General features: G+C 40.3%; 1 protein-coding gene across 1 annotated transcript; it reads left to right on the top strand.

The window, feature by feature from the left end:
* Positions 1-66,947: 66,947 nt before the first annotated feature.
* Positions 66,948-111,633, top strand: PLPPR5 (phospholipid phosphatase related 5). Its single transcript, XM_072867064.1, has 6 exons — positions 66,948-67,249; positions 89,056-89,188; positions 91,492-91,742; positions 100,774-100,950; positions 102,661-102,780; positions 111,526-111,633. Exons 1-6 carry the CDS (start codon positions 67,019-67,021, stop codon positions 111,556-111,558), a joined length of 945 nt encoding a protein of 314 aa, XP_072723165.1. The 5' UTR covers positions 66,948-67,018; the 3' UTR covers positions 111,559-111,633.
* The last annotated feature ends 3,582 nt before the right edge of the window (positions 111,634-115,215 follow it).

The raw sequence follows: 115,215 nt of genomic DNA, 5'->3' as shown, positions 1-115,215 counted from the left end.
TGCAGCAGCAGCTGCAGTTGCAGTTACCGTTGCCTAGACACCTAAGAAAACCTGCTTTCTCCTGGTCGCCACACAATTTCCCTGCACAAGGGCCATTTCTGGGACTGTGTGTATAGATCAGGGTTAACTCTTTCATGTTATATAGATGGATTTTTTGGTTTTGTTTTGCCCACTGAGCATGGAATAGATGATGTGAACTCACCATATTAAAAGTGTAATCCTCTTCTGGAGAAAGAGTGGCATATGGGAACTGGGCTCTGCTGTGTGGAACTGACATGATTTTTGTTCTGCTTTGCTTGCCATATCAGAATTCAGAAATGCAGCAGTGTGTGCGTATATATACATTCTTCTTTTTTTCCCTCAGTCCCTCAGGAAAATGTCTGGTTGGGGGAATTTGCTGTGTGTATTGAATTCACATGTTATTCTGTAGTTAAATCTGCCCTGAGCAAGTGAGGGGACATTGCTCGTTTTACAGTCATCCATTTAAAAGACTGTTGTGGTCACAAGACAGATAAATTTTTACAAATATTTCATGAACAGGCTTTCTAATCTTCGGTGCAACTACTTTGATATAGTCTATTACTTGGAGAAAAGAAAATGATGGCTCCCAGGACAAAGTCCATGTCAGATAACAAGGCAATGTCTTTTCTAGCATCCCAACAAGGTACCCTACATGTAAACCTGGTAAATGTGATGAAAGAGAAAAATGATAGGATATAGCAAAATTGGGTAGCTGAATGATATCATGGGCATCACCTTAATTATTAACATTTGCATTAGCTTTTCACAGGTGCAAGATTATTTTTTCCTTGCTTTTTAATGTTAGGGCAAAATTTGCCTCTTTGACCCATCTGTAGCTCCCATGTGAGCAGCACATAGCACTCTTGGATAGATGGCATGTGACAGCACTGGGAGATTCATAGTGGAACAAGTTCAAAACATACAAAAGAGATCCACAGTGCAGATGGGAGAGTTAAATTCTGCATTGAAGTTGTAATTGCATCAAGCAATTGTTTCTGCAATATACCTAGTAATCTCCTGTTGCTGCAAAGCTCTGTCTTCTAATGTCTTTTCTTTGGCTACTAGATATAGGTCATAGCTTTAAAGTAGCAGACGACTCTGAATGATTCCTGGCTTTCCTGCTGCCTTTTACACTGCAGTGTTTGGTCTAGAAAATAAATTTTGTATGTTTTGCATGAGTCATGATAGGATCACTCTTCTGAATCTGTGATGAACACATCTACATAGTATTTTGCAAACATACGTGCCTGTGCTTTCTGGCCTTAGGCAAGTTTTGGGTTGCAAGCCATGTGGCTGCGGAAGCGTAATGCTGGACTGTGGTTTGTATGAACTGCTTCCCCTTAAGTCAGATTTAGCACCGGGCTGAGTGCTTATGTGGCTTTTAGTGAAGCTGCCTTGTGGCTGGCTGATGTGGAATATGGGAAAAGGAGTTTATGTTTGTTATGTATTATGCTCAATATGCTTTTATTTTGATGCTGATAATGGCGTATTCTTGGTTACCTGCATGCATCTGGATTTAAGATCTTAGTTACAGGCATAAAGGCATGAAAACATCAGAATCTGAAAATCCCAGACTGTTTCTGGGATATCAATGGCTCTTTAAAGCAACTTTGTGTAGGTATCAATAAGGCACAAATCTGAATTTTTATGCGGTGACCTGTCAGAGATTTTGCTTGAATCTGGGCAAGTTCTTATCACCAGCTAATTAAACATCAGCCATTTGGTGCATGAGCTGAGGCAGAGGTCAAGTGAGAAACTGCAATCATGCAATTAACTGTAGTATCCATTTGTCTAAATGGAAATGCAGAAGTCCCAGCAGGAATCCTGTTTGCCCTGCAGTCTGTATGAAATACCATGTCAGAAAAGGGCTGATATACATGTCTGACATTTTGAGGAGTACTGCTACAATAGCCTGTTGATGTTAACCCAGCCCTTTCTAACCACTACACATATTTGCATCTGAACTTAGTTTTGCCATTTCCAAGACTCTGATGTCATGTTTTGCCGACTTAAATAACCTCCTTCTCAAAATTTTTTTCTTAAAGTAATATGCATAAACACAATATTATTCAATACATTTTAATGAAAAATGCATGCTTCAAATTCTGTGAACAAGACAAACTGCGTGCATGTCTTTGAGAAGGAAATTTAGCAAGTGGATGGTAAAAACACAAGATGGTGACTTATTCATAGGAGGTGGCAGGGAAAATGTCTAAAATACTAAAATATGTATTTTTCAGAGCATTCTTAGATGTTCCAAGTTCACAAGAAACAACAAGCTTTTATTTTTGCAATATTGAAGTCTAGCGTTAACTTTCCTACGAGAACATCAGTTATTCAGTTATTTTGGAAGTCTATAATCATAGTGCTGTTGGTTGTCAAGGGTACAAATTAGGTGGGCTCAGGACTGAAGAAAACTCCTGTCCCCCACCATTAAACAGTCATTTTCACTGTTAGCTATTAAAACCGAGGCATAAGAACCTACCCTATGTGTATGTATGCACATAAATATGTTTTTATATACTTATGAGGTCTTAAGGCTTAGATGCAATGTGGCAATTGAATGAAATCAAATGTCAGCTAAAAATGACTGCAGTTCCACAATAGCACTCAACGTATATCAGCATTAAATATTTATACTGTATAGAACCAGAGAACTCTATCACTGAACTAATAGAAAAGGAAAAACCATGAAATGCATATTTTACTATTTGTATAACATTTTCCTTGAAAAAATTCTACATCATCAAGCAGCAGAAAAACCCATTATCAATAAATGTTATGCAGAAATAGCACAGCACAAGAATCAGTCTATCATCTTATTAGACTAAAAGTGAAAAAACTGATCTGTGAATAAGTTGAGTAGAAATAGCTTGATTGTAAAAACTAGTTGAATATTCACAGAGAGAACGTTCTTTATAAAATTAACACTTGGGCAAAAATATAAGAGGCTATAAAATAATTTTGTATCTTGGTTCTGTAACGTGAGACTGAAGAGCTGTCAGGTGGCTTTCAGCGCCTTTGTGATCATGCTTAGAAAGCTGTTAAAATCAACCATTGCTAAATTAAATGTGGAAAAGTTTGTTAACAGTGGGAATGTAGATGCAACAGTCAACAGGTGTTCACCATAGAAAGGGAACAGTAACTGAGTAATTATTCCTTGATATAGATAAAGATATAACTGTACATCTTGCATTATCATTAGTGAAAATAACCGAGGATTTAGCCCTTGATGTTAAAAAATTATGTCTAGCAATAGTGCCTGCATAGCAGAGGTATGCCAAATAGGCATGCTTCTTGGACATACCCTGATGCTCTGGATAGTTTTTAGCACAGAACATAAAATGACAGTGGCAGAAATGGATATTTAGCCCTCCGAATAGTTAAAGTTATAGTGCTCAATCTTCTTCCAATGACATGAGAAGTTGCAAATTGCAGTCCTTCTCTTGTCATGTGATGGAATCTACTGTACATATATTTCACCGTCTGTCTGCACACGTTCAGTAGCTGCAGTGCTTCCCAGGAGCGTGGATTTACCACACACACGGAGATCAGTAGTACTGCCCATGCACAGTACGTGTAGTCTTATGGACCATAGTTGTGCACACAGTAAATTGGATTCACTCCAGTTTCTATACATTCCCAATGAATAAAGGCCTATGCAGCCAGTTAAGTATTGTCTTTATTCTATACCAAATAATTTGTTTCTATGTGACAAGTTCGTTGTTTGTGGAAAGGTCCTGCACTTGGGCCACAGCAACCCCATGCAACGCTACAGGCTTGGGGAAGAGTGGCTGGAAAGCTGCCCGGCAGAGAAGGACCTGGGGGTGTTGGTTGACAGCTGCCTGAATATGAGCCAGCAGTGTGCCCAGGTGGCCAAGAAAGCCAATGGCATCCTGGCTTGTCTCAAAAATAGCGTGGCCAGCAGGACGAGGGAAGTGATCGTGCCCCTGTACTCAGCACTGGTGAGGCCGCACCTCAAATACTGTGTTCAGTTTTGGGCCCCTCACTACAAGAGAGACATTGAGGTGCTGGAGCATGTCCAGAGAAGGGCAACGAAGCTGGTGAAGGGTCTGGAGCACAAGTCTGATGAGGAGCGGCTGAGGGAACTGGGGTTGTTTAGCCTGGAGAAAAGGAGGCTGAGGGGAGACCTTATTGCTCTCTACAACTACCTGAAAGGAGGTTGTAGTGAGGTGGGGGTCGGTCTCTTCTCCCAGGTAACAAGCGATAGGACAAGAGGAAATGGCCTCAAGTTGCGCCAGGGGAGGTTTAGACTGGATATTAGGAAATTTTACTTCACTGAAAGGATTATCAAGCATTGGAACAGGCTGCCCAGCGAAGTGGTTGAGTCGCCATCCCTGGAGGTATATAAAAGACGTTTGGATGAGGTGCTTAGAGACATGGTGTAGTGGTGGTCTTGGTAGTGTTAGGTTTACGGTTGGACTCGATGATCTTAAAGGTCTTTTCCAACCTATACAATTCTGTGATTCTGTGATTCTGTGAAACTTCTGGACTTCTGTCTGACAGAAGTATAATGCTGAAGTTCAGAGTGCAAATCCTGAACAGAGGTGTTACACCCATGCACTTCTTGTTCCAAACACTGTAAGCCCGTATTTTCTGCCACTTCGATTTTTCTAATACAGCTGCTCCTGCCTCTGAAACTGAAAGGAATATGTTTTTCAAGATGTAGTTATGATTGCCTGTATTATCATTGATTGCTGATATTTTGGTTTCTGAAATAATTGAACTTTTTTCTCCTTTTATCTATTATTCAAATTATCTGTTATTCTATTATTTCAAATATTTTAGGAAAAAGCAACAAATGAGGCCTTACATAAAAAGGGAGCTGCATATAGTTAGCAAAATATCACTGGGCAGTTAGGAATGAGTTTCCGTTAGTGTTCAAATAAAAAGTTAGTACTTTGCTTACATAGAGGACACAAAGTGGAGTGGTTGATAGGCATTCAAAATTATGCAAATTCAAATGCAACAGTTCTGAACCAGTTCTTCTCAACAACATCTGTGTGACATTGTTGTAGTCAAACAGGTTCTAGAGGAAGTAATTTGGCTCCATGAGTTTGGCTTTGGGATTTCCTTAAAGTAAGTCAAAATGTCCTTTTGTTGATCTGAACATTCCCAGGGTGGACAGGCCAATACCAAGCTTTGCTTTCTATTCCTATGTATAAATTTGCCCTTGTAGAATTATGCTTCTGCAGAGAAGCACATGAGCTCATAACACACATAGTTTGTTTATTACCTAAAATGTGGCTTCAGTGGAAATACTGTATAGTTTACAATAATACAAGGTTGAAATTCTCTGCAAGATAGTGATTACTTTCAGCCTACTGAAGTCAACTGGAAGTGAAAGACTTCAGTGACAAGTACACTGGGCTTGCTTTCGATCTGGGTAAGCAGAGAACTCTGGTATTTCATGTTCAATATTGGGGTTATTATGATTATTCATCTAAAATACTGATTTAGCTTATCACAGTAAATGAGCACCTCATAATTTAAGATATTTATCCTTAAGGTATCCCTATTTTGTAACTGAGGAAATGAAATATGAAAAACTAAGACCTTAACAAGACCTTAGCTTTGCTAGAAGAGCTCTTTGATTAGACATACCTGGCATAGTTAGGCTAGTAAAAGCTCAATATGGATTCAGTGATATTGACAGAAAAATCCTCTTTATGGCTTTTCACTTGGAGAATAGGAATATGTTATCCTAGTTATGAGACTTACTTTGTTGCAGTATAAAAGACAACTATCTTTAAGGCTCCTGAAGTAAAATAGTCACACTTTCTTCAACATAGTTATACAATCAAATTTTGTAAGCTGTGCCATGGCAATTTGCCTGAAGGGAAGCTGAGAGCTGAACTAGTATCTTCTGAGTCTTGCCAGTGCCTTAAACCAAGCTTCCATTTCTTCCTGTGCCAAAAACTAAGGGCAAAGAATAATAAAACACAGACCGAATGAATTAGTTTAATAACTGAAGGAAAATTATCATAAGTAATGGTGACAGTGATAATGAGAAGATATCCATCATGTAAGGGGGCGATTTGTCTTGGTGCAATTCTTTGTTTCCCCTGACTGGAATATCTTAAACACATTCAAGCCATTATGACTTTTCACTGAGTTTTAAGGATTGTAACTTGCAGAAAAAATGGAGATGCTTGTTTGTAACTTGAGTGATGTGGGCCATATTCTGCTTACAGGCATGCCTGTACAATATGTGCTTGAGAGTTAAATTGGGTGGCATTTTCTAGGACTGTAGTCATTCAAGAACTTGGTGTTTTTTTTTTTTTAAAAAGTCAATTACTGATAATTAATTCCTTTAAGTAAATGGACTGGTTTAATAAATAGATATTTCTACACATGCTTGGGAGCATATGCATATTAGGATACATAGTTTCCAAGTTGTCAACTCTGCATCTAAATTCAGTCTGTCTTCTGGTACATACCTACAAAAATCTGCAGATTTTTCAGATAGCATTTGGGAGTAGGCAGTTATTGCTGATGGTCCCAGATTCACTCCCGAGATAACTGTCCTGCAACAGCTTGTTATGTTTACAGAATGTGTGGAAAATATAAAATGATTTTGCAATAGGGCAAGCAGAAGTGGAGGCTGTGTATCTGCTTGAGCTGCATGCAGCTCACTGCATAGTGTGGCAGTAAGTTCTTGTTCTGTGTAGGTCCTCCAGTGAACACCAATGGTAGGATAAAAAGAAATGCAGAAGAGCAGGGAATTAGACATATCTGATGACTTAATGAATGCTTTTAGCTTCATGTTCGTCCGTTTAGCACCTGGCTTTCCCTGGGTGGTTGTTCCTGAATTGGAGACAGTCTAGAAAGAAAATGGCTACATATAAAATCTGGGGAAATTACGGCTCAAAGTGTTACCTAAGATAAACTGAAGTAGCTCAAGTGTACCTTAACTTTGTTGCCCGCAACAACGCCCTGTGGAAGCATTCAGGAATGCCAAATACTTGAAGTGCTCTAGTAACCCTAGCTTCTGCAGGCCTCTGCCTTGTGGACTGGCAGGTGGAGAGTTCTCCTGCTGGCCTTGTGTCTCTGTAGTGTGTCTGTCGGTCTACTGACATGTCTCCAGAGAGAGATCTAGAGATCTGACATCTTTATAGCTTCTGTATAATCAGAGAACTGTAAGAAAGCCCCAAATGAGGGACAAAGGCTTTGCTCATTTAGTGTGAGAGGAGTTAGTCTTTATCTTTGATTTGGTAGATTTATATACTGAATATAACACCGGCATTGATTACATGATTTACAACATCATTTCATGGAGTTGTAAACTTCGCCTAAGTGGAAGGGTTGAGGACAGATTCTGTTGATGTTATGATCTATTCTTTCTGGAATGACAATAAACAATTTAATTTGTATGGAAAGCCAATACTATATAATTGCAGACATAGTTACAGATACATAGTGCTAGAAGATTTGCTATATTATATATTTGCATGAAAAAAAACCACAGGCCAAAGTCATCGCCTTTCACATCCCATATTTGCGCTGTAAGAGAATAAAACTTGCCCAACATATAATTAAATGCATTATAAGGCATCTACTGGCTCGCTTGCCTCCTTGTAGTGTGGCACATGCATAGTTTTAAATAAGTATGTGCAAGTATGTAATAAAAACCCACATTCATTTGTTTATTGTTTGTGCAGCTCAAATGCTGCACGTTGGCTTCTGCCTGTAGCCTGACTAGATACATGGATTTGCTTGCAGGATTTTTATTTTGTTTAAGTGAAACAAGGATCTCTGAGTACAAAGATGAGAACGGGATTCCTACTCTGAACTTAGAAATCTAGATAGTTTTTTCCAGGCAAACTCAAGTCTCTCAATGGTTCTAAATAATTCATCTTCAATAACTTCAATCATTCTGTAAAAAAATCTATTCGTGCTTTAATAATTCAGTAACATAAACTGTGATGTTTTCCACATTTTTCCAAGATCCCAATCTGTGTGTATTATAGCCCTTTTAATTAACATTTTATGCATAAATTCTTCAATGACTTAGTCATTCAGATTGGATTGAAATTTATTCCTTGTTTGTTTGGTAGCTGAAGTTTAGCAGCTTAGATATTCTAATGCCCCAGCAACTTTGAATAAATCAACTTGTCCAAGTTCTCTGTGGTCTAATGATTACAGAAAAGCTTAATGCTAAATTAAATCACATTGACTTACTGGTTCTTCACCTGGTAGAATAGCTCAAAATGTCTCTACAACCTCAAAATCTCAGAAAAAAATCTTTTGTGACTTGGACATATGAAGGTGGCTCAGCAGAGGCTCTCTAGTCACCCTTGATATAATTGTATCCAAAAGGGAACAGACAAGAAAGCAGGAAGCCTTAATTCTATTCCTACCAAACTCTGTAGCTAGAATGGAAATTAAATTGAATGTAGATCTACACAATCAAGTGACAAACAAGAGCAGTGTCTACATCCAGGAATGTTCTGCAATGTGTCACTAAAACCAACCAGATGGAAAGTGCTGAAAATCCTTCAGGTACCTGAAGGAAACAGATGTGTAACAGAGATGTTGCTTTTCTGAATGCTTTCAGTTACAAAAATCTTGTCCTGCAGTATTTTCTAAAAGAGAATCAATTCCTCCAAGTAAATGATGTCCCCTTAAAACCCTAAGAATTCTTTATTGTCAGGAAATTCATCCATTACTTCATTTCTTCTCAGTAGTGGGAGTAAAATAGAGGCAACTTCTTTGATGAATTTGAATGAATGCATGCCTCATCTACCCTGACAGGCCTGCTGAAGGCTTCATCCTGCACCATGTGAGCTTGTCCCTTCTACCTGAACTCTCACTCTGTTTAGTAGGGCTTGAATGCAATAAGCAATTTTGGAACTTGGACTTGATGTCACTTGATATAAAGAGTTTTTATCATAGAGAAGTCCAGGATGCACCCGTTTCAGCATATGTGTGGCATTAGCAGTGTAAGGAGGACAGATACTTAGGAAAGATCATCTGAATTGATTTGAGAAGGGAGATGCTGTGTAGCCCAGCAAAATTCAGCTGCTATTCCCAGGGAGTTCCAGCCTGAGGAGAAGCTTTATGAATTAAGTGATGGGATCTACAAAAGGGGAGAAGCTCTTTTTGAACAATATAGAAGAAAATAAGAAAATGGTGTCCATGGACAGACAGACCTTTTGACTGGATAAGTCAGCTGTCAGTTAACTGTGGAGCAAGGAGCTGTGCATTGCCTGAGGCAACAGATCATTGTAGGTTAAGGGAGCTCTTAGTGATTTGCTTTGGTAAAAACTGTTATTGAGCTAAAAAAGTTATTTCATCCAAACACTTGTAAATCCATGAAAAGAAAGGCATTCCTTCTTTTAAATATTACTTTTAAAAGCCCACAGCATTTTTCATACTGGGATCTCAAATTAATGTGCAGCTTAATTAGATACCAGAAACTGTTTAAAATCTCTTTTCCCACTGTGGACAAATGGATGTCACCCTGCCCAATTTTCAGCAGTACCTCTGAATTGCACTGAAACAGAATTATTTATATCTTTAATCTAACTCAAATTAAAAAGCAAACTGTTGGATTTTGAAAGAAGCAAAAGCCTTACAAATATTTTCTTAATTCCAAATTAATCCAAATATACAATAGCGTCGTTTTCTTCATCTTTCCCAAGAGTCCATTTGTGTTGATTGAGGGATTTATTTGTTTGGGATTTAAAAGGCTTTGATAACAGAACAGCAATATAAGCACTTATTTGGTAGAATGTAATTTTCATGTGTTTTTCATTACTATTATTTGCCTTCCTGCCCTGGCAGAATGCTTTCTGGATACAAATTCTAATGATAAATAGGGAACTGTGACCAATGACAAATTACATGTCTAAAGAGAGGGAAAATATATGAAGGAGGTAATATTTTTGTTACTGCTTAATATTTAATTTTACTGTTCTTTGAATGGGGTCATCTATCTCTCTAATAGCAATAATTTATTTCTACTATTTTTTCTGCATCTAATACACCACTTTGGTAACAGAAAAGTTTACCATTTTGATGTAAAATTCTACACTTAATTGATAATAATTAAATAAGAGTGTTGGAATGTTTCCTTTCATTCACATTGGAATTAAATTCAGATAGTCTGACCTGCTGTTAGCAGATCCTAATGGTTATGAATTTCACTATAGTAGAAGTAGGGCAAGTAATCAGCAAAACTTTCTTATTTACGTGCATGCCACTTGATGGAGATGAACCATATCACCATCTTGGATACCAGATGGAAATTGTTTATGACTCTTAGATATGATCAGCTAGCTTATTTATGGTGCAAAAGCAGAATTAAAAGCAATGACTGCATCTATCATTTTAATTAAATAGGTTAAAATGCTACATTTTTAATCACTGTGATGTTAAGATTATGACCACTGTTAAGAGGATAGAAAGTATTAACACCTTCCCAGGAGTTAAAGTGTAACCATTAATCTGTTAATGGATTGGTGGCTGAACCAGTGAATATTGATTTGTCTTGGGATATAGATGTAAGGTTTGGAGATTTGAGGGAGGATGTGATGCTCTGGAAGCAGGTATCACTGCCCATAATACGGGCTACACATTTCTGTATGTTCTTGCTACACATTTTTGTATGTTCTCTGTTTATTTTATGCTCTCCAGATGCTTGTGCGTCTCTTGTTCATGTCTCTTCCATATCATTTCCCCATTTTCCTTGCCATTTCACCATCCCATTTCTATCACTCCATTTTCTACATACCTTTTCTTTCTTTTCTTCTATCTTCATGTCTTGCTCACTCCCTCCTACATAGTTTCTTGCTTTTCTTGCCTCCTCCCCAATCCTCCCTTCCTTATCCTTTTCTCTCATCCAGCTCTTTCAGTCTTCCATTTTAAGCTTCTCACCCCCTTTTGCTTACCTTTGCCATGTCTATTTCCAAACTCCCTGCTCCTTTCTCCACAGTGCTCCACTTCTTTGCTTTTCCCTGTCATGCTGTCTCCTAGGTATTGCCAGCCAACCAGCCTTGCTTAGGGCAATAGTAATTGAGACAGTAAGGAGAAACCAGGTGCAGACTAAGCCCTGAAGTGAAGAGCAATACGACACCCTTCTCTTTACTTGTGTCTGTGCCCAGTGCTTACCATACCCCTCTAAATATTACAAGGTCATCGCTGCCAGTGTGACACCGTCCCATTTTTGCAGGCAGAAGTGACGCCGAGGTGCTGTCCCAGGTATGGCTGGCGGTCCCGTCGGTCCCATCCCGTCCCATCCCGTCCTGTCCCGTCCTGTCCCGTCCTGTCCTGTCCTTCTATCTCTTTCCCCTTCAGTATTTTAGCACTGAGCTTTTCAGGAAGGTGGCTGCAGACATAGCCAGGAAGCCGGTCTTTCCCTCATCCTCGTAACTCCACTCCAGTCTGTGGGGAGGTATCTGTTGGCTAATAGAATCCAGGATAGCAATCTCAAGGAGCTGGAGGCAGTAGGATGTTGCAGTGCAGGCAGCTCAGACACCACTTTAGCTGAAGAAGATAAGGAACACAGTGGAAAGCAGTATCTCTTGTTGCAGTTTGGCAGAAAGAACGTGCTGTTTCTACACGGAGATGGAATTACAGACAGATCACCAGTGTCCTGCTTCCTGAATCACTTGCCTAGCTAGAGTTCTCAGATATGCAGACATGTTGAGTTTTTTCTATATCCAATTCATCCCATCCAATTTGATTGTTTTCAAATATTTGGGAAAAGGCACTTAAAATGTGCTTCTGTGCATTGCTGTCAATATTATGAGCTGACACCTAAGGACACTTTTCCAGTCTGTTGACCTACCCTTTCATTTAGAATATATGTAATAGATATCTGGTGTATCAAAGATGTGGTGAGAGACATTGAGAGGTACAAAGGATCAACCTTTACCTCTCCTTGCTCCAAACAATACTTTGTTTTCATGGGCATTCTCAACTAATTAATAATATTTCTTGCCTAGAATATTTTCATCACCTGGTTTAGGAAGTAACATCTCTAGGGAGAGGATTAGAGAAAGTTTGTCTATTTTTTAGTTTGCATAATTTGTACATCTGAGAATTCTTTGTGTGTAGTTAATTTGTTTCTCCAGTGATTCAGTTTTCCCACTTGTTTATGTGACTCTTTCCAAGAGTGATTGAAGAGGGACTATTCCTGAAACACAGAAAAATGGGATTATAAAATCACCCTCCAAAAAGCAGGAGGGTGGCATTGGCACAGTGCATAAAACTTTTATTGTTTCTTTCATTAACTTTGTTCCACGGGTTTTTTTGATCTCTCATAAACTCTCTATGCTGAAGTTTATGCTTTTGTAAAATGGGAACAATGTCCTTTTCAGTTTCAGGAGATGATATGAGGGTTATGCAAACCATAATTAAATTCAGCACTGTGATATCTTTAGAATAAAGTCTCTTGTTGTTACTGTAACTCTAATCTTTAAAGATACTCAGTTGGGTACAATTTCTAACGTGATGGGAGTTAGAATCTTTCAGGAACTTCTAAAGATGTTGGAACCTAGAATGAATACTTATGATCTTTGCCTCTCTATACATGTTGATTACAGACTAAGTCCTCTTCCCAGAGGAGCTATGGGGATCCTCTACTGTGCCTAGAATTTTTAGAATCAGGTGTGATAACAAGAGGTTTACCCCCTACTCCACCTAACCTCTTCCAATCGTGCTGTCACAAAATAGCAATACAGCAGTTGCTAGCTACTTCTGTGTCTTCAGAAGAATATCCATATAATACATAAAGTTCCTCTAGGAGACAGTGAACCTGAGTTTGTGCCTTCAAATGGGTATTTTCCATGGCTAGTATCTTTTTTAATGCAATGACACATTTTTAATGACACAAACGGATGACTTTCCATGTAGAAATTTCACAGAAAGCAAGAAACATGGGTTATGATTAGTACTGTTCTATGACTTATATGTCACAGGTTTTCCTTTTAAATATAACACATAAGATTATTATATAAATATAATAATTTATCATCCTTTACTATACTTGAATTCTTAAGTACTTTTTTCCTCAATCTTTTCTGGGTCTCCAAGGAGTGTCTAAAAATGTAAAATGGGAAAGAAAAGAAATGAGGGTTGGCAAAGCATTGCTGAGATTTTTTTCAAATGCAGTAGCTATTTTTCCAATTTGTTCCCATTATGGAAATGTGGCGAAACAGTAGTGTTAGCAGCGTAATGATCAAATGTCATGGAAATCAGTTCTGAGTAAGATCAGGTTTTGTATTTTGGAAAACTGTATTGAATGTGGGAGAAATGGAAGCTGATTCTTATGCAGTTTTGTCTCAAAAATTATAATCAGTTGTGATTTATAAAAAGTATGTCTAAAAACATACCTCTGGCATGTGCAGGAGGGCAAAAAAGAAGCACATGTATTTGAAGAGAAGTTTGCCAGATTACTTTATTCCTCTGTGGGTTTTTACTTCAGGAGTTGTGTGGACTCTAGGGATAGGAGGGAGGAGAATCCCCACATGGCTCTGTAGATGCAAGTTGCATAGATTTTCAGGTCACCCCTGCTACCGCAAGATCTACAGTGAATAGGTTACTTCATAAAAAAAGGAAAACAGAGAGCATTTTTCTGAGTTATTTGCTGCTAGTTAATCTACCCCTAGAAAGATTTGCAATAAGATACAAAGCAGAGAGGTGCAGATTATACCTGATATAATATGGCATGCATTAATTTTGTGTTAAATGCAAAAATTAAAAGGAAGTATTCATAGCTGTTCCTCACCCCTGCCCTCTCCCACCTCCTTCAAATAACCTACTCAACCTCCTGGGATGGAAATGCTACTGTAAGTGCCACTTTTATCTGGAATGGATTTTACAGTAATCAGCATAGCAGGACAATATCATTCCCTTCAATAGTTTCCCTGTAAAAACTGTTGAAAACCAGCCACAATCATTTGTCCTCACTTCCAGCCTTGAGTGCTTAACCTTGGATGGAAGAATCATGCTGAGTCCTTTCCTCCAATGAATCCTCACCTGCAATTAAAATGCTGCAGATTGTATTAGTTGCTCACTTATACCTGGTAACATCAATGCCTTCAAATTACATTGAGCTGACCCCTGCGCTGTGTTGTTTGCCTTCTGCTGTTTTGTGAGAGAGTTATTGATGAGAGTTAGGCCCAAGCAGCTTGCTCTGTACAAGTGCCCGGCAGGGTTGTCGTGGTTTAACCCCAGCTGGCAACTAAGCCCCACACAGCCGTTTGCTCACTCTCCCCTGAGGGAATGGGGGAGAGAATCAGAAGAGGAAAAGTCAGAAAACTTGTGGGTTGAGATAAAGACAGTTTAATAGGTAAAGCAAAAGCTGTGCATGCAAGCAAAGCAAAGCAAGGAATTCATTCAACTGCTTCCCATGGGCAGGCAGGTGTTCAGCCATCTCCAGGAAAGCAGGGCTCCATCACATGTAATGGTTACTTGGGAAGACAAATGCCATCACTCTGAATGTCCCCCCCTTCCTTCTTCTTCCCCAGCTTTATATACTAGGCATGACGTCACATGGTATGGAATAGCCCTTTGGTCAGTTTGGATCAGCTGTCCTGGCTGTGTCCCCTCCCAGCTTCTCCTGCACCTGGCAGAGCAGGGGAAGCTGAAAAGTCCTTGACTAGTGCAGCAACTAAAACATCTCTGTATTATCAACGCTGTTCTCAGCACAAATCCAAAACATAGCATACCAGCCACCGCAAAGAAAATTAACTCTATTGCAGCTGAAACCAGGACAAGGGTGTATGTGGAAACGCTGATTACTGCTCAGCTGTGCCCTCTGCTGCGTCTGGCTTGTCTTGGCTCACGGCTGGCCCTGCTTAGCTGGATTACAACTTCCATGGCTAAATGGCACCAGGAAGGCAAAAATGAAGCTTATGTACCTGTGTGTTCTGGCCTTGCTCCTTCAACCAGTTGCATTAAGTTGTCTTTATTGAGTTGGCAGAGGTTTCACTGAGATGCCTGAGAGAAACCTTCACATCTTCAGTCAATGACCCTGCCCCCAGAATTTTCAGGTGATTATGCAATATTTAGGGCCTGGGGACACTAATGGTATTTAGCAAAACAGCCACAATCCTGTTGAAAATGTGTTGCTTAGTAAATGATCATTCTGATCAAAAACAAACAAAAAAAAAGGGTATTTAGCTCCTTCATGTTTTCTTAGGAGTTAAAAAGAAGTAACGGAAACAGTTTTGTGACTATTGTCAACAGAAGTTACCCAATATTTCAACAGAGGTGATCCACCATGTAAAAACTGACTATTTTAACATAATCACTTTTCAGATTAGTATTGCACTTAAGAGGGAAAAATCTAGGCCCAATTGAAGTTAATGACTTCAGTCAAACTGTAATTTAAAGTATTTCATGAGGACCTGCACTCCTTTGTCTCTCAAAGGAAACAGCTTACTGAAATGAATCTATGTTCCTTTTTTTTAAGCTGAAAAAAGGATACAAGGGAGGAAAAAAGTTAAATCGTACATCCATAAAGCCCACATTTATTTGTTATACATACAGGGCAGATTTGTCTAGAGTTGCCTGAGATTTTTTAAGATAACTTTTAAACGTTCTTCCTGAAATGTTGATTGTTGTGGTTTAGCCTCAGTCGGCAATTAAGTACCACACAGCTGCTCGCTCCCCCTCCTCCTGCCCACCCGGTGGGATGGGGGAGAGAATTGGAAGAGCAAAAGTAAGAAAACTTGTGGGTTGAGATAAGAACAGTTTAATAATTGAAACAAACAAACAAACAAAAATAATAAATTGTAACAAGAAGGAAAACAACAAGGGAATGAGAGAGGAACAAAAACCCAGGGGAAAAAAAAAACAGTGACACAACCGCTCACCACCCGCCGACCGACGCCCAGCCAGTCCCTGAGCAGCGATCACAGCCCCCCGGCCAACTCCCCCCCAGTTTATATACTGAGCATGACATCATATGGTATGGAATAGCCCTTTGGCCAGTTTGGATCAACTATCCTGGCTGTGCCCCCTCCAGCTTCTTGCGCACCTGGCAGAGCATGGGAAGCTGAAAAGTCCTGGACCAGTGTAAACACCACTTAGCAACAGCCAAAACATCAGTGTGTTATCACTATTATTCTCATACTAAAATCCAAAACACAGCACTATACCAGCTACTAGGAAGAAAATTAACTCTATCCCAGCCGAAACCAGGACAGTAGCCACCCCTTATTCTATACCGTCTACATCATGCCCAGGTTCTACCCTTTCTAATACATTCAATTAATCACCACCACTTTTCCTGTCTTTTGAGATATATATACACACAGATATCATTCCCTTGGTCTACGGTCCATCCCTCTAAAATGTCCATTGAGTTCATTTAGGCCATGACTTTGGGCTCCATCTGTCATAACAGTCTTTCAGGGCAGGAGAGATGGTGTGCGGTGTTGGATTGTTGCGTGCTGAAGTCAGTTCTGGTTCCATCACTGCTGCACTTTGCTTGGTTTCATCAAAGCTCATTTTTCATTAATCTGGGTGATTCTTACTGAAATACCATTGATATGGTGTATAGTAACCATAAAAGTGATGACATAGAGTATTACATAGCAATTAACATCATACCTTTTAGTTCATTGGCCATTCTCACCCAAAATCAAATCCCCTTGAGGTACACAACGGACTTTCCCATCCTTTTGCATTACCCACCAAGTTCTCCCAGGTCCTTGAGCAAAAGCAATCCCACGAATGGGCTTGCCTTTGCCCGAGGCAGGAGTAACCCACACTGTATTCCCCAGCACGTTTTTTATGTGCACTACAGGGACTTTATCGCCCTCTACAGTGCGTAAAAGTTTTGATTGGGCAGGGCCAGCCCAACTGGCAGATTCCCTAGTGTTGACTAACCAGGTGGCCTTTGCTAAATGTGTATCCCAATGTTTGAATATCCCACCACCCATTGCTCTCCGTGTAGTCTTTAACAGTCCATTGTATCATTCAATTTTCCCAGAGGCTGGTGCATGACAGGGAATGTGATATACCCACTCAATGCCGTGCTCTTTGGCCCAGGTGTCTATGAGATTGTTTCGAAAATGAGTCCCGTTGTCTGACTCAGTTCTTTCTGGGGTGCCATGTTGCCATAAGACTTGCTTTTCAAGGCCCAGGATAGTGTTCTGGGCAGTGGCATGGGATACAGGATATGTTTCCAGCCATCCGGTGGTTGCTTCCACCATTGTAAGCACCTAGCGCTTGCCTTGGCGGGTTTGTGGGAGTGTGATATAATCGATCTGCCAGGCCTCCCCATATTTATATTTCAGCCATCACCCTCCATACCACAGAGGCTTTAACCACTTGGCTTGTTTAATTGCAGCGCACGTTTCACATCTGTGGATAACCTGTGCAATAGTGTCCATGGTCAAGTTCACCCCTCAGTCACGAGCCCATCTATATGTAACATCTCCTCCTTGATGGCCTGAGGTGTCATGGGCCCGCCAAGCTATGAATAATTCACCCTTATGTTGCCAGTCCAGATCCACCTGAGCCACTTCAATCTTAGCAGCCTGATCTACCTGTTGGTTGTTTTGATGTTCCTCAGTGGCCCGGCTCTTGGGTACACGAGCATCTACGTGACATACTTGTACAACCAGGTTCTTTACCCGGGGAAGCAATGTTCTGCCACAATGTGGCACCCCCGATGGGTTTGCCTCTGCGCTGCCAATTGTTCTGCTTCCATTGCCGTAACCACCCCCACAGGGCATTTGCCACCATCCATTAATCAGTATAGAGATAGAGCACTGGCCGCTTTTCTCATTCAGCAATGTCTAAAGCGAACTGGATGGCCTTTACTTCTGCAAATTGGCTCGATTCACCATCCCCCTCAGCAGTTTCTACGACTTGTTGTATAGGACTCCATACAGCAGCTTTCCATCTCCGATGCTTTCCTATAATATGACAGGACCCATCATTGAACAGGGCATATTGCTTCTCATTTTCTGGTAGTTTATTGCACAGTGGGGCCTCCTCAGCACGCATCACCTCCTCCTCTGGTGATATTCTGAAGTCTTTGCCTTCTGGCCAGTCCATAATTACTTCCAAGATTCCTGGGCGATTGGGGTTTCCTATCTGAGCCCGTTGTATGATCAGTGCAACCCACTTACTCCACGTAGCATCAGTTGCATGCTGTGTAGAGGGGACCCTCCCTTTGAACATCCGGCTCAGCACCAGCAGCCGGGGTGCCAGGAGGAGCTGTGCTTCAGTCCCAACCACTTCCGAAGCAGCTCGAACCCCTTCATATGCTGCCAATATCTCTTTTTCAGTTGGAGTACAGCAGGCCTCGGATCCTCTGTATCCCCAACTCCAAAACCCTAAGGATCGACCTCGAGTCTCCCCTGGTGCTTTCTGCCAGAGGCTCCAGGTAGGGCCATTCTCCCTGGCTACGGTGTAGAGCACATTTTTTACATCTGGCCCTACCCGGACTGGCCCAAGGGCTACTGCATGAACTATCTCCCGTTTAATTTGTTCAAAGGCTTGTCATTGCTCAGGGCCCCATTTGAAATTGTTCTTCTTCCGGGTCACTTGATAGAGAGGGCTTACGATCAGACTGTAATTTGGAATATGCATTCTCCAAAAACCCACAACGCCTAAGAAAGCTTGTGTTTCCTTTTTGCTAGTTGGTGGAGACATGGCTGTTATTTTGTTGATCACACTTATTGGGATCTGATTACATCCATCTTGCCATTTTATTCCTAAAAACTGGATCTCCTGTGCAGGTCCCTTGACCTGACTTTGTTTTATGGCAAAACTGGCTTTCAGGAAGATTCGGACTATTTTCTTCCCTTTCTCAAAAACTTCTTCTGCTGTATTGCCCCACACGATAATGTCATCAATGTATTGCAGATGTTCTGGAGCTTCACCCTGTTCCAGTGCCACCTGGATCAGTCCATGGCAAATGGTAGGGCTGTGTTTCCACTCCTGGGGCAATCGATTCCAAGTGTACTGAATGCCCCTCCAAGTGAAAGCAAACTGTGGCCTGCACTCTGCTGCCAAAGGGATTGAGAAAAATGCATTAGCAATATCAGTTGTAGCATACCACTTGGCTGCTTTTGACTCCAGTTCGTATTGAAGTTCCAGCATGTCCGGCACGGCAGCACTCAGCAGCGGCGTGACTTCATTCAGGCCACGATAGTCTACTGTCAGTCTCCACTCTCCCTTAGACTTTTGCACTGGCCATATAGGACTGTTAAAGGTGAGCGAGTCTTGCTGATCACTCCTTGGCTCTCCAGTCGACGAATCAGTTTATGGATGGAATCAGGGAGTCTCGGTTGGTACGATATTGCCTCTGGTGCACCGTTGTGGTAGCAATTGTCACCTGTTGTTCTTCAACCCTCAGCAACCCCACAACAGAAGGGTCCTCTGAGAGACCAGGCAGGGTGGACAGCTGTTTAATTTCCTCCGTCTCCAAGGCAGCTATACCAAAAGCCCGCTGGTAGCCTTTTGGGTCCTTGAAATACCCTCTCCTGAGGTAGTCTATGCCAAGGATGCACGGAGCCTCTGGGCCAGTCACAATGGGGTGCTTTTGCCACTCATTCCCAGTTAGGCTCACTTCAGCCTCCAATACAGTTAGTGGTTGGGATCCCCCTATCAATCCAGAAATACAGATGGATTCTTCCCCTATATAGCTTGATGGCATTAGGGTACATTGTGCACCGGTGTCTACTAGAGCCTTATACTCCTGTGGGTCTGATGTGCCAGGCCATCGAATCCACACAGTCCAGTAAACCCAGTTGTCCCTTTCTTCCACCTGGCTGGAGGCAGGGCCCCCCTAGTCCTGGTCATAATATTCATTACTCATTTCTTGTATATATGAGTCAGGAGCTCCTTCATTAAAATCAGCAGTAAGATCAGCCCTTTTACTCTGTCTGGGGAACTGTCCACTGGAAACCGCAGCAGGAATTTTCCTGGAAGAATCCCCTTTTGTGATTGTTTTTCCTTGCAACTCACGTACCCACACCTCTAGGGTCGAGGTAGGTTTTCCATCCCACTTCCTCATGTCCTCTCCGTGGTCATGCAGGTAAAACCACGGGGTGTCCCACTGTGTGCACACTCTATATGCTCTCTCTTGAGCAGAGGAATGCTGACTCCTAATAGCTGAGATCCTGGTCTGTACAGGTGGGGAGTAGGCCCTATCCTCCTTGAGTTGCTGGACCTCCTGGGACAGTTTCTCCACAGCCGAGACAAGGGAGGAAGAGATACTTTCTTTGTATTCCCAGAGCCGGCTAGCCGCTTCATCCACTGTCGGACCCTCTCCATCTTTCCAGATCAGTATCGCCAGTGAGTTGGCACAAGATGATGGTGCGTTCCGTACCAACTTCCGCCACATGGGTCGTGTGCACTGGACCTCATCTGGATCTTTGGGTAACCACTTGTCGTCCAGGTCACCATAAATCACCTCCAGCATGGCTAATTCCCTCAGGTACTGGATACCTTTCTCCATGGTGGTCCATTTCCAGGGGCGACATATAACATCTTCCTTGAAGGGATATCTTTCCTTCATAGCTGACAGGAGTCTCCTCCAGAGGCAGAGGGCTGGTGCCCCTTTTCCAATCTCTTTGTCAATGCCCCCTTCCCTAGAAAGGGAACCCAGCTGTTTGGCTTCCTTACCCTCTAATTCCAGGCTACTGGCCCCGCTATCCCAGCATCAGAGCAGCCAGGAGACAATGTGCTCGCCTGGACGACGGCTGAAATCTTTGCACATATCTCGCAGCTCACTCAAGGATAGGGATCGGGTAGTTTCCGTCTCATCCACAACTTCTTCCTCTTCCTCTCCTTGTGATGGCCCTGCTCTTTCATCTTCCCTTTCTAAACAAGCTGGCCTTCGCTTCTAGGATTTCTTCTTGTGTATAGGGGTGACTGATACTGACATGGGTTGGTTGCCTGGTTGAAACGCATTGTCTGTTGCACGGGGTCCGGAGTGACCGCAGTGCCTGTCACAGCGGGGGCTGGAGCAGCTGCAGTGCCTGTCACAGAGGGGTCCGGAGTAGCCGCAGTGCTTGTCACAGCGGCGGCTGGAGCAGCCGCAGTGCCTGTTGCAGGGGAGGCCGGAGCAGCCATGGTGCCTGTCACCAGGCTTTTGTCACCAGACCCTTGAGGGTTCTGAATAGTGTTGAACAGGGCTCAGCACGTTGCAGTGATTTGTGTCTCCTTAGAATTGTCAGGGTGACAGCATACTTCTTCCAAATATTCTACTAATTTTTCAGGATTCTGCACTTGTTCAGGGGTGAAGTTCAAAAACACTGGAGGTGCCCACCGTCATAGGCATTTGCCCATGCTATCCCACACAATCCCTGCCACTCATAACTATCCAGCCTTGGGGCAGATCTCTGGATGATATTCTTAAATTGTGTACTAATCTTGGACAAAATCAAAACAATATTCCCAAGCAATACCAATAGATGTATCTTAACTACCCAAGGATGTTCAAGATACTGAAAAGTTATTGTAACGAAGGAGGAAACATTGTAGAAGAAAGTAGTGAAGGTGCCATTCTGCATATCCTCCATAAAAAACCTCTCAGAGGAAGAGGTATAGTTGCTAATTGTCTCCATAAGGTGGTACCCGACATACAGTAACGGTTTCAGTACAGCACTTAGATACCAAAATAAACCCAAGGTCACTGTTTTAATAACAAATCTCACAGGCAAAACATCACCAATTGAAGCAGAGCACAGCAAACTGCAAAAACCAACACCGACCTTTAACATGTACAGCAAAAAAATGAGCATGGTGCAGATCAGGTAAACCAATATCGAGAACAGATGAATCAATATTGTGGCCCACAACTACTGACAGATCTAAATTCCTTAATACACTCTGGTTAATCTGTTCTTATCTCAAACTATTTGAGCCCCACACTGGGCGCCAAAAAGGACTGTTGTGGTTTAGCCTCCGTCGGCAATTAAGTACCACACAGCCACTTGCTCCCCCTCCCCCTCCCCAGTGGGATGGGGGAGAGAATTGGAAGAGCAAAAGTAAGAAAACTTGTGGGTTGAGATAGGAACAGTTTAATCATTGAAACAAATAATAATAATAATAATTTGTAATGAGAAGGAAAACAACAAGGGAACGAGAGAGGAACAAAAACCCAGGGGAAAAAAAAAACAGTGACACAACCGCTCACCACCCGCCGACCGACGCCCAGCCAGTCCCTGAGCAGCGATCACAGCCCCCTGGCCAACTCCCCCCAGTTTATATACTGAGCATGACGTCATATGGTATGGAATAGCCCTTTGGCCAGTTTGGATCGACTGTCCTGGCTGTGCCTCCTCCCAGCTTCTTGCGCACCTGGCAGAGCATGGGAAGCTGAAAAGTCCTGGACCAGTGTAAACACCACTTAGCAACAGCCAAAACATCAGTGTGTTATCACTATTATTCTCATACTAAAATCCAAAACACAGCACTATACCAGCTACTAGGAAGAAAATTAACTCTACCCCAGCCGAAACCAGGACATGATTCATCTTTCAAAGCATCAAACTTTGTTCTAATAATATTGATATTTCCTGCCCTGCTGATACGGCTTACATCATTTCAGTACCATATAATGTCGGATCATTACTATAAAACATATCTTTGTGAGCAGAAAGAGAAAGAAAAACTCAAGAGCGGCATAGCCAGGAGAAAATGATTCTGTCTCTCTGCACAGATGAAGGGAAATGTCATCATAGATCAGACCTTATGCACTACACATGCATAATATATGTATTTTTTCCTTCCATTTTCTCTCAGTCAGGTCTGATTATGAGGAGAAACTAAAAAAATAATGGACAACTGGAAATTGCTAGAATATGTTGTTATAGAATGCTTTGAATATTATTAAATGAACTAGTTATGCCATCAGGGGGAGAACAGCTGCATTCTGAACCAGGAAATAGCCTGATTCTGCCTTCATTTTTATTTTAAGCCAGTGAAACTAGCATATGACTGAAGTCAATGGATCTAATGAATCTTTCAAAATATCTTCCTGGTAGGAACTACTCAGAACATAACCACCTTGTGTGCAAAAAACATTAGAACCAAATATTGCTTCCCAGTGTGTCAGAGTAGCTCCTTTCATTTTCAGTAGGATTTGGGAACATAGTTAGTGCTTTGTTTTTATGTTTCTCCAAACTACATATTACAGAAAGAAAAGGTTATCAATTCAGCAAATTTGCGGAGCTCCACTGAGTGAAGGAGCTGACTTAGTAGAGTTATAATACAGAAAGTCCATTTGGAACACTTTGCAGGAACAAAATATGCATTCCCCTACAGTGTGTATTTTAGACATCTATTTACTGTATATTTTAGGTCAAGTCATCTCATATGAATTTTAAAATTTGAGGTAGTCCAAGGGCCCTGTAAGGCCATATTTCTCTGAATGTCCTGTGTGCTTGCCCCAAACTTGAGATCTGGGCAAAGTGGGGCAGTCAGTCTGAAGATGCAGCACCAAAGGGAATATGTACTTTGAAATATATATAGTTGCCTTCACCTTCCGCTGTCAGGGTTTTCCTCCTACTACTTGGAAAGCCAAGGCTATCTATGCACCTATAATGCAAAGATCATTGTAGGTGTCAGGGATATGTGCTGTGGTGAAAATATATGAGGCGGCATGGAGAATAACTGCATTTTATCATTCATATGAAGTCTATTAATGCTGGAAAGAAAAATTGTCATTATGGAGTGTTCTATAGTCAGTTGATTACTTTTTTATGCTATCAGCCCCAGCAGTGCAGTGATCTGTGTTTAATGAAAATAGCTGCATAAGGAAAGAAGGACTCATGGTAAAGCTGCATTAAATGTCTTTCACAGAAGAGGGGTAATTTTGCTACCTCCCCAGTGAGCTGGGTAGTGTATAAGCTGCATTGTTCTTGGATGTCTCATGGGGACTCTGATCCGTCTGTTCTATCATTCTTTATATGACAATGCTCTCCCTTAGTGCTGTGTTCTTCCATGTCACATGGAGGCCACAGACACCTTGGGCCACAGATCTGGGCACAGATTAATTCTGCCGAAGTTTAGGCACTCAGTCCCCAGGTTTTCCCTATAGTCAATGGAGAGAGTGAGTGTGTTTTGTGAGAGAGAGGCATCTTAGGAGGACTGGATATACTCCCTGAGGTTCTGCTGGCTTTTGGTGTAGTTGGAAGCTCCTGGCTGAGGTACTTCAATGAAATAACTAAATTTGGACAAATTCAGGCCCTGGTATGTATTTTATCCCCCAGGATATGCCAGGGAAAATCCATCTCTTAGAGTGTCAGGATTAATTTGAAAAGAATACATCTTACATATATAGCATTAAACTAAGACCCACTGTGATTTGCAATCGTTAGAGTGTATCTTCGATTAATGTCATGCCAAATTATGTTTGTGGTGGAAACACACATATATGAAATTTCATAGGAAATATGAAATCACAACCTCATATTTCACAGAGTGGAGTCCTCCTTGTTACAGCAGCTCGTGTTTGTACAAGGGTCTATCTGCACTCCAATGGCAAAAGCACACCAGGCAGGACTGATTTCATGGCTCAGCTGGTAGTCTTCGCTCCACCATGGTAACTGGTAAATTCAGCTCAATGCAGAGACATTCTTCCTTTCTCCAAAATGGAGAATTTTGTTCCCTGTAGACTTCACTGGGATAAAAGACATGATAAACCTGTAGGGGTTAAGCTTCCCGTCCTTTCTTGGTAAGAGCTAGTTATTTTAACTGCACGCTAACCTTAAACTCCCAGGTACTAAGTCCTGCATTCTATGATGCAAGGTTTCAGTGCAGAGCTACATTTGCTCTGAAATATCTAATAAACTGTTACATTTCTTTCTCAGTAATAGGATAATGGACTCCTTGAAAATGACTAACTTGATCCTGATAGTTTTCTATTATTTAAGAAGGAGAAGAAAAATTTTACTCTCATTATCACAGAAACAGAGCAAACCAAAGAGGAAAATCTGCATGATATGGCACTATGTGTTTTTAGCACCTCTTGTCCTTAGCTCTGAAATGAACTCTAAAATGCACATTTTCTATTTCAAATTGCTGGTGATGTAATTAAAATAGATATTTTTACTGAGATTACATACTCTTTCTTTTTACAGTGCTAAGGTACTTTAGCATATGACATTCTTAAGTCCTGAATGTACTACCTTGTAAAAAGCTGTTATGACTATATTCACTCAAAATCTCATTTTTGCATGCATAACTCACTATATATCCTTTTCAAGGCCTACTCCAGATCTTCCTTTTTTCTTAATAAAAACCAGTCAGAGAAGGATAGGGACACACATTTTAAGAATGGTATGTTTCAAATCTTCCTGTTTTAATTTAAATAGATTTCTTGAAATAAATGCAACTTTCAGGCAAAAGAGTGAGGAATCCCTGTTTATACTAGGTTAGAAATACGCAAGACTCGCAGCATTCCCTTAACTTCACTTGCACCCCAATGCTGCATTTTCCCCTTTCTGGATTTTCTTCTTTCTGATCTTTCAAATTCAGCAGGGAAATAAATATACAATTGTCTTCTACCTGTAGTCCAAAAGAAAAAGGATGATAACAATACCAGGCATTGCATGGATACGTACATGGATGGCTGTCATGAGAAAGCCTGCTATTTCTGGCCTGTTCTGAATTGCAGTTTGCCTGCAGTTACGGTTGTGAGAACAGGCCATCTTCTGTTGACATGTTTGTGCTTTACAGCACAGGCAGTACAGTGGTCTGTCATATTACATGGGGTATTAGGGCAATTCTCTTTCCCTTTGAATGTTTTTACCTAGTGAACAAATGAATTTGCCACATGTGTCACTGAACATCATGAGGAATAAAATCTCAGTATTTTGGACAACATCTCTACCAGAGAAACCCTTCATCTCCAGGGTACTAGTCATAAATTGAGAGTTTCTGAGTGTGATTTCAGCCTTGCTAGAATTTCTGTTGAGGGAGGGAGGGTTGTTTTTTACAATAAATACTGAAGAACAAAAATCTCATTGATAATATAAGATATCCCATATGCAAAATTCTCTAAATTTGGATAAAGCTGAAAACATTTATTTGTCGAGTAGACAATCTTGTAGAGAAATGGCATAAAGATCTTACAGAATTGAAAAGCAAAAATCACGTGAAATTTATAGGAATATCATTGCTGTCCTATAGTAAATACTACAAAACAGTACAAAACATGTTCGCATACGTTAAATTCAATGAGATTTTCATCATGGGGGATCAACATATCATCGGAATCCTTGGGGTCTTCTTTAGGGCTATGGCTACAGACAGCTTTCAGTTCAGAGAGTGTCTGATGTCTGCATCTGTAAGTGCTGTAACTCAGTTGTGCATACTGGATGTGAAGGTCGCCCACATACGTGTATACTGCGCTGGGTAGCTGTAGGCCCCTTCTTTCAACTAAGTACGCCCCTTTGTAACTTTGCCCAGTTTCATGTGTATCAGTCCATATGCATACTTGTGCACTCACAATTAGTCTGCTTGTCGGATAAACCAGTGAATAAAAATATTCACACTATAAAAATATAGCGTATGGGGGGAAGGGAAGGACAGGATGTACAATTGTACATTTGTTCTCTATTTTACAATTGTCCGCTACTGCACAATTAAGGACCACAAAAATAATCAATGGATGTACCACTAACTGAGTAAATATACAGTGTTGAGCACAAAGCAGCCTTGCTCTTTTTTTTTGAACATCTAACTATGACTGTAATAAAAGAGAAGTAATAATTGTTTGTATGACTCTCTAGACAACATATATTGCAAAGCACTATATAAAGGGTGGGGTAAGGACTCTGAATATTCTTGTGAAGAGGGTTTAATTTAGAATAAGACCTGATCTACTTGCAGTGGCACACTTCAGGAGCAACTGTACTGCAGTGAAGGGAGTAATCCCAGCACGCACTCAAAATCAGGCCAGTCAGATTGCTTCTGTATTTCATGTTAGGCTCAATTAAATAGCTGTTTCAAATGTTTGCACTTTGTGGTGGTATTATTGGCACCTGGAAAGGTAGTACTGCTCTTCTGTACTAAGGCTCAGTTTTGTCTGGTTTTGACTCCTTCAATGTTTTTTCTATAGCCTAGAGAGCACTCAGCAAAGGAGAAGATGGGAGCAGAGACTGACATCCAGGCATGTTTTTTAAGAACATCTTTAACGAGAGAGAGAACAAGTATTTTACTCTGTTCACTCGAGCAGAACAAGTTACGGTATGTCACTAATACAGAGTGCATGGGCACACGAACCCAGGCATGCCTCCTGCTCTGCTGTCAGCTTTTTGCTGTGTGGTGGATGTTGCACAGAAACTAAAAGGACATGAGCCATTTTATTTCAGTCCCTGCAGCTCCTCAGTGCAGGAACATCAGAGATTTTTTTCTGCTAGGAATAACGATGATCTCCAGACAATGGTATGACCAGAAAACATGAAGCCTGTTTCTTCTCCTTTCAAGTCAACAGGTATCTTAACCCTAATTTCAAGACAGAGGTTTATATTTCCTGTGATTGGACAAACTGGGCCATTTCCCTCTTGCGTGTGGGCTGCCTGCAGCAGCGCTGGGCACGGGCAGCAGCGAGCAGCTGCCTGTGTGCAGGGCTGGAGCCCTCTGCCGAGCGCTGAGCTCTTGCAAACGTAACGGAGACACCGGTCTCCTCTCTGTTTATCGGCGCATTTTTTGTCATTTCAGGCTCTGCTCCTTTTCTCTTGATTTCTTTTCACGTTGCAAGAATGGGTCATTAGTATTTTTACCCAGCTTCTCATCGGCTGGTCCGTGGGATCCCTGGGCAGGGCGAGCGCGCAGGAGGCAGAGCCCGCGGGGCCCGGCCCGGGCCCGCAGTTTGGGCAGGGCCGTGCGGGTGAGGAAAGGGGCCCCGGCAGCGCAGCCGCAACGCGCGGTGGGCCCAGGCTGGGGCTGCGGGGGACGGGTGTGGGCGGTGGCGGCAGCGGCCGGGCACAGCAGAGTGGCAGCAAGGGCCACGTCCACTTCTAGCCCTGGTGTCCGAACAGCCGAACAGGAATTCTGTTATAGGAGATAGAAATATGTTGTCTTCTGAGCGTAATTGATCTGTAAAAATCAATCAGCAGTGATTTGCATTGCTTCTTCCTTAGCTACAAGGGACTGTCAGTCATGTGTGCATAATCCTGTTCCAGCTGGCACCGGCAATCCCTGTTGGGATTTTCCACTGCCTCGACACAGCGCATTTTGAAATTCAGAAGTGAGTATGCATCAAACTTGCTCAGCCAAAAAAACCCCCAAACATTTGGGCTTTTTTTTCTTTTTTTTTCCATGAGTCCATGTAATCTAGAAGCAGCCACATGCTATTAGAGCTGTTCATTTTTTATCCTGTTATTTCTCTTCCTCCTCGCAGCAGCTGTGCGCAGGCGGCCGCCGTGAGCCGCCGTTCTGCGGGCTCGGAGCGTCCCTGCAGGCAAGCGCCTGCTGCCAGCCGCCCCGGCGCGCCCCAGCCCAGCGCTGAGCGCTGCCCTGGCGCTCCCCTTAATTGCCTTTCAGAAATAGCTTTGGCACTATATTTTTCTTCAACAGCAGCATTTAATTTCAATAAAAGCATGTAAGGTGGTTTGTTTACGTAGATACCTAACGCATATGGAAACTTCCTAAAAACTTGTAACTTTGCACCTGATTCTATTAATGTTGCTTTAACAGGCATAAGGAGTAACTAACGTTGCTAAGAAGGACAGTAATACTTTTTAATATTTTTAATTACCTAAAATTATCCGTCCTCTGGTAGAAATGAACCAAAGAGATTGAAATATGCAGTGAAATGCTCCTTAATGCATTGGGGAATTGAATATCTTATAAGAACTCACATAGATGAAATGCTGATTAGCATTTAGGAAGACTAATTATAGTTAAAGACTGCTCTACTGAGCGCAGGCTGATATGCAACCTTGCTGTGCCTTCAGAAATCTTTAGAGTGTAGGACATGAAACAGACTTTACCTTTTTTGAAATCTGGTACATGTGTATTTGTATAGCTTACAAAATGCTTTTTGTATGCAATGAGTGATGGATTGGTATGTAAATAAGGAGACAAAACATCACACAGCTGTAGCAAAACTGGATACAACTTCCCTGGAAAAATGGAATCTGATTTCTAGGGGCATTTATCTAACAGGATGAATCTGTGCAAAGCTTGCAGGATGTAAACCATAATGGTTTTGCTGATGTCAAGGGCTTAATGAGTGGGGAATAAAGTGTACTGGAAGGCAATATATGGGATTTAAAAATAAAATATTCTATATTTGCACATTTTTTCCAATAGGTTTTTCTTCTAATATACAATTCCAAACTCACAAATGATTTGTGGATGTTGACAGAAGATATTTTCTGCAGTAGAGCTGTTCAATTCAATTTAAGAGGGATATGATGCTTTTCCATATTGAACTTTACATACATTTGCTGGGGCATGCTTTGCATGCACTGCTGCACCAAGAATGTTTAAGCTTTGGGGCATAAAATGATCAGCTACTCAGAATGGGAAGAAGTTCATACTTCTGTCAAACAGTGCATTAATGCAGTTTAATGTTTTCTGGAGCAGTAGTGGTTGTTCAGAAAAGATATAAAGCTAGATGGATCTTCAATCTTTTCCTGTATAGTGCTTCTAACGTTCCCAAATTGCTACGGACAGCTAAAATAGAAAGAAATGTTGCAAATGTTGGTCCACACAAAACTTGCTTCCTTTACACAAAATGTTCCACAGAAGGCAGTTGGCTAAATCTCCAAAGTAATAGGATTTGGTGCAGAACATTATTTTTTATAAAAATGGAAAATAATAAATAAGTGTTCAGTAATATTTATCAGAAAAAATGATAAAGCATATTTCATTCTCCAGCCACCAAAAATACCCTTGCTCAAAAACTTTTCTCTGAAAATAGAAAAGAAACAGCTATTCCATTAAATGCACCAGTGACCCGTGCATTTCTGCTGAGGTCCCTGATTTGTATTGCTATAGCACTAGACAGCTATAATGCCCTTCTACCTAATGTAGTCCCTCCACTCCAAGTTAGACACCCAGGATGGGACCTAATAAGATAGTATAAAGAGGAAGAACTTAAACTGGTTACTGAAATATTTTTTTCTAACTGAAATAATGGTCAATAAAGTGACCAAAAATAGCCCGAAAGGGCATATTCCTTCTGGTCAGGATAGAGAACAATTATTTTCATAGAAATAATGAGGTGTACATCCAACACCAGATGTACCATTACCATAGTCCTAGAGTGAACAGAATCTAACACTTCCCAGATTATGACAGCAGGTAAGGTGAGGATTTTATTTGTGGCTTGGATGAATGTTAAAACAACTACTTTCCTAATATTTATTATTAAAATTCTCATTAGAAGCCACACTAAGACGTCTTAGAAGGAGTGACTTCCACTAAATAGATGATCATGTCACTTAAATTTTTCTCTAAACTGCATACACATACAGTACCATTCCTGTCACACAAAATGCCTATCTGCCCACTATTTACCCATCTTCCTACCCCACTCAAACATGCTATACTGATTTTGTACCAGATTCATCCACCATAATCATGCTTGGGATGTTCTTCCTATAGGGTGGGGCCAAACTAGGAAAAGACATGCAGCTTGGTTTGAGATAGGTCTCTGAGCAGCCTGTTAGCTGTGGCACAATATCACAATGATGGCTGTACTCTTGATGGAAAATTAGCATGTGGCCTTTGGCCTATGTGATGGAAGAACATAGCAGTTTGTATGCCCACAGCTGAGACCTCTGAGAAACAGAGGTACCTTTGTCACCGTCTAAGTACAGAAGGAAACAAAAGGTACCTGGGAACATTAAGAGATGCAGATATAGATAACAGTAAGGGACGGAAGTACAAAAGACACAAGTACTAGCTTCTTTTTCAAATTTACAGTTATGTAGCTATAGCAAAAAGATCTTGCGATTTTGTGTGAAGTCTTTCTTGAGCCGCATCCCTTATCCTTAGTTTTCTGGGAAAAGATTGTCAATAATGAAAATGAGGGGTGCTAAGTATGTGCAAAATACAGGTACATGGGGTGCTAAAACAAGTGTCGTTCCTTGCAGTAATGCCTACTTGAAAAGTGTGGCCATAAGATTTTACAGAATTTGTTTTCAACTCTCTCCTGCCTAGTCCCTCCCCCAAGATATTTCTACAATACCATGGTATAACATGTTGGGAAGGAAACAACCTTGACAATGCATTTTATTTTCTAGTAGTGACAATGTAATCTTTTTTCCTAGTAGAGATATTTCTTAATATGTGTCATTGGTGGTGTTTTTTTCTGTCTGTGCTTGTACACCATTTGGAAAAATCAAGCACAAATGGGTCTTCTTATAGGAATTACAACCTTCAGCTTCCTACTAGCTACTACTTACCTACACTGAGGTTTCTTTGGTGTACATTAGAAACACTTAGAAAAACTTATTATTCTTGGAAATCATCAAGTACATATTTATGTACCTTTGGATAATTTGAAGAAAGTAATTATACAAAGAAAAATTGGGAGACATCTTAGTAGAGCTTGACTGGTGGGGAGGTAGTGGCGTGATGAGTGACCAGCCAGTGTAAGGTCACCCAGAGACATGCTCAACCTGGTGGACGAGTGGTGTCAGCAGTACTTATTCCTGCATAAATAGATTTTCATTTCCTTTCCTGTGTCTTTTTTAGTCCTATGAGTTGTTCAAAATGAGATGTTAAGTGACCGTGGACCTCCCAGCACTTCAAACAGGTACACCAGAAAATTTTTGCGGAGTATGCAGCAGGTAGGAATTGGCATAATGGACTACGGTTTGTCATGGTGGTACTTATACATGTTCATATAGGTGCTTCTGAATTAATGAATTTTAAAAAAAGTGCTCCTGACATTGAGTGCTGTAATCAAGCAGACCAGCTTTCTGTCTAGCCTACCAGTCATATTGTCCAGTAAGAATGAGACACAGGCAAATTTTCAGTACAAAGGAGGCTAAAAGTGCTCATAAATTCATATCACACTTGGAAGTGAAGGCAGGCTTTGTCCCAGGGTTCTGCAGGCAAAGAGTAATGGCTTAATCGATTCTGTTACATCCTCCTCTCCACTTTACTTTACAGTTTTTCTTAAACTTATACCTACACTGTTCATAAGAATTCATCTCAGATTTACTGGATTTTAAAGATCCACTTGTGTATTAATTTTTATGCGCTATCCATTTATCTGGCGATTCTGTAGTGTTGATATTTTAAACCTGACATCATTTACAGGGTAGATGTCTGTTGATTTTTAAATTATATGAAAGAAAATGTAATGATTTTGTGTTACACTTTTTGGAATGCTTTGTAAATGCATTCAAAGAGAGACAGTAGCATGACTTACATTGTTTCAAATCTCAAAAATATCCCAGGCAAATTAATATGGCTTTTACCTGCATAGTTCTCAGCTGTTCTCTTTTGTCTCCTATATTGCCATCATCACCAGAGAGTCTGAAGGCCTCTCAGGAGATTAGTGGGCCATATAATTATTTTTTTCAGCACTCATGACATCAGTTCATTCTACCTCATTCTTTCCTTCAGGTGCGAATTGTATAAGACAGGTGTTATACAAGGGAAGCAGAGAGCCTACACATGCTCATGCTGCCCTAGATTTATCCTGGACCTGGCAGTCCTCCTGCTGAACTTGGGGCAGGAGATAGTGAGGCTGAGCATTCCTGTGGTAGTTCTTTCATACCCTTCAACTTGAGTGGAGAGGAGTTCTAGTTCCTTCAGTGAAAATCTGTAGATGGTAGAAAAGTATATTGTGTCAATGTCTTTATCCCCAGACTTACAGCAGACTTTCACAATTTTGACCAATGTGTTTAACAGTTTGAGGATGAAAGCTGAGACCCAGAACATGACTCAGTGCTTTTGGGGAGATAGCAGGAAACTTTGAAGCTTTGCAGTGGAGAAGAGCAGAAGAGTCTGATGTACTTGCTTTAGTCCATGTTGACAACACTAAGTTAGAGCTCTGTAAAGACAGAGCTTCATTGCATAAAAGTCATACGTAGAAGTCTAAGAGGATGAGAATGTCTACCATCTGTGAATTGACAGAAGCAGATATACAGGTAGAGCAAGAAAGTCTTGCAAGAGTCAATTCTTCCTTCCATTTTCTTGCAAACACACTTTAAAATTCACTATGTATATAAATAACAAGCAGGTGTTCAGGACACCTTAAGCTAGCACTTCACTGACTAGTAAGTCTGGATGACACCAGTATTAACAGCTTCAAAGGCCATTTTTTAAAAGGTATAACTTATATCTCAAGAAATTGTATCACCAAGTGTTTGAAGTTATGCACAAAAGTATACAAAGTGATATCCCCAAAGAAAAGGCACAAACCTGTTCAGAAAATAGCAGGATGTTGAGATCTGTTTTTCTGCACATTAAGGCCAAAAGTCCAATTCATTTCAACAGAAAAAGGAAGGATCATTAGTCTTTTCTTTCTCTTTTATTTTTTTTTCTTTTGAGCTTGGAAAGAACTGGGAATAGCAAAAATAAATCCTTATCAAGAACCATTAAGTTCTCTTCCAGAATCTTTCAAATATCACAATTCAAGTTATCCTTCAAATGTCAGTGTCAGATTTCAATGTCAGGTAGTCACCGCCTCTTCTATTATTACTACTGCTGCCTACCTTGAAAAAAGTCTATTCACAATACATTCTTTTTAAAGATATGCAGCAAGATGTTAATCTGTCTTTCCATATATCTCTTGTACTGTTTTTATTGCAATAGCATCTGGGACTCAGGAACAGACACTATATTAATGTTAGTTAAAAGAAAAACCTAGAAAAAATTTGTGACTGTCTGAGACAGCGGGATGCATTTCCACCCTTTTTCACTATGTGGTGTTTACCATTTATGCATTTCTTTCCGGGAAGTTAGCCAGAAGCCTAGTAGAAATATAAATCATAGCTGTAGCTAAACTGAAGATGGATCATGGCTATATCCATAGTTAAAAACTTTTTAAAAGGTCAGTTTTCAATACAGTGTGTGCTAATTATGAACTGTGTGCCTAATTGCACAGAAGTCATTTTAGGTTGCATCCCTCTTTGCCCACACAGTTGTTCTTCCAGATTATGCTAAAGCTTTCAGTGGTTCACTCAAACGAATATAGGTCATTGCACATTTTCAAGTACTGCCATTGTCCCAGTAGTCTTTGTTAGCTAACCTAAATACTTTAAAAAATATTTCAGCTAAATATTTTTCCTTGTAAGCGTGGACAGTATGATAATCTGAGCCTACACCTTTGTTTTTCCCTTATTCATTGTTACTGATTTTAAATTACAAGCCGCTTACAGCAGTGACTATCTTTCCCTATCTGCCTGGACAGCAGCTAATACATTTGGAGTATTATTGAAACTTTAATGAATATTACTAATTATGCAACTTCTTTACAGACTTCAACAGAGCCACATGGCACTGCAACATTCATTATCACAAAGAAACTCACATAGTACATAAGACATTTGCAAGATGCTTTCCAACAGGTTGCAACCAGTTGAAACGTTTGACCTAAATGCTTGGAAGTCTGTTGACTGTGAGGGAAAAACACACAGTTCTTCAAAAAGAAGAAGAGAGGTGTTTTAATAACATTAAGATGTTCTAGTAGCAATGCTTTAACTTTCTTTTGATCTGTCTTAGATTATTTGACAGTAGTCGTAGGCAAAAGAACCTATTTTTGATTGCAAGAGAGACTTACTCTTCATATGTACAGTATAAGCTTCCTGTAGGCAAAGATTGTTTCATGTGGTAAATTGTACAGCAATTAAAAATATGCAGCAATCTTCTTATAAACAAAAAGTAACACACTGTTGCTGAAATAAAATGTTAATTTATAATTGTTAGAAAGAGGCTTTTCTCAGTGTGTCGTTTCTGGAAAAAGAAAGACATCCAGTCTAAATAGTAGGTTAGCATTACTTTTTTCCAGAGCACATGAACTTTATTTTTCAATCGCTTTTATGAATTATGCATATATTCTAGAACGTCCCTTTAGACTGCACTGTCACTTCATGCAGTAAAGTCCTGGAGGTAGCCATGCATGAGACTGTAACTTCGAGACAGCTTTCCAACTCTCAAGTCTTCTCTTCTTTTTTCTAAGAGTGTGGAGTTCAAGGTTTTTTTACCAGTATCAAATTAAGCTGTCTGGCTCTTTGTCTGCAAAAGGGTTATGGAATGAAAGCTCATTGATCACTGTGTCCCTATCCATGCTCCATAGGGTAAAGAAATCAGGCAATCAGTAACAGGGATGTAAATGTTCTTATTCCCTCTTGTTCCATTACAAAGGCATGTTTCAATCTCAAACTCAAAGCACAGGCACGCTGAGTTAGAACAGAGGGCCATCTAGCCTGTCTCCTGTTTCTGACTGTGACCATTAAAGGGTACTTAAGGAAAAAGTAGAAGAAGTAGAGAGTATGTCTTAATGATCCTTCCCCTGAAAAGACATCCTGAATTTAGTGGTTTATAATCTCAAAGTTCATCTGGATCATCAAGTTTAAAAACTGATCATGTCCTCAGTGAATGCATCTAAACTCTTTTGGGAGCACTTTCACAGCTTTAGCTTCCACAAGAATATAAAAATTCCAAAAACCTTTCTGAAACAATACATTTCTTTTCTTAGTGATTCATTTCTTAACACTGTAATAGCAAGATAAAGAAAGGCCAGACTGTCCTTCTCAAGCTGAGAGCTGCACTAGAGCTAAGCTTTCATTGAAGAGCAGGTAACCCTGTGTTTTCTGGTAAGTGCCTTGAGGTAAGAACAGTTACATGGACATTTTCTGCAACTGATCTCACAACAAAGATCCAACCAGGCAGTTGTGGTGTTCACACACTTTTGACACTACTCAGTAGGACTGCTTCTACACAGTGACTTTGACCCACCTAGATTCTGTTTCATCCACAGTAGCCCTTCTTATTTCTTTATAGTCTGTCACATCTTCACTGTGAAATGACATCTCACTATATTTAGGTTTATATCCCTTTGCTGGCCAGCAAGTTCTTCTTGATGCTGGTATCCTCATCACAACTGCTATGTCAACATGCTTTCCCTCTAGAGGTTCTTTTCCTTTGTGCACATACATTTCAGATGTTGCTTACTGTCTTTTTTTTTTATTAACTACTTTTTTTTAAAGCCAGATTTCTGCAGCTATGTCACTGACTCACCTGTTTTCTTTAATATTACCTTTTGTTTCTCCTTACTGTCCCTTTCTTAAAAGGTTCTCCCTTCAGAAAAAAGTCCTCTATTGAGCAGCCAAGCAACCTAAAACCTTCCAAGATTAATCATTGAGTCATCTCTCAGTTTATTTAATCTTGTATTTCATAGATGTTCCTTCTCTTGGGGCTGGAAGAATTTCGTTAAAGACCAGATAAGGCAGACGTTCCCAGATGGCAGCTCTTTGATCCTGTTCTTGATGGAATTTTGCAGTGACATTTTTCAGCATGAAGTAGGATTAGTGGATTCTTCTGTTTTCCCCCATGATGACTTTTTGTAGTTCAGAACAACGTGTATTCTTGCTCCTGCCACACCTTATATCTTTCTTTCCTCCAGGTCAGCTCTGATGACTTGCTCATTGACTCTTTAATGAAAATCCCCAATCATCCACACATATCTGGTTTTCACCCTCATCTGTTATTTCTTTATCCATTATTTTTGTCCTTTTCTGATCTCTGTCATGATCTTTTGTATAATGCAATCCATTGCCCTCCTGATCCAGTCCCTGCGTATTTTCATTGCCCCTTCCTCTCTTCTTATGGAGCTATCTGCTCTTCTTTCCCCCTTGGTGTGTCTGCCAGTTGCTTCTCTTTATTTCTCCACCTTGATCTTTCAGTCATCTGTCTTTTCCCTTACCTTGTCTTCATGGCATGAATGGCTACTTTTGTTTTCTGGGTCTCTGTGTTTCAGATCCTCATTTTCTTCAGGGATCTACAATTCTTGAATCTTCCATGCTGTCTTTTCTTTTCTCCTCTGTCATGTCCTTAAATCCCCTTTAAAAACTTGATTCTATGTACCCATGGCAACAGTCCCTTCAGTTTCTGTGACCAAAGCAAGCACTGAATTAATTCTGCAGTGCTTTTCTTGTTTACCGTATCACATACAAATGGGAAAGCTAAATTTTCTTATCTGATGACTCATAACTCTCCACTAGAGCTGATGTTTGAGCCTTTTTTCTTAGAGCTGAGTGAACAACTCCTAAGGAACAACTCATTTAGTGAAAGTAACCCTTTTTTCTTTTTTTTCCAGTTATCATGAAACAGAATCTGTTGGATTTTTACAAAGAGTAAATATTGAATGGTTGGTTAGGATCTGCTGAGCGTTGCAATATTCTTCCCAAAACCTTTAGAGAAGAAAGCCAGCAATGGGCACACATATCTAGGATAGTGAGGAGGAAACAGGATAAACCAACTTTGTTAGCAGCCATCTGTTACTCCCACAGATACTGCCGCCTTGTGCATGAGTGATTAAAAACATGTGAAACAATGCAGTAGGTTCAGTCTGAGGGGATGGCTTTGCAAACCCTTGGCAAACGCTACAAGGAAGCTGCAAGCACCCCTCAGTCAATAAGAACAGCTACTGCTAAGCTCATCACAACATACGATTGAACGCTACATAGATTCAGGGCGCCAATTAGCATGTTAGGGAAACTACACAGGTGTTACATATGTAACATGCACGTTATCAACTACAAAATTAGGAGTGAAATGCAGAAGTGGCTATGATACACAGAAGGATGCTTAATACTTAAGCAGGGATGTAGGTGTATACAGGGTTGATTGATCTTGTGAGATAAGGTGCTGGTGTGGTTTCTTATGTCAGTAATACTAGAAAGAAGCTGCTTATCTGATTATACAGATTGTGGAGAGGACTAGTTCTTTTAGCAGAAGACTCTCCTACAAATAAGATGCATCTTGACCATCTGTTGCCAGATGGAACTGTTCTACTTCTGAATCACTGGCTGCAATAACATATTTAGAAAATGAATCTTTCATGGATAGATCCACAGCACAAACTGTTTGTGATGAACCTCACATACACATGCTGAGGTTATATTTTCTGTTTACTTAGCCTTAAGTTATAGTATGGCTACATACTCCTGTGAACATGTTGTTATTTAGTAGATAGCAAATCCTGCAGTTCGCACCCACCCTCTGCGAGGTATCCCAGTTGCCTGAATAAGAAGTACATAATTTATCACTAAAAAATGCAAACACAACATAGAGGTCCTATTTCACTTCTATTTTGAAATCTATAAATTTATTTGAGGAGTCTGTATGATTCAGCGTATGTACTTCGGTGGCCAGTGCAGGCAGTGTTTTGGTATTCAGGCAGGCCCAGAACACAGCCAGTCAACTCATACACCTTCACTTACAGGTCTGTACTTAAATTTTCCCTGTGGAAAAAAATCACAGTTTTCCTTTCTTTTTTTTCTTTAAGATATTTGCTGTGATATTTTTAGTGAACAGAGATAAGAAGAATAAAAAAAATTATACATAAGGTAACTGGGAACTTTAAAATTATGCAGTAAAATTTTAAGTCATTGCTGTTTTAATGAAGTATAAAGATTATTATCATGCTTAAGTTCTTTGAAGTTTAATTGTGGCTTTTTACACGTCATTATGCACGAATTAGGTCTTACGCAGAAGCTGAGAACTGTCAGTGAATTTTATCTCAGCAGAAATAATGTCAGGTTTTAGTCTTACATGAGATGAAATGAACTGAGTTTATTTGGCCAGAAGGAAATAGAACAAATAAGTGGAATCTGAAGAAATAGCATATAGAGTTTTATACATGCCAGCCTCCATCAAATTTATCTAAATGAGAAATAATTGATAAACAGATTGTTGCAGTGTCATAGAGACTCTCACACTGGTGACATGGTGCACCTCTCTGATTTTGAAAAAGAAGAACCATACCCGCTCCCATCTGTAGTTGCATCACATCTTTTTGACAATACAGCATTTGCTTAGATAGTCACATGAGGAAAGTACTTAATGTATTTTAAGATACAGTTTAAAGGAAAGCAGCAGCTAAAGGCTGGGAAGAAAACCATTACATTGTGTTCAGCCCAGCTTCCCAAAAATCACCATCAGGAATTCTGCACATCAGCAGTTCAAGACAACTTGAGATGCAGCTATTATTAAATACAAATTAGTTTTGATATAGATGTGACTGTAGTGACTTCTGCTTCTTCTTTGTATATACTTCTGGTGAACATTAGAACAGCTGATTTTTTTCTGACAAAAAATATTTAGATATAGCAAATTTCACAGGCTGGCGCGTGAACTAACTTTTAATTAATACAGGGTGGAATTGATCCTTGTAACAGAAACAATAATGCGTGATATTTACATCTACTCAAAACTAATCAGCATAACTCAAAATTTGGACATTTGGCAATAATCAGAATTTAAAAATCAGGAAAGAAATGTCAATACTGAATAAATTTGAGGAAATCACAATATGACCTCACTTACTCTGTTATTATTTTGTTGTAATAATACCGTTAATGAGGCACACAGAAAGTACATTAATCAGCTGGATAAGTCTTATCAGCAGCTGTTTCACATCTGATTCCAGATGAGGCTACATGACTGTCATGGTTTAACCCCAGCCGGCGACTAAGCCCCACGCAGCCGCTTGCTCGCTCCCCCCACCCAGTGGGGTGGGGGAGAGAATCAGAAGAGTAAAAGTGAGAAAACTCGTGGGTTGAGATAAAGACAGTTTAATAGGTAAAGCAAAAGGCGCGCACACAAGCAAAGCAAAACAAGGAATTCATTCACTGCTTCCCATGGGCAGGCAGGTGTTCAGCCATCTCCAGGAAAGCAGGGCTCCATCATGCGTAACAGTTACTTGGGAACACAAACGCCATCACTCTGGACGTCCCCCACTTCCTTCTTCTTGCCCCAGCTTTCTATGCTGAGCATGACGTCCTATGGCATGGAATAGCCCTGTGGTCAGCTGGGGTCAGCTGTCCCGGCTGTGTCCCCTCCCAGCTTCTTGTGCCCCCCCAGCCTCCTCGCTGGTGGGGTGGGGTGAGAAGCAGAAAAGGCCTTGACTCTGTGTAAGCACTGCTCAGCAGTAACTAAAACATCCCTGTTTTCGTTTCATCAACACTGTTTTTCAACACTGTTGAAACACATCTTTTTCATCAACACTGTTTTCAGCACAAATCCAAAACATAGCCCCATACTAGGTATGATGAAGAAAATTAACTCTCTCCCAGCCAAAACCAGCACAATGATGGATAGGTCAATGTCCATCACTTACGGTAGGCTGACTCCACATCCATTGTTGGTAGTGACCTTGACTGATGAGTCCCAGAGTTGAAACAAGCAATGCACAATGTCCCTGCAGATCCTATATGACAAACTGGAAAGTGAATAGAGAAAGTGTTGCTGGCCATAAAGTACTTCAGGGACTTCAAATACTCAACTGAGCATTGAGTGAGGCAATGAACTGTGGGACAAAAGATGCTTATCATATGTAGGTACAATCAGGTACACATCAAGCAAGCTTGACTCACCCACCACCTCCACGGCACTACCAGCCGAGACTGTGAGGGACTCTCGGCAGCAGTAATTCTAGTGTCATCAGTGTGCAACTAAAATAAAAGTTTAAATTCACATAATTATGTTTTATTTGTGAATTATTTGTTCAGAACTTTTAGGACTTAACTTGGTTGCATGGGGTTTAAAACAGACATAATACTGCTACTCCATTGCATGGCCTGTGTCATTCATACCTCACTGGCCATTCGTAATACACAGAGAGCTGCAGCTGATTTTGCCTTGCCTGGTAAATCCATTCCTGACTGCAGAGCAAGCTGCAGACTAAGACTAGCTGTTTAAAACATTCCACATATTTGAATATTTTGATTCTAAAACAGAGAGAAAAATAAAGCCGATAAGCTGTTCCAAGATCTATATAGGGAATTATTCCAGACAGTGACACTGTACTAACTATTTTAGTGAGCATCTCTGCAGAGATTCCCACAATCAGCTGCCTGGCTGCGGGAAGGTATCTTTGTACATACCTTCTGAGTGGCAAGGGCTTCCTGTTACTATGGTAGAGGGTTGTTGTCACATCCATGTTGGATGGGATTTCATGTCAGCACCAGGATTTTGCTTCTTCACTCCAGTGGGGTCTTTTTTTAAGTACAAAGCTATAGGATTAAGATTTGCCTTGATTTCACAAATGAAGTAATTTTATGAAATTCTTTCATTGGTTAATCCCATATTAATTTGCTTGCTTGCAAAACAAGTGCATTCTTCCCTCATCTTCTTAACATAAAAGTGACCTTGTTATTTCTGATAATGCAGCTTGTTGGGCAAAACTTAATCCTGTCACTACAAACATAATCCAGTGAATCCTCTGCTTGCTGATAACACTTTTTACTATTTGAACTCCTGGGGGAGCTTTTGATTTGGTGTTTGACAGGCTTCCAGGTCCTCCTAATGTTACTCTTCGGATCGTGAGTAATCTAAGAAAAAGAGAGCTATAGTTTCTCTGGTTCCTAGCTTTCATCTTTCATGGTAATAAGATTGTCTTTCAATACATTTCAACTGTTTTACAGTTTTTTAAAAACTCATTTTATTTAATTTCGAGACAGGAGAGCACAATTTACCTCTCAATATCATCACAAATGTACACCATCAGAAGGCCAGCAAAGAATGAAGAAACAAGAGACATTTGTGCAATGTATGTGGAAATCACCACGGAAAATATTGTGTTGGTATATGTTGCACTGCCACCAATCTGCTGATAACATTCTCCTCCACATTTCATTTACCTTGACCTAGATGTTGCTGTCCATTGGCAATTACTGATGGCCCAGCAGATGCTACAGGGACCTTGTTGGCTATGGATTAATACACTTGTGAGGTGGAAGGTTATTTGGAAGAAGTGGCAAAGCGATAGCTGCCCTGGGCTTCAGGGGCAAAGAGCATCTGAGTTCATTACTAAGGTTCACCAGTTAGTGGCACTCATGAATTTTCAGGTAGAAAAAGCAGCCAAGAGTGCCTTTTGCTGCTCTCATCAGGGTGATTTGCAATTGTTCTTCTCTCATGTGTCTCTCAGCTGATGGCAACGTATTTCTTGCACAGTTTAGATTTCACTGGCTTCACACTTTGCTTTTGAATATACATGGAAATGTTGACTTTGATCTGTATGATCTGTGTCTAAGTTATCTTAAATAGTAATTTCTCTCCCAGCATCCTTACCATCAGTATGACCTGTGTTACTTCTGTTCCTTTTTCCCCGTTATGTATGTAAGAGATACGTTCTCTCTCCTATTGGGGAGAATTGTCTCTTGTATATTTATTTTCTTACTCTGGCAGATCTGGAGCCTGAGAGGATCATCAGTCCTATTTTGTCATTTTACAGTATTTTTATAGGAGAAAAGCAATTTGGAAAAATGTCACGTATTTGGATGAGAACAAACTCCCTATCATTTTACATGAAAAAAGGTATGGACACTAGTGTACAAAATTATCCATTTTATCACTCCTATCTGAAGATGAGTTCTTTGATATTCTGTAGTTTGATTTGATATTCAGGTTACATTAGATACCAGGCTCATGTCTATTCTGTCAGTTATTCAAAGAGCTCATTTGCTGTTCATATAGAGTTAGCTTCCCATTGCTTTGTCTGTCCTCTCTCCTCACACCCCAAGATCAACACTAATATCAGCATCAGGGAAAAGAGACTTTTAATTACTGCAGCACCAAAGCTTAAAAGGTAAGAGAAATCCTCTTGGAGGAAGAGGAAGAATAGTGTGAAAATGTGGAAAACCTAATGAACTGTGTTCTTCTAAAGATTGTTCTGAATATACATTTCAGTATTTCCACCATGAATATGGTCAGGTTATTACAGTATTTTTCTCTGATGATTTTTCTCAGCCTTAGAGAAGCTAAAAAATCAGCTAAAGCTGATTTTTGTCAGCTTTAGATCATGTAAGAATTCTTTCTGATATAAGAACAGAGACTTCATTATCTGTGAAAGCCTGAGTAGAGTTTGAAAAAGCAGCTGTCTCTGTGCGTATGTGTGGAACAGAGAGGTAGCTGGAACATAGGTAAAAATAAAAAGGGAAATCTTCAATAACAGTATTTTCCATGAGTAGAGCATCAACTACTGTAAAAATTAACTTTAAAAAGTGTTTTTTTCACCCCAATGAAATTCAGCAGTAACAAGAGCTATGAAATTTAAGTTGTAAGTATGAAACTCCTCAAGTTTGCACTGTAACTATAATTCTTGTGTAGCTGGATATCAGGGCTGTGCCTCTGTGCTCATCAGGGCAAGTCTGCTGGGTGGTGCAGGAACTCTCAGTCTGGCCAACTGCCGAGACAAAATAGTGGACAATTTGAAACAATGGGCTAACTTGAGACAAAGTGGTTGACTGAATTCTTAGCCACCTTCACAGCTAAGTGTTTGACTAATTGGTACAGGAACTATCTAGGTAGGAATTTTGGACTGTCCTGAAGGCTTCCCCAGGCAGCTCCTGCCATGCCCAGACCAATTTGTGTGTTTCAATGTGTTGATTATCAACCTGGGTGGAGAATCTGGACCTTCCAGGGACAGCCCAGCTGGTTCATCTTGGAAAATTGACCAAGCCATATATAAATATCCTTTAGCCCACAAACTCTAAGCTCTCGTGCTTTACATTCGTGGAGCACATTCTCCCTCCTTATGAATAGATACTGATGATAAATAGATAGATACAAATTATACAAATGATAGACATAAACGTCAGTATCTCAGAGGAAAGTAGCTTCATTGTTTTTCTTTCTCTTTTTCTTCATTAAAATGTCATCATCTTCTCCATTCTCCATTAATTCTATGAAGACTATGTAGATTTGGCACATAAAAATGGTTTCCTATCATGAAGATTTGTTTTATTCATAGCACAGTGACCTTATTTTCCATTTTTCTTGACAAATTCAACATTCCCAGACACATTCTCTGTTTACCTTCTGGCAAGCCACTACATTTTTACCACACTGGGGAGTATAAGTGCTACAGATAGTTCTAGTGAGCTTTATTTGCATTTTAGTAGATTTTTTTTTTAGTTCAGAGCATATCTTTACATCTCCTGAATTATTGATAAGTACTTTTTCCTTGGTGTAGGTGAACTTCACCCATAAATGGAAAGAGACAAATGAAATAGAATATGCCATTTGTATTTCTAGCTGAATCCTAAGTTACAGGGAAAACTGTGATGGAACAGCTATCTTGTAATGATACAGTAATGTCTTAGATCTGCTTGGCACTTGTATAACAAGCTATGGAAGATGGGCAGCACCAGGCTCTCAAATTGCCTTCACACTGGCTTTCACCAAAAAAGGGACATGCCAGAAGACAGTCATACAAATGGCAACTGTGCATAATACAAGTAGTAAAATAGTGAGATTAGGGGACACCCTTTCAAAACTAAGGATGCCTGAGTTCATTTTGTGGCTCTGGCAGAAATGTGGTATTAAGTAAATAACTTGAAGTCATATTCAAGCTGTGAGCCCAAGTACTTCCTCTTCTGTTTCTGAGTAATGTTGGAAGTGCTTAAACTCTAGGCATCATACCTTTGTACATTAAAACTTGTTTAGAGTTTCCCAGAGCTCGTTGCTGATGTCACATGCAAAGAGGAGATCTCCCTGTGAACCTGAAGTACCTAAGCCAGTAGGCATGCCTAGAAATCACCTGTAGAATTGATTTCCAGGCAAATGCAGGGCAGTGACTGTTTTTTGTAAAAACATTCTGCTGTTTTGGCCATAGTCTTGCTGCCAAACTCCTACCCCCTTTACACAGTAGCTAAAAGTTAAAAAAAACCCACCCTAGAAACATGAATGCAATTCTCTCATGTTGAGGAGACATGCTGAGGCTTCTTATAAATTGAATGGATTTTGATCCAAATGGGATCAGAAACATTGAGAGCATGTTTGCGACAGCTGTGTAAATTGAGGATGTTCAGCCTACAGCTGCCAAGTGTGACATTCACCTGTGGCTCATAACCAGCCCTCATTCAGAGCTGCAGGGGGGTACCGCCGCTCGGTCAAACGCTGCTGTCCAGAGCTCCTCCTGGAGGTGTGCACTTGCAATCTTTCTTCCAAAAACACGAGAGCACAGATGTGAACACGACTCCCTAGTCTAGCAGTGAGGCAGATTGGTGATGGCATGCAGCAGGGGTAGGCTTGTCTGGAGAGTGATCCTGTAGGCTGCTGTTAGGCATACCCCCAGAACAGCAGCTGGAGGGAGGCAGGCTGCCTAGTGCATACACTGGGGTGCTGCCAGAGAAACTGTTTCATAGGCTGCCTAGTAACTAGTTACATAAAAAGACTTCGTATTATTAAAACAGAACTAGTTCTTTACCAAGAGCTATTTATAGGGATGCTCGTAGCATTTCAGCCATGCCCTCACAGATGGCTTCTTGATGCCTCATTCAGGCTCACTCATCTTCCTCCAAACTCATAGCAGCAACCTCTCGAAAGGCAATTTCACATATGGGATGTGTTTATCCTGTGTAAAGGGTGTTCCAGGCTCCAACCAGTGTCCGTCTCAATGTTATGGAAAAGGAAATTCTGGGACACACCTCAGGCTCTACAGTTCAGCCCCATTTTGGTGCACTGAGAGCTTTAGGCATTGGTAGACACCCATCTGCAGTACTTATGCAACATTAACAAGAACACATCTCTCCTTTGATGCTATGCTGCAGAAGACGAATCTTAGGCCCCTTTTGTTCTTGAGGTAACAGCTGAAGAGCGGCCGTGTATTGGTCCTTAATGCTCAGAGCTTGTTCTCTTTTCTTCAGTGTACTGTTAGCACTCAATAAATAATAAATAACTGCTATGTTGGTGTCTCTTTAATGAGCTGAGCCTATAGTCCCAATGTGCAGTAGCTGTGCATGCACATCTCCATATGCAATATTAATGGTTATATTATGTAACCGTACAACGGAGTGTCAAGGAGTCTCTGGGACTCTTGCCTGAGTGAGGATTAGAATGGAATAGGAACAGCAGAGATTGGCCCTGGATCCATACAAGTAAATTGATCAACAGCAGAGCCACCATTTTCTGTTTGCTTGATAAATAAGTTCAGCCTTTAACAATCTCTGAGAGATTTCAAGAACATATGCCATACTGCTTGCTTATGAAGCATTTTCTTGTTCATTGCTTTGGATAAACACAAGCTGAATGCAGATAACCACTGCTGTGTTTGATAGTGCCAAAGACTGGGCTAAAAATGCCTGGAGTGACAGGGTCCCAGCTGAAAAGCTCACAGCTCCCCGAGACCCCAGCTGGTGCATGCACAAGTCTCACTGAACAGAGCAACAGCTCTGTTCCCACCTTTCTACTGACTGACTCAGGAGGGGAGGCAGGGACAGTGTCAGACTCCCTCAGCCACCTTCACGAGGGGAGGAGAGCATCAAAGATGCCCTGTGCATTGCTGGGAGCCAGGCTGCACACGCACAGAGCAGAGTTTGTTTTTCCGATATTGCCTGGAAGCATCTGCTTTCTCTTCTCTTTAGTGTGCTGCCTCCTGGACTGTTCAGCCCCAAGCCCTGTATGAAATATGCACGTGCACAGGAGGGAGAAAGAGAAGAGTCAGCTGCAGCTTACTAAAGCGTCAGAGGAAGAAAGGGAATCAAAGATGGATTTGGGAGGCTATGGAAGAGAGAGGAGATGCAAGATGTTGGAAGATGTGCTACATGGGAGAAGCCGAATGAGGAAAAGGGAGTATGTGAACAGGATCAAGAGAACTGGAGGGAGAACACAGGGAGACCAGAAGGAGAGAACATAAAAAAGGAGTGAATGGTGAGACAGAAAGGAAGAACAGTAAGGGGCACAGCTGAGAAAAACAGAAGAGGGCTAAAGAACTATTTCAGTATCTTTTAGGAAGAGCCTAGAGAGAAGCTTTTAAAACTAGAGGTTTAAAAAGTAAATAATCAAAGCAATAGTGTTTGGTTGGTGTTTTTTTTTTTTTAAGGAAGAAGAGAGCAATCTAGAGGGGCTGCCCAGCATTTAGGAGTTTTCTAATTCTTGAAGATACTAACTCCTCGAGATATTAGTCAATTTACTATTCCAGTCATGGGCCGATTCCTAGGATCATTACATCCACAGTGCATTGTTTTCTGCTCTTCTTTTCCTATGGCAGAGATTAGTAGTGCAGGTTTTTCTTCCAGGAGAGTATTGCTTTTTTGGCTTGTTTTATTTTTAATAACAGATCTCAATTTTCTTGCAGGGGACTTGGAAAGTTTTTGTAGCTGTGGTGTTGAGAATAAATATTCTGTGGATCCTTCAGAACCAGAAACCTACTATACTGTGATTGCAAGACACGACTTCACAGCTTGGTAGTTCCTTCTAGACCTGTGTTCCCATGCTTCTGTAGAAGCCTGGTAGATTAAAATGTTAGTTTTGAAAACTTTTAAGACTTCAACTAATGCCCCTTCAGCAAAGCCCTCTAGTGTAAACCTTAAGAACATGCTTAAGTTTCTTTGAAGTCAATAGAATTAGAAAAGCTCTGCTGAAAAGAGATAAAGGATTTGTTTTGTTGAAGTATGCAGGGATACAATTAAAACCATTTTAAGTACAAATCTTTGTATAGATACTGTTATTTGGAACAAAAATGGCTGGAATCAATTTAAGAAAATAGTAAAATCCAAATTATCTTGAAGCTCTTTCATACTGGAATAAAGGAGCGCACATAAACAGTTCTCTTCCCTGTTGTAATTCTCACCATTCCTTTTTTTGGTATAAATCTGTGTTTTAAGCAGGCCTTTTATAGTTTGCTGTGGGCACATTATTCTAAACAATGCTAGCTTCTTACAGATGGACACAATATACCTTGTTTCCTTTGCAGGTGAACATGATTTCAAACAGCAGGCGTCAGTCTCAGAGAAGCTACATGACATTGCCATGCTTCATATTAGTTGAGGTAAGAAAATACTGTAGATACATTGCTAAGTTCTTGGGTGTATTTTTTAAGAAAATGTTCTCAGCAGCAACAGATTTATATTTTACCAACTTATTTATGTTTATCTCAACAGGGACTGCTATCTGCCAGTTGGCAATCACTTATGGCAGCTGTGAATAAAATTTCTGTCCCCATACTGTATTTTTTTTCCCCAGTTCTTTCATGAGAGGGAATGAAGGGGGATCCCTATGCCTGCAATTTCATTTTAAGTGGATGTGATGTTCTGAAGTGCTAGAATCTGGGAGAGTGAAGTACCTCTGAGCTGGACCCATATAGATATTGGTGGTTAAATCATTATAATAATGCTTCATCAGTCTAGAATTGTTTTCATTCATCAACCTTAAACCTCCTTACATTTCAGAGTAAATATCATTATTTTAATTTTAAAGATAGGGAGAAGTGGATCAGAAAGTTACTTCAGTTGTTCAAGGTCATTCAGTCTGTCAGGAACAGGAGAAATTTTGGAATAATGCGTATCGAGTAACTTAAGCATCATCTAAACGAGTTTGCGTTTCTTTTGCTTTTATTTTTGAGACTATTCTTACTGAGGCACTATAAACAATTCCTTTTCTTTACTCTGATGCTTATAGATCATGCTCATAGCAGAACTGACCCCAGTTATGACTGTCCTGCAGCGGAGCTGGAGCTGCAGCACGGCATAGATCTGTTTGTCTCTATTTGATCCAACTTTAAGGTGGCTTGCTTCAGCCCCAGCATGAACTCAGCAGAACTTGCCACCTGCAGGGATTTTGGAGTGCCTGGCTGCTGTGGCTATATCCCCACTGTCCACCTAATTATGTCAAAGCTAGCTTAGCCAGGGTTAGATCCAGAGAGGTATGGCTAAGGATGCTGCACAGCCTTGTGTGTGTGGCCAGGGGCACACTCGTTGCACTCGAGTGTGTGAGGCTGGCAGGCAGAGCCCCTGGGTCCCTGCAGTAAACCTTGTGCTAGCATTGAGGTGTAAGTGCACTACACTGCAGTCACACAAGGCCTGTGGTGTGGAAATGTCCCATTTCTGGCTAGAGACAAGCTCACTTCCAGAGAATGGACCAAACTATATTGTAAAAAAAATATTATTATATAACAACATATATCTTGTGGAACCCAATAAAATATTGGTGTGAAGGAGAATGTAACTTCTTAGAGGGCAGGTTTTACACTGGTAACTCAGTTTAGAGTAGTTGTGCCCATTTATATCAGCAGAGGGTTTTTCCCCATTTCTCTTAAGGCACTTGTAATCCAAAACATTTGGATCACATATAAAATTCAGGCACCATTTTGCTTATCTTTTAATGCATGCTAATTATAATGAAAAATCCTGATGGTTCTTCAGGGTTGCCAGCTGATTTGGTATGAGGGAGCCTGAGGGAGACGATTAAGCTACATTTTGAGCACAATCTCTCCTGACTTACTTGTGCACACTGGTATCATTGGATTCTGTGGACTGCAGATCAGAGTAGAACATATTCAGATAAACATTGCTTAGGCTGAGGGAGAGTTGGGGATTTGCATTCAGTTTTCTGCTCAACCACAGACTTTGTGTGCCAAATTGAACATGCCGCTTGGGCCTCACTGCAGAGGCAATTGGGCATTGTTATGCCTGGATTTTAGGCAATCTGTTTGGTAGCAGTTGTTCCAGGGCTTTCAATGGTGCTTAATATTGGACTTCAGAAGTAAAAGTTGAGCAGCATTAAGATTCCCCTGTGGATCTAGTTCCTAGACGCTCTGTGTTTTGGTACCCATCTCCTTACCTCACACTGGGAAACCAGTGCTTTGGTTGCTGTAGGATGCTTAGATCCTTCTGTGATACATTTAGAGACATCTGATAAATGGAGAGTGGGGGATGCTGTAAATTGAGGGAGGATATAGCAACATGCCAGGGAAAAGTTTTTTATGGTGTAAACATTATGACTTAATTGACCTTTCCTGAAGAAATTTTCATCCTCCATGGAGTCTTTCTTCTTTGCCTTTTAAATTACAGTTGTTTTTTAATCAGCACATTTTCGAAGTTGCTTCCATGTGGATAGAAAATTGCTTCATTGTCTGGCATTATTTCTGTCACATCATTTCAGCTAGTTTTGTAACTTGGCAATTTATGTTCACTGTTTTCAAGTAATGTTTGTGATCCACTGTGACACAAATCACTGCAGATCCACTGGCTTTTCTTGCTTGTGCTATGTCTCACTGAGACAGCATCAAGATGCATGACTGCTGTATCATCAAATCTAATACCATTAGGGGATCCAAAACTCTGATGATGTCATGATACTATTATATAAGTTTATGTCGTGGAAGTCATTAGGGAGATGGTACAGAGCAGCTAGAGCTGTAGATGGGGATCAGGAGACATGATTTCTATTCCTGAATTTTGGGGGGAATTGCTTAGCCTATTCAACTTCTGGGTCGTTGTTTGTAAAATCTGAATAATAATTCTACACCCACATTTGATAAGATACACAGATAGAAGACAACAGACATGTTGTAGCAGTACTGTATTCTATAATCACTTGTTATTCTCATTGTTCTCCAGGATCAAAAGGTGATCTAAATGTTGTAACAGCTGTAATTCTTTTTTTAAAGCACCTGGATAAGAGAAGTATGCAATATTTGAGCACCTGGGTTTAAGTATTTGGGTAGTGAAAAGGTCTGTAAGCATTCTCAGCCTTCCTTTAAAAGCCTCATTTTATGTTCCTCACTTCTCTAGCAGAAGAATTAGTCCACTCACATACATAAAAGACATGATAAGGCAACAATTGTGCTTACACGTAAGCTGCAGCTGGAGAGCAAAAGGAGGTATCAGGTAAGGGTTCAAGTATCTGCAGCATACAGCCACAAAACCAAGTCCTCTATACTGATAAGAGGGAATAGAAGCCATGAGGTGCCAGTGGCAGTAGTGGTGACTGTCATTTGGTGGTGATTGCCTGTAGAGACCTGATGTGTCTGCAAAGTTTATAGGACTGGGCTATCTGTCAGAGAAACTGTTTATTTGCAGAGGCACAGTAGTAACTAAGTGGCTGCGTGTGGCTTTGCCAGCCTGTATTTCAAGAGTTTATTTTGCATAGGACAGAAAAAATCCGCTTTCCTGGAAATCTGTCAGCCTTCATTGACTTGAATATTAGAGCATTTGAGCAGACATAAATGGGGTCCAGGGTATGACACAGGACTGTACGCAAGTCCTAGCTTGCTTCTCGGAGAAGTGTGTCTGAGATGCTGTCGCTCTCCATGCCACTGACGGCCCGGCAGCATTCTCCTGAGCTCTACAGCAGCCAGGAAGCGGGGGCTTAGCCCCCAGCCAGGGCTCGGCCCGGCACTCCTGGCTGGGAGGTAAGCAGGGGCAGCACAGCTAAAGCTGTATGAAGGTCAGGAAGTACCTTAGCCCTGGAAGAAGGCGTGAGGGTGCTTGTTCGAAGTGACAGCAGGGAATAGTGACATATGTGTTAGGTTCTATTTCACTCTCTTCAGAAAAATAGGACTTTTTCATGAGTAGCCTGCAGGTTAGGAGCAAAAGGAAAGGTGGAGATCAGAGTGATTTACATTAAGGGAATGCAAAGAGTAGTGTCTCTCTTGCAATAAGGCACAAAAAGATTTTCTCTACTTCTTAGAGCTTGCTCCCAAGCATAGGCTCAACTCTGCTAAGCAATGATGTTACATCAGGAGATAATTTATTTGGTAGATCTTGTTTCTGTGCTCTTGGCCTTTCTAGCAATATTTAGTGGAATTTTTTTCCTAACTTATTTCTAACCTTGGGAGAGAAATTATCTAAACAGATAAGATGTACAGAAACTTTCAGGGGTAAGAAAACCAGGGTCTCAGTAGACTTCATTCTTCTGGTGATACTAAGCTCTATACCTTTCAAAATGTCAGCTTTTCTCTACAGAACAGTCTTGTAAGCTACTCCTGTCAACCTTTCCGAAAACCTCTGTCTTCTTCAATTCACAAATGATAGAAAAGATGCACCTGGGTATTCTGTCAGCTGTTCCAGATACTTTCATTAGTCTAATTCAAAGAGATGAACCTGTTTTTATCTGTTGATCCTAGTGGATGGAACTAGGAGTTTTTATTTGACTACCCAAGCTGGAGGAAAAAATGTAAATTCTATAAGACTTTGAAAGCTCAAAAACTGAATCTGCATGGCAGAGCTTGAGTTATGCAAACATCTCTTATATGCTATTGCTGTGAAGAGCTTCTGCTGGTTCAAGGCATCATTTATGCAGTCTCTTTTATACTTGGTTTTCTGTATCAGATATTGAATTCTTATAGTATGTTGCTGTACTTGTTTGTTTACTGTTTTCCTGCTAGTACCTTTTCCATTAAAGAAGTTAACGTAAGCATCAGATTTTGAGATTAATCTCCTCAAAGCCACGCAGTGTCAGAAGTTAGTTCCTCCAGCAGTACCAACTCATGCAGCTATTATGACAGACCATAAATTTGGATTCCAAAGGACAATTATTGTCCAAGAGTATTGTTCAGTTTTCCCTTGACCTAAGTTTTCCCTACCTTGTCTGTTCTTACGCAAAATCTCATTTATTTCTGCTTTCTCTGAGATGTTTCAACCCATTTGTTGTTTAGTGAAGTATCTTTTTCTAACATGTATGCTGAAACAGCTGTCCAGGTAACAGCTGTGAGGTAACCTTAGCTATCTCTCTTTAATGGAGATACTTTAGACATGGCAGTTAGCTGTCAAAAATGCCTGCTGGACTCAGTCTTAACTACCCTAAATCTAACTGTACTAATCTTGTAACTATTTAGTATCACCAGGTGCAAACTTTTGCTAATCTTGCACACTTTTGCAATTTTAGGCTTAGGCATTCTCCTACTAAAAGCATTAAGTGGTGCTATTTAAACAATCTATTGTATCTGTTTTTTCCAGTTTTCTTTTTTTCCACTTGTGCATATAAATATACTCACTGGAATCTCTAGAGAAGGTATAATTCTTTCACCTGGTATTAACTTTTAGAAATTACTAAACTTACCTTTTTTGAATGCAGGAATTAGAATCTTACTAACTCTGGCTGTGGGCAGATTCTTTAATATAGGTACCTGTGAGAATATTAACTTCTATGTACTTCAGATACTTCAGAGCTACATTCATCAACTACCTATCTAAATTTTGTGAAAAATTTACTTTAATGTGCAAGGGACTTCTGACTTCTTAGCATAGAGCTCTGAACTGTGCTTAACTGCACTGATAGGCTTTGTCCTTTTTTAGCTTTTGTTGGGAATATGTTTTGTAGCAATACAGCAATGGCTTTTTCTCATGCTTCTCGAGAGATCCTGGGTGACATTTATCTCTGCCTTGGTTATGCACTCTGCAAAGCTCTTTATGCAGTTTATTCTCCATTGAATTGTGAGCTTTCTCATAGCTGAGAATCAAGATGACTCAGACAATTTACGGCTGATTCAACAGTAGGAGGTCAATCTTAGTTTTTCCTTTACCGTTTGGGTTCTAAGGATTTGTTTTCTGCCTAAGAAGGACATTATTTATAATCTCTCTCTTGTGTAATTTTCTCAGACTACCATTTTCTTCTTTCCAGTATCTAAGTAGCTTGTCAACAGTCTTAAAAACTGGCCAGTAAGGCATTTAGCATAGGATGCAGAAACTAGTTGCACGTGAATGACTGAACTGTAGTTGTATGAATTTGTAGTGATACTGGAAAGCCAACAAGGAAATAAGTAAAAAGCATTTCACATAGCCCATCAAAATAGCCAGCCTTCAAAATCTCAACTTATCAAACAATCTTTATTTTGATTTATAACTCTCAATATATATTTTTTCTTTAAATCTAGAATTTTTTTTTTTTTTCAATGGACCTTAAAGATATTGCACTGAAGTGAAACACTAGATATGTATACTGGAGTCTGCTCTTAGATGAATAGAGTTAGAGTGTGGTTTCTGCTTCTACCAAGTATATTTGTTGGTGTTCATTTGTTTGTTTATTTATTCCCATTTCAAGACTTGTAATCCCCTTTAGGTATGGAGTAAGATGCCTGATAACTTTTTTCTTCAGTGTGAAATGAAACAGCACATGAACATGGAAGTGCCATATTAAAATGTCATGCAGATTTGTTTCTAATAGTACTGTTATGCATTGTTGATCTCTTCTCCATGATTTAGCTCTTAAGGCTCTGCATAGCTACTGGAATGCAAAATGTAGGCCCTGAAAGGAATTACAGAAAGTATAAAGGTTATGATAGCAGTTCTACCATAATAATAACAACAAACCTAACAATAATTTAAAAATATATTCAGCTGGTTTTTTAATTGTGTTGTAAGAAAATGAAAACTGTTTTAAAGCAATGCAGTGCTTTAAATACCATAGATCAATGCAAAAAAACCAGGACAGGATCAAATACACACAGCCTTTGTTGGTGGAATTGAAGTTATACAGAGATTTCATAGGGGAAGAATAAAATAAATAAATAAATTGTAGCTGAAAACCCTACTCCATGACTTTCCGTGACTTTGGCTGTCCTTGGCTTGCTGCTTGGTGGAAAGCTGTTCCTTCAATTACAAGTAGCCCTTTGACTTATTTTGACTTAGGGAAAATATACTTTTGACTGTCCTGCATATTTCTTGGAGCGTCTGAATTGGGGAAGATCATTGCTTTTTTCTAATCTTGCATCCCATTAACTGCTCCTGGCTCATGACTTCAGAAACCAATACAATCCTAACAGGTGGCACAAAGAAGTTGCTTTAGGGGAATACATGAGCTTTGAAGTAGGAAGTGAACTGCTTAGGCAATCTTTGTCATTACATTTGTCCAGGATGTTATAGAGATCATCTTACAGAGCAATTGTCGTGACTGACTGTCCTCTAACCCCATTCCAAAAAGAGAAAAAATAATTATTGGTCCTTTTGGTCCAAAGTCTTGCTGAATTTGACATATCAATCATTTGACAAAGAGCATGGAGGGAAATACATCTCTAGAAACTGCGTGTGAATCTCCCGTTCCAATAGATTTTTCCTCTTCCTTTGTGAAAGTAGAAAAGTTTACCTGCTCAGAATCTGAGCCTTGTGAATGTTATTGCCATATCTTGATTAGCCTACATTTACTGCACTGTTCATTTAAATAGCTTTTGGATAGAAATTGCCTTACATGAAAGTAATTCTTTCACAGTTCTTTTCAGTTGCTAATTTGTGTAACTCATTTTAGTAACGCTTTACAATGAAAAATATATGTGCCACAATACATATCTGTTCCGTCATTGCTAGACAGGAATCGTCCACTGTTAGAAACAGTCCCTGGGGGGGGTCTGACTATCTGTGTAGTATTTTACTTTCAAGAACAGCAACACATTTTATTTGACAATGCCCTGAAAAATTAAACTTCCAACCATATCTAACAGGATGATAAACATACAGAGAAGACTATTTCAACACTAATCATTCACTGAGAGCAATGCAACTGAGAGAGAAAGAACTGACGCTGATGAAAAGCACTAATTGTGCTAATGAAACTTTTTAATGTCTTCTACTGACAAGGCAAGCATTGGAAAGCTGCTGCTTCTTTGAAACGGATAAAGCATAGTAATTCAATAAATGTTCTTTATTTGTCATGTAATCTTCCCAAGCAATTTCTCAGCTTAGCTCTCATAAACCAGTAACCCCCTAGTAAGCAATTTCACTGTAGCAGATAATTGTTTAAGGACTTGCATAATAGAGAACCGGATGCAAGTAAACGCCCTGCTTGTAGGGGTTGTGTCAGTCACCCCAGGCAATGCAGAAATGAGTCACCTCCCCTTCTTTGTCCATCTTCACCTGCTGGTGCTGAACGCGGTTGTAGTAGCCAATAACATGAAGCAGGGACTGTTTCTCCTGCTTTTCGTAATGCCTCTTTTACTTCCAAGAAATAGATCAAAGCACAAGAAGTCAGGAAGAGAAGATGCCAAGGGCAGCAGGATCCAAGGGAGCTATAATCTGAGGGAAACTAATCCATGAATGATTTTTTTCTGGAATTGTCTTGAAGTCTGAAGAGGTTTCCAGGATTTTTGCTCTTCTCTCTGATGCAGTGACTTTTCCAGCCATGACCATGAGAAGTGCAGGGAGAAAAAAATTCCTGGCATCCAGTGAATGCGTTGTGGTTTACCTCTCCTGCTGGCTATCCTAGAAAAAGGGAGGGCATCATGCGTTCTATACCTATTGGATATGAACAAGCAGTTGAACTTTCCTTTCTCTGTGGGATATTTTTAGTATGCTTAGGGATATTTTTAGACAGTGGAAGTCTTTTCTAAGAACTTGTATAGCATAACTATCCAAAATGGTTTATAAGCTTTATTACTCTGTATTTCCTTAAAACACCCACACTGGTGATATTTTTCTTGAAAACTGAAATGAAAAGATTATGTAGAAGTATCTATTCATTACATAAAACTAGTAAGATACTGCTGCTGGTGCAGGATTCAATTGCTGTGTATCAACACCAATGAAAATTTCTCCTTCCAAGATATTTTTCTGTCTTTGGGGAAGATTATAAGACAAAAGCTGCTCTGCATCTCCATTTTCATTACCCTTGTTTCTGGAGTTGCTAGTTGCAACAGTATTTTAAGACAGTTGAGATATTAAGTAGAGAGTGCATGATTAAAACCTGTGTGGATGATACAGATTTTTTAGAGTCATACATAATACACCATACATGGTTTTCCTAAGCTTATTGTTGACTTTGGCTGTGTAACTAATGCAAAGGTCAGCTGGGACAAATCTGATATTGTTCCCATTTCTGTGGGATGATTTTCTTTTTTTTTTTTTTTTTGCTAACTGAAATTTTATATGTTCCTAATGGAATGAAACACTGGACATTAGGATACCTAATAAGCTAAATAATTTGCTTAAATCCAATTTGGATACTGTCCTAGTTACTGTAGAAGCAGTATTCAGCATGCTGGATATTGGCATTGCTCTATGAAGAAAAGGTTAATGCCATAAAAATTATGTGTCCTAAGATGGTTGTATCTTTTTAGCAACTGCCCACTCCATTTCCCAAAGGTTAATTTTTGTGCCAGCTTAGTAAGAATCTGATTCTGCAGCCCTTATGTTCTGTACTCAGATCTCCTACTGATTTTAATTTATCTAAATTAACAGAATTCTTATGGGGGGGTGAAAGACCAAACACTAATACCATTTTAATGTCTCTCTGTTTCTGAGGTAGTTGTACTTCATATTTCCAGCTTTACCACACAGCAGTCAGTTCAAAGTAAATGAGCCCTGTATGCTTCTAAGAATGATAGTTTCTGGCAATGTGAAGAGTGTAGAAACTGCATGATGCTTTAAGGCCATAAGAGTAAAGTCACTAGGCGGTCATAAGAGAAAAGAGATACTGATCTTAGTTCTGGCAGATGTCAATTAACTCTCTCCTGAAATGAATCCTGAAGATACTTTATATTCCTTGATTCTGTCCCAGTGATACGGCCTTCTTACCCCTCTACCACCTGCCAGGCCTATGAAGAGCCAGGCTGCCTATGCATAATCAAGTTCTCTCCATGTTGTCCTGCTGTCACGCCAGCGTGCTAGCTGCCTGTGTGAGCTGTTGAGCTGCTACCTTTTAATCCTTTTGCTCTGGCAGGAGCCTACAGAATCCCCCACTTACTGCATTTTCCCACAAGAAACCTGTAATTTCAACTTCTGATGTTCTTGCCAACTTTGTAAAGGTACCCTTGCACAAATCTCTCTCTCCCCACTTTTCCTTCTTTAATCATTTTTTCCCACATGGTCACTTGCCGCTTCGTTCTTTTAGTACAGTCAGTTGTCTGGAGTAAATCTGGCTAGCTGGATGAATAAGGCATCGAATGAGTAAGGATTTCCAAAAGCAGTGATCAAAGTAAAGAGTTGTGTATTAACCAAACGAGCATATATTTTGTTACATAATAATTTGACAGTGTCCCCTATTAGATCAGTGATATTCATATTCTAATCTAATAAATTTCTTACCCTTTAGCCTAATAATTTGTTAAACACAGAATATTTTTAAATGAGAAGCAATCTCAAGTAAGTTAATTCAGCAAAGAGCTTGAAAGCTTTGGTTATTAATAATTCATGGTACCAACGATAGCAAGTTACCACAAAGGATCTTCAAAAGCTGGTTTATTTATTATTTTGTTATTACTCTGGCTCTTTACCTTTCCAGCTGCTCCTTGCAGTTCAGGATTCACTTCTCAAAGCAGCAAAGGCTGTTGCTATGTCTCTCAGAAGTGACTTTTCAACTGTTTAAGTTATTTCCTTCCTTGCTGCCTTCCTGAGTCTCCTGCTAATGCTTGACAGTATACTTTTTGCCTGGAGGGTAATTATGATGAGAAATGATGACCAAGTCAAAGGGGTAGCCTCTCAGATTATTTTTTTAAGGACCAATCCTGTAACAGGTTTTATGTAGCACCTTATCGGAGCATATACATATGTCTATGTGTAGGACTGTCCCTTTAGAAAGGGAAAAATTAAGAGATATCTTTGTTGCTATCAGTGTAGGTAAGCAGATGGACAGTTTCACTTTGTACCAATTCCCCAATTTAGAGGAAATATTTTATTTTTAGATAGCAATTACAATAATCAAGTGAATTACAATAATTGCAGTGAATCATGATTAGAATGGATTGTAATCATTAAGACTAAAGACTGCAAATCTATGGGTCAGAGTAAATCAGAAGCAGTTCATGGAATCAGAGAAAAATTTAGGTTTGAGGGGACTCCTGGCGGTCCTGTAATCCACCCATGTATTCAGAGGGCTGACTTCAATTTTAGGTCAGGTTCCTCAGAGCCTTGTCAGTGAAGTTTTGAATATCTCCAAGAATGGAGATACCTTGATAGGAGGAAAGTATCTGAATAGTGATGAATGGAAATGGATGCTTCCTGCAACGACTGTTTTGTAGGAATCCAGTCATTTGGAGAAATACACTTACTAACTTCAGTGTGAGCGGGCCTAATGCCTTGAACAAAGGTGGTCTTTTTAGTCCTGCTCTGGGCTTAGCCTTGTAGCCAGAAGGGGTAGTGTAGACGTGGTGTTCTGCAGGAGATGGGGGCTTCTCAAAGGGCAGACGCGTCTGTCCTGCCGCGGGCATGAAAAACGTGGCTTTGTGAAACAAACCAGCGTAGGAAATTCCTGTGAGGTGTGTCCTCACTGGCCTGGTGATGGTGTCATTCACAGCAGTATCAAGGGCTGTACAAATGCTTTGTGTCTTTGTAGCTGACTACTTTTTGTCACTAGACTTTACGTTTTCCTCTTTCTTGAGTCTTCTGCCTTCGCTGCATGCTCATGAAGAAGCTACAAAAGAAAGGGCATTTTTCAGAGAAAGGATGTGTGTGAAAACATGAACGTAACATGAATGTCTTGGTGTTGAATGGAAATGCTTGATACCCGTGTTTCTTGTAGCTCTGTGGATCGTGAATGCTGAGGGCTACGCCAGGGTACAGAAGAGCTGGGTTCTGGGTGATAAGTATTATGAACTGGACTTGAAATATTTTTAATATTTAAAATTTCCAAAGTAATCTAAGAAAATAATCAGCTCTATTTCTAGCTTTCTTGAACAATTACCTGGTAGCAATGAATAGTGTCTGTAATTCTGTTCGGTAAATTCTGTGGACTTTTTTTTTTTCCTTTTTCTCCATTGAACCACTGGCTCAAGGTATCCTGAACTTGCTCTTTCTAGCTTTTCATCTTAATTTTATGAAGTAATGGATAATATCCAACTTGGGAATGGGATTTCAGGTGTAATGCTAATGAGAAGTGTCTGGTATAATTTGTAAGAACATAAGTAGTTCCACCACACAACTGTGTGTGAGCTTATCCAGCAGAAACTGTTACAGAGGATGTACTGGACTCCTGCCGGGATGAGCTGCATACATTAAACAATAACCAGAGCTGGAAGAATGCAGCGATTATGGCACATAATTTATGATATTAGCCTATTTGTCTTTCCCTTTTGAGAGAAAGTTAGTAAGTGGGTTAATTCAATCTTTGTACAGACGTGTGCTTGAAAGTATCTTTGGAGTCTTGTATACCTTGCCTGTTTATGATACAATTGCTAAGGGCCAAGCTTGGTGATGGAAAGAGATAACTCTGCAAGTTTTACTATGCAGCTGCCCCTGACCTGAGGAATCCTCAGTCTTGGAAGGAAGGCCCCACAATTCCATGCAGAGTCCCATGCCAAAGTGACAGTCTAATTTCTTTTACACACTTTTGGATGGTTTTACCTTTCCCTTCCTCAGTATCCCAGAGTATTTTATTCCCCAGTCATGGAAAAAGCAAAAGATAATGATGGAAAGTGTGCAGAGCTAAAAATTAGTCACACTTCAGTTTCAGTGTGGAATTTAAAAAAGAGAAGGTGGATTCATCCAGGTAGAGACCAGGCAATAAAACATCAACCCTGCAGGCAGACAGGGCATGATTTTTCACACAAGTTGTCCTGCAAATGAACAAGGTCTCCTTCAGTTAAAACAGAAGTTTATCTCCATCTCTCTGATAACTTCAGCTGTTGCTCACACATCTTCGAGCAATGTGTTTACAGTATGTGTAAAAGCACTGGGGAGTGCTAGAGTCCAGTTCCTATAGGCGGCTAAGCTGTGGGTGAGAGCATAAGTAACCACAGAAAGGTGGCTGATGGGCTGGCCATTTTCTTCCTTCATACTTCTGTGTTTTCAGGTTGATGAAAGCTTTATACTGACAACGTAGAATCTTGAGAAGTGGGCAAACATTTACTTTAAGCGCATCCCCTTAATGGCTGTACAGAATGTTTAGCCGATAAATTGTATTAATTAGTCTCGCTATTTATAATTTAAAAGGCACAAAAGAGAAGGCAAATTACAACACTGCAAACTGCCATATTCAAATGAGTGAAATTAATTTAGTAATATGTAAAGGGAGCTTTAGGATTGGTCTGTAAAACCTTCAGGCATTGTACAAATGTCTGAACTAATTTTGGATTATGTACAAAATTGGCTGTACAGATACATACTGCACACTGCATACGTACTGCACGGGGCAGGTCTGGGTGATTTTTTTTTTCCCCCCTTGACTGCTGCACCATGAATAGGCTAGTGCTCTGCTTATGTCAGCTGCTGCTCAGTAACCTGCTGCATCAGTCTTCCAAGGTATTGCTGATTACCTTGGAAAGGGGTTTTTTTCATCAAAAGAAATGATAAGAATGATGATATTCCAGATGAATGAGATGGGGAAGTTTATTCCAAAATCCTGAGGTTACTCATATGATTTTTGTCAAACCAATTATGCCACGTTTACAAGTCAGTCTGTATAACATTGCAGTTACCGAAAATGTGTCTACCCATGAAGATAACTTCATAGCTGTGGTAATAATTTTCTAAGTGGTAGGCTTTTTCCTAAGTTTATCTTAGGTAAGATTAATTAATCATTATTTGAGCTTTCAAATATCAGTGTTTCATTTCATTTCACATTGACAAAACTGTGTTCTGTATTTTTTTATTTTGACAGTATAGTGGTAGATATGCTCAAACAGGCTTTAGTTCTCAAGATGTACAGGTCTTAGGTACATGGTGTCCCTCTGGCATCCCAAATTTCTGTTCCAACCTATGAAGAACTTGCATGCAATAATACTTCTTAATTTGAAGACAGGAAGCAGTTTTAAGAAGATTAATTATCTTATTGATGTAAACACTGACTAGGCAACTACTGTGCTGTGACTGCTACTCGTTGTATCAAACTCAATAATTTCATTGTTGCCTTGTCCTCCTCCTCATTTGTTTCATCTCCATCTGCTCACTTTTTCATATACTTGCACTGCATTGTATGAGGTGCCCAAGCTTACTGGGGCAAAATGTTGCCTTCTATGGAAATGGGGTCTAGCTCTACATAATAAGGCAATACAAATGCAGTATTAATGCTTATGCTGCTACTAATTTGACTTTTTTCTCCCTGTGTGACTCTTGAAAAGTATAATTCCTATTTTGGAGCTAGTTTAGCTATGTCCAAGTGAAAGTTAAGAGTAAAATTGATCACATCTCACTAGAGCCCTTTAAAAGAAGGGTGCTAGTCTAAGCTAGTCATCAAAGCTTGTTTCATTATTGTTGCAAGTGGTATAATCAGAAGCTGGTATTTCTTAGGATGGAATGAATGACATTTTCAGAGGATGATTCATCCTGCCCTAATGTAGCAGAGCTTAGTCACCTACTGGAGTTGTCTCTCTCTGTGAACTACATACTAAGACCATATGAAAAGCTTAGATTTGGTGCCTAACTTGTTTGACTCATACTGCAAGTGTTCTGGGCAAGCCCCCATTTCTGATTCTGTGCTGTGCTCAAACTGCTAGAAAATTATTTTTCTCTTACATTATGATGGTCCTACAAGCATAAATTTTAGCAGTAAATGCCCCAGGCTTTAGGATTTAAAGCACTGCATTATCATTAAACAATTTAATTAAACAATTAAAATGTCCTTTTAGTTATCTTTTAACAATATCTGTTATTAAAGACAGAGGAAGAGACCATTATATATTGGCAGCGTAAAGCTTGCATCAAATAACTAAGTATTATGCAATGTCTTCTAAAGTTTGTATGCAAGTAAATCTCTCTCCTGCTCTTTGCAGGGGGCTTTTCCTAATTTTCTTCCTGGATAAAGCCAGGCGGTCTCTAAAGATTTTAGTTCATTCTGTCTTTTCCCTGCTGCTGTGCCATCAACACAGATGCAATGTTCCCTTCAGAAAGGGCTGGTTTAGGATAGTAGTGTGGAGATGGAACAGGGAAACAGCCATGGGGTTGCCAGCTGCTGTCACTCTGATAAAGCATGAAAGAGGTGAACAGAAAGGTGAAAACAGTGGGATGGTTTGATATAAATTCTTATTTTTCTTCCCATTGAGAAGGCTTTGTTGGGTTGGCTTTGTTTCTTTACTGCCTTTTGCCATAGCAATGTTTTATAACTAGAAAATGCTATAAAAAGTGGTGACGTAAGCACATGAAAGGTTAGTGAATTTGGTTTGGAATTGGAAATATCTCCCTGTAATGAAGGTCATCATTTCAAAGTATCGCAAAATAGTGCAGCTAAGGTTTCTCTTTGTCTGCCTTGCTCTACATTGTGTCTCTTGAGCTGGTATTTCACTTAAAATTAGGGAGCAAATGAAAAGAACAAGATAAATCTATGAGGACTATCAGGGGAACTCCTGCTCTGAGATCAGTGGCACTATTCCCAAGAAAGTTAGTTTCAAGAACAGTCTGCCTGTCATCTGAGTTTCAACTGACAATTTTACCAATAGCCTTCTGAAACAAAAATTGTTGGTTCTGGGCTTTTCTCTGCCATTCTGCTGTCATTGCATATCACAGATATAAATCAGCAGGGAATACTGTGGTTGCAGAATATATTTAGCTGGCTGCATTAGTCACTGGGGATTGTGTTCTTGTGCTTCTATTTGTTTGATTTAATACGTTTGCATATTCAACTGTGCAGACAATAAACACCATGTTCATTACAATAAAAAGTATAGCTCTGGTTTTACTTGATCAGCTAACTGCATATTCATGAAGACGAGCCACTGGAGTGCAGGCCAAGCTTATAAAGTATGTCTGCAACAATGGGAATTTGTTTATGAGTATTAAAATAAAGCAATATTTGGTATTATTGTCTTTTTGCTTTTGTAATTTTCTAAGCATCTTGCGGAGCTTGGACCTGTCTTACCTACGCATTCCTAAGCGTTTCTACCCTTCATTATTCTACCAAATAGTAGTCTACATAGTGCAACAGTCAACTTCTATGAGGAGAACAGTAGCAAGCATCAAGTGCATGTATGTTTTTCAGCTGGTGCAAGTCAGACAGAAGATAATCCAGATTTTAACTTAACTTTATCAGCTGCAAGAAACCAAGCCTTTCAGACTTGTTCTAAGGAAAAAAGATTCTTCAAAATGGGAGAAGAGGAAGGGGCTGAGAAAGGATGACAGTGCCAGAGCAGGCCTTACCTGTATAAAAATAAATACACAGTTCATCATTATTTTCAGAAACAGTCATAAGCTGACAGAGCTTTCAAAGAAGAAAAATCATTGACATTTTTATATACCTGCTGCTTTAAAGTTTTGGGGCATCTGGTCATCTACTCTGTAGTTGAGCCCCTTGCTATTCAATAAGGTGATCTGACTACTTTTCTCACCTAATGATCTTTACTCTAAAAACTGGAGGTTGGAGAAAGTGGGTAATTAATTCCCTTAATTCCTCAGCGAAGCATCAAGTTGACAATCAATCAATTTGCCTGTGTAGTACCATTTTTTTAAAATGAAAAACAGAGCCTGACATTTTCATGTTTTAGTTTTTTTCATCAGTGACCTGAGTTGACTCAGATCACTCTGAGCTAACTCTGTGTTGACTACCAATGAAGCGGACTTTAAAACTCCTCTTTAAATACAAAACCTGTTTTCTCTGGTTTGTAACTCTATTAAATGCCCAGTCCACCTGTAGTTTTTGAAGCATGGGCACTAGATTGAGCCAAATAATACAAGTGAATATTGTATCTAATAGATTTATTCTGGCCTGTTGCACACCATGTTTTTAAACGATTGGAAGCTACATATTAGAGCCTAAATAGTGTCTTTGTTGTAGAGTAAGAGAAAAGCATAAAGACAAACTCTCTTCATTGTAATGACCCTTAATAATTCCTTTAATAGTCTTATGCTTCATTTAATGGCAGCCAATATATACTTGCTAGCATTTGTGGATCAGCAGAAAAGACTGAGCACTCAGGATACAGATGTATTCCTGTACCACCAGAAATGTTATTAATTTTGCTTAGCCTTAACGAGAGAAGACCAAGGCCATTTCTTACTATTGTTTACATCTACCTCATGGTGGGGTGTAGAGAAGGGAGAGACAGATTCTTCTCGCCAGGTCCCCAGTGACAGGAGGAGAGGCAGCAGGCCCAGGATGGAACGCAGAAAATTCTAGCTTAATATAAGGAAAAAATGTTTTATGTGTCAGTGGTTGGACACTGGCACAGGTTGTCTCGAGTGGTTGTGGAATCTCCATCCTTCGAGACAGACAATTGACTAGACTGAGCAACCTGATCTAATGGCACCTGTGTTGAGCAGGTGGTTGGCCTATGTGACCTATGGAGATTCTTTCCAAAACCTATGATCCAAAATCCTTCAGACATTTTGACAGTAGCTTCAAAAAAGTTTTGTAAAAACAGAACTTTTTTTTCCTCTAACTCCTATATGCAATAACTCCATTGGTAATCTATAAATAGAAGTTGGCTCATAATAGCAAAATGCAGGAGTATTTTATTAGCTGGTTACTGGAAAAAGGTTGATTTCCCCCAATGCCAATTTTTTAAAGAAATACGCCACCAGTGTTTCTCTGGGGCATCCACTCAAATAGAGCCGACGAGCTGAGTCTAGTGCTCATTGCACTCCTGCTATTGACTTTGGTCTTTGGATCTATCCTAACAAAGCGGGTATTTGTATGCAATCTCCGGGATGAAACTGAGATTTTTATGTGCATGGTAATGGATATTGGACTGTGCTAAAGACATGGGGAAAATAAACTCTGTGCTAGGCAGAATTCACCACAAGATGTCTCATGTCTCACTACATATTTTTCACAAAGGTAGGGAGCTATCCAGCTAAGTCTGGTGAGTGCAATGCGAATGACATGATTTAGATTCTTCTGGGGAGTATGTTAAGAACACATGAAGATAGACTGGATGAGGAATCCAGGCATGAAGAGTGTGTTCTTCAAGGGCTGATTAAAAATAAACACACGGAGACTAACATCACTGAATACGAACAAAATTCTCCAGAAAGGGGAGGAAAACGAACAGTTAAAGCCAAAGTACACCACTAGAGGAATGATCACACATTACAAAACAGGGTGATCAAATTTCATTTGTTATTTCTAACAGCCTTTACGAAGTAAGCCAAGGAGAATCTTTAAGGCTAAGACATCCCTTTAAAAACTGTTTCCCAGGCATATACGATTTTTTTTGGGGGGGAGTACCTTTAAGTAACTTTTTATCTTTTTATCTGTTGGCTTCCAGATATCTTTTTATCTGTTGGCTTCTGTTGGCTTTTATCTGTTGGCTTTATCTGGGAATCCAGACGAGGGCCCGCACACACGTGAATCTGTACCAGCACTGGGTTGTTTATTCTTAAGTGTACGTGTATGTGCTATATATGTATTTTTAAGTGGAACTCTTTCGTGTTCATATATGTATGATTTCTCCCAGCACTGGAGCAGACTTTTCTCTTCCTTGGGCGAGGATAGTTTCGTGTCCAGCTACCCATTTTCTTTATAGCCGTTAAACGAAAACTTGAAGCGTTAATTGCTTTGATAGCTATCCGTACGCATAAGAGTGCGTGTTTCCATTTTGGGGCCTTTACCACCCCGGCAAACAGCGGCGATCGGCTTGCCTGCCCGGGCACGTCCGGCCTGCGGTTGCTGGCGGGGTCGGGGCCGCCGCGGGGCCGCGCAGTGCCGAGCGCCCGGCGCGTCGCGGCGGCTCCGTGCGGGGACGGGGCGGGGCGGGGCGGGGCGGGGCGGCGGGCAGCTGCGGGAGCTGCCCTGCGTGCGCACGCCCGTCACACAGGTGTGCGTGTCGGCGCGGAGAGCGGGACCCGCGGCACCCCCCGCCCCGCAGGAGGCGGGGGGAAGGCGGGGAGGGTTCACTTACTAGTCACGGCCGCGGGGCCGTGCCGTGGGAGCCGTCCCGGGGCCGGGGAACTGTCAGAGTGGCCTTCGCCGCCGGTGCGGAGCCTCCCCCCGCCGCCCCCTCCCTCCTCCCCGCCCGGGCCGGGGTCCGGCGCGGCTGCTGCTCCCCGGGCGGGCGGGGCGGGGCGGGGCCAAGCCGCCCCCTCTCGCCGCCGCGCTCCGCCCGCCCGCCCGCTGCACGAGCCGGCGCCCGCGCTGGAGCCGGTGCCGGAGCGGCGGGCCGGGCCCCCGCCTGCCCAGCCCAGCCCAGCCCTGCCCTGCCCTGCCCTGCCCGCCCTCCCCGCCCCGCGGGCCTGACCGCGCTGCTGGCCGCCGCCGAGCCGCCTCCGCCCGCGGTGGATGCCGCCGGGGAGCGGGCGGAGCGCGCCGCCGGGGAGGGGGGCTGCCGCGGCCGCCGGAGCCCACGTACATGCGAGTGCCCTCTCCGCTCACCAGCATGCTTTACTTCCAGATGGTGATCATGGCAGGGACCGTGATGCTGGCTTATTATTTCGAGTACACGGACACCTTCACGGTCAACGTGCAAGGCTTCTTCTGCTACGAGGGCGCGTACCGAAAGCCCTACCCAGGCCCGGAGGACCGCAGCGCCGTGCCGCCGGTGCTCCTCTACTCGCTGACCGCAGGCGTGCCCGTGCTGGTGGTAAGCAGGGGCCGCCGCGCCCCCACTCTGCCAACTTGTTGGGCTGGACCGGGCCGGGCCGCGCCTCGCCGCGGGCCCCGGCCGGAGCGGCGCTGCCGGCGGGGTGGCTCTGGGGTGGGCCCGGCGGGCGGGGACCCCCCGCGTTCCCGGCGCTGCGGGGCTGCAGCCCGGCCCCGCGGGCCTGGGCGGGCAGCGCTGCCGGGCTCGGCCCCGGCCCCGGCCCCTGCCCCTGCCCCAGCCGCTGCCCACCCCGCGCCTCTGAAGTTTATTTTTAGCAGCGGTTTATGTAACTGCCGGTGCCTGTATTGCCAGCCCCGTTCGACTCCTTTCGGTAAAATCATCTTGTATTTTTCAAAAGGTGTGTCGCTCGCAGGTAGATGGGCTACCTGAGGGAAACCCGCTTGTTAGCAGCCAGTTACTAATAATTTCACTCAGTACTAATTAGAAAACCCCTCTGTCAGTTCATTTTTCTGAAAGTAAACTGGTACGTGCGAGGAACAGGGAGCAGTTCTGCTTGGTTTAGTTGTCTCCGTATGTCACAGTTCCTGATGTGCGTGCAGACTAAACCTCTGTGTCTCTAATTGCATATGATCTTCTGTCAGTCAGGTTTCAATAGGTGTATCTAAAATGAGATTTATTTCATTGATTTTCTTTGGGCTTTTTGGAAGACAGCTAAGAGGGAAAAGCAGTGACATATCTTCCCTTCAAGTTGTTGAATGTACTATTTGTGTTGCCGGTTGACAAGGGCATTAGCATCATTTAATAATCCCTGACCATGCTGTGGAGCAAAGGCTGAGAGGGAACGAGACGGGAGTATGTGACCATTGGGGACGGATTATACATAGATTTACCAGGGTGCATGCACAGTTACACATACAGAAACTCCTTGTAAACAGTTTATTTTAATCAGCTGTAAGCATTAGAATAAAGAAAAATTACAATAAGGAGAGGCATCTCAAGATAGTAATTATTAGTTTCACAGATTAATTCCTCTTCAGGAAAATATAAAAAATATGAGAAGAGAAAGCTTCATCAAGGTGATACTATGGTAATCCCAGACACAATTCCTTTCTGCATTGTAGCACCATGAGGTCTCAGATGGTATCCAACATAAAACCTCATGGTCAGGCTCAGCCTTAGTATTTGAGACTCAGTTCTTTTTTTGTAGGGATTGAACTACATCATTTAGCAAAACATGTCATGTAGCCTTTGGGTTTCATTTCCCTTTTTGTTTTAACATCAATTAGTTGACCATTTTATTTACCTGTTTGTTTGTTTGCTCTTTTGAACCCTCAAATGCCATTGAGATTTTAAAGAGTTTTTTTTTGTTGGTGATGTTTTTCTGTTGTTTGCATGTGATGTTTGTTTTGCTTTTAATTCTATTTCTTTTGTTTGGCTCAGGAAGTTATAAAGATTATGTTAGATATTCATTATGAGCATCTCTTTTTCCTAATATGTGTCAGCAAAATGGATTGGTAGTTTCCATTCAGTTCCTGGGTGCTAGATGATTACGTCAGAGAAATCACCATGACATTTTGGGTTGGCAGTCTTGTAATTAGCCTTGCTAAAAAGCTAATAATAGAATTTAATGATATTTAACTGTGCCTCATCTCCCAGTCACCAGTCTCTCAGGCAAATGACATGCAATGGGAGGTCAGGGAATGAAAAACAACATTGCAGGTGCCTGTGTTGCACTTTTTTTTTTTTTTTTAAATTTTATTTTATTAAATGGAGAATTCAGCCCCTGGGAATGTTGTGACTTCAACAGCATTAAGTCTAATCATTAACATTATTACATAAAGGCAAAATTTTTCAGGCTTCAGACAGAATTGTGTTCTCATTCTTCCTGGGCGATCCTCTGGACTTAGCAAGAGCTATCCCATGTAAACACTCAGTTGTGAGGGATATGGACATTGCCTTTGCTTGTTCTTTTCATTGAAAGAGGTGGTGAAGGTAGTATTTCTTCACCAAAGCAGCTCGTATGCTTTTAGCAGTAGTTGAACTTCCTTCCCAAGATTTCAGAGATGAATTAGATTCTCTTCTGTTTCACTTCTTTCTCGTCTATGACAGTTTGAACATAGATGTTCTGTGTAATTTTTGCTTTTTCTATAAATGAAATATAAAAATGAATCATGTAACAAAGCCATATTTCTGCCTGTAAAGATACAAATGTAGACAAGTGAAGGAAATGGATTTCTATGAATGAAACTGTACTTTTTTTTCAAAATCACTATGTCATAGAGTATAGTTTATTAAATACTGTGATCTGTGAGAGTTTAAAAAAAAATCCTCTTTTTTTTTTCTTTGTTAGTTTGTGTGGAGTTAATGCTGTTTCTGGTGTTTTGAGATAGAGCAACAAAGAGTCTTTACCTTGGTGTTCAGGGTAACTGGGTTTTTTTGAGGGATGGGGCTTGTTGAATTGGAGCCATAGAGTGCTTCAAGGTAACCCACGTTCTCTTAATGTGACTCAATCAATGGCTCCGTTGCATTGAGTTTTAATGAAGTTGCTCTAAAATCAGAGAATAAATGAGTTTTTCCAGTGACTTTCCTCTTCCCACATGCCTGCTATTAAAAACCTGAAAAAGTAAAGTGCCATCAGTAAAGGATCTGTCTTGATGAGTATCTCATCAGCAATGGGTCTCTTCCTGCTGTGAGGCTGTCACATGGCTGCTCATCCAAAACTCCTATGCCAGATCAGAGCTGCAGTAGCAGGCCTGAGTGTCAAGCCATGCGGCAGAGCTGCGTGTCTGGTCACAGGGCAGCAACATGCATGTGCTGAGATGTAAATAATGAGCTGGGTCATTTGACAGGGATGTACCTGTGAGCACTATGTTAATCCTGACAACTTTCAGGTTAGTCTTTAAATTGCTACTTCCTGCTAATAGATTCCTAGTGCAGCATTGCTGCCAGGCGTCCATTCCTGAGTCCATCTGCTTCCCCATCCCGTCTGCCCCTATGCCATCCCAGGACAGATGCTGCTGGCCATCAGGTCACAGGTCCTCAGGAGTCTGATCTGGGAAATGGAGTCCCAGGGCAGAAGCAGAGACTGCTTGCTCTACCGTAATGCTTGACTTGCAGGTGCTCTGGTACGGGAACGGGATACTGTGACTGAAGGAAGGGGATTTTGTACTCTGCACTTGGGACTTACTGGGTTTGTATATCTACAGTCTTTTGTCAAGTATTTACATTAACCAAGTATTTGGTCAGCCCTGAAGTGGTCAGGCAGTTGGACTAGATGATTGTTGTAGGTCCCTTCCAACTGAACTATTCTATTCTACAATATCTCCTAGGTCATGTAGGAGCTAGTAAGAAGTCAAATTGTTGTGCTGTTCACTTCAACAGTAATCAATTTATTGTCCGCTAATAGACATATATGCTTGAAGTCCCTGCAACTTCATTGTTGCCCAGAGAAGTTGTGGATGCCCCCTCCCTGGAAGTGTTCAAGGCCAGGTTGGATGGGACTTTGACCAACCTGGTCTAGTGGAAAGTGTCCCTGACCATGGCAGGGGGGTTGAACTAGATGATCTTTAAGGTCCCTTCCAACCCAAACCATTCTGTGATTCATAGGTCTAACAGCAATTGTAGGAAACCTGTAGAGGAATCCAGTTCTGTAGGCAGCCGTTCTGTAGGATGAGAAGAACTTCCTTTCCCTTTTTCCAGTTGGTTTCCCAGCTTTTATGCAGGTTCCATGAAATGAAGCAGGATACATTACAACATTGGTTTTCTGTCTTCTGTGGATTATCTCTAAAGGGTGTATGCACCATTCCTTATCTGTTAAATCTGTAGTTTATGAGTTCTTCCCCTGGAGAATTTTGAGGGCCCAAATGTTTGGGTTTGTTTGTTTTGTTTTTTAAAGAAAGGCTGAAAACAACTGCAGCTTAACATATAACAAAATGTATGGTCCATTCCAATGTTAGACTATTACTTGTGGAAGGTCTCTGAAGTCATACCTTTAGGCACAGGTAAAGTAATGCCTTGAGTGAGTAGATGTGTTTGCATAAGGAGCATTAGGCAGACTAACAGTAAAATGTTCTACAAAATGTAGATGAGGTTGAAATTGCAATCAGAAGAATGTAAAAGCCCTAAGTATGAGATCCTGTGATGGAAGAATGAGACTCCTGCAGAGGTAGTGCCCCTGTGGGCTCCCTTCCTCCCATTTGTCTGTGTGACTTAGGGTTGAAAGAGTACTGCTGGCTCTGCGCTCCCATCCTTTTACTGTCTGTAGCGCTAATATCCAGAAATCTCTGGTATGCTGAGGAATTCTCAATACACTCTTTCTTTTTTTTTTTTCTTTAAGTCAAATGTGAAGGTGACAAGAAATACGCTCTTGATTTGAGTCTATTCAAATCTGTAATAAGCATAAAAGTGCTAGTTGAGAGCTCAGTGCTATTTAAGCCATTTCCTAAAGTGCCAGTTCTTGCTCAGTGGGCTGGATGCTTTTTTAGACTTGTTATGACAGATGTAGCTTGGGAAATATACGTCAGTCTAATCCTTTAGCTTCCAGTAGAAATGATCTGTAGAACTGTGAGGCTAGTTTCTCATGTTTTCAGAATCTGTAGAGTGATCAGTTCTGCATTATTTCTTTCTGGTAGATCTTAATGATTTTAACCTCTCTAAAATACTATTAACTGCGTTCAGGGATTCTTTTAATGAGTCCACACACTAATATGGATTACTTAAAATAACAAAACTGTTTAAGCAGTAATTGGTGTAAAACTCAATGTATTGGACCTAAGATGTACGCTGACTGTTGTATAAAAGCCAGGAGGAGGTAATGACACACTTTCATTAAGATGTGTAAACAGTTTTATTATGCAAATGTTGTTTGTTTTTATTTCCAAGTAACAAGCGGATGATTACAGTACTTATTCATAAAACATACACTGTTCTATTTGCCTAGATGAATTCCTAGCATATTCATATTTTCTGGGTAAACCAATTAAAGACTAATTTGTTTTAGGATAATCCTCTTAATATCATCATTGAAAAAATATCTGCAATTCAGACATGAAGTATTGTTTTGGTTTTTTTGGTTTTTTTTTTTTTTTTAGTAGATGGGATAAATCTTTAAATTGGCACATCCCAAACAGGGAATGGATGTAAAAAATCAGGCATTCTACCTTCAGCTTAGCTTGAGTCAGTAACTTTCTCCTTTCTGATCTCTTGAGGAAGGAATTTTGAAACCTGGCAAAAAAGACTGGAAAGTGAGAGATGCAAATCACTGTTCATGTATTGCATTTACTGTATTCTGATGCCTTAAGAAAACCCAAGATCATTCTGTGAATAATGAGAAAGAGAAGCTACCTTTCGAAGGATCAGCACAGGTGTCATAAGTCTCTCTTCTTCACTGTCTCTGCTGATCTCTTAATAGTTCCATGTCTGAGCAGCTCAAGAGTAGTTGAAGGATATGCAGACACCTGAAGGAGCTGCACCGCTTGTTTCCAGCACGTAGGAGCACGCCCAGTCCCATCAGCTAGGTCTATCTCACTCTTCCTTTCTGAACCTGCTAGTCCCCGTTTTCCTTCTGGCACCTATGGTTACATGTGCTGTGGCATCAGGGACTGATCGGATTTTATCAAGCTGAGTTTTCAAAATGCTCTTGTCAGAGTAGCTTTTAGTTAACCTGTAGTTCACTGAAACTATTCTACTCCAATATAACTTAGTGCTGTGCATGAAAAAGAGTCCGGGATTGTGATCAATTTCTGGGACATCAAAATATTCTGTTATCTGTTTGTTATAACTTAAGGAAAAGCACAATTTAGAATTAAAGTTCTGAAAAAGAAATATTTCTGGAAATGCCCTCTGTGAATTTGCTGTGCCAGGAATCTGTAAATTTACCTCATACCTGAGAACTCTAGATGCTTTTCATTCCTGACCTTAGTCAGAAAAAGCACTACCTTCACAAATGTTTCTTCCATCTATTTTAGGCTGATTATTTTTCTACTTCATGGCTGGTACCGAGTCACTTCAGCTTCTATGGAGACTTTGATACTATTGGAAAAAACTAAAGCACAGGGGCAGAATTGAACAGACTTTTCTCCTGCTCTGCTACTCGAAGTCGAAGTGGCCTCTATGCATCCTGAAGGAGACTAAGCTGTTTTGTCACTTCTGCCAGAAAGAAATCAAGGAAACTTGATAAATAATGCAAGGATGCACAGTTGCCAGCAGCTCTGTGTTACAGGGCAAAAAATTCTAAGAGTATGTAGTGAGGTATTCAAGCGTTCATTTTATGTACATCTTCTAGAGCAAGTTAGAGGAATCACCCAGCAAAGTGTTCAGTCTGTCCTGGTGCTCTTTTTTGGGAGCAATAAGCTTTTTTGCTAGGTAGCTGCAATATTTGAACATCTCCCATTGCTGTTTTTGAAATGACAATGGTAATGCAACAGAAGATTAGCATTGTACATCCAGACTCATATGAATTGGGTAGACTAAACTTAGCCTCTGAAATCAAATGGAAATGGTTTTGCTTGTATGAGAAACTCTCTTTAGCTTCTTGATATATGACTATTTCAATAATCCTGGAATATCTTTGATTAGCTAAAGCTTATTCATGTGTCCTTTTCTTGTTGGCCCATTTGACAGCTGTTAAGACTTTACATGAAGAATGAATTGCCAGAATACTTTGTGTACTCTGTGATCATGTTGTTCTTGAAGGGCTCATTTGGTGTCTCTCTTCATAGTTCTGTTTCAACCTGTGTGCACGGCTGCAACTTCTTTTCCTTGATACTTTTCCTCTTCCATTCTCACTTTTTTTTTTGGGGGGGGGGGGGGGGAGACATGTAAAACTTGATGCTTTTTTTTAAATGTGTAAATGCTGGGGACTTCAGAAAGCCACCTTTTTGGAATGGGGGAATGCCAGCAGGAGATGTTAAAGCTAAGGGACAATTTATGTCATGCTCTTACTTTGTGAAGGGATAATTGCATTGCAACTTTACTTAAGAATAAAAAATAAATCACGCTGTTAAGGTCTGCAGTAACTTTGTATACCAGATGTCAGTATTGGCCTGTTGGGACACATAGCAAGACAAATACATGGTTTGATAGTCTGATGCTGTTTTTATCCGAGCATAAAACCACTAGTCCAACAGAGCTGTAACCAGGAGAAACAATAAAAGATTCAGAACTGTTGTGGGTTTTCTTGGGAATTCTTCTTTATCTGTCTGTCTTCCTCTTGTGCTGTGTTGGCTTACATGAACTGTGCCTGCAGAAGTTATGTTTGTACTTCCAGGTGAATGTATAATTTCTGCTGTGCTTGCTATGCATGTTATTTGCAAACACTAACAATATTGAGGCCATATGCTTCATCCCTCGATGTGCTCTCTGGAAGTAAAGTGGCAAGCAGATGTGAACAAGGCGGATGGGGTTCTGTTTGCAACAGCTGAATGCCTGCTTGTCCTATAAACGATGCACTTATGTTTAAGTGAGAACTTGTTAATCCGACTAATCCTGCACGATTAGGGATTTGTATGCATTGTTTGTAATCTAAAATAGTAGGCTTGAAGTAATCATCAGTTTCTCAACCAAACAATTCTTGCTCATTGTACGTAATGCAGGATTGAGGAGATGGGTGTCCATATGATACATCATAAATGACAGCCAAAGTAAATCATAAGTAGCTTTAGCTGTGTTTTTCAGCCTTAAAAGCAATGTGATGTTTAAAAAGCTTTACAGTGCTCTTGCAGCATCTCTGATACATTGAAGTGAGTGATGGCCCAGCTTTCATCATAAATGGTTCTTATTTAGTTGAGGTGTGGTATCTCATAGATTGCAAATAAAAAGCCTAGCTGAGGTGGATATACCACATCTCCAGCACTCAGAAAACATGTACATGTGACATGCTGTTTTAATGAGGAATATCCATTGTCAACATGCTAGTCCTTAATATTCACGCATAGTACAGTGAACACGGTATTGGAGAGGGACTAGGAAAGCAAAAGTTATAGCACTTGCTATCTCTGATCAGCAACCTGGCTTTGCTAAAATCACTTCTATTCACCTGCAGGTGGGAATATATTTATTTTCAATGTAAAGCATGAAGAAATCTGGAGTAGAAAAATTAAAAACAAAATCTTTATATGGTAATCTACTATTAATCTAACCCATTGTTCAGTACTGCTTCAAAATTGACTCTCAATCCTGGATGGTATTTCCTGGGGTGCGAGGCACCATAAAAAAATAAAAAAACCCCCTCTGGTTATGCTGGGTGAAAACTCAGTAGGCTGTGGATTCCACCTCTGCTTACCATTGTGGACAACATACACTGTCACCTGTAATTTTGCATGTATTGTATAAATGTATCATAATTATCTGTTGTATAATTATTATACATTATATATTTATATGAAAATTTCATGGAATCATAGAATGGTTTGGTCTGGAAGGGACCCTGAAGATCATGTAGTTCCAGCCCCCCTGCCACGGGCAGGGACACCTTCCACTAGACCAGGTTGCTGAAAGCCCCATCCAGCCTGGCCTTGAACACTTCCAGGGATGGGGCATCCAGAACTTCTCTGGGCAACCTGTTCATAGTGAAGAATTTCTTCCTTACACCCTCATAGTGAAGAATTTCTTCCTTACATCTAATGTAAATCTACCCTCTTTCAGTTTAAAGCCATTACCCCTTGCCCTATCACTACATGCCCTTGTAAAAAGTCCCTCTCCAGCTTTCTTGTAGGCCCCCTTCAAGTACTGGAAGGCTGCTATGTTTCATTAACCTTATATACTTATTAAAGTACAACCAATTATAAATGTAATATAGCTATGTTTTAAGGGCTTTCTTTACAAATAGCATTTTTCCTTCTCTGCAGATATTACTTCTTGCTTCTCACCCATGTAGGGTTAAGGAGTATGTATGAAGGCATTAATTCCTAAACTCAAGTTTTTTGTTTTCTAAATAATAATTAAAAAAAAGCTATCAAGAACAGAAGTCAGCCCAACAGTATCCTGCTGTTCTGATTCTTTTCTTCTTTCTCTAAATAACATTTTGAAACACCCATTGTTTTAGGCTGGTAGGTTTCATGCTGTCTCTAAAAGGGATCTGAGTCATACTTTTTTTTTTTTTTTGGTCATTCAAACTCTGAATAATATTATGAGGACTTTCTTCGGTCAATTTTTAGTTTGCCTATTTATAAATCAAGTATTGCATATTAGAATCAGTAAGTGGAACTCAGCTTCCCCGTATAGTTATTTTGGGTAGTAATAGGGATTTCTGTGACCTGTCCATAGCAATTTAGGGCTCAGACATGACTGAATTAATTCTGCTTAAAGATTTGTTAATCACAGGTCAGCTGAGCTTGTGCAACTTGCAGCCTGTGGGGAGCATGAGGTGAAGTATTTGAGCTTGACCTGCTTTAATTAAGAGTTAGGCCCATACATGTTACCTTTTTGGATCTGACAGAGTGGGTGCACAGACTGCCCATAACATAGCTCTGCTGACAAGTGGGGAGCTCACATGGTCACACTGCTCCTGGCTGATGTCTGAAGTCTGACCTCCCTGTTTGCAGAAGTGCATGGCTCTGTGCACAAGTTCATCTCTATGCAGAGCAACGTGTGGACATGCCCAAGGTTCAGCGCATACTTAATAGTAGTTTGATCATACTTACACAGATTGAGCTTGGTGTCTAGAGCCTCTCCACTGCTCAGTTTCTGCCTCTCCTGTTCCTGTGGGGTGCATCCTTGGACCTGTTGGGGTGTATCTGGGCTCTGCTGTGAGGCCAGGCTTGAGGCTGCTGCCATCATGCATTCAAAGCGTACAGACATGAGTCTGAGTGTCCGAGAGGCCCGAGGGAGGAATGAGGAGCTTGTGCTGCATTGTACCGTAGGCCATAAGCACGCTCATGTGAATGGTGATGAGGACGGTCCGGCTGTTATGATGGTCCTCTTTGCCCTCTTTGCCAAGTGCTCACGCTTGACTGAAGTCAGTGCTTCAGTCAGTCACGGGGACTCTTTCCAGAGCGTTTAGCAAAGGCAGATGAGATTTGTACGCAGACTGACCCTGGGGTATATAAGTAGTCTGCGGACATCTGCAGCTGGCAGAATGAATGTACGGGGCTGGGTTGTGAGCTCTATCAGGCTTTGCCTTGATGAATGGATCTGGCCACTCAAGCAGGAGGTACATTTAGCCTTTACTGCCTAGCTGTCAAGTGGTAATTGTGAACCTAGGCTTCTCTGTAAACCACTAGGAGATTTGTGCGTGAAAAGAATGATACAAGAGCTAGGTATGTATTAATTGTTAATTCATTATCTTGGTATTGGTGGGGTTTAATCACATGCTTCAGTGCTACTTGAAACAGCAAGGCTTTCCTGAGATGGAATAGTGTATGTGAATGAGTGTGGTGCTGATAGAATCTTTTTATGGCACCACATTCATTTTAAGAGTCAGTATCACAGTTTTACTCAGTATTTCTTTTGTGTATGAACTGATTGTGATTGTTGTGTGATTAGAAATAGAAGGAAATCATAAAGCAGAGACTATTTCTGTAAAAAACTCAATATATTTACATATGTGAGTGTGTATGCACAACGCGCTGCCAGAAAGTAGTCATGTTTACATGGTTGATTTGTATCCATAGTTTAGTTCACATGTGTTTTTAACCTTGAATGCCAATGGCAAAAAAGTAATGCCTGAAAGACTTAGCTCACCGCACCAGAATAGCTAAAAAGGTTATCATATCACTGCATGTGTGAAAGCACCTTTCAACACAGCATACTTTGAACTCTTTCTAGTAACAGCTCTAGTAATAACTCTAGTAATACTCTTTCTAGTAATAACTTAAGTTGCTCAAATGAGAAATTGCATCCAACACTGATTAAAAACACAATATATGTTCATACATTTACATAACAATTATGTATTTTATCTAATACCCCTTTATCGTCTTCACAGAGAAGACCAAATGCCAGCTCTTACAAAGTCTGCCTTGAAGACAGCCAATGTCAAAGCTTCACAAGATCTAAAATTTTTAGACTCATTCATCCTTAAAACACTCCTCTCACCACTTGAGCTTTTTTGAAGATATTTGATAAAGCCAGCAACATGTTTACTATTATTTTACAGTTTTATGCAAAGGAGGTGATCCTTGTTAAGGTAAACCATTATGCCCTATTTTATGAGTGGCAGCAGATACAGTCACATATTGAAGAAGAGGAGCTGGGCTTACTTTGGCCTATAGACTTCGCAATTAGTTTTCAGAATACCATTACATTCCTAAAAGAGCTGTTTTTATACTCTGCTGTCTTCACAGCAAAGTATACAATCTCCCCTCTGTCTTGTAGGCATTTCCTGTACTGGGAGTTTTCTGCTGAAATTTCCCACTCTTGCTGCTCCTGTTTCAGCTCATTGGCTGCTGTGCTAATGAGGGCACTTGGGACTTCCTCTTAATTCAAGCACTGCATTGTGTAAACTCCTAAACAGGGTCAGACAACATAGTGTTGCCAGCTGCACATCTGCAGCCATCTGGATTTGTGGCAGGAGCAGTAAAATAGGCATTGTGTAGCAGAGTTGAAGGAGTGACAAGAGTGGTACAAATCGTATTTGCAGAAAACCATAAAGTAAATGCCCCATATTTGATCTACAGAATCAGATCAATCAGATCAGAATCAACAAATACAGAATCATTATTGAAACGGTCTTTCTACATGTGTAGGTATCAAATAAAGACAAATGGGATATGCTACTGCTATGCAATGTTCTGTGAAAAAGCTGGCTGGCTAATTCACTACCATTGCATTGTTAAGAGAAGAGGTAAGTAATTATTACAACTACTGATGCTCATAAACAGTTCTCTGCTCCCACTTCTATGCCTTCATTAAGATTCTGTTTCTAATAAACATCACTTCAGTATATTAATTTATTATAATAACATTCTGAAGGAGAAGTAATTGCACACTGTGAAATTAGAGCTTTCAAGTCTGAGGAAAGAGCTGCAGGTGAAGGGTCACACATTGTTTTGTATCTGGCCTTACTAGTTGTTTGGAGTGTGTCTGGAAGAGGGACTTCTGATCTCTTTTTCTTTCTGATCCTTTCTCACTGACCAGCATCTCTAGTGACCATTCCAGGAATAACATCATGGGTCTGCCTGAAGTCAGTGAAGCTTCAGAAGTTAACTTTGGTAGAGCCACGGTTTCATTCCCTTTGACTGTATCACTGAAGTGTCAATACAAGTTGCAGTCTCTACTTTTCTTTGAAAGATTTTAGTGGGTCATTTGTTTCCTGGCTTTCACAGGCACCAGGAATGTGGATTAATACTGTCAGGGTTTGTTACTCAGTAGTTTTACTGCTGGTTTTATGCTGAATGTTCGCACAAGGTCAATGTACACATATTACGCACAAGTAACACCGATGTGTGACAGCTCAGAATAAAGTCATAGTTCTAGATCAGATGCTTCCCATGCAATGGCTTTTGAAGTGTTTTTAACTCATTTTTAATGACACCTGGATCCTTTGCAGTAATGCTCACAGTGTGAAGACTATAAAGTATTATGTAAGAAGAATGACTTTAAGGTAATATGCTTAGGAGTGGGCATTACAGTTTTGGACTTCTCTTTCTGATTTATCTGACCTGTTAAACCTCTTTCCCAAATATTTAGTACTTCTCCTGTGTAAAATTGTCTTGGCTTCCTAGTTTTGTTTTATTATCTTCTTGGGATGGCATTCATAGCTAAGATCCATTTCCCCACTTTGACTGAAGTATTGCTCTTAATCTAGAGTGCCATAGGTTTTCATGACTATTCCAGCCCCTGTTGAATTTAGTGGGGATGTTACCTTTGATTTCAGCTGGAAAAGGATAATGACCTTAATGTCTTGGGTGGGTTGGCAATTATACTGTAGCCTAAAATAATTGGAAAGAAAGAGATGCTTATACAGAGGCCATTATAATAGGAGTGGAGCTAGTTATGTGCTTTCAAAGAAAGCTATTTTATTGTGAAGATAATTTTTAATAAAAAAGTGTAGAATTGTTTTATTGAGCTGTCTACTTAAATTTATCATTATGAATAAAATACTAATTGACAGTAACAAACATACGTAAAAACTATTACATGTGTATGTTTTACAGACACACACATTTTGCCACAAAAATCCAGAAGACAATTTTTGTGGAATCTTACATGTATTAATCATATGTGCAGCCTATTTTTCTCATAGTTATATTAAAACACAGGGTGCTTATACTGGTACAGTGTTTGGTCCTTCAGTTTCAGTTGTTTGATGATGATGGCATTGCAGTGAAAGTGGCTTTCCTTGAACTGATCTCAGGAATAATGTATCTGCAAAATGTGTCTGGCCTTGAGTAGAAGTGAGAAGTAAGACAGTGTGAAAAGCAGGAAATTCAGATATTCTCCTTCCTCTGAGCCTCTGAGAACAGTTGGCTCCAGTCATATACTGACTGTAAAACCACTGCTTTGTGACCAGAATCTTTAAGAGATGCCTTTTATGTGATCAGTTTTTATTCAAACAGGAATGAAAGACCGTTTATGCTGAATTTTGCAATTGAATGTTCATCCTGGGTAGAAAAGTACAGTCATGTAGATCATCTAAGGTTTAAAGCATAAAGTAACATCGCTGTTGGAAATGATCGTTGGTATGGGTATCATAAGCATTGGTATTGTGCTTATCAAGGAATAATGTTTTCAACAAGCACAGAAGGGTTAAGAAACCAATCTCCCTCAATAGACAGAACAAAGTACTGTTTTCTTGGACAGGCAAGAAACAAAGGGGCTTACCAAGGCCAGGCCATAAGGAACCACAGTCTTTTTCACATGTATCACTTAAGTCCAACAGAAGACTTCCTTGATACAGCTGAGTGCAGAGCTGAACATGCTGTATGGAATCAATCTTCTAATAGGAAAGATAAATGGTAGTGCTTTGGACAGTTTGTCTTTCCTTTGCAAATATTATGGTATTTTAAAAGTTGAAGCTAAGCACCTGAAAAAAGAAAAATTTTGATGTAAAGTTCTTTTTCAAAATCCCTAATGAAATAATTATATGTAACAACAACCTTTTTCAAGTAACACTCAGAGATCAGAAGACTAAAATTAGTTGATCTCTGGTCATATTACAGCCCATCTTCCTAACGAGGTGTGTTTGTAGAGTGAAGTGTGGAGCTTGGAAACTTTGCGTAATGGCATCCTCATTTTTGCAAAAACAAAATGAGAACAACTTAAAACCTGTATGAATTCCCTGTTATAAGAACCTTATCTGGAATATTTCAGCCTGAAGTAACTTTATCTTTTGAAATGTGCATCGATACTTTTAGAAGGCAGTTTTGAATTCATTCTTTTCTCTTCCCCTCACCATTTTCAGATGAAAATTACTACGCTTTTTAGAGGTTGAGAATTTTTGCTAGATTCGGTTTTTTTCTGGCTTTTGGGTGTTATTTTTTAAAATTAGAAAAGCTCGGTGCATGGGCAAGAGTCCTCACCGAAGTCTGTTATCTACTACCTCTTGGAATGTGTTCATCAAGAGTACTTGTCTCAATATTGTGAAACTGTGCCAGCAGTTAGATAATTTTGGAGCCAGGTGCCAGACACTTACTTGGCCCCCAGACTGCCACGTTAGCATTACTGAGCTTGTATTCCCAATGCCCTGGCGGGTTCTAATCACCTGGAGAAATGCAGTGCAGAGCAGCTGGATACTCTTCATCTCACAGCGATATGAAAGGTTTAGCAGGCATGAGTAGGGGATGTAATGCCAAGCGCAGTGGGTAAAGCGGGCGGAACGCGGAGCAAACATTCCCGTCAAGGCGGAGCGCGGCAGGGCTGGTGCACCGTGGGGCTGCTTGCTCGCCGCTCCGCTCTGTCGCGGCAGCACGTGCGGGACCTGCTGTCACACACCAAGACTCGCCCTCTGGCCCTCTGTGGTGATGGCACAAGGCCCTTCTCTTAGTTACACTCAGAATAGCGAGGTCCTGGTAACTGTTTCTCAAAATGATCTTTTACATAAGCAGGCTTTGCTCCAGCGTTGTGTGATTCCAGCCCTGGAGGCTTTGCCTGGTGGGTAACGCAGGCGTGCTCTAGGGGAGACACCGTTTGCATACACGATCAATTGCTCGGTTAGGGGGGAAAAAATGAAAAAGAAGGGCGGGGGGAGGAAAGGAAGCTTTTAGAGACACTGTACTTAAAAATATTTGGGGTTTTTTTCTGTCATATGGTAAAGTAATGAATGAAGATAATTCAGGGAATGATGAAGTTGTCCCTGTCTCTCTGATTATGTGCTTATGGGGTTCACTTGAAGCTGCCTGGTTATAAATGCTTGGTTATTATGTGCCTTTTGCTTTCAAATAGCAATAAAGTCTTCATGAAGTAAGCAACCTTTACCATCGTTACATACTGACTATGTGCTCAATGTATTACAAAGAGCAGTAAAGAATACTTGTCCCTGTCAGAAATAACATTAGTGTTTAGTAGCATACAGCCATATTCTGCACTACAGAGACATAAGTAAAGCAGATAATATTTGATTATTAGATCTATAATCTTATGCTGCTATTTTTCTTTTGTAAATGGCCACGACCAAATATATACCAAGAAGTCTCTTAACATTTTGGTATTTTTCTCAAAAAATGGAGAGTACATATTTTTAAAACAAAATTTACTGGGGAAAAAGGCTGAGTATTTTTTCCACATCTTTCTCTAGAAAAGCAATTTTCTTTTCACATCTTTTCTCCAGACCTTCAGAAGCTGCTATGCAGTATGGTCCTATATCTCCATGCTGAATGCAAGGGGGGATATTTTGTATTTACTCAATAGCAGACAGATTTATCTAGGATTTATTTTTTCATTTTCCTCAAAACTACTGGTCATTTTTTACTGTAGAAAATGTACTTCTGTGAAAATCAACCAGGGCATTTGCTGTCAGTTTAAGCAAGCAAGAAGCAATAAGAACAGGGAAAACACAAAGAAAATGGCCTCAAGGGAAAGCTCTGCATAATGAACTTGAAATTTCTACTGCTGGAAATACTGTTGCTGCTTTTCCTGCCAGGGCTGTCACCTCACACAGCAATTTTAGCTTAAAGCAGAGAGTGGAGCTTATCTACAGCATCGCTAAAGACCAAGGTTTATGCCGCTAGGTTTTCCAAACTCTAGAGACCACTATGCTCTGTGGTGTGTTGATGGCATTTTTAAAGGGGAAATAGGCCAGAAATAGCCTTGCTAACAGTTAAGAGGAAAAGATAAAGCACAGGAACAACAAAGCCTACGGAAGCCATATTTTTAAAGGAGATCTACCCCACACATTTTAAGTGGGAACTTGTAAGTGAAATGAATGGGGGAGCCATGCAACTTAAATGATAACAATTTGCCTAGAGATACAGAGATCATCCCCAAGATTTTTAGCTCCTGTTTCCAGCTTCCCTTCCTGGCTGATAAGGAAGTATGAGGAAGTTCATTCTAGAGAGAAAAGCAGAGTTGTGGACTGCCTGAGATGCTCATTCCCCAAAGGGACAATCCCTTGCCATGTTATTTCTTGAACATGGTCTCACGGAAGCCTTGGTTAGGGTTCAAGTCATGCCTCAATGAGAGAAATACAATGAATGAAAAGAAGTCAGAAGAGAAATTACAGTGCACAGCATTGTCAACTGTTCTTCTTGAAGTTTAGAACATGGATGAATATTTAGTGGTCTTTTTAATGCAATAACTGCTTTTCAGTGTTACTCATCTATCTGAGCGGTTGCTGTAGCTACAGCATAACCCTGAGAATTGGCAGAGAGGGAGTCGTGTATTCTACCACGTTCCCTGGTCCATATGAAATATTTCATGGACATTTGTATACCCTAAAGTAGGTGTTAGCTGGAAAGATCTATGAATGTGTACACACAAATTTCTTTCCTAATCCCAAATAGAGATTATCAACCTTAAATTTCAGGATTTATCTTGTTTAAATGCATTAATATACCCTCAGATATCTTTTCATCCAAATGAATATTTAATTCTTACTTGAATCCTGGGTTTTTATAGGAAGTTACGTCATATATGAGAAGATAGTCCATAAAATAAACCTCATTAGTATTTCAGAACTGCAGATTTAAGGTCATTTATTTATATAGGTGCTGGCTGTTGCAAACCATATGTGACACTAGGGGAAGTTTGTTTATGGAGTCAGTTTACTGGAAAATCAACAAGGTCAGAGCTGCTCTAGCTCTAATATTTGGAATGAGTCAGGTTTGACATTTCAAGTTGAAAAAGAGCTCAGAATTTAGAACCAAGTTAAGAATATACTGGATGGATGATTTTGGGAAGGACAAATTTGATTTCTAAATTGACATGCAGTGCTAAAACTAGGAACAGCTTGCCTGGATTCAGAAAAATGACTAATACAGAAAAAACCTGAACTTATTTGGGAGGAAGGAATCAGTGTAGGGAATGTGTGCTAAATGCTGTAAGTATCCTGTACAGAAAACAAGGAAAGGGACAGGTATTGGGTGGTTGGCAATAAATATATTACTAGTACAAAACCACCATGAAAATCAGTCAGTTAATAACTTAATCAGGAGCTAAGAGGTGAAACAAGAAGAAATATTAATTTTAGATCTCACCCCTCCCAAACTCTCTTCCTGGCTGTCAAATGGATTGTCACATTGCAGACAGGGTATGATTGCCATGGAGGTGGTTACGAGAACTTTTCCTGTAATTTAGATTTTTCTGGGTTAATATTTCTTTTCCATGCTTCCATAAAAAGAAAGGATTATCTAAATGCTAGTTATGAAGTATGTATTAATATTAAATATCTTTATGTAGGGTGATTTTTGTATTGTGCCTATTACACTTTATATTGTGGACCAGGACCAAGGGCCTTCCCTGTGGTTAGAGGGAAGCTGTAGTAGAACAAGGACCTGATCGCTGCGGTCAGAGCTTGGGCCGATGCCTCTAGGGTGATCATTCTTGTCTTGCTCCTTCTTGTAACAGTTATGTACACTGCATTTTTATCCAAGGACTGTGAAAATTATTTATCTATATGTTCTTTAGAATACTGGAAAGTCTGCATTTTGTATTCTTAGTCTTCAGGTGAAAATTGTTCTTTTCTTTATACTTTACAAGCTGTAATTACATGTCAAAAGGTTTTCTCAGCCTTAGGGAAGGATGGCCTCTGCTTTTAACAGCTGTTAAAATATCTGTGAGCTACGAATTTTAATATATATCATTCTTCAGGAAATCTGTACAGTGATCTAAAGTAGTGTGACCCTGTTACAATAAGGTAAAAGGTACTTCTAATATTCTCACTTTTTTCATTCCAAATTATATTTCTATACCTGAACTTGTGTAGCTCTGTCCAAAAGTTTATGGTGTCAGAGCTTTCAGATTCTCCATTGCAATCCTTCATTGTCAGTTTTGGAATATTCCAAAAACTTTTTGCCCCAAGACTGAGCCAAGAAGTACACAAGTAATTCTGTTATATTAAATATCATTTGTTGACTGTTTGCAACTCACATATGTAGCGGAAGGGGTAATGGCCGTCGCTGTGCCAGAGGGAATACAGAAATTGTTCCCTCCTGGAATATGCCAGGCATGCAAATTATAGTAAAGGGTAAAAGGGAGGTCGCCCTCCCTTTCCTCTACGCTGTAGAGCTGATTATTGCCAGTGGTGCCGAAGAGAAGAAGGGGAAGGAATTGCACTGGAAAACAGAATCTCTCCTGGGACTTACTGAGATTGAAAAAGATTTTCCTTCCATTTCTGCAACATCAATAGGCTGATTATTGAGATGAGCAGTGCTTGTGCTGAAGGATGGAGAAGGAGAACAGCTTTAGCTGAGCTGCCAGTACAGAAAAATACAGAACCTGTATTTAATGCCAAATTCCAGAAGGATTCTATCAAAGTAAAGCCACAGAAGCATAGAGATGAATGCCTGTTGTGCTCAATGGCATATCCCACTCTGATTACTTCTGAGGGTAGAGCACTAGGCCTAGCATAGCAAAAGTTCTGTCTTCAGCTGAGTTCTGCATCGTTCTGACCCTTGCACCTACGTACCCACTCTAAGGGTATTTTCGTTCAGCTAAGAACTTGAACACTGCTCCCTGCTATTCTTGGAGCAGAGGGTTTTCTTCATCCAGGTCACCATCAAAGACAGGAAATGTAACAAGGAAAAATTGTTGCCAGCAGCAAGGACCTAGAAGCAGCTGATGAAGACAGGTTGCTGGAAGTGAGGATCTCCTTTCCTATAATTGAATAAGCAGTTCTCCCGTTTGCTAACCCCAGCTTCCCTACCAACCAAAAAGAAGAACCTGTATTCCTAGATCAGCAGATTCAGAGACTCTGCTCAGAGCTGGAGAGTTGAGCTTGCTGGCACGCTTTCCCTTTGTGCTTGTGCAAAAGGTTGAGCACTGTATATCACGGATGCTTCCCTTGTGCTGGATTCTGCTTTTTCCTGCAGTTTGGAAATCTGCAATGATTTTACTGAAATTTATTGTGTTTGGCAAAAAAAAAAAATCAGTTAAATGCAGAATCTGACTGTGTTCAGGTTACCTAGTTCTTAATGTTTCATTATTCCAGTAGGGGTCATTGGGCTGAATTCTCCTTATCATTGTCATAATTTTGATGACCTTGAATTCAAGGTTGAATTACTGCATACCAATCATTTGTTAGTTATAGATGAAGGAAATGTACTTCAGTATGCTGAAAATTTGCTTGCATCAAAGTAGAGGAAGGATACTTGTTAGTTCAGGTATTGAAATTTCTGTTTTATCTAAAAATTCCACTAGGATCTGAAGACAGTCTAAAGTAATAGATGATGACTGTTCCTGTGACAAACTGAATTTTGCTTTTTACATGCTTGCCACCACAGTTATTTTTGTTATTTGTGCCACGTTATTTATAAGAAGCACTTTCCTCCTCTGTGTGTCACAGTTTAGCCCAAAGTCATCTGTGTAGATCTACAGATAACTAAGTAAGGTCATTAATTGCATTCTTCCTGTTGACAACAAGCTGTGCTTATGAGCCATTGCCCATAGTCATCGCCCATAGTTTTTTTTTGTTTTTGTTTTTTTTGTAACCACTGCTGTGTGTAGAAATGTTCAGACCTATTGTGATATATGAAAAGGTTTATAATTTCCTGTTAGGTCAAAGGTTTAGAAAAACCTAGGCAATGAATCAGATTTGATGGCATTGTTTCTTGTATTTGTGTAGTATTAAGACTTCAGTTTGCTGGTCTTCATTCCTGTTTATGAAAGTGTGATGTACATATCAATAAGCTTTACTGCTTTTCATATAGAACAGTGGAAGAGCCTTGCCTTTAATTCCCACAGTGAATCAAAGCTGGAATACAGTGGTCAGTATTTGACCCTTCTGCTCTACTCTTTTTGATTATGCCTGCGCTACCTGCCGTAGAGCTTCAGTGTCATAGGTCTAGATAGATACAGGCTTAAGGCTTGTGTCCTGGTTTAACCTCAGCTGGCAACTAAGCCCCACGCAGCCGCTTGCTCACTCTCCCCACCCAGTGGGATGGGGGAGAGAATCGGAAGAGTGAAAGTAAGAAAACTCGTGGGTTGAGATAAAGACAGTTTACTAGGTAAAGCAAAAGCCATGCACGCAAGCAAAGCAAAACAAGGAATTCATTCACTGCTTCCCAAGGGCAGGCAGGTGTTCAGCCACCTCCAGGAAAGCAGGGCTCCCTCACACATAACAGTTACTTGGGAAGACAAATGCCATCATTCCGAATGTCCCTCCCTTCTTTCCCCAGCTTTATAAGCTGAGCATGACATCATATGGTATGGAATAGCCCTGTGGTCAGGTGGGGTCAGCTGTCCCAGCTGTGTCCCCTCCCAGCTTCTTGTGCACCTGGCAGAGCATGGGAAGCTGAAAAGTCCTTGATTTAGTATAAGCACTACTTAGCAACATCTAAATAAAGATAAAACATCTCTGTATTATCAACACTGCTTTCAGCACAAATCCAAAACATAGCCCCGTACTAGCTACTATAAAGAAAATTAAGTCTATCCCAACCAAAACCAGCACAGGTTGTCTTTGGTTATTAAGTCTCAATACCATAATTGTTGTGAGTAAATTAAAGATCATGTTTTGCTGTACAAGTTAATACACATCTTAGAGGGGATATTTTACATTCAAAATCTATATTTTTCTTTTTTTTATTTGTGAATTTTTTATTTTTCATCAACCGTAATGTGAATGATCTGTAGACATGAGAACTTTATTCATTTTGGTGTAATGAATGTGAAACAGGTCATGCTCACTGTTAAAATATCAGTAGTGACACTTTGTTCAAGCATGAGGAGCAAAGCGAAAGCCAGACTTGGTAAACTTAGCTGGCAAAATATGAATCAAACCCTGTTAAGTACCTCCTGGCAAACCAATCCTCTGATGTGAACAGGAGCTCTGTTGTGATTTTTTTTTTTTCTTTTTCTTTTTTTTTGCTCCCCCACCATGGTCCAAAATTTAGAGCTCAACCCTGTGAAGTGCTGAGTGTCAGTGAAAACCATGCGGGAACTGAAAAGTTCAGCATCTTCCAGGATTAGGCCTTTACTTTGGTCCACATCTTATGCATTATGCGATCTGTTGTTGTTGAACTAATAGATTTCTTTCTCTTTTCCCTCATCCTGAAAACTCGGTTATGTTATGTTGATTCCAAGTCCTGGTCAGAGAAGTTTATTCTCTTAATGCAAATAAAGAAAAGCAAGCCATAAGGCATATTTCCCTCATAAGAAGATTAACATACAGAACTTGGTTCACTTATGTTGTCTTTTGTGCTGGTTTGGTCTTGTTTCCTTAAGATGAGATAGCCATCTCTGTAATATTAGTATATTTTTACTTGCTGTAATCTGATGTACCATTTCTCTCCCCTTTTTTCTCCTTCCCTAAGATTATCGTTGGAGAAACTGCAGTGTTTTGTCTACAGTTAGCTACAAAGGATTTTGAAAACCAAGAAAAAACAATATTAACTGGAGACTGTTGTTATATAAATCCACTGGTGCGCAGGACCATCAGATTCCTTGGTATGAGCAAAATTAATGCTTTCATTTTCTGAATGGTGAGAGTGATCAATAATGTCTTAATTTTGACCTGGGAAAAATTCTCAGATAACCATACAACATTTCATGTGTAGTCTTAACTCAGGTGCAGTGAGTTTCTCTCCTTTTGGGTAGCATATGAAGCTTCTTGGAAGTTTGGATAAAAAAATAGTTGCAGAAACAGCAGTAAAAATAGAAAAAAATTGGGACCACAAGGGGGAAAAACAACCAGCAGGCTTGGAGTAGGGTGAAGTGGAGAAAGGAGATATCCTTGTGCCATATCTAGAGTTGATAGTTTTCTTCTGGTTACGCACACACCTAGCAGCCAAAGACATTGGGATATAATTGTGTGGTTGAAGCCAAGCCCGGTTTAGGTACTTTCTTAGCCCAGAGATTGTATTATAGTCTCTAGTAGAAGACTGTACAAAATCCACGCTCCACTGAAGTCAGCTGTAACTCCCCCACTGACTTTAGTAGATATGAGATGTCATCCTTTCTACTTAGTTCATTGTAAATGTGTTTGGAGGGAGAAGTACCACCACTCCAAATGGTTATTGAATATTCCCAGATGCCGCTTTTTAATACGAGGAGAGATGCCATAGCAGGGCTCAGTTCTCTTGGGTGCTTCTGACTCACAGTTGCATCTAAGAGAAACAGCTGGAGGAAAGAAGCCTTGGGGCAGCTAATCCTCCTGCGTGCCCCGGTCACAGGGGGAGGGAGGGGATGTGCAGCTGTGTCTGTATTTGCGGTGTTTGTGTAACGGCCATGCCTGCCTTCTGAGAGCGCGATTGCTCGCTGGCACACTGGAGTGCTAAAAGCCACTAAGAATGAGGCTGTCTTGCAGAGGTCCAGAGGAGGTGGGGAGTGATGATGAGGAGCTCCTCCCAGTCCAGTTGCTCTGTGTGTAACCAGTGCCCGCCTTTCCTGCCCGCTTGGTGGGCCCTCCTCACTCACAGAAGCAGAAAAAAATTGGGAGGGAGGGAAGGGATTAACAGTGGTCTCCGCACTGTTCCACCAGATGAGGCCTCGCTACCCATGATGCTCACACAAAGTGGCGCGGCCACCTGTGTTGGGGCAGCGCGCACCCTCCGGGCTTGCTGAAAGGGCCCTTCTGTGCGGCAACTCGGCTAGGCACAATCCGCTGCTCACCGCCGCCTAGCAGCTCGGGGTGAATTAACGCTAGCGTGACGTTGCTGACCAGCCAGCATCCCAGAAATCATCCTCAGTCCTCTAGCTTTGCTGAGGAAAAAACCTGACCTTTAGAAATGCACATGTTTCTGTGGGATCATGTCTGCTGTGGTGTACATCCATTAAAGTCCTCATGGTGCCCCGTGAAGTTGGGAACTGCCAGAACTCACGCTATATTCACAGTGAATTGAAGTATGGGAAAGGTAAGGTGATTTGCCCGTGGAAATACGGGAGGAAATCTGTAGCTCAGGTGGAATTTGAACACGCACCTGCTGGCTTTGCCTGCCAGTCAGGGTGCTGTGTTTGCATTTCCTTCCAGAGCTCGCTTTCTGCTTCCAAAAGGATAGAAAGGGACTTCAGAATAGCTAAAATCTGTTTTCTTTTAAGTAATCAGATACATGCATTTCTATTCTAATGAACGAATACACGTGCTTAATGCTTTGCTGATATGTCTGATAAAAAAACCTCTTTAGCATAAGTAGCTCCTCAAATATATAGATCTTTAGCTCACTGTGGTGATATTGTGATTAATACGCCATGCATAGAGATGTACCCAGTAGCAGGCAGGTGAAGACAACTCGTGCATGGCAATATTGAATTATTCAGTACTTCAGCTTCTTTACAGCTGCAAGGGAAAAGAAAATGTTTGTCCGGTATGTGTTACAACTTTTCAAGTTACTTCTCCATCAGGGCCTGACTTCCTTTGTTCTCAAGCAGATTTACAGGGTGAAGAATTTGCCTCTGTCACTTCTGTTTAGTGAACATGGGCAAAAGCTAGGTACCAGTGTAGCTAGCTGTCCCGAACAGTGGAGATCCATGGCTAGGGAGCCTAGGAAAGCAGGCTACGCGCACAAGAGGTGAGCGTGCTCCTCTGAAGGACGGAGAGAGATCAGGTGTGCGGGTACGTTGCAGTGTTGCTGCTGCGGTTGTGTAGGAAAGTACCATCTGCAACGTGAGCCAGGATCTTTAGGGTACAATACATGTGAGGGTTTTTCATGTTCTTAAATGGAAGGAGCTGATATATTACTATGATAAATACTATAATATGTTGCCCTGGAGTGAAATTGTCAGGAAATTTAACTCTTTGTTTCCCTCTTTAGGAATTTACGCATTTGGACTGTTTGCTACGGACATCTTTGTAAATGCTGGACAAGTAGTAACAGGGAATCTTGCACCACATTTTCTTGCACTTTGTAAACCCAACTATACAGCACTTGGATGTAAACAGTATACACAATTCATCAGTAGCGTACATGCCTGTACTGGAAATCCAGACCTTATCATGAAAGCCAGAAAGACATTCCCATCCAAAGAAGCAGCACTAAGCGTATATGCAGCTATGTATCTGGCTGTAAGTATATTGTACTATTTAATGTCACTATATTTTTGAGAGCAAACAGCTCACACTGTGAGGGGAGGAGGGAGGAATGGGGAGAAGATAAGACAACTATTGGCTGACTTTATATATGTAAACCTTCTACGAGTTACTGTGAGGCCTTTGAGAATTTGATTCATTGGACGCAATTCTGACAATTACAGATGCAGTGGTTCCCTGAGCCTTGAAAGCTAAGGCAATGCTGAGAGAGGGCAAGTTGTCCAAAAAGGGTTACAGATTTAGCATAACCAGATTCTTGGTTTACTTTTTCCCAGTTTCCAGAGAATGTGGGAGGAGGCTTTGTTGGGTGGGAAAGAATAAGGGTAGGGATTGCTCGTGACTGGTAGTGGTTCCTTTCCATGTTTTAACCCAGTACAGATCAGTAGAATTGCACATGGCTCTATTCTTTGGTGGGGTGAAACAGAAGAGTGGGCATATGTAAGCGTCTGATCTCTGCAGGTCTCCCGACATCCGTGCCTGTCTTTAGGTACCAGAATTGGTATGTATAGGTACCTCAGTGCTCGTGCAAAGTCAGTTTGGCTCTTACTCTGCAATGAAGTGGACTATGAGACAATCCAGCCCTTCTTCCCTCTCTCCTCTCTGATACAGGGAGTGATGAGCCAGGCTGGGATAAAAACAGGTGTTTACTGCCTGGCATCAGAGCTGTTCTAGAGGCTATTGAGAAGTGTGGGGAGGCAGCTGAGAGGCAGGGTGACTAATGAATCTCACTCAAGTAACTCTGTGCAGCGCTCCCTGGCTTAGCTTGGAGTGCACATCGTTCTAGTCTTAAGCAGAAGCACGTCTTGTTCTTAGCAAAGTTGTCCCCAGCACATGCCTATGGGAGTCTCTTACCTGACCTGTGCTGGTAATCACAGGCCTTTGTAGCCCTTTGGATGGGCCCAGGGCCGCCCTCGTAGTGTCAGTGGGAAACTAGGCAAGCGTGTGTGTACCTCTGTGGTCATTGCAGGAGTCATCCCTTAAATTCCCTCAGTATTTGAACAGTGGCCTGCCTATACGCGTGTGTGTATGTATGTGTGCGTATATATGCATGTATATATACATGCGTGAGCATGTATTGCTTTTGAGCATATATGTAATGAGCTGACTTTTAATTCCTGATTGAGCTGGAAACTGATACTTGCCAACATGGTGAAGATCCCAACCCCATCCACAGACAGTGTGCCAACTCCATGCTTCTGAGTATGGTTTTAGAACCAGTTGCTTTAAATCTGCAGCACTGACAGTAACATTTACCAAAAGTTCCTTGTGAGCAATGTCTGTTTAAGAGATGTGGATCATCGGTTAGTACAGGCAAGTGTTATCTGCAAATAAGAGATGAGCAATAAAATTCTATTCTGACTTGAGGCAAGTGTAAGACTCCTAATAGTATTGTCTTTATTTGGGGAGATATCTAAGGCTTTGCTTCACTGAAACGTACCTCTAAATTTGGTGCAAGCTATTTTAGAAAATATTCAGCATTCTTCATTTTAATTGCTCCTATTTTTCTCATCCATCTGTAGAGTTGGATTTCCACTGTTGCCATGAGTCACAGTAACTAAAGGAAACCAACTGTTCAGCTACTGCAAAGCAGGAAGGAAAATAGTATTAATACATTTTAAAAACAAAAAGTAGACATTAATAAGGTCTAATACGTAGTATCAATGGCTTTTGACATGAGCAAGAGTACTTTATGCAAACCTTATGTTGCCTGTGTTCAATATACAGTTAGCAACATCAAAAATTAAAACTGCTGTGATCTGTTTCATGACTTTATAATCTTTCAGTAACTGCAGAAATGAATATATCCTATGTGATTACTGTATCGCTGCATGATGCATGACACTGTCATCATTTAACTAAAGCACTTTAAACTGCTTTCAGGATTTCTGAATTCTTACAGACTGCCTAATAAAGTGAATTGCTGTGATGTATCAGCTGAGTTGTAGCCTGCAAATTTAGGTCCTTGATGCAATATTGGCAGTCCTTTTTTTTTTTTTTTTTTTAATCCTGTTGCATGGTTGCAGCTAAAAATACTGTTTATTACACACCAGGGAAAGAAAATGCTCCAATATGTGTGGTTATGTCCTTACACTGTCATGATGTTTATCAGGATAGTTGGCCCTGAATAACAACTTTCTCATCACTATTCACTGGAGTAGAAGATTTAAACAGTAGCCTAGTCTTTATGAGCCGTGGTACAACAGTTATTGAAAGCATGGGCATAAAGACCTCCATGTATTACTCAGCTAGTATTTCATGACCATATAATCTCTGATACAAAATGTGCTTTCTTTTTGGTTAACAGAAATATTTGGGAGAGAGGGAGGGATTGTTACAGAATCCTCCCTGGACATTTCAGCCAGCTGTGCACAAAGCGAAACCAGCTTAAAGACATAAACAGGCAACAAGCTGATCCAGAGTCCTTGCTCTCTGAGGGGGTGAAGTAAACAACGTCAGACTTGTGTGATTTCACAGATCAATCCATTTAAAAACAAAGCCTATGCTTTGTCTAATAATTCCCCTATCTCGTTCCATTTAAGTGCAGCCATGTCCTTATCACCTAGCATCTGTGCATATTGTCGTCTTAACAATAGCTTCTTTTTTCATCTAAGTTCTTGAGTCTTCCTTTTCTCCCCCTCCCCTCTTGTGAGAGTGGGTGGCTGCTATGGTAACTCTGAATTCCCCTCCTGCTGAAAGTACAGTCTTTTTCAAACAATTGTATTGCTAATATTTAGACCTCTCTGTAATGTTTGCCTCCGCTACTTTCTCTCAGTACCTATCAAGAAAGACTTAGCAATGGAAATGTTGAATGGCAGCACTACGGTTAAGTGTTTTCTCTACCCTGCTCCAAACACAGGCACTTTCAAGGACGCATTACCTGTCTTCTTCAGACTTTTAGGTTTATTTTTCCCAGTGTACCAGAGTCTTCAAAATGAACTACTGTAAATCAATTCCAAAATCTCTAACCAAGCTGGCTGCTACCTGGATTTCTCCTTAGGTGTCTGCTCAACAAACAACTTCTGGTTTTGCTTGAGTTGGGTTAATAAGTTGACTGAATCTGCCTTCACTTCTTATCAGCATTGCAGTTCACCCTTTTGCAGCTGGAACAACATCTGCTAACATAGGTATTAAGGCAAACGCTGCAAGTTTATTAAATAGAATATCATTGTATAAGCCACATTTTGATATGCGTAAACTGACACAGCCTAGACAATTAGAGGTATCTTTTGAAGCAGCCAAGTATGCACATACTTGGGTTTTTTCCACAACTGAGACACAGAAATGAGAAGTCATGAGTCTTTTTTTTTTTGGTAGAATTTCAAAGTGATATATGAAGATTTAGTCAGTCTATTCCCATGGATTTAAATATGAGACTTGTGACTAACAGTTGTCCTTTGGTGCTGCAGACCTAGGGGATTGGTCATTGCTAGTTGTAGTTTAAGACATTTTAATTCATTCTATAAAATTTTGCTTTTTTGTTGTTTTATTCTTATTGCATTGGACGAGCAGTTCGCAGCCAACCTGTCTGTAGGGTAGTGTTTGAACTTGGTGTTGCCGCATACATTTCAGACTTGCTTTGGATCGGTGATGATAGAGAAGCAGGTTTAATGTCTTGATAATTGACATAGCCCTTAGGTCTGTAGGCTGCTTTTGTTGCTTTATACTGTGAACCCTTGGCCTCAACTATGGCCTCAGGCAGGGCTAGCAGGTAAAGCTGACAAATAATTTTTTCCTCTCTGCAGAGCTTTTGTTGGGCTCGTGATCATCTTTTCTGGCAGGTTCTTGCTCCTGGCATTCTGCTGTACCGTCTTTGCTGTTTACTGTGTTTCTAAGTCACTGGGAAAAGACAGCGAGGCAGTCTGGGTCACAGTGCTGGCAACATGGTGACATTCAGCTCTGTGTCACTCCTTGATCCAGTCTTTAGGTGTAGGCCTCGTCTCACCTCTCCTTCGTCTTGAAGTGCCTCTTTGGCTCCTGCTCAATGGGCAGCTGGCAGAGGCGTGACAGGCCACTCTTTGATAGGCTTTAGGGAATGTTCAGGAGGAAAAGGAGTAGCAGAGCCACCTTGTTGAGTCGGCTTTGTTGTCCATTTTTTATTAGGAAATTGAAGAATTAAATGATTCTTTTGGCAGCTTTTCAGGGGCAGTGTTAGGAAAGTGGAATTTCTTTTCAGTATCTGGTGCAGCAAGTAAAAGTATCCCTTGATACTGATTGTAGAGCATGTATCACGGGCTTCGTATGTTGGGTGTATTAGTTACTTTCAGGCTGGATAGTAAAATAACATTACAATTTGATCCAAGGCTTTATCTAAAGACCTCTGGATATTTCTTGTCAGTCAGTTCTTCATTACCATTCAATTGCTCAGGATAACGGCCTCTGTAGACTGAATCAGCTTTAATTAATATTCGGGTGTATCTTACAGTCTGGGTACATTGAAGGATACCTCTTTCCTTCTCCCGTTGTTTAGAGTTACAACTGTGGGGAGCTCATAGTGGGAAACTTCATAGTAAGGTCCAGCATTTCTAGAGCTTTCTCTTCCTTTTGCCAACCCAGACCCCTGACTTTGAAAGCCAATTTTTGTCTAGGGTCATCAATAATTACTGCAAAACTTACGGAGAAAGCTGGAGGAGGCTTCAAAAGCACTAAAAATATCTTCAGTGGGCAGCTGCAGAAAGGCCCAGATGATTTGAGAATATGACTGTGGTTTGCTTTAGAAATAATTTGACCCACTAATTACTAATCAAGGAAGCTGAAGAGCTTTTAGATTGTCAAACAGGATTCTAACTAAACATTGAACCTGGTTATAGACTACTGTCCACTATAGCCTGCTAATTTTTCAGCTTTTTGATCTCTGAGTATCTCTCTTGTAGGTATGATGAATATTGAAAGTTGTGCACTCCCCAGGTGGAACATCTGTAACATTACTTACATTACTTAAATAGTTCAAGATTCTTTCTTTAATGATAGCACATTATAAAAGCAAAAGAAAACATGAGATAATTTATGTTTGGAGCGCTGCCTGGGATAGGTGCCTGTACAGCTATTCCTTCCTCTTTCTGCTTGTCGCTTCATGAGTCATTATTCTCTGCCCACTAATGGACTGGTGTGTCTCTTTGTCAGTCCCCCAGACCATCTGCTTCAGGGAGGACCAAAACAGCAAGCACAGAGGGGATCTTCCTACCTGCATCCCTGCGCCCCAGGCTGATGAAATCGGCTAGGAAAATTAACCTCCCTCCTGGCTGGTGCACCCAGCCTGATGACTGGCTCCACTCTAACTATAATGGGACTCTGGGACCTGTTACATGTGTGTTTGTGTGCATAGACGTTGGTGTGGGTGAGCCTAAAGATAGCTGAAAGAAGATGACTAGGAGGAGCTTGCAGCATAGCCCAGGAGGCCACTTTGTCCTGTACTTGCCATACAATTCCTGTTCTTTTCTTACGTGTTTTGGAATGATTTTGTTTGCGCTACATTTAGGACATACTTCACATGAGTCAGACATGCAACATGACACTTTTGAAAGCTTTCCCTGTACAAGCTAAGTGCTAACACTATGATTATTCCTTATATTATGACCTGAGAAAGTTATGTCAGAAACCTCACAGGTAGCTTTTTCTTTGGTGGTGATGGTGATGATTCTGACTCTTTCAAATACATATTTTCAAAACCACTTCAATTAAAGTTTTTCTTTCAATTTATGAGGTTCTCTGAAGACTTCACTTCCAGCATCTTGAAGACTGAAGGTCAAATGTTAGTGTTTTCTGGAAAATCTAGTAAATATTGGTATATAGAACGATTGGTATATATAACATCCACCTCCTTATATGACTCTCTGCCAGTGTCTACTTGCTAATATCACCTTTATGTCTTTTACATACTAAAATCTTACTTCAGGAAAAAGGAAAAGCAATAGCAGAAGTTCTTCAAGAGAAGATTCACTGCTGATCTTTTGTTGCAGGAGAATGTGCAGCCTGCAAAATCAATTCTAACTGCTGTATCAATACTTGACCTTACATACAAAATCTCTGCTGTTGGTCTTGCTGTGGACTTTTTTAAAATATTTCTTTAATTAGATTCCTCCTCTCCCAATTTCTGTTCTTAAAAGGAATTGAGATGGGCTTGTTCAGTAAACATCTTTAGCCATGTAAAAATTTATGTTGTCATTCATTCTCACTAATGTTTTAAATCACTGAGCTATTTTCCTTTGTTGATACTGCATTTAATATTTATGAAAAGTAAGAGAAGAAAAATCCTGTCATCTTCTCAAGATGTTTATTCTTTGTCAATTACTGACTGTGCTGGTTTATAGCTTTCCTTCCAGAATCAAGAAGAAAACAACTGCTTAATTGTGTTTTATTCTTAGTGAAAATCAGATCTTTGAGTCAACTGTGTTAATATATTGTACTAGAGCTGCAAGAGCTCAAGTTTAAAAATGGAAATCTGTGAATCCTGAGTTGGAAGAATCTACATTTGCTATATGGAGTTTTGCAAATATACAGACTTTTCACTACACCGTTTCAGGAAAAGTTTACCCTGCTTCTATTGATTCTTTAATAATATTTTAATATAATACTGTTCGTAACATCATTGGTGTTGGTTCTTTAAAGAAAAGATAGAAATGGTACCTATGCTGGCAGAACCCTCAGGTTATTTTGAATAATGGACTGGGCATGACAATCTTGACTGCACATATGGGAAGGGTCTTGGCAAATGGAGGTCTTTATTACTCACATGGGGCAGAGCATGAGTCTGCAGTTGTTTCTGCTCACTCAGTGCTTTGAGTGGGGATTTGAAGGACATGCTTGTTTGTGAAAAGATTCTGAGAATTTTCTGCAGAGCACTTTTCAGTTTACTTTTGTATTAAAAATGTTGAAGTTTGACTGAAGTACTACAGAATCAAGTATTTGTATTGTAATGTGTTTTGACTTCATAAAAATTGAGATCATCTTCTTGGGTGATGGCCAGGTGTTATAGATAACTGAAATATATCACTGAGACCTGCCTTAAACAAGCTACATTCTTTTTTGAGTTGATTTTTCCTCCTCAGTAGTCATTTTGATTTAATATGCCACAATACAGAATTAAATGCAGGATAGCTTCCTGCCAACTTCCCTGTGTCAACTTCACCCAAGCTGTATTTGAAATTTGGTGATCTTGCTGCGTATTCAAAATATTAGAATATTTTCCCTGGCACCAGATGTTCTAACGTGTAGTGTAAACGTGGATAATGGTGGTAGTATCCAGGAGTACAATGAGACTCACTAAAATAGATGGTTGCTAAGTAACTCAACATGCACTGCTGTCTCTGTAGCTTGAGGAAAACCAGTGGGGCTAAAAAGCTGGAAATTAAAGTTGCAGTTGTCTTATCAGCATTCCACATGGTAAGAGTAACTCACTGAAGAGACCCTGCAAAAATATAAGGAGCTAGGATAAAAGGATAGTCAGCAAAGGGAGAAACACTATTTCTGAAATGGTCTAGGAAGAAGAGAGGAGAAATGTGGTTTGGAGATACACCCCAAAACTCTCCCCCCCCCCCCCCCAAACCTTTGTTCTGTCTGCATTAGTTGAAAGCTTGCTACTAGTTTGCTGTTCATCACATAAGGTACACTGAAGATGTGTGTGTTGCAGTACTCTGCTGTGATTTTAAGCTTAAGCTTTGATTTTTCCTCTAAGCCATGGATCTTTCTCTAGTGTTTTGAACAAAATTACTGCCAGATGTTGCTCTTCGCAGACAAGCTCTGACCACTACTTTCTTCACTTAATTTGTCATAACTGTGACTACGCTTCCTAGACTTCTTGACTGGATTATTGCAGCACTTCATAAGTGATTACCCAGTAAATTCAGCTGAAGTTTCAGACAGTACAAAAAAACCAAAGGGCCGCCCATTTGTTGGCCAAAAAGGTACTGGTTCTTCAATGCAGATTCATGTGTTTCCCTTTGCAGTTCAGAGTGATGGCAATACACACTTGAAGTCTCTAGTAAAACTCCATAGAAAATATTTGCATTCTTCAATCTAAAAACTTCAGCTCCATCTAAACGTGAAGGTTTTAGGGATTTCAGTGGTTTAATTACAGAAACATCTTCTGCAGAAAGTAAATACTTTTTTCTCAAAAATCTTGTTAGTTGAAGTATAATTTTTCATGGGGGAACTTTCAAGCAGCCTTAATGCCAAGATTCAAGAGAATGGAAATTCAAAGATTTGGTATTCATTTCTTCCATTGGCCCATCAGAGCTTGGAAAGCGCTGGCTTAAAGCTAGTAGTCACTAATGCACCCTTAGGGCAGAAGAGCTGCTCTATCATCAGGCAGTGCTTTTAATTCAGTAGTATTGCACAGGGAGAGTTAGACTGCAAGCAGGGCAGATTGATTTCTTGGAGTTTGATGCATATAAGTTTCTGCATTTAGATTGGCTTGTGTGCTGGGGGGGATTGGTACTGAACATCCTCAGTCACCATCTGTGAAGTACAGGGGTGTATTGGTTCAGCACTGGTTGAAACTCTTACACGTTATTTATACAAGTAGATGCTGGCATTTAGGTCAATTTTCACTGCTTTTTGACATATCTCTAGTTAATCACATGGAGAAGTTGTGTATGAGGAAGAAAGGCATGTGCTAATAAAACCAAGGCCTTGATGTAGCCCCTTTCAGGGTAAAGATCTTTTTCTATTATTGTCAACACTGCAGTGAAAAATCAGCCTCTCTACCTCTCTGCATAAATAAATACATAGATTGGGAGTAATAGGATAGGATTGTCTAATTTGCCTGTTCTTTTGGGGGCTTTTCAGGTTCACATAAAATGTAATTTTGCTGTATGGTCTAATTCTTTTTCTATATCCCTAGGGAAAAGGGTGTGATGACTTTATCTAGTGCTCTACTTTCTTGTTTCTTTACAAAAAAAAAAAAAAAGCCAAATACATATAGTCTATTCAAACAAAATGTAGAGTTTTTAATCACCAATTAGTGGGAGATATCCATCAGTCTTACACTTTCTTCCTTTCTGATTTTCAGATGTATATCACCAACACAGTAAAAGCCAGAGGAACAAGGCTTGCAAAACCTGTTCTGTGTTTGGGCTTAATGTGCTTGGCTTTCCTTACTGGAATCAACAGAGTAGCAGAATATCGAAATCACTGGTCAGATGTAATAGCAGGATTTATAATCGGAATATCTATAGCAGTATTTTTGGTAAGTGTATATGTGTGTCACTTCTGTTTGAAAAAATCAGTGTGTAACTTTGTATCTCTTAAAAAAAATATTGGTAGCTTTGACTTTTCAGACAACTAAATGACAAAAGAGGTGTTTCTAATTTTTGTTTTTAATCAATTATCAGTTTCCTTTACATTTATCTTTAAAATTATCATTTTCCTTTACATTACAAATATCAGTTACATTTACATACACTCAGAAATGTGAAGTCAAGAAAGGACTGATCAAGTGATCTCTTCTGACTTCCTTATAAACCAGACTGTAGCATATCAACCAATAATTTTTGCATCAAGCCCCACTTCAAGCGAGTGTATATCCTTCAGAATAACATCTTGTTATGATTTCATGTATAAAGTATTAAATTCAGTATAGTGATACCTACACTAATCAGAGAATAAGTAGCATTTCTTTTCTGGCTTTAAAGTAACCCTATTGAGTTTCTTTCGTGCTAATTCAGGTTTACATTGAAATTTTATGTTATTCTGTTTCAAAAAGTCATTGTTTAGTCTTTTCATTTTCTGGAACTGTGTTCCAAAACCAGATCGTTAGTCACAGTTCACAATGACTAGTGTCTGTGTCGGAAAGCTGCCACTAACCTATTAATCACCTTCACTGATCACTTCAGTGCAAGACTATGGCATAGAATAGTCACTGCTGTTTACTGCCTGGAAGTTTGTCTGCCTGGCAGCTTGTCATAGTACTAAATACACCTTTGAATTTTTTCCCCATGAAAACACTTTTGAGCTTGATTCTTGGATCTCAAGGTCTTGATCTCAAGATCTTGGATCTGAAGACTTGGCTTGGCTGAAAACTCTCACAGGGGTAGCTGAGGTGGGTGTTTTCACCCCTCAGAAATGTAAGGGCAGCTTTAGGTCTCCTTTAAAATATACCTGCTTGCACTTCCAAACGTTCCCTTCCACACAAGGTGTCTGGGAATTATATTTGGTTGTCCATTTTTAAGAAGTTTTTCCATTCTGTTTGTGCCCCTGAAGTCATAAAAGAGAACAGAATAGAAAATAAATCTGTCGCAGTGTTTTTCTTATATTTTGTGATGTATATTGCATAAACGCCTTTGAGTAGCATGACCTCAAATTTAGTTGTGTTTTGAAGAAAATACAATGGGCAAACGTCGCTGCTCAGCTGAGTGTCTGAATTAGTAGAAACACTAACAAACTGGTATATATCGCACTCCTAAATCCCTGTGTGAGAGTTACTGCTGCCCTGAGCAGGTTTAGAGTTTAGTTTGAACTTGGGGATGGTCCTTGCCTTCTTATTCTCCCTTTCTCACTCTCCATTTGAGAGAGTCTTTGCTGGTCAAACTTAGATGGTACTGGCCCTTCATAGGAATTTAAGGTTATTGCCATATTCTGCTGCACGTGCTCTGGACTTCTATTCATGACATTGCTAATAATCGGTATTCTATTATTCAGCTTCGGTAATGGATTTGCTTTTAGATAAGGGTTTTTTGGTTCTCAGATGATGCGTGTAACAATAAATTGGTTGAAAATCTTTTGTCTTGAAATATTAACTAAGGATTTTCTGTTAAACATGAACTTCACATTTCTGTGTTTCTGCTGTAAGCTGTGACTAAAGCTGGTGTCAGTTCTGCCTAATTATGGATGTCAGGATCAAAGCTCAAAAAAATGAGTTGTTCCGTAGCTGTTCTGTTTATCTTCTAATCCCTTCTAGGTTGTCTGTGTGGTAAATAACTTCAGAGGACGTCAGCCAGAACATGAACATTCTCATATGGATAATCTGGCCCAGATGCCCATGATCAGCATACCCCGAGTAGAAAGCCCTTTAGAAAAGGTAACGTCTGACTTTGTTAAAAACAATTAAATAAAATTTAGCTTTCCTGGAGGGATGATCCCAAGCTATCTTGACAAGAGTGCCAAGGTAATCAGATTTAAAGTAAGGAGACATGGCAGTGAAGGAGAAAGAAGGGAAGAATTAATTCAGAGACGCTCCTTGGAAGACTCTTCATGTCACCTCCAAGAACAATCGCTACGTATCAGTCCAGTGTACTGCTGTAGCCACTGCTAAGTCCGTGGAGTCAGGCTGAGTAGATCTGAGGCCCTCTTTCCTTGTGTTCCTCAAGTAAGTTTGATTAACGTTTTGGCTGAGAGTCCACAGAGCTTGAAGTGCTTAGAAAGAAAATCTACCCCCTGAGCCCAGGGGTTATGCAATTCAGATATGAGTGGCATTTATCCTATTTCTTCAGGGTACGTCCTCAGGCTAGTGTAGCGCATGGGATGCGGTCCCTTCTGGATCAGCTCTGGGGCTTCTATCAGGCACATGCTAGCCCCAGGACAGGGCACCCACTTGGAAACACTGGGGATCTGACATCTGCGCTAGCAGGGCAAACAACTTAATGAACCTGATAATAATAGAGAGTAACATGGGTCATACAGTAAAGGCACAAAAGCCGTGATCTCTTGCCAAAGCAAATGGGATTTTGGACTAGGACATGTGAGTGATAGTCTCCTGGGTATGCCAAGACTTTTTCCATGAGTAAGTATTGCAATGTTTAGTTTCCTGTAATAAAAATTTGTGGTTTTTGAAGATGATATTATACTATGTAAGTGTTAGGTAAGATTATGTCTAAACAATTTTATGAGCAAACAAGCACTGAAATAGATCGCATAACCAAATAAATAAAACACTTTACGCATTTTTACCAGGGGGGAAGTTTGAATTACTAATGCAAAGTTTGAAAGCAATTCTCCTTTTTCTAATTACTTTATCTGTCATTATTTGTTAAAATCTCTTGTGTTATGCCCGTGTTTGAAGATAGTAAACAATTCTACACTGGGTAGGACACCAAAAGTATGTTTCTATGGCATTCTTTTAAACCCGAATTACTCCTGATATTTTTTCATATTAAAGATAAGAAGAAATGTTTTCAACCACTTCCCAGTCTGTCTTAGTCACTTGGAAGTGGTGGAAGTTGTCCTTTAGTAAGAATTGCTGCTAGCCCTGGGTTTGTTATTCCTTTCCTTGAAGGGAAAGATTTCTTTTCAGAATGATCTAACGCGCCTTTTTGAACCAAATGTGTCTAAGCTACTTCTGCTGATATCTTGTCATAAGGAGGTCAGTGTCTCATTTGCTTGAACAAGCATTTAGATGATGAATGTGTATCTTCAAAATAATCCATTCAGTAAACTTTCTGTAAAATGTCAAAACAAAACAAGATGTCAGTTGGCCTAGGACATACCACATTAATAAGAGCATGTCTTATTTATGTGCTAGGCTCTCCTGCAATAGAAGCCATTTCTGCGGCTCAAAAGCCATCATAGGCTTCAATAAATGTACATTCTCTGGCTGTTGAAATTTTTAGTTTTTTTCTGGGGATAAAGACCTCAAGATAACTTAGTATTTGACACCCTTTTGCTCATGATGAACAATGTTCTTTTCCTGAGACTCGGCCTAGGCAAGATTGAGATGTGGGGAAAGCTATGGGAGAGTGTGGAAGGGTGGTGGCAGGAGTAATGTTTGCTCTGCTTGAGGATGACCTCTACCATTTGTGAACTGCCCAGGACTCTATAATATGAACGAGCTTCTTTCCTTCTGAACCCATATTCCTATGGCAGTAGAGGGTAGCTGTTTGCTGTCATGGAATTTCTCTCTAGATAATTAAACTGGAGACTGTCCGCAGGGTGTTACACTTGGTGAGATCTCAGTGTGTGGGTTCATCTTTGCCTATGTTGCAAAGCCTTTCTCCTTTCCAGACAGAGCGGATGAGATGGGAGGATGATAACGTGGAGACTTTGCTGTTTGTTGGGAAATGCTTTCTTCTGTTTCCACTCTCAGAAAGTTTAAATTTGAATTAGCAAATAATTGATGAAAAAGTTACTTACACATAACTTTAGGTGTTGAGGTTTTGTGGATTTTTTCTTTTTTTTAATGTTTAGTCTAAAGTTTTAGATAGAAACCAGACCCTGTTAAATAAAAGGCACTAAGAATAATACTTAATGTGGAACTAAGGTCTAAATTGAGCCATCTCAATTAACTACCATCACTACAAGAATTATTAACTTAGTCTTTGCTTTTTAACTCCCTTACTATTTTACATCCTTTGTTCTCCTCTGGAGAGAGAAGGGTGCTGAATAATTTGTGTGCTACTTGCCTTTGCCTGCTTTAGCCATGTGCAAGTTACTTTTCACTACATTTCATGTTCCAGTTCCATATTCTGAATGCACATACATTTACATTTGGCTTATTTTAAAATCTGTTTTTCCTTATTCTCAGTCTGCAAGCTCCTGTGCCAGTATTAAAGACAGCTTACTGTCAGAAATTAGCTGCTAAGAGTAGCACAAATCCTGACTGACTGAAGTTATCATGGGCTAAGGCAGTGCTAGCATGAAGCAGTACAACTCTGTTATTGGTATTTAAAAACTGTAACTATATGGGTGTCTGGGAGTGAGCAATTCAAAGATGCTGTCTTAAAGAATTACTTCATTAGAAATGCCTACCAGATGGGACCTCAACTCATTGCAATTTTGTAATAAATTCACCCATAAATGAATAAGCACATGGTGCATCACACAGACCTGGAAGCGCCTTATTTTTGTGTTTCCAGATCTGCTGCTTGCTATTCTAGTGCTTTTTCCTGCTGGAGAACGAATGCTGTTGGCATGCTTGGCATGCTCTCCGTGCTGCCACTGTCTGAGCTCTGGTGGAGGTCAAGAGCTACATTTGAAGTGCACTTAAATAGGAATATGTGTACTTGTAATATTCTGAATTGAGCCGTTGCTGGTTAATGACAAGGGTAGATCACTGTTTGCATGACACTTCTGTTTAATTCTGGTGCATGCAGATGATTAAGCTTTTCTGCACAGGTACCCACTTCTCATGCACTGAAATAAGCCATAGTTGCAGAGAGTCTCCTTGAAGAATCCTTGCCAGGGCTGGCTCAGCAATGCAGGCTTATTGCTTTCACCTTAACTACATTCATCCTCAGAATTAATGAAAAGAATGAAAGCCAAGAAACCTCATCACTCACCCATCTGCTCCTTTTTCTCTCCTGTCTCTGACCTTCTCCATCTCTTACAAGACAATTCATGTTTCAGTTAGCTGGCACTCTCCTACAGAGAGGAGGCTCTCTTCCTACCACAGTCAAGGTTAGAGACTCCTGTTCCTTTGCAAGAGTTATTGGGAAATAGGGGTATTCTGGGTGGTACCTGGAAGAGTTTAAAGTTCAGCTTCATCCAGTGCAGTCACAAACTATTTCTTCTGTTTTCTCTTTCAGGGGAGGCTGACATTATTTCATGCTAAAGTCACCTGAAATTGGCCAGGGCTTACAGCGGGCTTGTACAAGTCTTGTAGTAGCTGCTGACTCTCCTACCCTTTTTTTCTTTTTTTTTTTTTTTTAATAAGTATTCTAGCTTTGAAAAAGTCAAATACAAAGGGAACATGGAGCATTTTAGGACTAATTGAGGCTGTAGATAGAATACTGAGGTAGGAGGTCTTAGAAGGAAGTGTTGGGTTAGGAGAGGCACTATGTTTCATCTCCTGTGGGATGAGATGATTACTATATCTGATCATCAGTGCTTTCTGTAGCTGTTCGATATTACTTATTTGCACAGTGGGTTCTTTGCAGTGCTCTGTGCGACAGCTAAGCTGCATTTATCCCTAAAGTCTCTGCTTGGCATTCCTTCATAGGGCTACTGCTGTCAGCAATGCCCAAACCATGTTCCCAAACACAGTCACCATTCCTTGTTACAATGAGGTTTCTTATACCCCACCATAGGACTGACTCACCAGCATGACTGTGAACTAGAAACAGATAGTTTAGGGTCTCTCCCCCCCCCCCCCAGACCCCCCTTGTGACACAGCCATTTCTAAGTTTTAATGGTGGTAAGTATTTGGAATTCCTCTCGCAATATGTGACATTCTTGTTGCCTATCATACCAATTGCTAGGGACTATCAGGGTTAATTGTCTCAAAAATCTTGTTGAGTTTGACACTATAATTCTTGTTCTATTGTGTATGTGCCAAAGATAATGGTGGTGATGATAAAACATTTTAACAATAGTAAGTATAGATATTGCAATAGATTCTGATAGTATTTTAAGACTGGGGAAGCTTTCCCCTTCTGTTTTTAAGGTATAATGTTTTTTCTGTTTACTCCATCTTGATGATTCATGGGACATAGAACAGCTTTTTCACGGTGTCAGAAAAGGGTATTTTTAATTTTAATTCTCAGTGTTACTGCTTTTTCCTTGGTCTTAAGCATTTTGGTACTAAGAAGTCTTTCACTGGTATGTGCACTTTTGTACACACAGCGTGGCCTAGGGCGGCCGCTCTGGTCCCTGGGACTCTGCAGGGAGACTGATCGCCTGTCACTGAGCTCCCAGGCTCAGCAAAACACAAAGATGTTTCAGCTCATCATACTACAGGCAAATGGGGGAGAGGGTTTGTGTCTATTTCTTTTGCTTCAAAATATTTTAGTGAGGAAGTATCCAAATACTGTTGTGCTTAATGTCCAAAAGTGTACATAGGTATGCATATGGTGTCTTAGTACATGTATGTCTACCTCCAGGACGGCTTGACTAGAGGCCATGTGCTTACATTAGCTTATAGGCAGGTTTTCAGATTTCTGTTGTCATAATGGTTCTCTCTTGATAATACAGTATGTTAAAGGAGATATAATACAACCTTGTTTCACACACAGAAACACATACCCAGGAGAGGCAGCTCATAAAAGACCATAAGCAATTTTGTTTCAATGTCAAGCATTTGAATTTGAATTCATGTCCTGCTCTTCTGCTTAAATCTACTTCTGGGGGATTGTACAAGAATTATTTCTGTGTGAATGCAAACTGTGATTACCACATCTAATGTTCAAATAAAATAATATTTAAACATAGGAAACAGAACAATATATTCAGTGTGACCTCCTCAAATATACGTGTTGTAGGTGTTACAGAATCCAGGTATTAGTAACAATCAAGAAGATCCTTTGCAACGAAATTCCCTCAAAGCACGTATCATCAGGTTCTTCTCCTGGATATCAGGAATGGACCGTTTTGAACATCTTCATATAAGGCAATAAACGTATGTGCGCAAGAGCGCACATGGGTGTTTGTGTGTGGAATTGAAGCAAAGGCAGTTGCAGTGTGGTGGCAGCATTCTGTGCAGGTCTGCAACATTTTAAATGGGAAATTTCACTTGAACTCATTCTTTTCTTTAAAAATGGGATGCATCCAGTAGAAGCATAAAATATACTTTGCTGACCCAGAGAATTGTATGATAATATTATTATTATTGTATGATAAATTATCATTTGCCTGAACTATTACAGTAGTATTTTTCTATTAACAAACATTTTTTTCTATTAACAAACATTAACAAACATATTTTTCTATTAATAAAGTATTTCTTTTAACAAACTCCACTGTATGAAGGACTACAAACAATTTTTCAAATTCCTGTTTTCAAAAATGGAAAAATCTTTTTTAGGATGATGACTATTTTTGTATATTTCTAACTGTATTCATGAGAGCAGAACAGAAAAATTTCAGGTAAAAAATATTTAATATATGTAATGAAAACTGCAAACCACAAAAAAGTTGTCACGGATTTTTTTCAATCCTTTAACATTAAAGAATAGCTTGTAAACAGAAATTAATTAAAATCTTAACAGAAGGTATACAGGTATGGATCGTTTCCCCCCAGAAACCTGCACTCAAGGCTTAGCCTTTAGCTTTCATTGTTCTGTTAGTGGTGTGAGAGCATGGTTACGAAGCATGCCGTGTTCACATGGTGCTGACACCAAGCTGATACTGTCAATTTAGAATGAATAATACAAAGCTGGCGTGCCTGTCTGTGAAACTGCTGCCGTTGAGCAGACCCTCAGCATACTGTAATTCTTTTGAGTACTGTAGGGAAAATCATTTCCCATGGAGTTGGATAAGCCGAGGTCTTGTGCATGGTTTTTTGCTTGTCTCCTGCATCTGTGTGAATCTGTTTGCTGATGGTGGTTAGTATCTCACACCGAACTTTGTCACAATAAATCTAAGCAGAAGTAAAAGAGCATAATAAGAGAGTTGAAATGCAGTTACTCGAGGGATGCTGTTTGTTTACTTTTTTTCTGTAAAGAGTCTCAGCAAGGCTTATTTGTAGTTTTGCCTGAGACGATAACATATGAGAAAGCATGAATACCCAGACAGTTGCATGCATCTGTATCAGTGCTTCTTGCCATCGGCAAGTGATTAATTTTGACCTAGTTACACATCACCCTGCTGTGTCCATTGGAAATGAATTGACAAGTCTTCACTAGGGTCCAAATCAATAGCTCCACAACTGGTAGCTTAGCAGTTCCCTCTGAGGGTTTATTGAGGAAGGGGGATTTTCTTCTGTGTTATTATATCCCATGCTCTGCATGTCCTTCCAAGGATGGTGATCTGCTCATTTTGGAAGTACAGCTGGCAGGAGTGTGAACCACGTTCTCCTTTCCTAAGTAATAGTTATCCAGTCCTGAATTAATGCCACATGAAAGAGCATTTGGTTCTCTGCATCACAGACAAATGTGTGTCACTTAGAGAAAGGGATAGCACGTAGCAGGACTTGAAAGAATTGATTAGAATAAACAACAAGGAAATTTTTTTCCGCTAATTCTTCATTTTTAAACCATCTTACTTCTCAACAAAGTGAACAATTTTAGGCTGAGGCTAGTTTAAGCTGACAGGATAACTTTCCGGTCTAAATAAGGAAAAATAAAGTAAAAACTGCAAAGAAAATGTCATAATAGCCTCACAGGAACTCCGGAGTCATTGAGGTTGCCCAGTGTATCGTCTTTCCTGTACTGAAAGCAGAAGATGGTCAGACAACTAAAATGCTTTGAAATGTGAATGTTTTGTTTTCTAATTAGGAAATCGAATTTTGCTTTTCTTCTGCAGAATAAAAATCTGGAAACAATGACATTTGCTAATATTGTTTACTGAAAACATTTTCACAGAAAGTTGCACACTGATTTTTTTTTTTCTAATGCTTTTTAAAAAATCTGCTTGCTATGGTTTAATCATTGTTATTTGTTTAAAATATATTCATTCTGTTTTGGAGAAGAGTGTACATAGATGCTTCCTATTCGGTGGTGTTCTCTTATGAAAGCTGTCATAAAATAAAGCAAGAACATTGCTAGAGCTAAAATGCATGTGAGAGGGGAGGGGGAAGAGAGCTCCTCCTCCTGGACACAGTACAGTTATGGCACAGTGAGAGAGGGAGCAAAGCTGCCAGCCTTGTTTGGAGAGGGGGGAATAAGAGGTGGTTCTCCTGTGCTCCCACTCAGGGTACTTCTAAATTCCTTCCTGTAATGTGAAAATCAAAGATGCCTGCCTGGCTCCCCCCGCACAGACTGATAGACAAATATCCAGACAGTTTAAAGAAGGACTGAGAAATATAAACTTGGGTAGTGGCCACCGTTTCTCTCCAGCACTTTCTATGGTGTCTGATAAGGGCTTTTCTGAAGGATTTAGAACAGCTTCCCTTAAGAAAAAAATGGGAGATCTGTCCCACTCTCCATGAGTTATCCACATCCTTCCTCCTCTTCAGCTTACACCTCTTCTGACTTTGGTCTGCTCCAGGACGGGAGGAGATGAGAGAAATCTGCAGTGCTTTGCGCGGTATTATTTTTCTCTGCACTTTTGTGCTGGGGAGCAAACACGTGGCTTAACATCAAGATTCCCCTTATTAATTTTACACCTTGCATGTTTTATAAGAATTGGTGGCAGCCAAGGGTACTGTGTGCCTAAAGGGAACGTACAGTTCCTTTGGATCCTGCACGTCACTGTGCAGTTGAGTCTTCACCTACCAAATGTTTGCAAGAGGCACTTGCTTAGGCTAGAGCATGAAAAAGTAGCAAAGCTTTTTGGGACGCTGCAGTTTTACTGTGTAGAATCACACGTAGTATATTTACATTCTGATACACATCTTCGTGTTCGTAAGAATCGTCCTGTTGAAGGAAAGAGGAGAATAACATTGCAAATGAAGAGGACACTGTAGTGATTCTGAAAAAGAAATTTTGAATAAGAGTTCTCAACTGCTGAATGCACTTTTGTTGTAGCATTTTGCTACTTGATTCTGTGCCATCGAGCTCATGGGGAGCAATTAATCTTTAAAAAAATGCAACAATAAAATTGTATTAACACTGAAATAGAATATTATAATCTGTCAGAAACTGCCATTTTACTTTCTAGGGATTTTGCTTTAAATTATGAATAAGGTAGCAATAAAAGTACAGCTAACTCAATTATTCGCATTGTTACTTAATTTTAAAAACCCCATCTAAAACTAAGATATTGTAGAACCATCACAACTAATTACTTTGTTCAGCATACTTACATATCCAGTCTTTCAGTGGTTAACAAAGAATTGTTATGGGAGTGAGTGAGAGCACTGCAGTGAAAACCAGTTTTGTGTACATCATCCTGCAATAGTCTCCAAGCATAAGGCTGTCCCTACAGCAGAAGAGGCAAAAATGTTCACAATGGCGACTGATGTCTATCTGTGTCGTTTCTGGGTTTTTTATCTGTTTGTTTTTCCTTTAACTCGTAGAACCACATCACGGCCTTTGCAGAAGTCACATGATGTTGACGCTGATGTATATTCACTCCATTGGACTTCATCTCTTTTCACAGCCCACACATGATAATTGCAGTGTATAAAAAATAAGAAATTTCTAGAAGTCCTATTTCTGACTTGATTTTTACATCATTAAAATGATACCAACATTTTGAAGAATTCTTAAATATTAGAACGTCACTTTACTTTCTAGCAAAAATATTAACTGTTTACTTTTTGATGGAATGGGATAAACTGAGCACTAGTTATATTTATCTGACAATACCCTCTATTTTGGCTTCTCATTGTTTTTAATGGTTCATGTACCTATTCTAACACTACTTCATATTTTGATTTGACTTTGATTTTTAAAATCTGCATTTTTAATTCAGCATGAATTTGTTTCCATTTGAGGCAATTTCAGTGTATAAAAACTAGACAATATTACGTTCTGTATGAAAATGCTGTTTGCACATTGTATTACGCTGTATTCCATGTAAGATATCATTCCAACAGTATGTTATATGTAAGACTGGTGCTTCTGCTTTTGAAGAGAAAAAAAATGCCAATTTTTACTGTAATAAGTATTGTATCATAATTAAAAGTTTATTTATTTGGATATTTTCCTGACATAATTGTAGTTGAATTGTTGTTTTGTAGTTCTTGAATGTCTTGGATGATATATATGTACCTAGGTTAAAAGAAATGAAAATAATATAGAAAGTTTGATCATTGATATATTCTTTATTACTAATGATATCCCATGAACAGTTAAGGGCTCCATTCTTACTCAGTATATCTGATGGGAAGCCGTGCTATTCATAAATTGTTTAAACAAATTATTCAAGGAAGCCTGCATCTTCTCATATTTGTTGTACACCCTGATATTATGCTGGGAGAATGGGTGCTAAGATAAGAAAAGGGTCACTGGCTTAGTGAGAAAAAGTGCATATGAGTTTCTGCTCTCCATTTTCATGTTGGAGCACTCATGGAAAAAACAAAATGGCTTCATTAATTTTCTCCAGCCTAAGTGACCAGGACAGGCAGACTTTGTCTCTACAAATCTTTCTATCTCCGTTTGTGTTTCAGGGCCATATTCTTGCAAAACAAATCCTCTGTGAGTCTGTGCGGTGTCGACGAATTGATTTTTCTTCAACACCGGGCAATGTTATCATATCTCTGTTATCGCTGTGAATAATCAAATTGAGTCTCCCCTTCAAAAGACAGCCTTGCTGACTATTCATAGTGAAGTTGTCCTATAAAAATTGAGCACCAAATGGATCTGAATATTGTAGATGCTGAAGATGCTCTTAACATCTGCCAGAAAGTTTTCCTCTGGCCACAGCTGATACAATGCTAGCACTATAGGCACATTGAGAATAGTAATGTTCAGTGCAGGCTGTTGAACATTCTAGGCCTTAAATTTTCCATAATTCAGTGTATTTTCTGGGCATTAATCATTGTTAGAAGATGTTTGAAACATAAGGCTGTAGAATCAGGTATTTTTTTTCTATGATGAATTTTAATGCTTTCCCACATAGTCATCCAGGTAACACCTGCTTTTTACTTTTTATTTTAACCTCTGCTTTCACTAAAATGCAGCCACCTCAATAATGCTTGGCAAACAGGGCAAGGCCAAGTCATCTTTGAGTGCAATAGAGCATATCTCACAAAGTCATTGTGCTAAGCTGAGAATTAGAGAATAAATACATCAGTGGGGAGAAAAGTCCTAGAATAGAGCCCTTAGCTACAAGAACGTTACTTCGGTTATTGAAAATCCAACTTTATTAGACTATCAGCTGTGTTTACAAAATTGTAGTAGGTCCAAAGTTTGTATCACCATGTTAGGCACACTTACCCTTCTCTTAGTCTAGCTATTTAGGGTCCAAGGTACTAATGATTTCTCTGTGTGCAGATTTAAATGAAATCTTCACTCATTTTTGCATGGTAGCAAACCTGCATTTTTTATATCTGATTTATAAGATTACCAAGAGATTCTTTTATGTTAAAAGAGATGACTCCTTTTCAGTGTACTGTATATCATCAGCTTGTAACTAGTCTCTTTCTCTCTCAGGATCTTTCCCAGTCAAATATTTGGGTTAAATTTATCATATTATCTCTGTGAACCAGCAGTGAGAAAACAAAAAGAGAGACACTCTGCTGTATAATGTATTTTTAAATAAAATAATTTTTCATTCATATGTAGTGTATTTTTTTTAGATATCTGCTCTAGATATATTTTCGTTGATAGTGTACATATAATTAAATTATGATTTTAAGTCAACTGCATTTGGTGATGTTTCACAATTAACCAGGAATCCCCAGTTAACTACCTTCCCTTAGAGGTGGTTCTGGTGAAATTGAAAAGCAAGAGAGGAAGAGCAGTATTGCAGAAGAGTCCACAGCCTGTTGGTGAAGGACTCTCCCCAGGATGTCGACCGGCCAAGCTCCAGACCCTACTTTGATTGATTTTCAGAAGTGGCAAGAATTTATCTCTCCCACACCTGTACCTCTCCACTGCCCTGGAGCTTGGGCCTTCGCTCTTCCATTCTGGACCCGAAAAAGCTTTCAGTAGGAACAGTTTGCCAAAACAAAAGTAAGTTGGTGTTTTCTCACTAAAATGGCTTTTTGGTGGTTGCTTTTAAAAAAATCCCAGTAAGGAGCCTATGCAAGGAGAGAAGCAAGCATCATCCCTCATTCAGGGAATATTCGGGTGCAGAGTGGTTCCTAATAAAAACACTGTGGTTGAACCATTTCAGTGGTTTTGAATGCAGCTGGTTTTATGATCCTCGTGGACGTTTTCTATGTGTACTTCAGTGAAACAGCTCCACTCTATTTATAAATGAGATGTTTAAGAAGCATCTCTAATGCTGTATGCTGCTGTGCTCCTAAAAATGGAATTCATAAGGCATATGGGGACACCAGCTGGGCTCGTATCCATACCATTTTAGATTCTCTTATATGTATTCTGCTGTTTGTTCATAATCATGAACTGCATAAGACATACGGCAATAGCATCTGGGCTCACATCTCTTCAGCTTTTAAAAATGTTCATTTTAACAATATGTATTAAAAGAGGATAATTTTGGTATTTTTCAGCTGCAATTTTCTTTGCTGTTTGCTGTTGCCTTCTAATTTTGTTGCTGTCCAAGATCACAGTGAGTGCAACAGTCCATTTGCACATTGTTAGCAGCGAGCTTTTTATACTCTTCTTAAGTCTAATTTTGGTATTTCTGAGGCTTGCCATGCAGAAAGCAGAGTGCATTACATTTTAGGAACAGATAACCTGAGCCTGTTTTGATCAGATACATCCCTGGCCATCTGCATAGCCTTGGCCTTGGGGACACTCGGGAGCATTTGCAGGTGGAAGGGCGAGCAGAGCTCCAGACCTCTCAGCCCTGCAGCACCTCCCTCCAGGCACACCAAGAGCATTTTCACCAGGCTCTGCCTCTGACAGCTGACTTGCCCCCAACACACCAGACTTACCTGCTGTACACCAGCACTTTTCATCTCCCCTCAAGTATCTTTGAGAAACTGGACAGATCAGGCAAGATACCGTGCCCTCACCCCAAAGTGTGCTACAAGCACGACTGCAGCTGGAGCCACTGGCTGCCCCGTTCTCACTTGGACAAGTGGAAAGCCAGATGAAGGAGGACCTAGCATGGCTTCAGCTTTTGGCCTTCT

Source organism: Ciconia boyciana, chromosome 7 (genome assembly GCF_034638445.1).
Source record: "Ciconia boyciana chromosome 7, ASM3463844v1, whole genome shotgun sequence".
NCBI classification, from domain to species: Eukaryota; Metazoa; Chordata; class Aves; order Ciconiiformes; family Ciconiidae; genus Ciconia; species Ciconia boyciana.
This window is presented reverse-complemented; position numbering and strand designations above follow the sequence as displayed.

Excerpts from the sequence above, each read along its gene's own strand:
- PLPPR5 (XM_072867064.1), top strand. The coding sequence starts at position 67,019 with ATGCGAGTGCCCTCTCCGCTCACCAGCATGCTTTACTTCCAGATGGTG. Across the intron at positions 91,743-100,773 it reads ATGCAGCTATGTATCTGGCT|ATGTATATCACCAACACAGT; the intron begins GTAAGTATATTG and ends TCTGATTTTCAG. Across the intron at positions 102,781-111,525 it reads TAGAAAGCCCTTTAGAAAAG|AACCACATCACGGCCTTTGC; the intron begins GTAACGTCTGAC and ends TTTAACTCGTAG.